This window comes from Pollachius pollachius (assembly GCF_949987615.1).
Source record: "Pollachius pollachius genome assembly, chromosome: 2".
In the NCBI taxonomy this organism is placed as follows: domain Eukaryota; kingdom Metazoa; phylum Chordata; class Actinopteri; order Gadiformes; family Gadidae; genus Pollachius; species Pollachius pollachius.
The window spans coordinates 18,423,032-18,542,669 of NC_136935.1; the positions used below are offsets into that span (position 1 = coordinate 18,423,032).

Sequence of the window (119,638 nt, forward strand, 5' to 3'; positions counted from 1 at the left end):
GTTTACCTTTCTGCGTTTCAGGGAGAAGGAGCACGATCTGGAGCGACGCTTTGAGCTGCTCAACAGAGAGCTGAGGGCCATGCTGGCCATTGAAGGTGAGAGTGTGGCCGCTGCTGGCTCAATCTGTGCAAGCGTTCCCGATGGCGTGCGCCCAGTGGCTTTCCTTCGACTGTGTTGTCCTTTTAAAGCGAGGACTGGTCCTGTGACCCCCTATAGTATGCTCTCCCTTCTGCTTCCCGTAGCAGCAGGACGGTCTATGAATTCATCCACGTTCTCCTGATGACTGCTTAGGAGGGGTTTCTGCCTGTGATACGTGATCAATGCTATCTGTCTCCTGGCTAGGCCTGAATAGTCAATGGCTGATTTGAAACCTAGCCGCGGCCAGGCTAAGTGAGAGGCAGTGGGTGGGGGGATAAAGAAGTTCTATTATTGGAGTTTTGTTCTCTCTCCAGGCTGTGCGGCAGCTGAGAACGCAGCCATTGTGCTGCATCAAAGTTGTCGGGGTGAGCCAATGGACTGAAATCCCTTTCTCCACCGTCTCCGCTATGGGAAAATGAACCTTTAGCCAATCAATGCTAATTGATTTTGCCGTTCGACATTGAACCACGCACACTCCCCTAAAACCTAGCGGTGGCGCTCAGAGACACCCATGGTCATTTGGCCAGGCGGCTGATAAGCTACCTGCTCCCTGATAAATCAATTGTAATTAGCAAGGGGGAGGAAGCGGTCCGGTAGGGAGGGGGGGTGTGTGTGTGTGTGTGTGTGTGTTTTTGTGTGTGTCTGGGTGTGTGTGTGTGTGTGTGTGCGTGTTCGTGTGTGTGCGTGTGTCTGTGTCTGTGTGGTCTGTCAATCCCCCTGTCTCTCTGATATAGTCTTCTCCTAAACAAGAAGGGAACTGAATATTTGTTAGTGATGATCCTTTCAGTGATGCTTTGTTTTTGAGCACCGAGTGCCGAAGCATTCATCTCTTTCAAGCCTCATACACATTTAAAGCACTTTGTTTTGCCTGGATTGTATATTCTACATCCATCGCTGGGTGGATTGGAGGTTTTGAGTTATGGTTCTTTGTGGTGTGATGAAAAGGAACCACAAAAAAACTCTACACAAGGTATGTCCCGGTACCTGAATGATATAATTATTATAACAGCTTATTAACATAACCCCAGTATTTTATGTTGGAAAGTTTGGTATTGATTAGTGCCTTTTGATATGTTTTTTTTTTAAATATTGTGTTATTGTGTTTATTGGCTCATACTTGGCACAGGATACAAAAGAAACAGACAATTTAGCTTTTTCTTTGAAGTAGAAAAGAGGACCAAACTTAAAAGCTGTGCCATATCCTCTTTCCTCCAGAGATACCTGATATTCCTGCTTCTTGAGAAGGAAATGTTTTTACTTTTTTATACTGTGTCTGTATTTGTATGCATGTGCGCTTGCAGAGTTGTAAAAACGTCTTAACACTGCTTACCTGATCCAAGATGGCTTCTTCATCTTCCTAGCCAGTCCCACGCCCACTTACAAACACGCATAATGCACCCTACGCCTCAAACTCAACACAACTACACGCTTAGACACAACTTATTATGACGGCCCATACTGTACCTTGAAACCAGCTCATGTGTGTTTGTGCCTGTATGGGTATGGGTGCGTGCGTCTGTGTACAAAAGCCGTTGCTTGTGGTACATACAAGGATTTGAAAGGGGACGCCCTCTCGTTGTCTAAACAGGATTTATGCACAGCCCGGGCCCCCTGCTACCGTTTGATTTGATAAGCTTTTTTTATATTTTTAAAATCAATATGTAATCCTATGCAGAGGCTTAGCCCCTCACACTCCCCACCCCCTCACATGTGTAAATCTATCTGGGCTTTGTGGCGCGTCAGGCCAGTGTGCTCCAGACCCTGATTGATAAGGTACACCGCCTATCACATGGGCCTCGCTTCATGATGTCAACTCTTTCAGGGCAACACACAGCACTCTCAGGAGTACAACCTGTCCCAAGGAACCCCCTCTAGGGAATTGAAGGGTTTAGGTTTTAAACAGAGAACATAATGATTTTGGATGTTTCTATACGTTTAGAGGTTTGGCAAGAATAAAATTTGACTCTGCCTTCATGGCACATGCTTTTAATTTTCTGTATGATATATATGTATTTGAATAAAGTACAACTTGCTGTTGGCTGAGCGTTGTAACACAGTAGAATGGCTGTGAGTAAATACACAGACACATTCTGTTACGGAGCGTAACCGCTTAGAAAACGTCTCATGTCATACATATTGCCGTATAAATGAACTTACAGCTCATGACTTTGTTTTTTCTTTACATTGATGTCAGTGACAGAAACGGTCTGGTTATGTTATGGGAAATCAGGATGATGAACAAGAAGCATCGGTTAAGGGGCTGTTTTTTTTGTTATTGTTATTTCTATGAATGACACAGAGCTTGGTGTTTTAAGCCATCTTGGCCCCGGTGCGCTCCCTCCTACCGCACCCCCTTTGTCTCCTGATGCCATTTGGCCCCTGGCCAAAACACACGGCAGACCCTTCCACCGTCAAGAGACAATATAGAGATGAAGAGGGGAGAGAGACATACAAACAGACATGTAGAACTAGAGAGGGAGGGACACACACAGACGAGAGGGAGAGCCTCACAGAGGCTGAGAGAGAGACAGGAAAGTCCTCAATTGTTTTAGTACCTGCTTTGAACTACTCTCGATAAACTCTGATATGAGCCATTCAATCTGTGTGTGTGTGTGTGTGTGTGTGTGTGTGTGTGTGTGTGAGAGCAGAATGTGGTTGAATTTGGGGCAGCACTGCACACAATCTTTCTGTGTCTGTCCTCCCGCTATCTTGTGTCCATCTCTCTCTCTCTCTCTCTCTCTCTCTCTCTCTTTCTCTCTCTCTCTCCCTTTAAGAAGGGTATGGGAGCAGTTTGCACACTTGAATACATTTAGGCTTGTGTGCAGTGTGTGGGGGGGGGCGTATTTGAACCGTCACATTCCTGTGTGGCTTGTGCATACTCACATGGTTACCATTCTGCCAGGGCTGTCTGAATAAGCAGCGACCATGTGAGTCTCAACGTGACACGCCCCCATCAGAAGGGGGTGGGGGGTTGGTTCTTAATCCACAAGAATTGCACTCTGCCTTTTTTCTCACCCTCAATCACTCTATAAGTGACTCTCTCTGTCTCCCGTCCGCTCTTCCTCTATTTCTGTCTTTCATGTCTCTTCTCTCTATCCCTCTCAGTATCTCTCTCTCTCTCTCTTTCCATCGCTGTCTCTTTTTTTCTCTCTCGCCCTCTGTCTCTCGTTCTCTTCCTGATTTGCTGCCCTCCCTCTTTATATGGTGGGCGGTGGTGTGTGTTGTGTTTTTTTTCCCCCTGGGTTTCTTGTTACCCAGAGTGCTTTGCTCCCATCTCTGTTCGGTCTCCATTATTGTTTACCTTCCTAATGAGGGGGGCGGGACTCGGCTACCTCTGACTGACAGCAGTACTTTACCCCAATTCTGTGCTGCTAACAACCCCCCCCCTTAACTGCCAACCACCTGACCTTAGCTTTCTGCCCTCGATGTTCTCAAGGAGCAATACTTTTTCAGTGATTATTGTATTTTACTTGGTTCTGTTTGGTACGTTCTTTTGTCTTAAAAGCTGTTGATCCGTTTCTTGTGGACTCTTGAGATGGATTTAAGAAGGATATTCTAGTATAGCGATCAACTTGAGTACTGACCTAGAACTAGTGACTTCTATGGACCAGTTAGTATACTACTCTTTCCACTCAAATTCCTTTTCTTCCCTTTGCTAATTGTTTTTTTTTATTAAACGGTAAACATTAGAGCTCTCTACATTTTTGGCATATTTGAAGTATTAGTCTGTCTTCAAAGGGCCACGATTAAGAAGGATTTCCCAGAGAGAGAGGGAAGGGGAGGGAATGAAAGGGGAGAAATTAGAGGAGAAATAAGGAATGAAAGCACCAAGGAGGAAGAGCCAAATATTGGGACTGTGTTCATTTCGCTCTGTGGTCGACTTCAAAGGGATGACCAGGACCAATGAAAAAAGAGCTTTCAGGACAAACACACTGAGCACAGCATGACACACAAACCCAGCCTCTCACTCCCACACACACACAACACAGAGCAAAGCACAACTTGACCCAACAAGCAGAGGGGAGGGGGGGATATTTATTTTTAATAAAGCCATGCTTTATTTTTTGGGGGGGTGACATTTTACAGCTTTCTTTTTTCTGTGGGAATCAATAGGCGGTTAAATATTGATAGAGGGTTGAAGTTAAACGCTCCCTACAAGCCACAGAAGTCAAACGCCGCTCGGCCACATTTGAATCCTCACAGGGACAATGAAACCCCTCTCTGCCACGCTCTCTCTCTCTCTCTCTCCCTCTCTCTCTCTCTCTCTCTCTCTCTGTTTCTTTCCTTCTATCTTTCTCTCTCTCCCACTCTCACTCTCTCTCTGTTTCTCCCTGTGTCTTTCCCTCTATCTTTCTCTCTGTATCTCCCGAGCTTTAAATATGACCAGGAAGTTTGAGTTCATAGAAATGTAATTCTGATGTTCCTCAACACTATGATTCCAATCTACAGAACCTTAAATAGTATTTATCACATCTTTGTCAGTTGTTTCTTCTGTTTGCCCCCTGCTTGGGGTTTTAATCTGACTCCCTCCTCCATGATGTTGGTCACTTTAGCAGATGGGTCTTTATATACTATTAATATATATATTTTAGTAAGTAGATGGAGCAGAGAGGGATGTCCTCACTGAGCCTGAAAGCATCCTATATGTGTAAATGTAATGTTGGACGACAGATGTTTGAACCAACAGTGGCTCAGCTGGGGGGGCCGGGGCCCACCTGCTCCCTCTGGGCCCCCCTCCACCTGAGGAACTGGAACACGCCACAGCCCATCCATGTAGCCCTAGCCATTAGGCTGTGTGTTTGTTAATCAGGGCATTAGGCTCTGGTGACGCAGAGTGGCTCTCAGGTGGGACCACTCCCCCCTCTAGGGCAGTTGGGATCCTAGGAGCCGCTTCGCATCAAAGGGACTCTGGCAGGGCTGGTCATAGTCTGCACTCAGTGGTCAGCTAACTGGTAGATGAACGTAGATGGACAGCACCAATGGAGGAGACCCAAGGCTCGCCACATGCGCAAACTCAGTAAGGTTTCGTGTTGGAATTTCATTTCATGTATGACATTTGGCGGCAAAACTCGAAATTAATGCTGAATATGAAGCTAACTGATGTGGGGTCTCGTCCAGTGTGCTCTCTGGAGCAATTTGCTGCGGAGCTACAAATACATGACACCCTGAGAAGAAACCAGAGGGTATTATGATATGAGCACTAATGATATAAATGTGCCTTTGCAGCCATTGTTTAAGTGTCATCTGTTTGAAAAGCTGCATCAATTAGCTGTTAGTGAGTGAGATGTGCTGTGATGTTGGGATGTGACGTCTCCTCCCTGGTGGGTAAGGTGAGTCCATACTGTCATTCACAGGTGTGTGACATGCAACACTTATCAATGGCGAAGCAACGTAGGGAGGAGAGGTTTCGGGGATCTTGGTTTCAAAATCTTGGTCTCTTCTTCTGCTCTTTTCTGTTCAAATCTCAATTTTTACCTCCAGCAGCTTTAATGGTAGATCTGATTGCACACTTTACATTATAAGAACACAAGAGTAGACAAGAAACACATGTTTAAATGTTTTCACTTTCATAGCTCACTGTTCCAGAGGAAGCTTGTCCCAACCCGATTTGTCCAGAGTGGAGCTCTACCTGGCCATGCCTGGCCACTCAAGGCAGTTAATTAGGGGCTGACCTTTGCCCCAGGCAGGGGCCAGTTCCCAGGCCCGGGCCTGTCTCCGGTCTGCGTTTGAGGAGGCGACCAAGCATTGAGTGATCTGAAGCTCTTTGGGGCACCTGCCGAAGCGTGTGACCACTTATGTCCTCCTGTGGTGACAACCTGCCTCTTGTTTGGGAAGCCTGGTCGGTAGTGCTCGGAGAGGTAGCTCCTCTGTGATAAAGGGCTCCGTGAGCCTTGAAACCGGCCACTAACCAGAGTCCTGCTCAGTCTCCAACCAGGGCGTGAACAAATGCACAATCGCAACGCAAAGTTCCAAAGGAGTATCTGTGTGAGTGTGTGTGTGTGTCTCTGTCTGTGTCTGTATGTACTTTAGGAGGATCCCGATTGGTTACCAAAAGTCAGTGTCTTAAAGTGTGCATAGACAATTTGCTGCTTGTGTTCAGCGTCCTGCAGCCGTCTACTTCCCTCTCACTTGACACCTTGAGTCAGATAAACATCCATCATCTCTGTACTTCTCACCAGTTTCATGGGATTACATTTGTTTCCAAAGAAACCTTGACCTAGGTCATACTCTGGGAGAAAAGTGTGCTTGTTTTCCACTTTGATTGATCAATCAAGGCAATTCAAGGTAATTCCAGGTCCTTGAAGATGAGCCATGAGCCACAGTCCATCACGGGGGTCCACAGCTCCTCCCCTGTTGACCGTTTTCCTCCCCGTTTGTTTGATGGCTACAGACTGGCAGAAGACAGAGGCCCAGAAGAGACGCGAGCAGCTGCTACTGGATGAACTGGTGATACTGGTGAACAAGCGAGACGCTCTGGTCAGAGACCTGGATGCACAGGAGAAACAGTGAGTGAACCCCTGCCCCACCTCCACACCAATACACAGACAGGCAGAAATACACCACCTTCACACCACCTCCACACCAACAGACAGACAGACAGACCAGTGCTCCCAAAAGGCCATGAGACCCCAGTAAAGGAAGGTCACATTGAATAGTCATTCATTATGCTTCATAGAAGTCATGATTCTCACAGTTGACCATTTAGCCTAACACATTTTAAACTTACTAAAATGAAAGGCTAGCTAAAGATTGCTCTAGTAGGTCTAAAAGTACTCTTTTGATAGCCTTGGGCTAGCTGTTAGCTAGGCCCTTCAGCTGATGGCTCAGTGGCTCTCACGCCCTGCACCGACGGCCATCGCTCCAGCGCACATCTGAGTGCGGGCACACCTGCATGGGCGGAGTCTGTGCGGGACCTGGCCCACGTTGGCAGCTCTCTCTGCCAATGGGGGCCGGCTCTGGGCCGGGTCAGAGGTCAACACCCACCCACCCGCCCACTGCTAGGCCGCTCCACAGGTGGGCGCAGTGGTGCCGGTTGCCGCGGTGCTCTAGCTGCGTAGCGGACACCCCCCATGCCCCATGCCCATCCTACCACCTGCACCCCACTCTGACCTTGTGACCTTTGCCCCCCCCTGTCCTACAGGGCGGAGGACGATGAGCACCTGGAGAGGATTCTGGAACAGAACAAAGGCAAGATGACCAAGAAGGAGGAGAAGTGTGTCCTCCAGTGATCGACAACAGACAAATGTAGCCCATATGATAATGTATTATTATTAATATTATGATGATTGTGGATGGAGTGGCTCTCCCAGAGGTTTTTACCCTGCTTCTTCAACCCTGACCTGGTTGTTGTTTTTGGTCTCAAGGCCTTTTGCCCGGTTTATACTGAACAAAACTCTCCTGATTATATACTGCCTTTTTATTTGACTGTACTTATTATTCTCTTAACCACAAAAGGTACGTGTGCTGCGTAATTGCACACCAGAGGTAAAGCGTAGCATGGACGGCTCCAATGAGACTCGACTGACAAGTATATGTTGCATCTTATAATGTTTGAACCCAACCCTGAGCTGTGTCATGGAAATGCACAATGTGTTTTGAATCATTTTTTAAATGTGTTACCGTTAAAGAGATGTGTTATTTCGAGGTACAACAAACGTTTTTTTCTGACATCTCAGTTGGGGGAAGTGTTAAAAAAACGAATGTTATAACGGTATCTTTAATTTACATTCATTACTTGACTGTGTAACTTTTAATTACTTCTATTCACAAAGTTTTTACTTTGTTGTAAAATGTCTTGAAGGGTAACACGTTATCCTTCATAAATCCCAACTTCCCCTTATTTACTCAAAAGCGTTTACCAACCAATTTGGAGCTGGATCCTGGTGATAGTGGACGGGAGAGCAAAGTGCTTTTAACCTTGTATTATTTTATCACAGCTTTGGCAAGGAACTTCCAAAAAAAATTTTTTTTTTCTTCTGGAATCACGCGGCCGAAAGTAAAATAAAAAATATTTATTGCGGTATTTCGTGAGAGCTGCTTGTAAAGTACCGTTATAATCATGCACACTCAACATCTTTGTATTTATTGTATAGTGGGGGGAAAACAATGCTTTCACGTGCGATATCTTTTAGTTCCACATTTGGCTGTCTTCATTTGTAAACATGATCTGTTTATTTATTCTGTCATAACCCAAGTCTTCAATAAAGATGATTTCATACTCCATTCATTTATATTGTCTTTGCTGCTTTAAGTTCCAATCGCCTGTTGTCTTTTCCCTTTGCACACAATTAAATGTTTCCATTATAAAGGATTTTTTTTTTGTTTTTGGCACGTTTTGTTATTCAACCTAAAATAAGGCAACATTGCGACAATCATTTCCGTGCCTTCTTAATTTATTGCGAAATATTTCACTGAATATTTTTGAATATAGGCCTAAATATAAAGACAGTGTGTCGCTTTTCATTTATTATTTATTTTGGTTGTACATAAACATCCCAGAAGAGCAACTAAGTGTTCTCGGTTGCTTAATTTCAAACAACAAAAGCTGTAAAGTGATTAAAAAGCAGCCGGCTGTCCGGTGCGTCTCAGGCTGCACCGCTCTTAAGAAACGCGCTTTATTATTATTATTATTAACTTCTTATTCTCCACTTCTCTCTGACTCCCGGGTGGGTAGCGCCTAGTTGTGAATTAGACTGAGCGTTACGTTCAACGTCCGGGTAGACCCCGCTCCTCGGATAGAGATTAAATAAATCACTTTGTAGCCCTTAAAGCAGTGCCTTCTCGGCCGGTCCTCCGCCGGGCTAAGCCAAGAGGACCGGGGAGGATCGGGTGGACCCGCTTCCCTCGGCTCAGTGAGGAGGATGGCTTGTGACAGCAGACGTCCTGCCTGCCTTGTTAATAGTTTCTGGTCACAACTCGGCTTGGCGCTCACTGTACATCCGTCCCCTAAGGCGCTTTGTTTTATTTGTATTATACTGCAGTTATCACGGGGGGCTGTAATCGGATGGATAAAGCGGCGCGTAATGGAGCTCACCCCACATTATACACCAGTATAATATATACTGGTGTATATATATATATATATATATATATATATATATATATATATATATATATATATATAATTTACAGCGTCTGTTTACTGCCACGAGAAACCAGCGAGCGCCTTCAAAAGGCACCGATAATGATAATAATAATAATAATAATGATAATAATAATGATGATAATAATAATGGTGATAATAATAATAATGATGATAATAATAATGATATGCAGCCTGCTGCTGGACATCTGAACAGACCATGACCGCCAGAAACATCATAGAGCAAATTATCTCGCTACTTATCTCTTTGAGATTCATTTAAATTGACACATTGAAGACGAATTGCATTACTTTTTTCTCTTGTCAAATTGTATATTAATGAAGACAGGCTAAATATTTTTTAATTTTCAGATTCTATTTTATTTTGTAGTTTATGTAGCCTACCGTTTAAATTGACAAGAAATACCAAAAAGAAAGCAGAATAATTTATTTCTCCATGCACTATTGTTTCTATAATAACATAGTGTCTGCGAGGCCTGAATAATCCAACCGAGGCACCCCATCCGTGTCATGACAGACAATTAACATTACATTTTATACAAATAAAATGAATAAAGAATCCAATGTTTCTTACCTCTGTCACATGTCAGAGCAGCTCGTGTGATGCTCCTGTGGAAGTGCTGTGTTGCAGATGAGATGTGAGCTATATTACAGTGTGTACCAGCGGTCTGAAAGGCGCACTGAAACCCGGGGCTTGGGTTCTCCAGCCTCGTGGTGACGACAGTCCTCGGGCCAGAGGATGGATTATCTCCTGAGCATTGTGTCTGGAGCACTTTGATGTCTCCGGCCTCCCTCGCAGGTGCGGAGCCCTGGTCCGCGGCCGGACGTCTTCCCTGCGCCCCAAACGGTACCAAATGAACCCTCTCCACGTCCCTCTCTCCCGGCTCTTTACAATATCCTATTTTATGCATCGACGTTTTAATAAGCACCGACAACATCCGCGGAGCCGCCACTGCAATCCTGCCGGCTAAAGGAACCTTTCCCCCTCCTCTCCTGCTCCCTAATCCCAGGCTTTACCAGCTCAGCATTAAGAAAAACCGACTGCAATTTGGGATTAGACAAAATACTCTTATTACAAAAGGTTGGTGCAACTTGATAACTTGATACTTGTTCAGGATTTATCTCGGGGTCTTACATCAGGAAAAGCAAAAATAATTCTGGGGGACAGAACAGAATAACGTGTGGCTTTGTGTTGTTGTTGTGTCATCGTGTGTGTGTGTGTGTGTGTGTGTGTGTGTGTGTGTGTGTGTGTGTGTGTGTGTGTGTGTGTGTGTGTGTGTGTGTGTGTGTGTGTGTGTGTGTGCGTGTGTTGAATGTGGTGCATAACTTAACCAGGCTCGGTGTTCCTGGTGAGGGCGGTGGGTGAGAGGCTGGCTGATGGAATTTCGTTCATAGTTTGGCCTTAAGTTGGGCCCCGGGGCCCTCTGGCTGATTAGAGACTGGAGAAAGCTGGGCCCCCCCCGCTCCCCAGCACCACTGCCTTCACACAACTAAAATAACCCGGGTCCTTTTGGTCTGCCGACCATTGAGGGCTTACGGCGGCGCCTAGATTGTCTCTCAAAGTGCTCTCGTCGATGACTTTAAAGTTGTATAGGACAAGCAAAGCCTCCCCTCTGATTGGACGAACCCACATGAGTAAGAAATGTAATTTCGTTCCTGTGGCGGTCTCTCTCTTTGAACATTAGCTCGCTTTCAGCTCGGGCCGCAATTAGAAGAGTTGATTTTGAGGCCTCGTGGTGTCCTGAGAACATCTCCGCGACCCCCCGCTCCAACGAGAGGGACCACCGCCGCCTCCCCAGGCTGCTCCCACAGCTCGGCCTCAGAGGCTGTAGTCTCGGCCTCAGAGGATGTAGACACATTGGTTTGAGCATAAAACGCTCTTTGATTCAGTGATCGCAGTTCTCTTTGAGTCCTTGATTTCATTTTTCATTTTCTCGTGGAGATTCTGGTGGATTATTCTCCCCGTTCCCTCAGTGTGTCCGAGGTCGGTCCCTGTTAAACTTTGCGTAAACCATCCTCAAATGTCTTTCTAAGTGGGGATTTCATCTCATTCATATGCATTAGCCCGGGTTAACAATACAATTTAAAATAGTTACATCTACTTCTCCCATATTTGGTTTAATTATTTTTCTGATAGTCTGTATATTATAAAATTGGTTATTTTATTTTTAAAAAGAAATAGTCCCACGCTATCTATTATTTCCTCAGCGTTTCAAGACATCCAGAAAGCAGTGGTTTACTACTGCTGTTGTTCTCAAACAACTCAACTAAAGCTTCTCCTCACATCTATAATTACCTTCATCATTTACTCTTGGGTTACATATCCGTCATTTTGGATCGAAAATGTAAAAATATGCCTATTTGCTACGTTAAATATGTAATTATTTTATTTCGAAGTAATGACGTATACTTTCTAATTACTAATTTATTCTAATTTAAGTAATTAGCCTAGCCTACATTCTAATTGTTGTTGGGAAAAAACATATACTAGGCTCGCACTAACTCTGCTTTATACTAACTTTACTTAATCTATTATTTTCTGCTGGGCCGACAGGATGATTTGATATGTTGTTGTGGTGCCACTTCAACAGAACATACGTTTTCATTAAGAGCCCATATCTTTAGTTTAAGATCCACTATGTAACTATCAGGTTGTTTGGGTTGATCTTTGCTGCTATTTCATCCACTTTCTCCACTTCACGGACTTTTAAATGCCTTAAATAGGAATACAGAAACACAGCTCATACGCTGTGTGGAGGCGCTTTGGGCCCATGGAGGATTTCCATCTTGCTCAGATCAGTCCGGACCGACGGGGGAGGGGCTTACCAGCCTGTTCCCCTGCGCCGATTGGCTGTCACTTCTGCCTGTCATTACACAAGTGGTCCCTGATTGGCTCGGAGCGGGCGGAACGGCAGGTGCCCTATGCTCATAGAGGGGTGGGGAAGTGAGAAGGTGATCAATCCCCACCGTCTACACTAGCCCCTTAACACAGTGACACACACACACAACCACCAGCCCGGGCAAATTAGTTTGTTTTATTTGGTCGGAAATCCCGGAAACATTTGGCACCACGACACAGGAGGACGTGGATGCACGTGTCGGTGATCAGTTTGGCTCAGTCTGGTCTTCATGTTCCTCGGCGATCTGCTGTATTTGTTTTCAAGTGAGTCGACGGGCTTCCCTTCCGTACTTCCTCTACTTCTGGATATTTACTCTGCTGCTGCTGGCCTCCTGCAAGGCTCCCGGACGGACGCCTCGGACAAGGGAAGGATCCCCCAAAGGTAGGCCACTTCGTCAGAGATGTCAACATAACAAGGACTCTTATATCTGGTTCTGTGTTCAGTGGAGAGAGCGAGCTGCGGGGTGACAATAACCAGTGGAAATGGGACAGGGTCGCTGCAAAGGGAGTTGGAAAGTTGCCTAATTTAATAATCAATGTGTGTATGTGTTTCCATTCATCCCTAATATTCCTGTGACATTATCAGAAGGGTCTATTAATGGTCACGACGATTACCAACAAGCAAAATGAGTTAAATGCAGGTGACTAATACAGATACCCTGAGCCTATTTTTCTTATTTTATATTATTCCAATCCAGTCATGCATGTATGTGTTTCCTTGGAGGGCGACTTGCCATTCTAAAGTCTCGAGCACTTAGAGGAGATAATTGAAGAGGCGAGTTTGGGTTTTAGTTAATTTGTTTGGCTGATAAGGACCTTGTGAAGCGGCTCTCCCCGGAGGTTTCATCTCATTATAATTGAGTTCATTTGCAAGAAGAAGTCTCCTTTTCCACGTCGCTCATGCGATACTGAACACCAAGTTAGAGAGATGTCCCGCAGACCGCGGCGGCTCGAGCCCCTCCACCCATACGGCCTTATTGATCAGTGAAGTTAGATTTGGTCCTCATCGGGTCAGAGGATAAATATGGAATTCATGATAAATGTTGTGCTATTTATTTTTCTTAGAAATACAAATGTAAACGAAATAATTAAATTCAGTGGGCTTCTCCCTACTTTATTCAACAAAACGTATATGCCTAATTAAGTGGATATTGATTGCATATTGAAGTATAATTAAAGGTTTAGTAATGGCCTGTTTTTGCCGCTGTAAGGCCTATTATTAGTAAGGTTGTGGGTAAGATCCTGGCTGCCCTGAACGATGGGCTACAGGACTTATTGTGGACGTTGATTTATGAAAGACTCAAACTGCAAAGTGACCCCTGAAAAGGGAAATAAACGGATTCGTTTTAATAACTTCTGAAGCCACTTTGAGTTTTTGTCAGTTCATAATTTTGAATTGACCAAGAAACGAATTATGTGCGGTTACATGGAATTTAATCTACCATAACACATTACTGTTTACATGCAAATAGGGTTTTATTTTTACGTTCAAATATGAATTGTAAAGGGGTGTTTTTTTTTCTAATTTCCAGACTGAAACACATTATCTCAGAGTGTACATGCCTGCAATTTTTTTTTAAAGGCCCGACTCTTTCTGGGCTTAATAATAATAAATAATAAATGGCCTTCACATTATAAGGTCATGTCGGTGGTCCTCAGCAGTCATGTTGGGGCTATTGGGGATAACTACATGTCTCCATATTATTAATATTATTAACTTTGTTCGTGTTAATCTATGCCTGTTATAACCAAGTAATAGAGAACATTTATTTTTCATTTCCTATTTGTCGCTGCTCCTTCAACTTGTATATCATATATATTATTATATATTATAGGCTACCTATTTAAAATGTCGTTGAAATAGTGTAAAATACATGAACATTTGAATAGTATTTAAAAATTAACATTAAGCTTGTAAACGGTAAAGTGGATAGGTGAACTGTTATTATGCTCAAGGGTGTAAAAAAAAACCTGATCCATTCCAATCTAGCAAATCCTTGGAGATGTGTAAAACACAATCCATGATTATTTGAGCAGTCACATTTAATTAAGACAACAAAGGAGATTGTCCGCGTTTTTTATTTCGCCTGAACATAACGAAATGACCAACTGAGTGGCCTTCCTTTTTTTAATCTCCGCCTCTCCTCTGAAGCAACGTATATCTAATATTTATTTCTCTTTCGTTGATGTGCAGTAAACTGCATCGCCCCTTCTCCCGTCAAGCTGCAACATCGGGGGAAATCCAACTATTGGCAAGATCTGGGGGGACCCGTGACTGCCTCTAGCATGATGTCATACCTCAAACAGCCCCCCTACGGCATGAACGGCCTGGGGCTGAGCGGCACGGCCATGGACCTGCTGCACCCGTCAGTAGGATACCCAGGTAGGCTGGTGTGTGTGTGTGTGTGTGTGTGTGTGTGTGTGTGTGTGTGTGTGTGTGTGTGTGTGTGTGTGTGTGTGTGTGTGTGTGTGTGTGTGTTAGAATTACCTGTGTCATATAGGTGGCAAGTACCTTCAATTGTTAGTTAGGGATTTAGGCTATGGTCACAAAGTCTTTGAAATATTAGTGTGTGTGTTCCTTCATTAACAAGTGTCTTTGATGCTCCTCTCCAGCGACCCCCAGGAAGCAGCGCCGGGAGCGGACCACCTTCACCCGCTCCCAGCTGGACATCCTGGAGTCCCTGTTCGGTAAAACTCGCTACCCGGATATCTTCATGCGTGAGGAGGTGGCACTGAAGATCAACCTGCCAGAGTCCAGGGTGCAGGTAAACAACAACATCTGTACTTGCTATAGACTCATCAGTCCAAGATGAAATTGGGCAACGTGGCGCGTTACGATTTTCGGCTTCTGGTACAATATTTCTCACCCACACCTTTTGTACAGATCAGGTCAGACTATGAGCACATGTTGGTATCCTCTGCAGAGTGTTCTAGAGGGTGGGAGTTGGATAGACCTGGAGGGCTGTACTTTACCGCCTCTCCGTACTGTAGCAACGCATCGATCCCACGTGCCTCGTGGAGCTGGGTGTAGGGGGGGGGGGGTGGACCGAGGCCAGCCTTCCCCCAGCAACCTCCCGGTCTGAGGCTGCGTGTGAAACACAATGCTGGGCGCCGCGCGGCTCTAGAGTTACCCTGCTGAGCGGGGAAAGCTGATAGCCTGTTATCCTAGCGTGCCTTGTACCAGTTCCGACATTAGACCCTGACAGGCCCAGGCCGAAGAGGCCGGGGCAGAGCTGAACCCGCAGCCTTTATAACCCTCCATAGTGTCCTCCAACATGGCCGCTCTGCCTCCCTTTCCCCTCCGAGGGCCTGGCCCCTGGGCGTGTTGTGTGTGTTGCGTGTGTGCCGGTGGCTCACTCTGGGCGTGTGTTGTGCTCCTAGGTGTGGTTCAAGAACCGCCGGGCCAAGTGCCGGCAGCAGCAGCAGAGCGGCAGCAGCGCCAAGGCCCGGCCTGCCAAGAAGAAGTCGTCCCCGGCCCGTGAGAGCACGGGCTCGGAGAGCAGCGGGCAGTTCACCCCGCCCCCGGTCTCCAGCACCGGCTCCCTGTCCTCCTCCTCCTCCACCTCCTCCTCCTCGGCCAACCACGCTGGGGCGGCGGCGGCGGCGGCAGGGCTGCTCGGCGGCGGCGCCTCCTCCGCCTCCATCGGCGCCGTCTCCTCCATCTGGAGCCCGGCCATCTCCCCCGGCAACGGCCCCGCCGGGGCGGCGTCCGCGGGCGCGCCCCCGCTGCCCGAGCCGGGCCCGGCGGTGTCCAACGCCTCATGCATGCAGCGGTCGGTGGCGGGGGCCTCGGTGGCGGGCGCCTCCTCCTACCCCATGGCCTACAACCAGACGGCGGGCTACGGCCAGGGCTACCCCGCCCCCTCCGGCTCCTACTTCAGCGGGGTGGACTGCGGCTCCTACCTGGCCCCCATGCACTCCCACCACCACCACCACGCCCACCAGCTCAGCCCCATGGCAGCCTCGTCCATGCCGGGCCACCCGCACCACCACCACCACCACATCGGGCAGGCCTCTGCGGCAGGCCACCACCACCCCCACCACCCCCACCACCAGCCCTACGGCGGCTCCGGGCTGGCCTTCAATGGCTCGGACTGCCTGGATTACAAAGAGCAGACTGCCGCCTCCTCGTGGAAGCTCAACTTCAATGCCTCGGACTGCTTGGACTACAAGGACCAGGCCTCCTGGAGGTTCCAGGTCTTGTGATCCACTTTTTTTTATGCCCCCTTATAGTGTTTTTGTTTTTAAGAACAAAAAAAAGAATTATGAACCATTATATACCAAACTAGTAGCAGGAACCTTGGCCATTGGTACGCCGTCTCCCGATCAGAAAGGGTTGTTAAAAAAGAAAAAGAAAAAAAAAACTTCCCGCGAGGCCCTATGAAGTGAAAAGAGTGAACTTCATCAGGAGCAGCTGCGTGGTTTGCCGGTGAGGAGGAGTGGGGTTTTAAAGCGCCTCTGGGATGACCTGACGTCGCTACTGTTCTCACAACACTGTCTGAACCAAACATCTTTTGATCTCCACCAGCGCTCTGGCTCTCGCGAAGGACGTGCGTCTGGAACGGCGGTAAACGGGCCTCACTCAGTCAGTGCGCACGCGCCGCCTGCACCGCGCGCTCTTTACCTCGACCCTATGAATCATGTACAGTTCTTATGTCTTATTTTAGATGAGAGATTTTAGTCGGCTACGTTAAGGAGCTGAGATATGTAAATATGTATTTGGGTCAGTTACAATGACCACGTTGATTTTGTTTCTGAATTTGAAAATGGTTTATTACGACTTTGGAAAAAAAAAAAAAGGATGTAAATGTCCTTCCCGATAATCTAAAGAGAACAAATTGGCTACAATGTTAAATTTTTACACTTTTATTGATAATAATAAAGAAAAGGGTCCCTTTTTTGGAGTTAAAATGTCTGAAAACCTAAAATATATAAATACAAAATATACTGGAATGATCAGGTACAATGTATTCACTGCTATTAATTAATATTTTCTCAAGACACCTGACTTGGGCAGTGTCAAATGTGATATGTCCTATTTTAACAGCAGCACTTGACTTGATACCGAAGTCAAATCATTTGCAGGAATGTGTTTTTATTATCCCAACATGACAGTGAACCGTTGAATGTATCTTAAGACGACCATCCTTGCATATGTTCACACAATAAAGATCCGTTAACACGTCTTTTTCCTCCGATGACTTGTGTGTGTGTGTGTGTGTGTGTGTGTGTGTGTGTGTGTGTGTGTGTGTGTGTGTGTGTGTGTGTGTGTGTGTGTGTGTGTGTGTGTGTGTGTGTGTTTGTGTGACCCAATTGGAAACGTAGTTTTAGATGAAAGGTGACACGGAGCTTGGTTGCTCTATTAGCGTTAGATTAAAGTGTTCTCATTTGAACTAGTCACACTTTTGTTTAAAGCGTGTTTCATTTTTAATTAACTTTGCAGAACGGGGTAAATGCAAAAGAGCCGTAATCATCCTGACAGGCTGGGGACGTGACATGTACATGTGGGGCGCATTCCCACTTTGGAGAGACACCCTTTTTAATCCTCTACAATTGAAACGCTAACATTTCCCCTCGCTTTGGGGACGACGCGACGTGTAGAGGAGATGCTGCTGGTTGACGTGGCGCCGCGGGGCGTCCCGCTCGAGGCGGGATCGAACCCGCGACTGTAATGATGCGATAATGAGTACCGCTGTTGGCGCGGAGGAGTTGATCCAAAATAACCCGAAAGAATCTCAGCGCGTCTGACGCGCTAATTAGGCGGGTGGGGCCAGGTTAGGGGGTCAAACTGTGTGTGTGTGTGTTTAAGAGTGAGCGCTAGAAAAGGTGAAAGCTAAAAAAAAATGCTCCCGGGCATAAACTGTGGGAACGAGGTGGTTTTTGTTCTCTGGCGTGTAAGGCCTGTGTTTTAGACGTTTTTTTCAGACGGCTGAGTGAGAAGTTGCAGGTGTCTTGGAATAGTTTCCAAACCATTGGTGGATCTATCCTCCAATTGGGATAGGACGGGTCCACCTCGCAGATGAATATAGGTCCACACACGGACGGGCCGATCAGCCTCTGGGTGTATTTGCAGACCTATGTCGAAAGAAACGAGGTGGCTTAACTATAGCCCCTCTCTCAGTGAAACAGTGTGCGTGTGTGCGTGTGCACAGCAGCTGAATAAATAGCGTGCGAAGGAGGACATTACATGTTTGCTTTGCAGCACTAAGACCAACGACACAAACACGGCTGGATTTGTCGAATTTGCATCAAATAAACATTTGCAACCAATCTTGGGAATAGCTTAATGGGTTGTGCATCAACACCTGCTCCTCAGCTCCACGGTGGAAACAATGGACGGAATCAATTAAAATAAATCAATTAAACAACCACTTTTAGGGTTGTTTACCCGCTGTCATAATACCAGAGCCGAGCTGACATCACAGCAGCCATATGTCCCGTGTTTTCCTGATTGTTCTTTAAATCCTATTCCCATTTCCATTATGCAAACTGGAAATTAAAGAAATCAACAAACCACGTCATTTAGCGTTAATGGATTTCCCAAATTTTGAGATCGGAATAATATAAAATGTGTTTGACAGTAATTGACGAAATCCTCCTCAGTTGAATCAGCCTTAGGGCTTACTTAGCTTCAAAAAGTGCTCATATATAATATATAGGCTATATAAGTTAATATGTATTCCCTGGCGATGACACATTGTGTATAAACAGAAAATCCTATAGCAGAAAAAGGCCTATTTATTTTAACTTAAAGGTTACAACTTAAAGGTTATAATAAACCTATACCGATGGAGGCCGTTAATATAGTGCCATTTCTAAGGGTCAGAATAAACTTTTAGAAGTAAGGCCTATCTTAACTCCATGAAATAGCTGAACTAGGCCCGGATTGTAGGCCTCTTTAAGGCCCAACTAGAATGATCCTATCAAAAAAAAACGAAACGAGTCAGATGAGCCACAATAGTCAATAGACCTCATTTTAAAATTACTTTGGAAACAAATGTAGCAAATGTAGTCTCAAGAGATAACTCTGAGATTAATAAAGTCCTAGTTGATGTTGTTCGTCTGCATAGCATCACTCCAATGCGTGGCGATAAAAAAACTCATATATGACATGTATGTATCTATTGCATTGACATAAGTCTTGGTGACTTGAAAGTTAGGAAAGCTTATGAGTTATAATTGTTTTATTTTTTTATTATGCCTAAATCGTCCAGAAACATGCTAGTTAAATATGATTTCGCTCATCTATTACGCATCGTGAACAAGAATGAAAGGCCTGAATAATTTAATTAATTAATTCATATGTTCACACTCACTTATTGGATTTTATTTTTTTTTTAATACACGATGACACCAAGCGTGGTCAAATATCTATAACTATAGATTACAGGTTATTTTGAGAAATCTAACCCACAGAATAGTTCATAAATTTAGATTTTAGGCTTACTTATTTTGTGTGTAATTCTGACAACTCTATATCAATATTGACATGGCAAAAAATGTGTTGAGACTGAAGATCTAAACCCTTTACAAATAACGTATGGTATTGACATTTACCACTCGGCCTACGTTTTTTAATCAAATACTTTAAATGTTCAAGAAAACATCATAAAAAAGAGAACTGCATGTTTTGATAGAAAGCCACTATCCAAGCTCACAAACACAATACGACACATTTACGCTATAATATGATAATGTAGTGCAATAGCTAAATAAGTATCCAACAGCACATAGCAACAAGTTATTGAATTAATCATGCCGACACATTAGTATGCAGAGTTAACGGTGGGGTTGTTAAATCATCTACAGTTGAATGTCAGGGCAGTTCACGGTAGAGTTGAGACTTGTCATGTTTTGGGAAGGAGGACGGAGGAGTGAAAAAGGCAGTGCAGTGGGATCTGATTGGCTGCCGTCGAAGGCTGCCAGGTCCTTCAGTCCTAGCGTGTTGGTGGGGCGGTCTGAGCACGAGAGGAGAGGCATGTAGGGTTGAGCTGGGAGGTCACAGGAAGGTCATGGTTCAGGGTGTAGTCTACACCGCCGTCTCCAGTTTCTGGGCCTTTGTTAGACGAGAACTCGGGATGTGGTTCTACTTAAACGGCTTGGTGTTATTGTTTATTGTTTATACGTTTTGGGAATAGTCGAGGACAATCACATTGGGAATCTGTACACAGACTATAAAGAAGGGTTTGGATGGTTTATTATTTTCCAAGGAACCATTAAACAGTGTTAAGTCTATTGTGAGCCTATCGCTAAGTTTAAGTTACAAAAAAGCCCAACTCGTCCATAGAGCACTGACACGCAGGCCTCCAGTTGTAGGAAACACCATGCAGCCAGCCGTTTCGAGTCGAGTACATCCAAACGCTCATGGGGGAATGGAAATACTATTGGTCCCTATAACAACAGTATTGGAATTGAAAAGTTGAGTCTGGTAGCCAATATAGCCGACCTGGCAGGGAGAAAGCAGCTTAGTCACCCCTATGACACAAGGTACTGTGTGCATTCATGACATTTCAGCGGGGCTTGCCTGGGTTTAGCCAAGCCTAACCCAGCCAAGCGCACCAACCCTCACTGTGGCTCTCTCCAACCAGGGCCACTGACAATATTACCAATGTTGCAGGCGAGCATGTCTCCTGCCAACACACAGTGGGCTGCCGCTCGCCACCACAGTGAAACACTTCCCACTTCAATCCTTTTTCATTATTTGAAAAGGAACGGAATGACTTTCTTTCTTCTTTGAGCACTACCTGTTTACACCTTTTACTGCCATTCTCTGATCTTCATTTAGATCTGTTGCCTCTCAGACAGGAAGGTCTAATTGGGTAAAAAAGGCTCTGTATGATCTCATCTGGAAAGGATCTGGTGGACTTTGGACCACAAGTCACAACTTGTCCCCCCCCCCCCCCAGACCTCTGAGAGGGGCTTAATGGAGCACTATGGGCCTTCAGGCCTCACTGGCCTCCAAGCCCCAGCATCCCATCTGCATGTGGGCCGGCGCCCTGGATGTGCTCTTATTAAAAACGTCTCTATACATCAGGGGAGGAGCCTGCGTCTACCTCGGTGCCCGGCCACGCCCGGAGTGGAGGAGAAACATTCCACAGCCTCTGTGCGATGATGGTCAGCACTAAGCGGGGAGTTGCCTTTTCATTGTTGTTATTGTTGTTTTGGTTGTTCCTGAAATCCGAACAGATGCCTTTTGAAAAGGCATCATTGTTATTATTTGTGAAGCCGGTCTCCTATTTTACCAGCTCTAATAATATGTCTGATGCAGCGTGATTTATCATGACTAAGCTCTATGCCTCTCTCCCCTGCTCAACGTTCTACAGATACATGTTTGATCCTCTTTGTCAGAGTGTAACCCAACATCCAGCAGGAAACGGGGTAACACAGAAATTCAATCGCACCTCAACTCACACATTGGCCTATACTGCAAATCATTGTTTGTATGCACAGTAGCAGAGCAGGACACATTTGACACTGCTTCCATACGTTTTCCTACTAAGGATAACAATTAAGACTATAATATTGGACTACATATAACATAAATCACGTGCGTTTGACACTGAAATAATGGTGATAGAATATATATTAATAGCCAGTCAGGTACTAGATAATGGATGCAAGCCCTTCCCCATGGAAGGACAAAGAATTAACCCCATCAATGCTATGATTAGATCCATGGGGCCAAACTGTGGCCCCTAGGCCTACAAGGAAAGACTACACAGCTGTTGCAGAGAGGAAAAGCCAGATAACCTGGATAATAGTAAGTGCTAGAGGCCTGACTCATTTTCAAATGCTAACAAGGCCGTTTCACAGCCTCGCCTGCTGCGCTGAATGCTAATGCCGCTAACAAGTTTATCTCTCACATTCATCTCAGATGGCAAAGATTTGTGCATAACCCCAAAGCTTTGCAGTAAACCTGCTGGCCACATTTCAATGAAGCATTACTATTTCAGACGTGCATATGTATAGCAAAGCTGACATCATTACGTTAATGTTAACAAAGGACAGTCTCTTATCCTTCAAAGCATTTTGTTTGTCTATATATTCAGAGAGACTAAAACGGTGGCTTGTTCCCCCATCAACAAGATGGGAGGAACTTATGCTCGCCTGTTAAGCAATTTAGCAGTTTTTATTGGAGCCGTCAAGTCAAATAATCGGTACATAATGCAGCTTTGGTTTGCGAGTGATGAGCGTGCCGAGAGAAGCACTAAAGGGCAAGGACAGATGCCACTTCTGCTTCTACCACTGCAGCAGTGTGACTGTATCATCGCCAGGGAAATGTACCTTTTTGATGTCTACACAAGGGAAGTATTAGTATCAGACGGAAACCAAATTCATTTTACTCATCCCTCTCGCTTCAAGGATCGCCTCGCCCCCCCCCAAAAAAACATACAATGATTATTTTTTCTAAAAAGGGGCTAACAAAACAACAACAACAACACCAAACAACACAACAGCATCACAGAGAAAAGCGTCCTCGCTGATCTTCTGTCCATTTCCAAAATCGCTGCTTGTATATTTTTTGGTGGAAATCCTCTTAGAATGCAAAGTAAATAGATTACGATACAGTGAGGGATTAAGGCCCGCGCCGCGCTGTCAGATTAGCGGGTGAGCAGCGGGCGGCGACAGCTCTGACATGGTTATGGCTGCTGTTCAGGAAAGAGGCTCCGCGCTTTAAAGTCGCTGCTTGGCTCCCACTCATGAATAAAACTGCGGCCTGTAATCTCAGCCAACGCACGCACGCACACACACACACACACACACACACACACACACACATTTATATATATACCCACCCACCTACACACAAACATACATATACACACAGACACACACTATATATATATATATATATATAGGCACCCATACATATACACACATGTACACACACATAGGCCTACATATACGCATGTGCACAAATTCACAAATATATGCAGACATACATATACACATACAAATACACACTCACTGATAGACACACATATATATATATATACATATACATATAGCCTATATATGTATGTGTATATGTATGTATATATATATATATATATATATATATATGCATATATATATATATATATATATATATATATATATATATATATATATATATATAAACACACACACTTACATATGCGCAGAAACATAAACACACATATGTCTACACACACGCACACCGACACACACAGAGCTATTATCAGTAGATGGGCCTATTGTAAAGCTAATGTACCTCAGGATCATTCGATTTGACTGCTGATGAAAGAAGAAATATTTGTTCCCATCAGTCTGAATGAAGGACAGACTTTTAACCCTTTCCTGGATTTTGTTAAGGCAAGGCTCAACATGTTTTCCTCTTCCAAAGGTGACGACGTTCCACTGAAAGCACTCAACAAACAGCACAACGCCCCACTGCAAGTTCTTTATTCTGTTGTTAAAATATCTTTTCAAGTGTGAACAATCATCTTCTTGCTTTACAACTCATTTCATTCATGACGTAAAAGTCCAATACATAATCACTGTGTATTATTGTTGAATCTTTTTGCATTGATAAAACAATGGTGTTATCGCCAACATTTGCTTGTAAGATAAAAATGTAATAAAACAATATAGGTGACTCTCTTTGGGCCTGGGTTCTAACCCACTTGTAAAGTGTGCAGCCTGTGTCCTCCAGCTCTACAGGGCAGAGCCACTCTCCTCTTGATGGAGTAACAACAGGTTTGTGTTTACACACGTCCGAGATCAATAACCTGAAGTGTTCCAGGGTCGTCTCTCTTCTGAGGAAGACAAACAAGAAGGATAAAATAAATATTAAAAACATTAGACTCACATATCTATATTAAGCTATAGATATATAGACATATATCTATAGTATCTATACCCATAGTAGTTAACTTTCCATTTCCTACAGTATGTAAGAAATGGAAAGTAGTTATAGTGAGTCTTATATATCTATATCTTAATATAGATATATACATCTTAATATAAATCCGTAAACTAGCTTTTCTTGATGAAATATGACATATGACATCCATGTATTCATGCTATGCTAGGTTATGTGATAATAAACCTATCATTATACTACCATACATTATATTGCATTGTTACACTAAACCAGCCCCGACCAGGTACTGTGCTGTGCTACGTTATACATATCATATATATCATGCATAATATATTATTGTGTACTGTACAAAATACAAGCTTTGTATACTATGGGAGGATTGAGAAGTTATAGAGAAGGGAGGTTTTGTAAATAGTATATACTGTATATAAAGAGAAGATATTGACTTACACTGAGTTCATCCTCATCCATCTTGATGGTTCCTGCTAAGACAAACGCTCATGTTTACTACACTTGACACTTGGACCGTTTAGGAGCTAACAAAATGCCCTTCAGCACATCTTATACACACATACATATTCAAGCACAAACCAATAGATAATGTAGTTACACATAACTTACGATTATGTAGGCAAACCCACACGTGCACACACGCACACACACAGACACACACACACATACACGCAAACATGCACACACACACACACACACGTGCCACATTTAGTGGGGTTGCCATGTTGCCTCCATCCTATATGTCAACCATGGTCCGCCTGGTAGATCGCTGTTGCTCTAAGCCTTATTTTAATAAGGTTATGATTGACTTTAAAACCAGCGGGGATACACTGCTTGCATTTGATATAAAGTGATGCAAATTCCCCTCAATAGCCTACAGTCCGGATTATTAAATGACCGAACGATCTTGTAACAAGACAATTGTTAATCGCCTGAAAAATTGAATTATTAAAATGTTTCCCTAATGAGTTTCCCCCCTTCCTAATGACCAGTTAGTCTTTCCATATCTCTGGAAGTGAGAGCAGAGACTCCAGGCTTTCTTTGGAGGTTAAGGCAGAATACATGTCGCCAGTGAAAGACTTTAGCACCTCATACACTTTAGAGGAACATGACCAACATCAATACATCATATTTAAAGTTCATCACATTAAGCCAACACCAACTGTCAGCATATAGAAAACTGGTATGTATGTTAACTAAATATTGTAGCTATCCTAGGTATCCTATTGTGTATCCCAAATAACATCTGTCCACAATACTGACTAAACGCTATTTTCCATTCAAACTGGCGTTTTCACCAGTGTTTTTTGAATCACTGTACAGCCAACTTGAAATGGCAAAAACACGCACACACACACACACACACACACACACACACACACACACACACACACACACACACACACACACACACACACACACACACACACACACACACACAGAGACCTGCTTGACTCCATCCCCGTCTTGTGTGATTGTTCTCTCGAGCAACCCTGTGGACCAATCCCAGTGTACAGTTTAACATTTGTTGAATATATTTGACAAAACATAAATATATATCTCATCTCCCTGTCAGCTGAAGAGCATTCTGTGTCTAATCACTACACACTGATTAACTGCTTTATGAATGTACACATGTACTCCCTAAGTAAATACTACTAACTTGAACCTTCTTCCAACAAGTACTTAAGCGTTTTACTGCTTTAAGCATCAGAAGGCAGTTCCAGTTTGTTGGGACTATTCAATCTATTTTAGGGTCAATGTAGGGTAGAGAATTTAGTTAGGAAGCATTGTCATGTTTGGTAGGGTTAGTTAGTGTTAGACAGTTTCTTAACTTCCAAACAACAATCGATAAATCAAACTATGATTCATCAAATAAAACGATTGATTGGCCACATCTCTACATCTCCATGCTCATTGGAAACATGAGAATGTATATCAATTGAATGCATTGAAACCTCTCCCCTTTTAAGGTAACTAGTCATATTTGCATAACAGGCATGGTTGATCTATCCCCCCCCCCCCCCCCTTGCCCCACTCAACAACAATAAAACACAGAGATGGATTTGGGAACACCACATCTGAGAGGAGTCCTCCAAATCCGCCATTGTGCTCATCTTGATTCTTCAGTCTTTCTCTTTCTCCCCCCTTCTCTCTTTGCAAGCCCTGGGAGGAGGGGGAGGGCTTGGTGTTATAATGCCAAGCTCTCTGTCGGCTAAGCTGTTGCTGGCTCCACATAAGAAACAATGAAACTTCATCGGAGACCAGATTACCAAGTGGAGCGGTGGAGAGCGAGGGAAGCACCCAACTCTCCAAAGGATGAGGCAAATCAAATTCACTTCTTCTGCTTTTTTCTCGCTTGTTTATTATTGTCTGCCTTCCTTTCTTGTTTGTTGTCATTATCTACGAGTGATAGCCCTTCAAAGATGCTGTCGGCTGGACGGCCGGCAGTGAACACTCTCTCCTCTGTTCCCCACTCTTTCTCTTTCTCCTCTCTTTCTCTGGCGTCTTTCCCCTCTTTCCCCTCTTTCCTTCAGATATATTGTTTTAGGAGCACAGCTTAAGTGAGAGCGTCCTGCTTGCTGTCTATCTCTGTCTCTCTGGCCCTGCAGTGTTGCAATGGGCTGATAGAGAGGGATTTGAGCGAGATGAAGCAAGCTTAGGGAGAGGTTTGGCCAGGGTCTGCTGTTATACTCATACACCCGTGGAAGAGCCTGGGAGGACGCAGAGAGCCAATGGGCCGTCTGATCTAATGCACACAAATCCCACGTTAATACACTCTTATAAGTCTTATTTTATTTGGCCTACGAGGAGGGGGCCTCCCTGTTCTTTATCAACAATAACTCACACATTAGAGGCAATGTTTGTGTGTTGCTGAGTGTGTGTGTGTGTGTGTGTGTGTGTTACAGCCAGAGAGATACATATTTCTTTCCTTTTTGTCAAACTATTTACGTTATATGATCAGCCTGGAAGAGCTTCACTCCAGACTGATATGGATGGGTTGTGTGTGTCTGTGTTTGGCCTCTATATTGACACTACAAATGTCAGGCATATGCTTACAAACCCAAACAGACAACAGCAAATATCTCCAGACAACTACAGCTCTGTGCTCAAACATTGCATCACAAGGACACACACACACACACACACACACACACCGTGCTGTGGGAGGGAGCAGAAGAGCTGGGTCGGTGGCTTCCTTGTCCCTCTCAGTCTGTCTGCTGATTGGTCGGTCTGTGTGTCTGTCACTGAGGGACAGGCTACACATCCCGCTCCTACCTCTTGAAGACTCTTCTGGAAGAGATCAAACATACACAAAATGACGTGTGACATGACACTCAAACCAAATATTAAGAGAGGCAGAGAGGCAGAGAGAGAGAGAGAGAGAGAGAGAGAGAGAGAGACCCTCCCCCTAACATATAGGGGGAGGGTATTAGAGAGTAACATAGAGAGGGAGGGAGGGTAATAGAGAGAGTAACATAGAGAGGGAGGGAGGGAGGGTAATAGAGAGTAACATGGGGGGGGGGGGTAATAGAGCAACATAGAGAGGGAGGGAGGGTAATAGAGAGTAACATGGGGGGGGTAATAGAGTAACATAGAGAGGGAGGGAGGGTAATAGAGAGTAACATGGGGGGGTAATAGAGTAACATAGAGAGGGAGGGAGGGTAATAGAGAGTAACATGGGGGGTAATAGAGTAACATAGAGAGGGAGGGAGGGTAATAGAGAGTAACATGGGGGGGGTAATAGAGTAACATAGAGAGGGAGGGAGGGTAATAGAGAGAGTACCATAGAGGGGGAGGGTAATAGAGAGTAACATAGAGGGGGAGGGAGGGTAATAGAGAGTAACATAGAGGGGGAGGGAGGGTAATAGAGAGTAACATAGAGGGGGAGGGAGGGTAATAGAGAGTAACATAGAGGGGGAGGGAGGGTAATAGAGAGTAACATAGAGAGGGAGGGAGGGTAATAGAGAGTAACATGGGGGGGTAATAGAGTAACATAGAGAGGGAGGGAGGGTAATAGAGAGTAACATGGGGGGGGTAATAGAGTAACATAGAGAGGGAGGGAGGGTAATAGAGAGAGTACCATAGAGGGGGAGGGTAATAGAGAGTAACATAGAGGGGGAGGGAGGGTAATAGAGAGTAACATAGAGGGGGAAGGAGGGTAATAGAGAGTAACATAGAGGGGGAGGGAGGGTAATAGAGAGTAACAAAGAGGGGGAGGGAGGGTAATAGAGAGTAACATAGAGAGGGAGGGAGGGTAATAGAGAGTAACATGGGGGGGTAATAGAGTAACATAGAGAGGGAGGGAGGGTAATAGAGAGTAACATGGGGGGGTAATAGAATAACATAGAGAGGGAGGGAGGGTAATAGAGAGTAACATGGGGGGGTAATGGAGTAACATAGAGAGGGAGGGAGGGTAATAGAGAGTAACATGGGGGGGTAATAGAGTAACATAGAGGGGGAGGGAGGGTAATAGAGAGTAACATATAGGGGGAGGGTAATAGAGAGTAACATAGAGGGGGAGGGAGGGTAATAGAGAGTAACATAGAGGGGGAGGGTAATAGAGAGTAACATAGAGGGGGAGGGAGGGTAATAGAGAGTAACATAGAGGGGGAGGGAGGGTAATAGAGAGTAACATGGGGGGGTAATAGAGTAACATAGAGAGGGAGGGAGGGCAATAGAGAGAGTACCATTGAGAGGGAGGGTAACAGAGAGTAACATAGAGGGGGAGGGTAATAGAGAGTAACATAGAGGGGGAGGGAGGGTAATAGAGAGTAACATAGAGGGGGAGGGAGGGTAATAGAGAGTAACATAGAGGGGGAGGGAGGGTAATAGAGAGTAACATAGAGGGGGAGGGAGGGTAATAGAGAGTACCATAGAGGGGGAGGGATAGTAGGAGGAGAGGAGGTGGAGAAGTGCATCTTGAGATAAAGCGCTCGTCTCTTCTTCCGTTGAAAAGACCCTGAAGTCATATCAGGAGCCAGGAGTGTGTATGTGTATGTGTGTGTGTGTGTGTGTGTGTGTGTGTGTATGTGTGTGTGTGTGTGTGTGTGTGTGTGTGTGTATGTTTGGTTAGGGGGGGGAGGGTGTCATAGCAAAGCAAAAAAAAAAAAGACAGATGGAGAGACAGAGGCTTTCTGTCACAGCCATTTCGCCCGCCCACCTCACACACATCCGTATCGACACACAGAGAATCAGGATTTGGCACTGGTACCAAAGAGATTGCTGCAATGCCAAAATGAACTTATTGTGAGTGCATTTGTATGTGCGTATATGTGGGTCTGTGTATTTATGTCTGATTATATATCCTACTGCTCTATGGGCACAGGAAGAAACTGTGTGATGCGTGACAGTCCAATGCCATGTAAACACCTCATCTCTTTGCTCGGATTCTAAGGCCATCCAAAAAATCCTAATTGTCTTGGTTTTCATCAAAAACATATATTTGCATAATATTATATACATAATATTGGATTTGCAGTTATATGCATTGTACCTCTATTGTAGTTGATCACTTTATCTAAACCAAACATTGCATCAGCAGGTAGGGGGTTGCGGCAGTGGGGGTTGAACCCAGAACCTTTGTGCACCCTATAGCCACTAAACTACCCTGCTTTAAGACGGCGGGGGTATAATTGTTTAAAGAACCTCATGTTCTGGTACACAATGCCACGGTATAAGGGTATGGTGCTGAGTGGAGGTCGAAACCCTGATCACACTAAACTGGTCCCACCAGGTTGGAGACGGTGTGTATTTTGGAGTTTGTGTTAAGCCTGTGAGAGAGCACACTGATCTGGCAAGCAGCCCATCTCAACACCCATGGTCATGCATCATTTTTAAATTATATGGAATATGTCTTCAAGTGTGTGGGAGTGTATGTGGAAGAAGCTACTGCGTGGCTGTCCTCTTTGGCGTTGGGAGCCCTCCGATTGGTTAGAATATCCCACAGAGCCGGCGAGGGAACACAGACACTGTTCAAAGACATCAGCCGTGGATCACAAGATCAGCTTTCACAATTTGGAGGGCCTTTTACTCGCTCATTTCTGGACAGTAAATCATAATCAAATCATACTGTATGTTTATGGTGCGTCTTGGGTGTGTGGTGCGTTGTTTACTTGCCTGCAAGCTACAAGAGCGTTAACATTTGTACAAGAAGAGGGACAGGATGGGCGGGGCCTCTGAAGAAAGGTCGCTTTGGCGATGCTGCTAAATAAAAGCACACACACACAAACACACACACACGCACGCACGGACGCAAGTACGCACGAACGCACACACAGTGGATCCTTGCCAGTAGGCCCTTGCAGGTACTCCAGCGGCCTGGCGGGCTCTGCTGGAGATCTCAGGGCCCTAACTCTCCTCTAATTGGCCCATTGATCCATTAGCATCTCCTTATGTGCTAGCGAGGTCGTGTCGCCTCCCGACAATACAAGCACTGCCTCCCTCCCTCCCTCCCTCCCCTTCTAACTTCTCTCTCAGCTTAATTTCTCCCCTTTGCCCTTTTATTTTACTTTCCCCTACCTTTCCTTGTCTTGCCCTGTGTATTATCTCACTGGTGGGTCCTCTCTTCTCCTCTCCTCTCCTTTGTGGGTCTCTGAGGGGCTTGCGGTCCAAGGATAAAGCGTGCTCCGGGGTAGGAGGGCATCCAGGACATAATTAAGAGGCTTATGAGGGAGGAACAAGCATCTGCTAGTGGCTTGTTCTTTGCATTGCATTATGAATAGAAATGTTTTTTTTCTTCATAATCATAATAACAATTCCAAGGAACACCCAGTGACTACAAGCAAACATGCCCAGAGGAGACAAAAGAAATGCTAAAACACATGCATAGAACCAACAATGCCTGAGGTGTTGACCTTATATTTGGAGTGTAAGTATCTCTGTGGTCTCAGACACACGTGCAGAGTTTTAAGTCTCTTTGAAGGACTCATCAGACATGTTCTCCGTCTCCGTCCATCAGAAATGCTAATGTATTTCGTTCGGCCGCTGGCCTTTGAAGCATCTGAGCAATGAAATGTGTTTGTGTGCGCTCAGTGGTATTGAAGCTGACTGGTATGTGTGTGTGTGTGTGTGTGTGTGTGTGTGTGTGTGTGTGTGTGTTTGTGTGTGTTTGCATACATGTCTGTGTCCGCATGTGTTTGTGTGTGTGCAAGTGCAAACGTGTGCTATTGCATACGTGTATGTATGTGTGTGTGTGTGTGTGTGTATGTGTGTGTGTGTGTGTGTGTGTGTGTGTGTGTGTGTGTGTGTGTGTGTGTGTGTGTGTGTTTGCGTTTGTCTGTGTTAACATACGTATATGTGTGTGAATGTGAGTGGGGTGTGTGTAGGTCTGATCCCCTCTGGTATGTGCCCTCCTGAGTGTGTGTCAGAGGGCAGGAGATGTCGGAGGTTCAGGCTATGACTGGGCTTTTGCAAAAAAAAAAAAGTACCTTTGAACCCAAACATATTTTACAAATATTTCAAACATGTGTCCTAGTACCCACACACACGGTTTGTTAACTGTATCATTGTTTTACAGGCCAGGCTTCTGCCAAGCACAGAATGTACCATCTATCATTCTGCTTCTAGCAAGGACAACCATTTTGCTCAAACGCAGCATTGAAGTCTGTTTACAAAGTGATGCTTGTTGTTGAGAGCAAATGCATGAGGGTTTCTGATCAACCATCATAAGTAAGAAGAACCCCATACAAAGAAAGAGCTTCTGCGGTCTAATCCACTGCTTACTCAGTCCTCAATAAAGCCTTATCAGATCACAGGATAAAAACACAGTCAAAATCAAATAGATAATGTAAGGTTAACTTTGATGGAGCGGAAAATATCCTTATTATTCTGAATCATGTTAAGTCATTATGGTTGACTATTGTGATGACGCCAGCATTTACACCTTGGCCATAGGTCAATAGGCCCTTTAAAAACTAGGAGGGATCAGTTATCAAAAATCCAGAAAGACTCACAAGTAAATGCAGCACACGTTCAAAAGAAGGTATGGCATAAAGCACAAGAGTTGTGACTTCAAGTATGGGAGCCACTTGTTTGTGGGTTTTGCCGCTCCACACAGATGCAGCAGTGAGTGGTTGTCAGAGGCCGGCCCTCAGAGGCCCTGGTGCCCCTCAATCAGAGGGCTCTCCACAGGGAGCTGTCAGTGGGTGTCAGTCGCACAGTGAGCTGTCTTCCTGCATACATCTGTGCACTGCTACATGCCCCTCATTAGAGCCTGACCCAGACTGCATTTTAGGGGCTGATGATGATATTAGTATGATTTTTTTTTATAGATATCGATCGGCTGATATTCAAAATATAGATCTATAGACCATTATTTGATATACATATATCGATAAACATATTATATTATTTTTATATATGTATATATTTGCTACTCACCCTCCAGTAATGCTTAGGGCCGCAGCAACATCCCATTAAAATCATGAGCTAAAGGAACCAATTAACTGAATTGGGAGGAGCTACTAACCTTCACAGAGATCATGATATAAATCTGTTGGTGTTTGGAGTGTACGTGGAGGTGCTCAGTTTAAGCATTTAGAGGTTCAACCACTGCAGTAGAGGATTTATATAGCGGTTATTACATTTATAGATAAACACCATTTCAAAAGGTTTGATATCAGTGCATATCGGCAAACATATACCCCGATACTGATATATATTTGATAGGCTGATAAAATCGGCCAACCGTTATCGGGCTCTACTAGACATTGCTAACAACAACAACAATGTCCACGCTACGCCCTGATATATGTAAAAACATGGATTTTCTGTGCATACTAGCATTTTCGGCGGCGGTAGAAGAATGTAGCAGATCACATGACTATCAGACAGAAATATAATTTGTCAGAATGTGAGACGGGTGTTTTGAGATGGTCCACTGCGGAGAGTCATCAGGTTCCAGTGGTCACCACCTCGTAGCTTCTAGTGCGCTCATGATCTATGAAGCCACTAAACCCTAAGAGCTAAACTAGACGGTCAACTTGTGACTAACTGACCCCCTGAGACTAAACCCTGTCTATGATAGGCCAGTGATGGATGGCCTTATTTAAGCCCTAGCACGGCACCAGGCTGAACACCGTGTGACCAGGAGTAGACTCAAGTCCCAGTGGATGGCTCAATATTAGTGTTGTCAAAAAGAGACATTTTTCAATACATATCAATACTGAATGTTTGAGACAGTTTAAATACTCAATGTTTGCAGTATGGATACACTGGTACCATTCTTCCCTTTGGTGTTGAAAATTGTGTTTTAAATTTTGATATTTTTCAAGGTATTGTATGGAAGTTAAAAAAGACTACTTTACACGTCTGTTAGGTCCTCATGTCAGCCCTCATAAGGACCTGGCAGCGCGGTATAGATGACTTTCATCTGCCTTTCATTCCGGTTTGTCCATCCAAAGGAATGAGAACCAGGGTAGGACGTCTGAACATGAGGAACAACCCAGCCCAGAGGTCCAAGGGAGGCACAACATAATCAAGTGCCTCTCACAGTCCCAAGCTCACAAAACAAAAGGCCTCCTCTGAGCTGCCACACATGATGGCTGTGGCAGACGTCCCGGTGATTCAGTCTCACGCACAACACCCGGCCTTAACTCAGGACTCTGGGAATCATTGGTGCTATCAAATCAAGGCAAGGGAAAAAAAAATGGGGGGGAAAAATAAGATGTTTTTCACAAAGTCAAAAATATTGGTGTCAGGAAGATAAGGGAGAGATAATGTAATGGAAGAAGAAGAGAGTCCAAACGGAGACGTCCTTACCAGCGGCGGCGGCGATGGCGGGAAACTCCGCCTCGCGGGCCTTCCTCCTGGCCGCGTCCGCCAGCACCATCTCGCCCTTATCAACGGCCACATAATAGAGATCCTTTGAAGAGCGGGAATAAAGGAAAGGCACGTGAATGCTAATCTAAAACGAATCTAGGCTCCTGTGACAATATTTTTTTCCATCTTTTTTTTTCTCTTCTTTTGGGGTGGGGGAATGGGGGGGGGGGGGGGGGGGGGGGGGAGTTGGGGTACGGTGAGGCTTGTTTGACAGAAGAAGGCAGAAACAGATAAAAACAGGAGACATTTGAAGCCCTCACATCAGAAAAGCCGACCGGTCGGATCCAAATAAGGAAAAAAAAAAAGAAAAGCTGAAATCAGTGCCCCCCGTCTCTTCCACCCCCACGTGCACACCCTGGGTTTGAACTAGGGAGAGGGGGGGGGGGGGGGGGGGGGGGGGGGCTGTTATCAGACACATTTCAAAAGTAGTAGGGGGGGGGGGTCAGCTTTCCGGAGACCAACGGTTATTTTGCTCAAACTCAGCAGCTGCCATTCAAGTCAAACTCTGTCCCAGTAAGAAGGACCAACATGCTTTAGTGGTATTCTGAACGGCCGGCAGGAAGACCAGGAGAGAAAGCGGGGGTCAGTAAGGCAACGACGACCCGGGAGGAATCGTGTAAATCAAACTATCACTCACCACACTAGGAAAATGTAGGTCCTGAAAAATTCACCAATTTTAAATCTATTTAAAATACATTATACTAATTAAAAATGTACTGTATAATAGACGATAGATACATATTAAGTTTCTGTATCCTCTGTTTTAGTTTAAAATAGTCTTACTCTTTATCTCACTTCCCTTCTCTTCCCTCCTTGCATTACGTTTGTTTGATATTATAAAGTTGGATCACCGGACACCGGAGTGTGTGACATCCGGGATAAAAGGCAGAGGCGATAAGGATAACCTTTAAACACTTTAACACTTTTAAGTGGAAAAGTTATTGTGGAGTGAGTGATTCAGGTGGACATTTTATTTTTTTCCCAAACGATCAAACAGTGAGAACACAGACCACGGCGCTGCTGACCTGAAAAGGAGCACGGGGGTTTCCTATGGCTAAACGCAGGGGGTGAAAGACCAATCAAAGGCTAGGGTGCGTTAAGAAAACCCTTCCGCCTCACTGACATCACAGGGCCCCGGTGTGGTGAGTAGCAGCCACTAACCCCCATCTGTCTCAGGCCAGACCCCCGCGGTCATGGCTACACCCAACCCCAATAATATATTGTATCCATTCTTTTGATACAGAAAGAAAGGAATACAGAGAGAAAGAAATAAGGAAAGAAGGGGACACAATTCTAGGAATGAGGGGGGGGGTAGAAGAGGGAAAAGAGAGGTGTTTGAGACATTGAAAAGGCTGAATGAAGGCAGATTGAGTAATTACAGTGTGGTGCCAGCCCTCTGTGAAGCACAACTATGGGACATTTGTGAAAATTACCAATGACAAAATGGCCTCAATAGAGGGTAAATTGACAAACAGAGCATCAAGACAGATTTTTTTATTGCGAAATTTCTTCCAGTGCAAAGAATGGGGAGAAAAGAAGTTGAAAAAGAAAGCGGGACGTAGTAAGTGTGGATCTAAAGCTAGTGTGGTCAATGTTAAAGGGGTCGTATCAATTATTTCTTGTATAAATAATAAATAATGTGGGTTCTACTAGATTAGGTTAAATGGTATTTTTCTCACAAAGTGCATTGCTGTAGCCCCTCATTGTCCCCTCAGCTTTGTCAGAAAATCTCAGTTTTAGCTCTTGCCTCTTTAAGGCCCCCTCTCAAAAATCCCAGTCTGCTCCGATTGGTTAGCTGGCCCGGTCTGTTGTGGCTGCTCAACCGTTTAGCGTGTATATCGGAAATCTCAAGCCCTGAAGTGCCGAGCAGCTGTAAACTTTGCTGTGACAATGGTTGAGCTACACCTGTTTGAGCCTGAGTCACAAACCAAAACACAAAGTCAGGCCGAACATTCACCCTGGCAACGAGTAGGATGTATCACAATAGTAAGCGGTTGTAACGTCCTTACTATTGTTTCTCTACGTGTATCACGCGTAGAGAATTGTATATTTTATAATTACTCATTTAGGTGCACTTGTTGAAACTGCACCAGCATAGTTGAAAATGTATGCTGCAAAGAAATACGAAAACGTTGCTCGTTGCTAGTGTTGGGAATGAATACAGTCAGCACTTGGATCCAGAATCACCTGATCATTGTCCTTTACGTAAAGGTATCAATGTTTAGTATTATCTATATCGATAGAGAAGCCATTTCATTTGTAAGGGAAACAGATGTTTCTTCCTGAGTCAATAGTTTCCCTCTGTGGTGATGTTGCCTCCTGAGTTAATATATTCTTTATTGTAGAACAGTGTTTATTGAAAATCATTCTGGTGCTCCAAATAAAGGAGAGGGGAGAGTGTTGTGACAGTATTGACGGATAATTGGTTTCCTTTCAAATTAGAACAGATTAGGGTAATCAATAAACAAAGGAGCCAAGCTAGGAGTGTAAAGGTTTGCATTTGTGGTTTTTTTCAGTCTTTTCTATTGGGACAGTGTCAGAAAATAGAGAATATGGAGTACAGTTCAGCTGTGACGGTGTATTAATGTTTGATGAATTTGGCAGTGTAAATACTCATTCATAGGCATTTTACAACAAGATGCGTTGCTTTATGAACACCCTAATTTTCGGGTTTGGATGCTTGAATTAAAAGTATTTCATTACAACTTCAGAATGAAGACCTAAAATTTGAGATTGTAATTTTTCAAAAGTGCCATATACACCTCAGAGCTATTAGTGGGTAAAATCAGATTTGAGAATATATTTTGAGTGATTGTGCCTGCCTTTGTATGAGCCACTTTAGATTTGGGGCCACTCCCGACTGATATCTGGCACATCAGGGCCCTTTTACCTGATTGGGTTGGGGAATCCATCTTGCCTGTCAATTACAGGTGCAGGAAGTGCAACTGAACAATTGTCAGAGTAACATAGGGAGGGAGGGAGCAGAGTAGGATGGGACATTTCTTTGGTTTCAAAGTTTCAAATGGTACTCTCTGCTGCCCTTTTCTTCTCTCTCTTTACAATGCTCAAATCTTACCTACAGCAGCTTTAAGTCATACCGTATATTGAGGACAGAAACTAGATGATTTGAATGAAATAAAAGAAATATCAAACATTATACAAAGTATACAAAGCATTTGCACGTTTATAAAACATCCATGTTTTAAAAGTTGCATGCCAGTAATAAACAATACAAATGTAATATATATACAGGCTTATACTCAACCACAAAGCAGTACATCAAGATAAAATAATTATTCTGGCATCGAAAAGATATACAATTTCTACCTGTGATATATCTACGTATAACCAGCTATTGCGCCTCTGTTATCCTGTAGACCACAGGCCATACTGAAAAAATGTGCGCAGCGGCTAAAGCATTGAGCTCTTTACATTCAACACTTGAATTCCTCATCCCAACAACAACAATGCTCTCCCCATCAGCCCGGTCAGATGGGAAAGAGCTTGAGGAGCCGAATGGAGCAGGGCCGCTCTCACACCTGATACCATGAGCTCAGAGCGAGGGCCCCCCCTGGGACCGCAGACCTAACCCTAACCCTAACCCTAACCCAACGGAGCAGGGCCGCTCTCACACCTGACACCAAAAGCACAGAGCAAGGGCCCTCTTGGGACCGCAGACTGTATCAGGTCCCTGTATGCAGTTTAATGACTGCACCGAAGGACGGAAGAAGAAGAGAAGAACGCAAGGGAGGGGGGAAGAGGAAGATGGTGAGGGTATGCTGAAGAAAGAACATGGTAGGGGACATTGCAAAATGGCATCTGCATTATTAGCTGCAAAAAACAACACATTACACTTGTTATTAAAGGCTGTTTAATGAGCTATAGAACTTTGTAGAACCTTAATGTAGAACATGACGAAGCCACCCCCTACTACTGCAACATCAACCTACCAACCTCCACCTAACCCTACATCCAACCTCCCTCGCCTCCTAACCCCCTGAACACCACTGTTGCTTTTCCACAAAAGGTTTCTTTTTTAGGAAAGCCTCAAAGGACTGCTATTATTAGTTGAGAAACAATGAGGGCCTGAGAGCGGGGCACCTCATGCTGAGATATTCTACTAGATGTGTTTGTATGTAAGAGTGTGTGATGTTAATCATTTCATTTAATAATTCTCACAATGTTATGCAATTAAGTTATACATTCTGTCATTTTCTAATGGATGTCCTTAAACAAAAGCGAGCGAGAGAGAGAGAGCGAGGGAGAGAGAGCAAGAGAGCGAGAGAGAGAGAGTATATTTGTGTGTGTGTTTTCGACCAGCCAGGCATGCCGTGCAGCTGAAGCCCATATTTTATTGGCCTATGAGGGGAAGTAGTCTCGTTGACCCCTGACCTTGTCTCAATCAGCCAACCAGCAGGCAAACACAACAACACAGCCTAATTAGCGCGAGGAGGTTAGATGTCGACTTTGTCTTTTCTCCAGGGAATTGAAGGTGTCACCAAAGACATGAGGTTCCAGGAGACGTTGTTACAGAGCAGGATGTTCTGACAACGCTAAAATGGTCCCTGTCATGTTGGCTTTAGTTTGCTATTGGTCAAGGTTCATTTGACTCATTACGAACGCATTTTGCAACGTTACTGACTCCTTGAATGCAGTGATTCCATTTAAAGGATTCCATTTGTCTTCAAAAATCCAGACCAATATTATCATTTCCGAACCTTACAATTGAATGTTGAGTTAGGTAAAGAAAGTATAAATATATACTGTATATATATATTTATATATATATTCCGCTAGATGCTGTGTGCGGCAGCCTTTTGGATACTGGTCTGCTTTCTTTTCGATGCTGGTCTGCTCTCTTTTGGATGCTTGTGTGCGCTCTTGGACGTTTCTTTGTGTTCCTTTCAGCAGTATTACTCTCTGGCTTTCTCCTGGAGGTCAGCAAGCTGGCCCTCCTTTCTTCCTTTGCTCTTTCGCTCTGTTTCCTCTTTTTATTCAGAGTGACGTGAAGTTTTTAAACGACACGGCAGGCCTGCGCAGCACCATTCTTCCTCTCAGTATACACCCCTTTCTTTCTTTATATTTCAGTTTTCCTTATTTCTCTTTCAGACTATCTCTTCACAACTCTCAGGCTAACAGCCTAACAGCCTTTCTTTTTATTTAATATGATTAGATACAATTTTCTCTAACTTGGTAAACAAAACTTAACCTGTCTAACACACAATCTCTTTATCTCTCTCTCTCGTTCGCAAAGCACTGTTTCAGTCTCTCTCTCTCTCTAATGGTGTTTCCTCTCCACTGCAACACAGAGCAATGAAAGTAGTTTTAGGGCTTTGATTATTACCTTCAGTATGCGTATTAATGCTTGCTGTTTATATAGTGCTTCTTTACACTCACCCCTTCTGTTAGTAAAATAAATATTTGGCTCACTAAACGCGTAGTGAACGTGTACTCCACTGAAGTTTAAAAAACATCTATTTTTTCCCATCACAACACAGACAGTAAACAGGAGAAACTGTTGTTGTGATTGTCTTATTGGATGGTTGAAAAATCGAAAAGAACAAAGTCCTTTAGTCGAGAGAATTGCAATTTACACATGAACCACACAACACAAAGACACCAGGGCTGATAACAATGAAGGCTTCATGAGGTCACAGTTTGCCTTTACTTGAGCCAGTTGATAAACAGAGATTTCCAATGATTGTGATTAACCAATCAGTGGTCTCCTCTACCCCATAGCATGGTTGGCATGCTTGGTTGGTGCCAGGTCAAGACCCCTGGCTTAAACCAGCAGGGGAGCGTCAGCATGGTACGGGTCGACGGTGTAAAGACACAGAGGGAGAGTGAGAGACATCTCTCTCTCTCTCTCTCTTTCTCTCTCTCTCTCCAAGACTCCCTCTGTTTGCTTTTTCAAGGTCCACAGCTTTGACTCCACCTTTTCAATTTGTCTTCTCAGCAGCCTACTTAGCAGGGAGGGAGCTGGAGCCATGGCTGAGTGTGTGTGTGTGTGTGTGTGTGTGTGTGTGTGTGTGTGTGTGTGTGTGTGTGTGTGTGTGTGTGCGTGTGTGTGTGTGTGTTTGTGTGTGTATGTGCGTGTAAATGGTATGGGTGTTGCTGAAACATGTGGTGCAAACAAGTCCTATATATAAAACAAAGGGGGGCTGGGGGGAGAGTTTAATGGAAGAGCTTATCAACATGGAGAGGGGTAAGGAGTGTACGCAGATGTAAGAAAGGATGAGAGTGGGGGAGTAGTGAAAGTTACGGTTGGTGAAAGGTGGAGAGGCCTTATCCAGTCACACATCACTAACACAAGGATAAAGTACAACTCTTACGTCGAGGATACTAAGGAATGATATGATATGGAACTGCTGCCGTTAAGGGTCTCTCAATCAAAACAACAGCAAAAGATGTGGTTTGATCACGTCATGAACTAGCGGTAGCTTATTAGAAATGCCATAGCCAATCGGTGGACTCTTGGTTGGGAGTGAAGTGGGAGAACAGTGAGAACATCTGTTCGGACCCACTGCCTCTGTATGAGGCCATTTCGATCTTAGACCGCTGTTGGGTCATTTAGGACCAATCAATCTCTTCCCTGATTGGTTCCTGGAATCCATATTGCCTGTCAATCTTATTCTCGTCTTATACGGCATTACAGCATTATTCTTTAAATCCTCCTTTTCCTCACTCTTAAACTCTTAAATAGTATCTACAGAAGATTTACCCTTGATCTGTATACAACATATATTATCATATATATTTGTATTTTATTTATTGTATCTATGTACTGCATTCCTGGAACTTTCTTGGCCTTAATGACTTATACTCATTGTTCTCCGATGCACACACGACAAATAAACCCAAAGTGAAAGACTTGGGGTGGGGTGAGTGGAACACCAAAGCGTAGCAGTATGTCAGGCCTGTGGCTCACTCACCATGAACAGGTCTCTGGCCCTGAGGTCCACGGCTAGCAGGAAAGCCTTCTCCAAACGCTGGTACCTGCAGCCACAAAACAGAGCACAGAGATCAGCACAACATACATATATACAGCACGAGACAGACTGAACGCCACCGCCAAATGTGCACATATAGACTTTTAGAATCCACGTTGGTCCTGAAATACAAGTGGATGGTCCCAGTGTTTCCGACCTTCACATTTATATATGGATACACATATAGCTGTGTAAAGTGCAGTCCCACTGGGAGAGCCTGGTCATGCATTGTAGGACCAACATGGATTCTAAAAGTGCATACGTGCACATTTGGGGTGCACACATACACACACACGCACACACACACACACACACACACACACACACACACACACACACACACACACACACACATATATATATATATGTGTGTTTATATATATAAATATATACACCATACATTACCGGGCTCCCCTACTGGGACACTTTTTTGCATTTGATAGATTTTTAAGTTTTGATAATTTGCATTTTATTTGGGTGTTTTATTTAGATTATGTTTAGCCAACATGAAGTTGTATCATGCAAAATTGGCAAATAACAATTGCAAAAAAACTGGAGATACCCTTCCTAAGTAAGAAAGAAAGAAAGAAAGAAAGAAAGAAAGAAAGAAAGAAAGAAAGAGAGAGAGAGAGAGAAAGAGAGAGAGAGAGAGAGAGAGAGAGAGAAAAACAGTGAGTAAGAAAGGGTGAGGGAGGGAAGAGACAGGCGATGGCTGATGAACGAGCTGTATCTCTCAATACAAAACAACTCAAACTTCCCCTTGGCTGAGCCAACATGAATCAAACAAGCAGGCAGAGAGACAGAGGGGGGAGGGGGGATGCTGCGTTTGATGTGCGCGGAGGAAGAGAGAATGCAGGTGGACGATAGGAGAGGAGAGGAGGATGCCAGAATAATCCTCTGGTTCTGCTACAGAGAGGGGGGAGGAAGAGAGGAAGCAGTTGGTGGAGTGAGGGAGTGAGGGAAGAAGACACAAGAGGAAGAGAATGGGAGGACAAAAAAAAGAGGAAGAAAGAGACAGGGTCCATTTCAGTCAAACAGATGTTTGAAAAGGCTCTTAGAATGAAGACACAAATAGTGAGCTGGCCTTTTCTCTCTTCTCAATCTCAATTAAAGTAAAAATTAAACACCTGCAATGTTTTCATGACAACATATAAAGAGCATTTCCATGAAGGTTGCAGCATGTCTTGTTGTTTGTTCTGGCGATGTGGTTGGATGTAAAGAGGCAAGACGTGCCAGGGATGCATTCTTTATGTAACATTTAAAGTCATCGCTCATAACTCATAACTCACATGCAGACTCGGCTGGCCTTTGCTGAGACCACCTTGATGAGTTGGCATTGAGGGGGGCAATTCTCAAATCACATGACTTTATTGGTGAGGTCTTCAGCAGTTTAAAATATATTTCATTGGTGCTTGTTTATCCCACTGTGTAAAACATGACCTTGTAGTCGTCCAATTCAGCAGAAACGTGACCACAACATCCCTACTGCATTTGAGCTATTGGAACTTTGAGGTCCAAAACGCAAGACACACCCAGGCCATGTTATAACAGAAACAAAATAATGTTTTCAAATTTCGGCGCCCATAATAGGGACTGAAATCTGCTCCCAACGTGCCTCAATTAAAACACTTTGATTCTATTACATTTTTCTGGTAGCGTGGCAAAATGCTCTGCTTTGGGCTCAATAGGCTTCAGGGATGAATGAGGTGTTGTAGTTGTGGTGAGGGAACAACTAACACAAGGATACCTGATGAGGTGGTGGAAGAAACGCCGTGCGTGGGAGCTGATTGGCTCTTTATAATCCAGGACTACTGCGTCAGGGAGGGGGACAGGTGGGGCATAGAACACACCGAGGGCTGCCTCCAGCTGGGCTGCACACACAAAAAAACGCACAAGCACACACACATGCACACACACACACAGACACACACATACACACACGCACAATAAAAACCTGAATAATAAATAATATTTCAAAGACTTTGTGACCATAATCGAAGCCTAAATCTCTTACTAGCAATTTAAGGTACCTGTCACCAAATCTATATGAAACAGGTTATATGGATTGTATGGCAAGCCCCTCCCCTAAAGTATGTATCCATATTAACTAATAAGGTTCTCCTAGCTGAGGCTGACCCTGTTGACTGAAAGTTATGAAACAATCCAGTGTTTACATTGTAAAAAATTATATAAAGAGGAGAGAAGAGAAGAGACTTTTGCCTAAATATTTTAATTTCTACCCTAGTGTTGGCATCCCGATAAGTGTTAGCATCCTGACTATCAATCTTATAATCAATTGATGCTACCTCAATTAATTAAATGTTGATTGACATATGGGGCCCTATCTTGCATCCGGCAATTTACTTTCTCACTGGTGCATGTGTTGTTGCTAGTTTGCAACTGGCGCAGAGCGTTCTTTTCCCTCCTGCGCCACACGTCGGTAAATTAGGGAATGATCTTGCGCCCCAAGGGGCGGTTCGGCGAAAGGTGGAGGCGTGTTCTGGCGCAAAAGTTCCCTGGTGCTATTTTACAGTTTCAGAAATCACTTGCGCCACAAACCAGGAAATACCTGTTTTAAAGTCAGTAACGTGTTGTTCAGATGCTATTTTAAGGGCGCATGAATGTTGCTTGTGCACCTTGCGCATACACTTAAGTTCTCTCATCTACCTAGCCACACATTCTTGGTAAATTATTTGGGATAGAACAGCTGATACAGCGGAACACCGTACAGCAAACACATATTTTCTTGACACAGACATCTTGTACATGCCCATAACTTTTAGGATTGATGAGTAGCCTATTTGATCGTGAGAAAACATTGTTTTCCTGCGAGTGAGTCTTAAAAAGAATGAATGAATGCGGGCGCACGTGTGTGTATGTGTAAAATAATCAATGAATGCAGGCGCGCGTGCGTGCGTCCATCTGTTTAAACACACGCAAACTAAACAGGTAACGCATAATACAGTCCATGGCAATGTATATTAACGAGGGGACACATGTATATAAGGAACACAAGTCGATAATGATAATGCATACAATACTGATATGAAACAATGTTTATAATGTATTGCGTATATCATTAAATAGAACCACAGTTACCGCATATCATATGTGTGTTAAGTTTTCTTTGCCGAAATTTATTTGAGGACTCAAATAAAAGTTGTGGAAGAAAACCTTATTCCATGTGTGAATGAGGCCATATTATTTGGCCATAAACTGAGCCATTTGAAGTTTGAAATTCATGTGCATCTGTCTCATCGGAGACTGCAGACGCGCTGTGAAAATATCAACTCGTCAGATTCAAATGCACTCATGGCTCTTAAAGGGGATGGGAGCTGGCACTCTCATTGGTTTATTGCACGTTACGCCCAAACCACACCTACGGGAATTAGGCTACTTCAGACCAACCCTTTTTAGATTTGCGCCGGGCGCAAGAGTCATTTTTACGCCGGTAAAATAGCAACATCGCCATAGAACCACTCACAAAGCTACTTGCACTTGGCGCTTCTCACTTGCGTTTCAGACCGTTAAAATAGGGCCCATGATGTTTGTTCTTCTAAAACACAAAAAACGAACAATATAAGATTAGCTTGCAATGTCTGCTTCACGTCAGCTTCACTGTAAAACTGCCCACCAAGGGCTGCCTGACTCACATTTCAGAAGAGGGAAAACGTCTATTATTCAAGAGGGATTATATTGTGTACTAACGCTTACAGAGATGCCTTAAACAAAATTTTAGTGCAAGCATGAATTATAACCAATGGCAAGGCCCCTTAACCAAAAATTGTACATTTTGACCCAGGCCATATGTTATGGATAAGTTTTTAGCTTATTATTATTGTGTATCAACACAAACATTGCTAAAGCCATTTTATTTTACTCAATGCAATATTCTACTCAACAGAACCATATACACTGTGGACTCATACAACCATGATCACTCAGATGACATATCAGACACTTACCCTCTCTCTCTGCGTTCAGATCAAGCCTCAGCAGATGAATGGTTATCAGACTCAGCCCGCGGTAGCACTGCTCCCCCAATAGGTCCCAGTCCAAGGCCTTGAGGATCCCCAGTGCCGGGCCGACCTGTCCCCAGCGCAGGTGCTCCTGAAGAAGCTCAGACGGGCCCAGTCCACCCCGGCTCACCACTCCTGTCCGGGCAACGGGACAAACAGAGAGTTGTATTGGCTGCTCAGTTTAAAAATGCAAGATTGTTTGTTCTGATATGTTGGCGCCGTCAAGAAAAGGACCTCCATGGGGTCACTTAGATCCTATGAAACGTGTACACCACTCAACATTCCCCAGAGGGGAAGAAGAACACGACAAGGAGAGTTTTTTACAAAGAATTCGAAAAATAAATATCAGAAACATGCAAGATCCCTTCCTCTCTATGTGTGTGTGTGTGTGTGTGTGTGCGTGCGTTTGTTGTGGTGGCAATCGTTGGTGTGAATGCGTGAGTGTGCGTGTGTGTAGTATTGCATGTGCGTGCGTGCCTGTATTGTGTGCATTTGTGCATGTGCGTTTCCCTCATCCCGCTGACGCTCTCTGCCAGGTGGTATTTAGTTTCAGTGCTGAGTGAGGACCATCTCAATTGATTATGCCTTTTGACCACAGGTGATTGATAATGTCTTTCTTCTCTGAGACAGTGAGTGCTTGCAGATTACCACTGCTAAATAATGAAAAGACATGGTTTTATGCTTGATTTTATAACCATTGGCTGGTTATGTGTGTGTGTGTGGAGGGGGGGGGGAGGGGGGTGCGTGCGTGCGCGTTTGCTTGTGTGTGTGTGTGTATGTGTGTGTGTTTTTATGTTTGTGCGTGTGTGTATGCATATAACAAAGGAACTGCAAGGTATGAATACAAAGTGGTGATTTTGGCCGTCTATATAATTTACAACAAACAATTCAATTAAACGTTTACCTGATAGTGTGTTTGGGTGTCCACGTTACCACTGTATACCACTGGTGAACTAGAAATACTGGATTGGGGTGTGGTGCCCCATCAACTCACCCTCGCTCTAAATAAGAGAAGGTGAACAGCTATGGGATGTTTTAGATTTGCGCTGGTCTCCACGTCACCATGTGCTGACTCGTCCTCAACATCTGATGCATAGAGCAGGTTAAGCCGTGCTGTGTCTTGAAGAAACAATCAGGTATAATGTTATATTTATATCCATGGGTTTATACCGCCCACGGGTACATCTATTTTTTCTTTTGTAGACCTATGATAAATTGCTTGAATCCTGTTTGTTTCACCACGGGTCAGGTCAGGTCAGGTTGTTTATTTAGGTAAGTTGTTGTCAGTGTTTAGCCGTGTTTGGCATGTCATCCTTCCAGATAGGCAGGCGTTCTTGACACAGTTCATCAATGCTGTGACACATACATGCCGTACGGCTAGACTAGTTACACACCTCTCTTCCCTACCGAAGTGTCTTCTGATTCTGTTGCTATAAACACAACTTGCACTTTTTCTTTTCGTTCCATGTTATTTGGTCAGGCAGAAACGTTTAATGTCACATATTATTCATATTCACAACAAATATATATGCATGCCTAAAATATGGAAGGCATAGCAGACAAGAAGAAGCTGTGTGATGAAGGTGATGTATATTGTTGTGGAACCACCGATTCATCCTTTCATTGGTTATGGCTCAGCAGAACGTGGAGGCGACTGGGGCTGCAGGGCCAATTAAATGGACAAGCTGCCAATTAGCTATCCCGCAAAGTCCCTGAAGAGGATGTGGAAGGCTAATGTGGGTAATATACTATAGTTGGACTCTTTGTGCGGTTTGCATCATGCTCCATCCGTGTGTGTGTTTCTTTGCATGCATGACTGTGTGTGCGTGGTTAGCATGATTACCACCCATCACAAGAAATAACACAAATCACTATAGACATTGGGAATGGTATTGGTAAATCAAGACATATGATGCACAAATCCAGACTTTCTGGAACCCCATTTGAAATATAACTATCACTTCCTGTCCAAAGAAGAGAAAGACAATTTATTTTCCTGGCATGTTATGCTGACACCCCCCCCCCCCCAAGGCTGCCCTGCTCCAGCTTCTACCAGTGGCAGCCCCGCCCGGCCAATGTGTGCCAAGATGAGATAACTTACGGGGGGACAGGGGGGAGGGGGGGGGGGGGGGTCTGGGGAGAGGCTGCCTCCTAAGAAGAAATACAGAGAACTTGGAGTGTATCCCAGTCTTTCATCCACAGCGCCTACCAACTCTGGCTCGTCCTGTCATGTAGCGGAGCTTAATGAAACAAGTCAATACAGGCAGGAGAGAGAGCTCCCAACACGCTCCTCGCAAATAAACCACTGTTTGTGTGGATGTGTGTTGCAGAAACACGGAAATATAAGTGTGTGTGTGTGTGTGTGTGTGTGTGTGTGTGTGTGTGTGTGTGTGTGTGTGTGTGTGTGTGTGTGTGTGTGTGAATTATCACTGCAAGAAAGACTTGCCGAATTTTTTCATCAAAACCTTGGCAGAAGATCAGAGAACAGGAAGTTATTGTTGGAAGACATCCTCCTCATTGGCTGTACAAACAGAGAAATACATTATCACACCTAGACACACACACACACCAAACACACACACTTTCAAACTTTCAAACAGGGACAATACAAAAATATACGACATAAATAACACAATTAAAATCAACACATACACACAAAGAAAGTGACATTCACCACAGTCAGTCAAGTCACAATTAAAGATCTTGTTTTTCTAAAAGTGTATTCGTGTTCACAAGCACACACACACACACACTAACACACACACACAAACACAAACATAAACACACAAAAAAGTGTGTGTATAAGTGTGTGTATGTGTGGGTTTGTTGGTCTGTGTTTGGATGAGGTGGCTGCTTTGGAAGAATTTGATTGGCAAACTTTATCTGTAGGCCCAGAGGGACTGCACAGCCACTGTAAATTATTTATCGGAAAAATGCTTCCCAGAATGCACCTGGGGGGCTTTTGCCCTAGGCGATTATTGAATGACCTCTGAGAGCTTGACTCCTGCTAACCTTCCCGCCTGCTAACAAATTAACTTCACTCTGCAATTAGGAGGCTCCATGATGACCGCAAGAAACAAGTACAGCTGCCATCTTTACATGAACTAGTGGTAAAACAGTAGGCAAATGTTGGAAAATGTGACTACATCAGAATAAAGCATAGACATTGATTAGAATGGCACTACTCAGCCATTCCTTCATGGGGATTCAAAAGTGGAGTTCTTCTGTACAATCTACAAACAACGCATGTTACGACAACATAATAAACTAAATGACTGCATAGGTGCTGGAAAAAATTGCTGAAAAAGGCTAAAGAGCACTCCATGATGCTTATAGCCGCAATTTACATTATTATCATACTATAGCATGTGAATGTGAATTTAAGTGAATTTAAATAGCATTGCAGGCTGGCTGAAGCATGTTGTGAGTCAGCAGAGTAACAGGTACGAGATAGGACGTACGGAAACATAAAAAGCCTTGTGAAAACCTGCTTTGCCACGTCACGCATAAGAAAAACAGATGCAGTGTCCCCATGACAAATCATTGTCTGATTAAATACGAAACAATGTTCAAAAAACCAACTGAATTGTGACCAACTGAATTAGCAGCATTCCATTGCCCCAGTTTCCTGTCTACAGCGGTTGTCATTTCGAGGTGACAACACAACCCTAGGGACTGGGTAGCACCTTGTCTACCTGGTGCGGCTTGATGATTCTGTTGGGATTATATATGCCGTGTGAACGGATGTGTGCTCAAAGGAACCTTACACCAAGCAGTAAGGTTTAGGGTTAGGTAAATCAGGTCGCCTAGAAACTGGAGGGTTGTTGGTTTGATCCACAAGATGTCCCAGAATGAGGACACAACGCAAGAAGACTTGCCCGCTTGACTGTAGGAATTGGCCACCTTTACTCATTGTCTAATCGGCTAAGCCAATGGCTCTTATTCTAAGAGGACGGAGTTCAAGTCCCCTGGAGGGGAACTCTGTGAAAGCTACCACAGTATTTGGCCAGCACCAGGGAAAGTCTTCCCAAACTCGGCTACACTTGCATTATTGACATCCAACATGAGGAGCGTTATCCCACAAACACAAAACAAAATTGGAATAATTTTTTTTTGCTTCTTACCAAGCTGGAATTTGAGGGCAGCCAGAGGTCCTCCATGCAGGGCCAGCATCAGGAGGTCACACCCCTCCGGCTGGCCGCCCGGGCCCTTGCCCCAGTGAAGCCCCTCCAGCCCTCCAGTGCAGCGCAGGTGCTCCGATAGCCTCAGCGTGGCGGGGGCATTGGCGAGCTCCTCGGCCACCAACCGCACCCCCAGAGGTGCCAGCCCCACGTCGAAGCACATCAGCTCCCCCAGCCCTCCGCCTACCACCACCAGGCCCCCTGACGGATGCCAGGCCAGGAAAGCGGGAGGGGCCGTGCAGATGACGTTGCGGCACGTCCCGCCCCCTCGCTGGTCGTAGAGCACCAGTGAGGAGTCGCAGAGGCCCAGGAGCACCAGGGTTTCAGCGGGGTGGCGGGAGCAGGAGATGGGCTCGGCTTGCAGTGGGATACGTGTGACGGACGTGCGTTGGAGGAGGCCCTGTGCGCAGTCGTACGCGCAAGAATCCACCGCCCAGGACGTCTCCCCTTGGGACTGGGGTCTCAGCTCCACTGTCAGCAGTTGGTGGGGCTGGAGCTGGCTGAAGTGGCAGTGCAGAGGCTGGCCCGCCGTCCTTACAGAGCTCAGCACCTGAGCGAGAGCGACCAAAAACAAATGCAGAATTAATTGTTGAGAGGTAATGGGCCGTTAGCACAGTGTAATATAACTGGGAATTGAGCACAATCCAATCAGTAGAAGAAACACCGACCCACAGCACAACCAGAACCAAGGAAAGTGTCCGGCAGAAGGCTCTGTTTGTTCCTACTGCCACAAACCCAACCACTCGGTGGCGGTGTGCCACAAGCGTGCAGTAAACACTGTAAGTATTGACTCAGACCAAGACTCACCAGATGATGAGGAAATGCTGAGCATAAATATGATGCAGTCCGAGGACCCCACTGTTGATAAATGGGTGGTCATATTGGAAATTCTGTCTAAAGAAATGAAATTCAGAATTGACACAGGCGCAAAGTGTGACACATTGACTCCAAATAGCTACCAGTTGCTTGCCCACACAGGTGAGCTGCAGCGCTCTGAGACAGTGCTCCGCTCATACTCCAATCACCGGCTGAAGCCTGTAGCTGCTGTTAATCTACAAGTCCAGTCGAAAAATTGAGTGTTTGAAATTTTGGACATTGCTCAAGAGAATGTGCTCAGTGGCACTTAAGCTGAGGCGTTGGTGCTGATTGTGCGCCTTCACTTACTGGAGAGTGATGCAGAGAAGCGTTACACACAGAACCCTGACAATACTGAAACACAGCATGTTCCTGCTGGACTTGTTGAGTTCCCAGAGCTGAGGTGCACCACTGGAACCATGCCAGGTAAATACACCATAAAGCTCAAACCAGGTGCAAAAGGTGTAGTTCATCCTGTACGCAGGCAACCAGCCGCCCTCAGAGGCAAGATACTGGAGAAACTGCATAAAATGGAAGAAGATAGCTACATTACCAAACTTGAGCAACCGACTGCGTGGGTGAGTTCCATGGACGCTGTAGTAAAAAATGGCAAGGTGAGAATCTGCATAGACCCAAGTGATCTAAATAAGTTCACAATGAGAGAACATCACCCCATGCGAACCGTAGAGGAGGTTGCCTCAATGACACCAGGTGCTTAAGTCTTCTCAGTCCTAGATGCAAAATCAGGATTTCTGCAGATAGAGATGGATGAATCATCATCCTTCCTCACAACCTTCAATACACCAATAGGTCGGTTTAGATGGCTTAGGCTCCCCTTTGGTATAAAATGCGTGCCTGAAATCTACCAGCGCATCATGGACCAGATGCTCGAGGGCATTGCAGGAGCTGTAAGCGTGATGGACAACATCCTTATAGCTGCCCCCATGGTACAGGAACACGATGCAGTTCTGCGCAGAGTGGTCGAGAAAGCTACAAGCTACAACCTGAAGCTTAACTTCAACAAATGCCACATACGCCATCCTTCTGTGCCACACGTAGGACACCTGATAACAGTTGATGGTCTGAAGCCTGACCCAGCGAAAGTCAAACCTTTTCAGGGCATGTCGCCACCGTTGGATAAAGAAGGTGTCCACCGCTTCTTGGGCTTTCTTACTTACCTGTCGAAGTTCATTCCTAACCTCAGTGAAGTGGATGCGCTGCTGCGCCAGCTCCTGAAGAGAGATGTGGAGTTTGCATGGCAGCCAGCTCAGCAACAGGCGTTGGACAAACTAAAAGAGCTGTGCACACATCCCCCAGTGCTAAAGTATTTTGATCCTGCAAAGCTTGTTGTGATATTCTGTGATGCCAGCAGCAGCGGACTAGGAGCGGTCCTGCTGCAAGAGGATCAGCCCATCGCATTCTTCTCATGGTCACTAACCGACGCAGAGACGCGCTAATGCACAAATTGAAAAAGAGACACTCTCCATTGTCCATGCCTGCACTAAGTTCCACAATTACATATTTGGAACACATGGTCACAGTGTACAACGATCACAAACCTCTCGAAGACATCTTCAAGAAATCTCTGTTGTCTACACACATGTGGATTCAGAGAATGCGTCTTCGCTTGCAGTGGTATGATCTCACTGTAAAGTATAGAAGAGGAAATGACTTGGGGCTCCCGGACACACTGTCCAGAGCACAGCTATCGGAGAACGCACCAGAGATGGATGGCTTAGAGTGCATCTCCATGCTGAACTTTGTCTCCGTCAGTGATCAGAAATATACAGAACTACAAGTACGCACAAATGAAGAGCTCAGCTGTCTCCAGCAGGTTATTCAGTGTGGCTGGCCAGAGCACAGGCGTGAGGTGCCTGTTCAGATTCAGACATATTGGGACGGTGTGGTAAAGACACCTATGGAAGTGAAGTGCTGGTAACCTTTCCTTCCAAGTTATTTTGATCAAAAGTTAAAGTTAAAAGTATTAACTTCCAAGTCAGTGTGATCAAAAGTCAAAGTTAAAAGTATTAACTTTCAAGTTAGTGTAATGAAAAGTTAAAGTATCACGTGTTTTTTTTACTTTGTTTACTTAAGTCACTGAACTGCAAATGGAAGTCAATGTTAATTTGACATGAAGTCAGGACATTTAAGCTTCTAACAATGTTTCTGAGTTGTTCCTTAGTACATTTTTCTTTGATAAGAAGGAAGATGTAATGTATTGAGTTTGATTTACTCCCATGGCTACGGCCTGTTCTGTCCCAATGCATTACCCGTAATGCCGCATGTACGCATGGGCAGTTCAATAAAGCTAGAGTTGGCTCCAAGTCTAAAGCGTATTACGTTGACCGGAATATCTTACAATCTCTACCTTAAATTAGATACAAGCAAGAAATACGATTTTCCTTGGAATATGAGTTAAAGTCGCAATGTATGAGATTGAGCCCCTCCCAGTTAGATGAAGGGAGATCACAGTGTCTGTCCACTCTCCCTGGCTGTGCATCTGTGTGACGTGAACTAGTGTAGATCAGCTGTGAGGGTTGCGTGAGTTTTGGGGGTTTCCGTTGGTTGATAGTAAGGATCTTGTAATCAAAGAGCGAGGTGCAGACTGGCCAGGATTCTGTTTTCGTAGAATATTTCAGTTATAGGGTAGAATTTTATTGATTACATATTTTAAACCCCTATCGGTCACAAGGGCTAGCCAGCTATCTGGGCTAGCTAGTTTTTTCACAGGGGTGGTATGGTGTGGCGTGTGTGTGCGTGTGTGTGTGTGCGTGTGTGCGTGTGTGTGTGTGTGTGTGTGCCTAACACCCACAAGGGAACAAGCACTGTAGGTGGATGTCACCACACAACAACCTACAGTGAACGGTTCCACAGCTGGGAGTTCACCTCACCAGAGTCTGTATCAGAGATTATTTGCCGCGAATGTGGCAGCTTTGGCGAAATGAGCCTGTTTTTTTTATAGCTTTTTTGCTGTGTAGACAGAAAACAAGATAGGCTGCCTGCCTGTCTCCTGACTGCCTTCTGCAAAGCCACCCTGCCCAGGCTTTGCCAAAAAGGGACTTAGCGGAAGGGAGGAGAGACGGAAGGTGCTGCCCATAGACGACGGCAGAAGGAAAACAGATGACTGGCCTCCTGAAAGATTCTTTATTCACATAATCCCCTAGAGACAGCTCCTGCTGCTCCGCAGGGGGTGGCTGCTAAAAGTGTGTGTGTGTGTGTGTGTGTGTGTGTGTGTGTGTGTGTGTGTGTGTGTGTGTGTGTGTGTGTGTGTGTGTGTGTGTGAAATCGAGAACATAAGTGGTTCATTCGTAGCAAAGGGGTTTTGTTTGGGTGGTTTGGTTTGGGTAGCATTTGAGGGGTACAGTTTAATGCATTGCTGGTTTTACTTTTTTAATCCTTAATGAACATCAAATAAATATCTCAAACCCACACAGTGCATTTCAATTAACTGGCAGGTTTATTATTATTATTATATTATTTTGATAGAAATCATGTTAAGCACTGTCAGATTCCAGGTGTCCCTACAATTTAGCCCCAAAAATGCCTTTTTAAACATCAATGTCTGAGGGTTTGGCAAAGGGATGTACAGCTTACCTATAAGTAGATGTACTATGCAGGAGGCCTCGTAGCAGTTCAGGAAAAATATAAAGAATCATATTGTTTTAACCGAGCAAAGCACAGGGAGCATAAGTATAGCAGGGCTATGTTTTCGACTGGCTAGGACTCAAGTCTATTTGGGACATGGATTTCAAAACATTGTTTAGCGTCTGTCCCAACAAGGCCCTGTGCTTTTAGCTAACACAGACAGAGTAGAGCATAACCCAATGGCACAGGCCTTATATTGTGTTAAATTGAGTTTTAGCTCCCTTTAGTCATTTGCAGATACTTTTATGCAAAGCGACCTATTGTGAATGATTTATTTTTGTTTATTTGTCTGCCATCACAGAGGCATCAACATTCAATGACATTGTGGGTGTATGCTCCAAGACATCGGGTAGGGACGTTTCCATACTGAATGTCACGTGTGTTACATGATTGAGGCAGATCGAGGGACAGAGGGTCGGGGAGATAAATGAAAATATAACTGAAAAAAAAGAGAGAAAGAGACAGTAAGGAGTCAGGGAACCTTTTCCTTTTTCTCTTTTTTATCTCTCTACTCTTTCTCCTGCATGGAGTGAAAGATAAATCTCACGTACGGGGGTGCCTAGTGTGGGCCCAGCCCTTGTTCACAGCAGTGGCCCTTTGGAGCCAATTTTCCAGCCCGTGGAGCAGGGAAAGAGCGAGGTAGACACAGAGACAGAATGACTGGAGGGAGAGGAGGAGGAGGAGGAAGAGGAGGATGTGTGTGTGTGTGTGTGTGTGTGTGTGTGTGTGTGTGTGTGTGTGTGTGTGTTGGGGGAGGGGCTAAGTAGGTGACAGGAGTGGGAATACTGTGATAAAGGATGCAACATTATAGCAATTAGCAACATTAAAAATTACAATAGAATAGAAGGGGGTAACCGGTGAATAGGTAAGGAAGTAAAACCAATTTTAGCATTGCTGTGGTACCCCCTCTTTTGACACAACATACTGTGTATTTTTGGCAATTTATTTTTGACAACCAAGGATTTTATTTAGGTCTATGGTTTTATAAGAAAAATCCTTATTGATCATTTCAATGGCACACTGATGAGAGACATATGCGATGAGATTATCATTTGGAAACTGTAGGCTAACAGCAGTTTAGTCATACACACACACAAAATCTCTGAGAACTGTCGAGCATTTGTAAGACAAAAACACATAAAAACAACAAAAAAAAAAATCAAGAAGGGAAAGACTAAAATCGGGTCCGTTATTTTCCTTTGATCTTACAATATAATAAGGGGAAAGTACAGTAGTATACTATGTTTACCCATTGCGTGGGGAAAAAATATGGAGATTGTGTACGTATATCTGCCATCCCCACCCCCACCTTGCCTGTTAGTTCAGCTTATCATATCTGAGGACGCTGGGGTGGGTGGGTGGGTGGGGGTCGCACATGGAGACCACATAGAGAAACCAAATCAGACGCTTTTTTTTTTTTAATCCAGAGAGACTCGCTAGAAAATTGGCTTAGCTTGGCAGATAGCGCGCCGAACAAAAGCAACATGGAGTGTGTATGAGCCGGCATTGTTTGAAGAGGCTGGCGCCTCGCGACGCATGCCTCGCCCGTGAAGCCCTGCTGCGGTGCTTACATAAACTGCTTGCTTAATTTCACACTACGCATCTGTCAGAAATTGCATAAAGTCAACAGAACTCTTCATTGGAGGACATGTGTTTCGGGCGGCGTCATAGCCAGAGTCTTTAATGTTCTTTAAGCATCGGGGGTTAAATGAAGAGGGGGGGGGGGGGGGGGAGTAACGTGTATCATCCACTTTGATGTATTCAAATCCATAACCTCCCACTATATATACACACACACACACACACACAAACGCACACACAGACACGCACACACACACACACACACACACACACACACACACACACACACACACACACACACGTAAACGCACGCACACACTCGCACACATTCACAAACACAGACATATAGACACACACCCACAAGCTCACACACAAACACACATAAACAAACACACCTCCTTGTCATTGTCTCCACCGTGCAGTTGGAAATGCCTCTTTTCCCTGCCTTGCCAAATCATTGGCTCGCGTTTTGGCTCTGGCCCAGCGGGTGTTTTCTTGTGTTTGGGAGCTGTGATGCCATGCTATATGATACGCTGTGTGCTGTGCATTGTGGCAATAGTGTTAACGCAGTTCTGATCATGTGGGATGTTCTGGACAGTCCTCAGCATGGGGCTGAGCCCAGGTGTTTATGTTGCGAGCCCTCTGCTAGTAGCAGTCACGTAGGAGGAACCCGTGCCATTGTCTATGATGGTGCCTCAAACCCATAAGTGAAGCTCGCTGAATGTTGACTGTATAATGAAAATGTCGGACTCAACCAATTGCATAAAGTGAGGAAAACTTTTGTCACGCAGAAATACCAGAAGATCCCATGATCCTTTGCGCCAGTTGGTGCTTGCACTGTACTTCACTGGGTTTGAGGGTCCGGTATGGCTAGCATTGTGTCTACCCACTCTAGGTTTGGTTTATTACTGGGATGTTAAATTTCTTTTGCTGTTAAAACAACAAAAAAAAAAGTAAAGAGAAAACTCAAACAAAAAAAATACGTTATTTGTGTCAATCCTGGGCAAGGCCTAGTTCCCAAATAAAGTAAGCCTAGTGGCCTTCACATTGTGCTTTTCAGTTAGTCTAAATGCTTGTGTGTGCGTGTCTGCGAGCGTGTGTATGCGTTCCTCTATCTCTCTCTCTTTGTGTTCACGTGGGCGTCAGGGAGCCTACCTTGAGTGTGTCCGCAGCAGAGCAGCCCAGCATGACCAGGTTGTGTGTGTCTGTGTGAGCGGGTCCCAGGGCCGAGGGCCAAAGGCCCTGGCTGGGGTCGTCCTGGGGCCACCAACACACCGCCACGTCCTCAAAGGGGTTGAGGGTCGCGCGTCTGACCAGCCGACGGCCCGATCCACTGCCCAGCTCCACACACACCACCTGCAGACACACACATCATTCAACACACACATCAACAGACCAAGCAACCAATCAGTCAAATTAAGATACATTTGTAACCTTTATTTATTTTTATATTAGTTACTAGGTATTTTGAACTAGTTACTAGTTACTAGTTACTACTTTGAACGAGTGTATCTATAAAATAACAACACCTGCACATGGACACACACATGCACGCACCCAAACACGCAAGCCCATACACACCCTTCACACACACAGGACATTAATAATGTAATGCTGAAGCCACAAACAGACCGTCTAAACAGGTTAACTACACACTGCATCAACCCAAGTTCTTAGACCTGAGCTTTAAAGAGTACAGATCCATATGCTGTAAAACTCCTCTAGGCTTGCCTTCTTGCCATTTGATGTGTGTGTTTGTGTATAAATCTCATCATTAAAATGTTTGTGTGTGTGTTATGTATGATGGGGTTTGTTGTTAAAGTGATGTGCATATTTTTGGGCACGGGCTGCCACGCTTTACAGACCACAGCACCGAGAGGAACAGTAATGAGATCTGGTGGCGCAGAGAGAAGGGAGGGCCCACACACACACAAACACACACACGCACACACGCACGCAAAACACACACACACATACGCAAAACACACATACACACACACTTGCACACACACACACACACACACACACACACACAAGCACGCACACATACACCCACACATGCGCGCGGACACACACACACACGCATGCACAGACATGCACATACACGCACGCACGCACACACACAGACACACACACATACACGCCAGACACAGTTCATTAACCAATCTGGGGACATTTCCAGAGGGCTTTGAATGCAGGTGAAATTGCAGGTCTAGAATGGTGACCCTTCTTTTTAAAGTACACCCCAGCTCATTCCATCTTCACACTTACACACCCACACATACACACTCACGTCATATTCACACTTGCCTTTCAGAGACTCTTTATCTCAGTCACACACTCACAATAAAGTCAATGGTTACAGACGCACACACACACAAACACACACACACACACACACACACACACACACACACACAAACACACACACACACAGTGACCTCCACCACAGTGGTTGGCAATGGAGGGAGAGGGGAAAGCCAGGGGTGAAGGAGGAGAAGAGACGAAGAATGAGAGGTGGTGATAAAGAGGAAGAGAGAAAGAGAGAAGCCAGGACAGAGAGAGAGACGGAGGAGTCAGACGGGTTAAGCCTTGCACTCATAAAAGACACCAATCATTTACAATGAATTAACCGCAACGATTAAATATGGAATGCATAGTCATTCGGTAAAGTGTGGTAGGAAAGGTGTTTGAAATGAACACACACCAAAATATAGGATTTAATTGTTACATTTGTTGTTGAATGAATAGATCGCTTCAAAGGTTGAAGATAAACCAATTAAATATAGGAGTAATGCTTTAGTAATTGGTTGGACACAGATTATTGTGACTTGTAAAAAATGTTGTTTGGACCCTAAAACCCAGACAGGAGTATCAGTGATGAGAACCTGTCCCCCTCAGACACGCGGGACACAGAGACGCGCTGAAACAGCTGAAGCCAGGAGGAATCCCAAGGAGTAGGCGCTTTTTTATCTGTTTTTTTAAGTCAGAAAATCACTGGGTTAATAACATGCTTTATCTCTCACTGCCCTTCCCTCCGTCTCTCCATCCATCCAACCACCAATCCATTCATATATCTCTCTCTCTCTCTCTCTCTCTCTCTCTCTCTCTCTCTCTCTGCCATTTGCTGGTCAGCAATAATCAAAAACCACTTTCTGGGGGTCGGATTAGTTAGGACCCTCTCCCCCCCCTCCCCTCCAGCTTAGACCACTGGACCGGGGCGGTGTGTATGAGTGTGAGTGCATGTGTGTGAGTCATGTGTGTGTTTGTGTGCTTATGTGTGTAGCAGGGTGAATGTTTGTATGTGTGTGTGTGTGTGTGTGTGTGTGTGTTTGTGTGTTGTTGTGCATGCCTGTATGCGTACATGCATGTGTATATGTGTGTGTGCGTGCGTGTGGTTGAGACAGAGGGGGGGAGGGGTCTTATCAGGCTCCTACTTATGGAACCAGACACACAGCAGCAACGATTGCTTTCACCCACACACACAAACACACACGAATCTTTGCACAAACACACACACACACACACACATACACACACACACACACAAAACACACATACATCTTTGCACACACACACACACACACACACACACACATCTTTACACACATATTTACACACACACACACACACACACACGTCTTTAGACACACACACACACACACACACACATCTTTACACGCACACATACACAAATACACTTACACACACACACCCCCACAAAGGGGTCCTGGCAGTAATGTGATAATAGCATGGCTAGGAGTTAGCTAGCTTGCTTAGCAGGATCCAGGTTGGCTTGAAAGGGAGGGAGGGAGGGGGGGGACACTACCGTCCATTACAGCGCGCCTCTAGAAAGGTCTTTCCAATGGGAAGATGTTTGTTATCTGAAGAGTAGTTTCAGAATGGAGGAATGGGTAGATATGATCAGGATCAATATCTAGAGTAATATCCAAATGAATCGATCAGACGGTCGTGTCGGTCTACATAAGTCCGCTCCTAAACAGCCTGGCTGTTTGTCATCGTTATCAATGGGAACAAAGTGTTTTGCTCGCCGCTTCTGCTTTGCTGAGCGCCGCGCTATCTTAATGTGGTGAGGGTTTTGCGTTTTTGATTTGCCCTGCATGTGACAGGTTAAATAAAGGGAATCTCAAGAAAGTCCCAATGCCATGGGCGTCTTTCACGGGCATTGCATACAGGCATTGCATACAGGGGTGTTCAATTTAATTAAAACAGAGCATTCACTTGCTGCAGTGTTATTTCTAGTAATATAATTTCATAATTCATAGTTTCAACATTTGATCCCAGGAGATGGCTCTGTATGTGCAGGCTTGGTTCTACAGATCTTAAGGGAAGAGAGTGGAGCCACTCTGTGTCAACCATGCGAGGCGACAGCCAGCTTGTCAGGAGCAGTCAGGGTGAGGCGTCTTTCTCAGGGAAACCTCGACACTCGCTAGGACGCTAAGAGGCACCAGGGATCGAACTAGCAACCTTCCGGTTACCAGCCAACCCGCTCTACCTCCTGAGCCAAATACCGCCCTTTAGAAACCGAAGTGCAACCCTAAATCAACAGGTATACATCATGAAATTGTTTCAAAGCCTTTGCAATGTTACATTATGCATACCAGAGGCACACACATACAGACAAAAAAAAATAAAACACTCACACTTACACTCACACACAATAAATAACACACTTAACACTCATTCAAACAAGTATGTTAGGGATTGAGGGAAGGTAAAGTAAACTCGTCGTTATAGTGGAAGAATTGGGTTTTTGGATGTGAATACACAAACATACACACACACACAACACACAGACAAAGACACACACAGCGTGACACTCTGCGTACTATTGTACCTTGATTTCAGAAGCGGAGAGTTTCTCTTGCCGTCTGTTGACCTCTGGCGAGCCCTGGCTCCTCCTACTCAGGTATACCACACCCACCTGGCTTTGCTCCAGGAAGGACACCAGCAACAGCCTATCAGTGAGCACCGCTGGGGACGACATCACCACCCACTCGTAAGTTCTCACAGTCTTGTATGTAAGGAAAGGATATAAATACAACTGTACGTGAATATTTCATATAGAAACTAAGAAATGCAATGTAGGGAGTCTTAAAGCCAACGCATAAAGTGGAAAGTGTGCATGTGTTCAATGGTCATGGATTTGTCATTGGTTCTCCATCACTCCCCCACTGCCCCATGCAGTGGTACTAACACACTTGATCAAGCCATGCTCTTCAGAAACTGTGCAGAAACACTGATTAACAATTAAGCTCTCCTCTCCTTCAAATTAATCTGTTTATGAAACCAATTAAATGGAAGGGGGGTGGGGGAGTCGTGTTGGTAGAATGGAGGATGTGGGAGGGGGGGGTTATTACACATGTCTCTTAGATATCAAGCTTTGGGGGGAACAAGTGAAGCTGCACTGCCAGATTTAGAAATCTAACCAGCAATTAAACGTGGCATGTTGGCGTGTCCCATTTTTTTCCACATAAGTCTGTGTGTGTGTGTGTGTGTGTGTGTGTGTGTGTGTTTGTTGCTATAATTATGTTTCAATTCATTGCATGACAATTTGAAATTAATATGCAAATATTAGAAGGAGGATGAATCATTGTGTGCAAAAGGGAGGCACTAACTGTCTAAACCAGGTCACTTGTGGAAGTGCAATGGGAGTGTTGCATCTGGATTATAAAATTAGTTAGTGGCCTTAATCATTACAAAAAGACAGCGTCCAAGCTTCCCTAAACCAGGCCTAATGCAATAGTAAGCATCTTTGTGATAGATTTCAGAGAGATCCAGTTAAATTCAGCCTGGTATTGATTAGTATGGTGTCTATAAACGGGATTAGGTCTAATCCCATTGGCTCCTAAATGAACGAGTGGCTATCAAACCAGACTCCAGCACAATCTGGGACCAGGTGGTTGATTCAGGATTAAAAACACACCCCTACTGACCTAACAAAAACACAGTGAGGCACAATATACACACACTGATACTCACACACAAACACACACCGAGACACACACACACACAAACACACACAAACACACACACGCACACTTCTGAATCCATTTAATGCTGTCTTTGCAGCAGTCTGTTGACATAGGAGGCCAATAGGCTTAACCAAAGCACATTTAAAACACGGGTGAATAAAATAGCTTATGTAAAATAAACATAACGCACTTTGCGCTTAATAGGGGGATGATATTTGCCATATGCTACTGCTAGCAAAACTCTACCAGTAATGTATGTTTAATGGCATGGAAGATAGACAAAATGGTAAGCCTACCATAAGCCACATTATACCACAGAAAAGATAAATGCTGTTGAACATTGTTGAACAGTAAGGGAGAAAATCTTCTCAAAAAATGTCTTGGTTAGGTACTTGTATAAACTGATATTGTAATTGGCAGAGACACATTGGTCACTCCTGTCATTGTGTTAGAAAGACAGCATTAAAGGATTTAGAGATCGGTGTGTGTGTTCTGGTCTGAATGTGTATGTGTGTGTGACTCTGTGATCTGGTCTGAACTACTCTGTTCCATCCATCTAAGGCTAATTTAACAAGGGAGCGTTGCGCGATCACAGCCCAACCCATGGAGACACCTACACACATCCACCAGAACTATACCCACACCCAGAAAATACACACACATACACACACATATACCCCCCCACACGCACACACACACACACACATTCACACACACACACACACACACACATACACACTCACACACACACACACACACACACACAAACACACACACACACACACACACACACACACACACACACACACACACACACACACACAGGGACTCTCTCACAGCCATTACTGTAATAATTAGTGCCTCTAAGGTTTTGAATGCAGCTCAGTGGGAGATAAGTGGGTGTGTATGTACCTGGGGGCATGCACTCGCATGTATGTGTGTTGTGTGTGTGTGTGTGTGTGTGTGTGTGTGTGTGTGTGTGTGTGTGTGTGTGTGTGTGTGTGTGCGCATGTGTATGTGAAAATGTAGTTGGGACTGCATGAATGCGTGTCTAAGTGTGTGTATGCTTGTGTGTGTGTGTGTGTGTGTGTGTGTGTGTGTGTGTGTATGTGTGTGGGTGGGTGTGTGTGTGGAGACTTTATCCAGTGTCAAGGGACTAAAAGCGGAAGCCGAGTAGAGCTTAGTGTGTGTGTGTGTGTGTGTGTGTGTGTGTGTGTGTGTGTGTGTGCGCACTGAGGGGGGATGGGGGGGGGGGGGGGGGGGGGGGCTGGGTTGGGTATGGTCAAATAATTGCTACAGAAAGAAAATAAATAATTAGCAGATTTGGGACCGTGTCAACGGCCCTTTTCCACTCCTCTCAGACTCCCTGGGAGCGGGGAGAGGGGTGGGGTTAGGGGCGGGGCGGGGGGCTACACTCTCGGGACGGCCGGAATAGATGGAGAAACACTGATGTGTGCTCTCAGGGGAAGGCCCACCACACACTCAGCACAAAAGGATTGGCCTGCAATTAGCTGGAGTCGTCTGACTCACCTGTGACACCTGTAGGCCTGCGTTACAGTCAGCGCACACACACACTCTGCTTTGTGTGAGAGTGTGTGTGTGTTTGTGTGAGTGTGAGTGTGAGTGTGTGTGTGTGTGTGTGTGTGTGTGTGGGTGTCCCACCAACCGTCAGTCACAGTGTGGCCCGGGAGCCGTCCCACCAATGCATGGTCTATACACACTCTCTCCAGCTGGGGACCGTTCAGGGTGAGGGTGATTAGGACTCCACTGCTCAACATTAACTAAAAACACACACGCGCACACACACACACACACACACACACACACATGCATAAACACACACACACACACACACACACATGCATAAACACACACATAAACAAACATGGTTTATGTGTGTCAAATAATGTTTTCATTTAATTGTGCTGTCGTTTATTGAAAGTATGACATGACCATATTGCGTGATGTCTCCTTACCCCGAAGAACTACCTGAACCATGTGTACTCCATTGCCTGATGGAGGAAACCAACTAACAGTTGTCTTCAGTGCTATTCAGCTCCTCAAGAGTATCCTCTCAGCACATTGAATCCACCAGTGACCAGGTGACAAGCTTCAGAGTCTCAGTAACCGTGTGCACCTCGGCTAGGCCAAGGTGCTTGTTAAAACCTATGGGACCTTTAAGGTATTTGGGGTTTTTAGGCCTACATGTGTGTGAATGTGTGCACCTTTGTGCATGTGCATGTACTTACCTGGCAGCATTGCTTGTTCTTCCATCTGGTGTGAACACAAGTCTTAGTCTGCAACAGTTCCTGATGGAGGAGAGAAGATAAGAGAGAAAGGGAAGAGAAATAATACCAGCAAGAGTTGTCCATGCATGTCTGTATATGTCTGTATATGTCATTGATTAGTATCAGTATTATTATTTGTTTTATTATAAATCGGTACATGGTACATATTTGAGAACACATGAAAATGCAATGCATAACATGAAGGAGAACTTATTTGCAATGTAATGGTGGTAAAGGAAAGGCAACAGATCTGACCAGAAGAATTAGGACTCTGACTGCGACTAGATGTGTATTTGTGTGTGTGTGTGTGTGTATGTATGTGTGTGTGTGTATGTGTGTGTGTGTGTGTGTGTGTGTGTGTGTGTGTGTGTGTGTGTGTGTGTGTGTGTGTGTGTGTGTGTGTGTGTGTGTGTGTGTGTGTGTGTGTGTGTGGGTGGGTGGGTGGGTGGGTGGGTGGGTGGGTGGGTGTGTGTGTGTGTGTGTGTGTGTGTGTGTGTGTGTGTGTGTGTTTGTGTTTGTTTAACCATATCCGTAGCCAGCTATGGGGTCACGAGGTCCCGATCTCAGTAATTTTCCTTTTAGCTATTGAAATTGGGAATTGGAAACTAAATACAGCCGTATAGAAGGTCGTTAACTTGGGGGGGATCATCCTTTCCTCCCCCCTATTTTTCAAACCCTTGCTCAGATTGGTTCATAGCCGTGGTATATTAACCATACATCACTGGGTATGACGTCTAATTTGTTTGCACAATTCAGTATCATTCCCTGTCTGTGAAAAAACTAACTAGGATAGTTACAAAATGGAAACATTTAAGGTTAACTTGGATCTCCGGGGTATCCAAACCACGGAGGATTGGATTGAGTAATGCTTATCTCAGAACAAACCCGCCTGCTCAACGACATGCAGAGTTACGTAAAGAGGAGATTGACGGACTGGAAAACCCCCGAGATGAACAGAACAGCATGAAGCAACCAGAATGGACGGTGAAATGCTTTGAAGACTGGTGTTAGGATATATGTGCGGATTTAGACACTCAGACATTATCATAAGAGTGGATCAATGACATTCAATGAGATTTATTTCAAATTAACGTAAATGATCAGCCAGACAATGAGTTTGATAGAACACTCGCCTGTGATGAAAAAATGTAAGTATAAGCTGCTCTTGTATACGATGCATAGCAACCACCTTGCACTATGTGCAGGCAGCCAGGAGGGCCTATTTATTTTGAACATTATTATTTATTAATAAAGACTATTATTAATGTTGTTGTTATTAGTGTTTTTAAAATGGTGTGCATTCTTAAGGCCATACAACCCTTTTATAACAGTCACCAAGTATCTGCTTGGCGTCTGGCCAAACAACGACCATTAGCTTTGATATAACAATAACATACCATGGCCTGTCGGGAGCTATTGCTTAAAAACATATATAGATAAATATTGGGTCTATTTGAATAAAGTGTTGAGGGCAAGTGCGCCGGTCCGGGCATCCTGCCACATTCCAAGCCCAGCTGGGGTGATTTGAGGGGAGGAACGAGGGCGGGAAGGCCGGGGTTGGCTGGGAATAGTGGGGGGTACACTAGTCTGGGGCAGAGGGGGGGGGGGGGATAAGAAAGGGGACGGGGGAGGTTGGGAGGGTGGAGGACGGAGGGGAATGGAGGAAACAGCCACAGTAAGCTCCTGGCAAACAATGCCCAGTCTGTGCTACCAGAAGCAGACAACCAGGGGAGGTTGGGCAAGGGGGGAGGAAGGGAATAAAATGGACGGGTGAGAGAGAGAGAGAGAGAGAGAGAGAGAGAGAGAGAGAGAGAGAGAGAGAGAAAGGGGGGGGGGGGGGGGTTTGCAGGGTAGCTCCATGGCCCCCCCTGATCCCCTCAAATATCCACCTCGATGACAGAGTACGGCCGAAAGCGAGGTGATGAGAGAGGGACGGGGGTGGGGCTGATGGGGGGGGGCGGCGGCTGTGACAGAGACCGACCAGTAGAGTGAGAAGAGAGGGAGAGACAGCAAAACACAGAGCGCCCCTATTTGTTAATCAATCAGGCGTTTCAGACGGGAAAACTCCCATCATCCCCTTGGATGGGGGGGGGGGGGGGGGTTGAAAGGGTGGGACAGAGTAAGGGTGAATTGGGGTACCTCTAACTCTTTCAACGAATCACGGAGCTTCTCTGGCCGCCGGTTCTGGGGCGTCCATGAATACCCTCGGGCTGGTTGTGGAAGAGAGGGATAAAGACAGAAGGTAGAATAATCACTTGGGTGAACAGAGCACCCCCAGAGTGGGATATCATGAGGCCAGGCTGGGATGAGTTTAAATGTATTTCATGAGTTCATCATCACTCGAGGCACACTAGTTATTATTGCAAAGGGGAGTGGCTAAGTGTGAGGGGGCGGAGTTACCAGTCAAAGTTAAGGGAGAACCGTGAGGCAGATTGATAGACAGTAGGACGCAGGTACAAACGGGATCATGGGACAGAAATATACCAGGTATCCAACACATACCAGTATCTGTGTCCAGTGTGGGGAAGTAATTCGCTCTCTTTCTCTCCCCACTCATCTAAACTCAGATGACTAAATTGACAAAATAGCCATTGCATGTGTTAAATGAGAATGTGCGTGGTCTTAATCTGTGCTTGTTGTCTGCTAGCCCCTCTGGGAGAAGGACCGCCGACTAGTGTTCTCCCTCTCGAGGTTTCTGCCTTTTTAATGGTTTATTCCATAAATCCAAAAGTTCTGGTTTGAGTGTCTTTCAAGTCTAATTTAAATATATGGGCCTGTAAACCCATTGAGACTGTGACTTGACGAAGGGCTATTATAAAGGAAATGGATTGGACTCAACCCTTGCCTATGGCCTCACTATCTTACTTGGAGATGGCACACTATGATTTTCCCCACCTTCAATTTAACCTGCAGCAGTTATGGGAAACATGGAAGCCTGGTCCCTTTGCTCTGGAGCAAGTGTCCAAAAAGACATTGAGGAATAGAAAAGGGCTTTAGGATCCACATTTTATGTCTCTTGCTTGCACACTCAGACAAAAAGTCACACGCACGCACGCACGCACGCACGCACGCACGCACGCACGCACGCACGCACGCACGCACACACACACACACACACACACACAAACTTACCTTCTGAAAATTGGAGTTTGTCATTGTAGTAGTGTTTGGTCTGTGAATCGGCGACTGCAAAAATATTACCAATTAAAAATAATATCAGATACGTTCAAATATTCAGTGAAAGAACAGAAGCAACCAATTAGAGATCAACATGTATAATTTAGATCATGTATAATTGAACTACAATGAGAGTTATGTTGGTTTAGAATTCAGCACCACAATACAAGTGGACATCCAAGGCTGAACCTGGAGCTCTGCATAACCCATCACTTCAACATGCAACTTCTTAACCAAGGGCACCCCATAACCATGCCTTTGAGAAGGAAAGCAGCCTGTCTGGTTTTCAGGCCCTCTGGCACCTTGACTACTTCCAGGGTTAGCAGTATCCATCAGATAAGGGAGTGAGCAGCCTGACAGGCCCCAACACGGGGCACCTGGTCCAGGGCAGGAAGAGGCAGAGGGGAACAGGATGGGGGCTTCGGGAGGATATGGGGGGGGTTTAGGCCAAGGCTTCTGAAGGCCATTGAGATGAGCTTGGAGCTCCCTCTAGTGGAGATCTTTGGAAGCTAGCTAATGGAGTTGCAATTTTGTGCAAAGATCCAATTACCACTTTTTCTGTGTACCCGTGTGTCTGCATATATGTTTGTGTGTATGATAGTAATATGTATATTATATATACATATGTATATATGTGTATATATAAATATACATATATGCACACACACAAACAAACATATATATATTAAAAATATATATATACGCATTATGTTTTTTTATACACACATATACACAGACATACAAACATATATATATACAGACAAACACAAACACAAACACATATATACGTATATTTAAACACAGGACATTGCTGAATCATCACGTATTGAAATCGTCTCATTTATTGAACAGAGGAGAAAACAAGAGAGCCCCACTTGATCTCCGACTTAAAGCAACATTCAACACAAACACTGTACTGCACTTTACCTGGCTCCCCTTTATGGTAGTACTGATGGGTGCCAATGTCAGTGTCTGTTGGTGGGGGAAAAGAGAAGAAGACAGATGCAGTGAGAGAGACAGAGAGAAGGACAGAACAAGAGAGAGGCAAACACACACACACACACACACACACACACACACACACACACACACACACACACACACACACACACACACACACATACAGAAAAGGAGATGAACATCTAGCTGTCAGGGAAATGCAGAAGACAGATCAGCAATTTTGCACTGTGGGATAAACAATCCCTATCAGCCAGTGGCCTGTCCCATCTGCCTGAAGCATATTTAAGATAAGACACCTTGGGAGGAGGACGAGGGGTTACGGGTGGGGTGGGGGGGGTAATAAAGACAGGAGTGGGCCTAAACCTGCCTCAGCCAAGGGACAAGGCCCCCCACCATCTTTTCACAGACACACACACACACACACACACACACACACACACACACACACACACACACACACACACACACACACACACACACACACACACACACACACACACACTTAACATGGTAGTTTGTTGTATGTTAACTGGGGGAAGGTCATGTAAATGTATGTTTAGAATTGAGTGGCGACTAGCAGACTGGATCAGCAGAAATGGAATATGAGATGCACAAGAAATTTGTGGGTCCTCTTCTGATCGAGACCGCCATGTTGCCCCACCAGGTTTCTACAGTAGCTCAGAATGGACAAACCACTCTGGAGGGAACATGTTTATAATTCAATCCACTTTAAGTTAAAGGGTAGGTGAACCCGTTGTTTCAGGTTGAATTTGGAAACTATGACATTTAAGCAATCTGTAACCTCACCGGTAAATGCTACTGAATTATACATACTGGACCTTGAATGGTGAAAATATTTGTTTTGACCAGTGATTGTCGCCTTGCTAAACCTTGCCTCTCATGCTTTGCTAACATTAGGAGCTACTCTTGAGACCTAAATGTAGACACTATGAGACCATACATATCCTGAGGACACTAGTCATTTGTTTGGTTGCAAGTTTAATAAACCTCCAAGGCAGACATTTCACCGCCCCTTATACTCAACACATGCAAGTGTTGGTGTTGAGGCCCAATGCTACCTCATCAGAGTAAGCCTAATTCTAAATGTAGGTGCATTGTGTATGAACAAGCTCAGATTTAAGTATCATATGAAAAAGCTGTTTTCAAGGTCACAGAGGGAGAGGGAGAGAGCGAGAGCGAGAGAGAGAGCAAGACTGAGAGTGAGAGAAAGCTAGAGATAGCATGAGAGGGCTAGAGAGAGAGTGTGAGAGAGAGCGAGAGAGCAAGAGAGAGAGAGAGCACACAAGAGAGCTAGAGAAAGAGCAAGAGAGTGCGAGAAAGTGGGCGAGAGAGAAGTGGTGAGACAGAGAAAGGGTGAGGGACTGAATACCTTTGACTTGGAGGGAGATCTTCGTTGACCACAAGTGAAGCTCAGCCAGGCAGAAAGCCATGGGAACAGATAATTCACCAGGGATCTGTGGAAAGAGCAAGTGAGAGCGCAAGAGGGCGAGAGAGACCAAGAGAGAACAGGAGACATCAAGAGAAAGAGAGGGATGGGAGAAAGAGAGAGCAAGGCGGAAGGGGAGGAGAGGTAAAAAAGAAAACCAATGGTACATATTAAGAAACACATAAGAGTGGACAGCAAAAACAATAATATACCTACCAAATACACACATACGCACAAAAGATTCAGCTTGACATTGACACAAGGTCACGCTCGCACCCCCAACACACACACTCCCATGTGCGGCGGGGATTTAGCCCCACATGAGGCACCTGTTGAAAGACACACTCAGGAGGTGAAAGCAGGACAAAGCTCTTGGGATCCCCCAGCACCTAGAGACACATCAGTGTCAGACTCATAAAAGAAGGGCTCAGGTCCAAGTCTCGTTCACACCTTGTTTCCTCCTCTCAGGCGAGGCTCACTTCAATACCATGTGACATACTGGAATGAAGACCAGAGAGCTCCTATCTGTCCATCAATCAATGATGGTGATGTCTGTGTTAAACACTAGAATAATAATCATTACTACCTCACTACTGTTTGTTAAGAGCATATACACAAAGCCAAGTTGTATTCAATCTTGTTCAGTAAACATTCTCTTGTTGTTAATTTAATCCTGCAATATGTAACTATTCTTTTGCAGGTAGTTACTCTGTTAATTTATAAAAAATAGAATACACCCCTTCCATTATCCATCCATTGAATATCTCTTAATAAATGTTTTATTCTGGTCCACTTTAAGTTGGCAAACCAACATTGAATAGGATGAAGCAGGCAGTCGAGAGACACCTCCTAATTAATTTCCATTGCATCGATCCTTATACCCCGTGGGAACGACAGAAATGATATAGCTATAGCTGTAGCTGCAGCTCCCGCCACTAGAGGCCACTAATGAGAAAACCTACATAGTGCAGGTTTAATTTAGCTCGACATACACCTAACAATGAGTCAGTAAATTAGTAATCATTTGAGCTAAAGGGAACATTCCAACTAGAAACAATAAACATATTATTAAATAAAAGACAAGAAAAATACATGAAATAAAATAAAACATTTTCAGAGATTTGAAGTTAGATTCGCTATTCATTAGTTTTTGGTCAATTTTGATCTAACTATGAAACTTGAAACAAGGAATGAAGCATAAGGTTTGTATTTGATAAGCAAAAATGTGATAATGCTGGGCCGTGCCGGGCTCAGTAAGTCCTTGACTGACATGAGGAAATGAATTAATCTTGCCCTGACCACATGGTTTTTGTACTTATTTATTTTACTGCAAGTCAGTCATTCCCTGGGCAACAACATGTGGCGGGCTGACAGAGGGAGGGGCAGCTGATGGGGGCAGAGTGAGGCAGAAGGAAGATATGGAGGGAGATTAGACCTCAATCACAAATATAACAAATACATAAAAGAGGACTTCCTTTCATGATTTAGCAGTAAATAAGTGTTCAAAAATAGTTCTCAGATGCAAAAGCATGAATATTTTTCATGTCATAGTTTCCCATTGATTGGTCTCGCCACGATGAATCCCACTCAACCTGCCCTGCAATGGTTATATATATCCCCTGACTCAATCGTTTTAAAACCTACTAAATTATGACTTCAACCACAACCACAAAAACCCTAATCTCTCAAACATACCAGAAATCAGAAATTCTCAAAAAGGTCATCTTCAGGAACAACCACAAATACATACAACTCATCCAATGCTGGACCCTCCATATAAAGCTGGAGAAGAAAATAATCAAGTACATCAGAAGTCTGAAAAGACCATCCCAGATAACTACACTCGCACTTCGAAAAAGGATAGGTTTTTGTGTGCGTGTGTGTGCTGTGCGTGAATTCACCTACAACCTCACAATTCCCTATCCCTGTGCTTAATAGGATACTGAGCAGCACAAATTGTAGACCTAAACAAAACACCAAAATGGAAAACATAAAACAGTTTGATATAATAATCAACTCTGTCAACAGTATCACAATCTGGGCCCTATTCACTATAAATGCAAACTACTCTTTCCTTTCAAATAACAACCCACACAACTCATGAAAATATCAAACAAATACTCACTGAGCAGTTTAAATGTATTATATTGTGCATAAAAAGATAACAAAAATACTCACTAAATTTGGATTTATTTGGAACTATTTTTGTGGATAGTTAGCTATCTTCAGTCAAACCGAAATTAACTAGTATATAAAATATGTGTTTGTCAACATTAATCCTTTAAATAATGGCAGACCAGGATGAATAGAGTATAATATCCATGAGAACCTTTAGGCTGAGGGGTTGCCACAGAAACATATTGTTGATGTCATGCAAGGCCTATTGTAAATGATTATTTGGGGCAAGGGTAAATCAATGTGAAGATGAGGTGGAGCATGGTGTCTTCATAGGCGGTTGCAAAAATGTTAGAAATCATTTAATAAAATCAAGACCTGGCTTGTCACAAGAAAAGTGTTTTAAGAACTCTTGCACTTACTCACAAAACACCGACCCACGCACTCACACCTTTTCTCCTCTCTGACTTACATGAAAGCGTCTGCCGTAAGAGGATGGGTGTCAGGCAAAGTGGCGTCAGACTAGATTGACTGGTAGAACCAGGCTAGCGCTAAAGGAATTAATGTGGGTGCACTCACACACGCGCAGAGCTGCTGTGACTGTCTAAAGAATGGGCTGATGGTAGGTAGAAAAAAGTGATTCTAACAGCAGTTAAAGGGTGATTCTTGGGGGCGATGTGTCGGTGCGTATTGTAGGACTATGAGTGTCCATGTCTACAAACATATATGTCCTACGTTGTATCTCTACAATGTCTAGTAACACATTAGCAAGAAGGGATAAGGACTGTGTTTAAGAGGTAGAAGGTGAGGTCTGTGTGTATGCATGAGGTAATTCTTGTGGGGCTGGAGATCTAAACGCAAGTGTGATGACCTTGTGTACGAGAAGAGATGAAAGAAGGGTTTCAAGAAAGAAAGGAAGAAAGAACAACAAACATAGATGGTATAACAGTAAGTATTTAACATGTCCCTTAACATGTAATATTTGAAATTAATTCATTAATGTCAGATTGATAGCATATTCGCACATACCTTATGCATGTATTATATGTACATAATCATGAACCCTGTTAAAAGTAGGTGGAAGATTGGCTTACAAACGTCAGGTGAAAGTTCAGTTGAACAAGGAACCCATTCATTTTAATTCATTTGTATTAATTGGAAGACCCGTTTGCACTTAACTATTACATGGTTAACATGGACATTAGCATACATACAATATTGCTAATAATATTACTAACACATACACTTAAATATACATATACATAATTAAGTGTAAGCATTACTAATTTATTAGTAATAGTAATTTCAATATATATACATACATATATAGACTATATCAATATAGGCTATATATATAATATATATGTGATTTTCTTTTAATTATGGTCAGTGCAAGATGTTACAGAACAAATATCCCATTCCAAAATGCTAACTAAATTCCACAACAATACTACAGCTCAATAAAGCACTTTCTAAACCACAGATTTTAGAAAAGGCCCACAATTAAGCTTGTTCCCAAAAGAGGGGGCTCTTAATGTGCAGAAAATTAGTCTGGATTGTGAATGATTTCCAGCACATGTGGAGGCATGGCCAAACACCAGATAAGAGGACCTCAAAGGGTGGGGACGGATGAGATAGTATGGTAGATGGTAAGTATGACCATGAGAGAGAGACAGAGTTAACCAGAAAGAGACACCATATAGGAAGATAGAGAGTGAGAGAGAGCGAGAGCTGTGCTACCTCTAAGCAGATGTGTAAACGCCATTAGAGGAGGTAATTGAGAGAAGAAAAATACAGAGGTATTTACACACTTACTGGAGCCCAAAGACAAACAGAAACACTCACTCACGCACACACACACACACACACACACACACACACACACACACACACACACACACACACACAGACACACACACACACACAACCATCTTCGCTTTTGCGAATTTGTCAAATAAGTAGACTGAGGTATTTTACCACCTCTAACTAACCCATAACTAAATGTATGCACCTCTTACCCCTATATTAACTTTATTAACTGTATACCTAAACCAAATCATGCATCATTATGTATTTATTGTATATCTTATCTCTGAAATCGGACCCACACTGAAGCTTATAATGACTTAGACTAGCAGAGGGGTCTGTGTATTACCCACGGAAATCGATCTGGACCCTCCCACTAGAGAAACATCATCCTCTCTTGCTGCATGGGAGCTGTGTTAAGTTCAGAGGAGAAGAACAACTTAGACAATGATAAGGAGAAGAAATATGGAGTTTTGAAAAAAGGAATATCTGCAGAATGGAGACAGATATCCCTCCCTCGGAAGTACTCTCTCTCTCCCGCCTCTTTCCAATTTCTGCACATTGGAAGCATCCTTTCCAGGCATGCTATTCTGTGAGATGAGAACGCCTGGGAAGGCGGTTGGTGACATGTTCACTGGCCAAAACAATGCCTCCTATTGCAATGCCCTCAGGTGGCCAGCCGAGCCATGCCACAAGGAACTGTGTGCTAGTTTCCATGTTGCCACCAGCCTGTCTCCAGTACAAACATGCAAGAAACAGTTCTGGTATCCCTCATTTGCATAATGATCATAACTAACCCTAATGTGTGTCCCCGCTAATGCAGAAGGCTGTATACAGTAGCGGAGTCTGTCAACGGTATGTAGGCTCCAGTATAACCCTTACTGCTCCAGACTCCACACGCTGGCTGTGTTTACCTGACAGCACCGCCCGAGGGCAAGAAAGCCAATACATCCAGCAGCACCAGCTACATCATCACAGTTCTACTTCAAAGAGCATCTCTGTGTACCTACAAGTCTAGCAGGTCTCTTGTGTCTCTTGTGTGCATGAAGGAGTCATGTCAAAGGTGTCCAGGTGTCGTCATTGTGTTAACAGAAGACGGTGTAGGTACGAAGAAGGGTTTGTGTTTGTGTGCATGGTTCATTTGGGTAGTAGTGCCGCCATTGCTCCCTCAGACAACGAAGTAAACACACACACCTTTCAAAAAGCCAGCAAAGTGAGGGTGTTAAAAATTGTTGTGAGATGGACAGTTGAGCCCTTGCTAAACGAAAAGGTCAAGATAAACACACTCACACGCACGCACACACACACACTGTCTGCTCTTTCAGACGTGATTGGGATGACAGCTTGGAAGGCTCTGTGACTCTCCTGCTCTGACAGCTTGAGATGACACAAAGCAGAACACACACACACAGGTACACACACACACACAGGTACACACACACATGCACAAACACCCACACACTTACACACACACAGGATATCCTGAAGCAGCGCTGCAGAGTTCTGCTGTTACTTCAGACAATGGAGAGGCCATGCTGATAATGTGGAGTCAAGTCATGTCTTGTTCCAGCAGGCGGATCGTCTTTCCACTCTGACTGACGGTTGAGGTGTACCACCGTGTCCAATGTTAAACGCATTTGCCCTGGAGCCATACCTGCCTCAGGCCCCGAGGAACAAAGACTCATCTTTCAGACGGATCAAACAGCTACACCAACACCAACAGAGTACCATCTCTACTTTAAGATACATGTTTTGTTCTTGCTCTTGGTCTGAGATTCATCTCACAGCAATCTACCTGTGCAAGGTTATAAATCCTGTACTGAATCACCAAGTCCTCAAAAGAATGTTTCACATTTCAGCCACTTCTAAAAAAACAAGATATCAAATTGGTTTTAAATGCTTTGGCTGCTACGGCCAATGATATTATATTAGTTCACGTACAATAACCATAGAAACATGAATCATGTCCCTCAGAAAGCCCTGATGCCACAGTGGCTAGTGCCTGGGATGAATTTACCTGCCGCATCACAACAATTGAGAAGCATTTGACAGTAAGGCGGTGTTCATTTCAGAGACCCTGCTTAACTTGTGATCCCCATGTACATGTGCACACAACACACATCCACACATGGACACGCACACACTCAAAACACAGGCTTAACAGCGCCAGCACAGACCTATCCGGGCTTCCCTCCATCAGCACGGGAACAGCGAGCACTATCCTGGCCGACATCTGTTGTGCGGCCCAGGTCGGCTGGGAATAGGCCTTAATCCCCGCACATGAAAACACACGCACACTTTCCCATTCAGTCCAACAAGAACAGGTCTGGAGGCTGGGGACGTGCAGGCGAACAGCCCTCACTCAGAACCCATTGGAGTAGTTGTGGATGGATTTAAAGGCGAAACTAATAAAATAGTGGTAGGCAAGTGCAGGTGCTGGTGTATGCCAGGGGTGGTTGGGGGTTTAGCAATGTGAGATTACAGTAAAGCAAAACAAAAAAAATATCGAGAAAAGTAAGTCACCTGCACTTTTGCCACAGTGTGGTGTGATAATTGGTTGGATAATTTGATGAAATTTCAGTGGTTTGGTGCCACTTTGTGGCAAAGTTTTTTTGCCGAAATTATTGACTTGTAAAACTATCTGTACCAAAACTATCATCTGTATGACAGATGACAGTTTTGGTACAGACATAATTCAGTCTTGTCTCATTATATATCTCAATATGGATATTTGCACCTATTCAATCCTAGGTCATTATCCCATACATATCAACTAGAGAATGAAAAGAGAAAATAGTGAATAATTGCCCACTAATTAACAAGGCAAGATTGAATGTAGTTGTGGCAAAAAGGTTTGTGTTAGCAGATGAGGATTGAGTTCTCCACGATAAACCCCTCCCAATCCATGCTTGATGGAAGCCCCTGTAAAACCCCTTCTCAGGTTTCCCCCACAAAGAAGGTGTGTGTGTGTGTGTGTGTGTGTGTGTGTGTGTGTGTGTGTGTGTGTGTGTGTGTGTGTGAGAAGAGCAGCCCAAGGCCTTGCCTTCAAAGTGACACGGCTACACAATCACAGCATTTCAGAACCCCGGGCTTTTCCTGCAGGTAGAGTATACATAAGTACTTAACTCAGCAAAGTACCGCTTATGCAACAAGATCTTCTGGCTCTGGCAACTACAGTAAATAAGCCTGTCAAGTATTCCATTAAAGGGACTTTTTTTTTTTCATCTGTGACTGATGAACTCTAAGTAGTTTCAAGTAGTAGGGTCGGTTAACATGATTTCTTAGAAACATATAGTAGCAAATATGCATGATTAAAACTTTATTCTTAGTATCTCAATGTGTGGTAAAAAATTACCTTTATGTCTTTATATATTTCTTTATATTATTGTAATGAATAGTAATCTCTGTACGTATTTTAACAATATCAAAGACTTAAGTAAGGAAAGGAAAAATCACTTTTACTAAGGAATTTGCACATTGATGACAAGATAGATTACCTTTTCATTATGAGAAAGATGTCACTCTACAGACTGACCACTTTACAGTGCACATCTGAAAAAAACAAAAAACACTTGACATAATTGAACAAGCCAGTGCCTTGTTCAAGAAGCTTGCATGGCCTCGTGTGAAATATATTTAAATACAGCCTTATGCTGACACCTAGCGTCCTTAAAAAAAAAGAGCACACAGTAAATAGTCAACATTTTAATTCCTTATGGGCTTAGCCCAATATCCTTGGATCAGGATTCAGGTATGAAAAGGAAAGAAACATCTGTATCTTATTTTAAATACAAAACAAATGAGAGCACCGTGTTTTTATTGATAGATGATAATTTTATTTCTGTTGTTTCATTGTTTTGATTTGGAAATCTATATTCTGTATTTTATTGCACCTGTTTTCTTTGAAAGCACTCTGTACACATATTGAAAAGAATTGCCATGAAAATAAAATGTGTAATTTTATTATCATCATTGTTATAATTATTATCATTATAATTGCTGTTATAACAACATGATTTTAAAAGGAAATAAAATAAAAGTTATTTATGGGCACAAGTACTTAAATGACAACTAGAACCAGCAGGGTTCAGCCATGAAGAAGAGGGCCCAGACTGGAGCCTAACACAAGCTACGGCCTATAGCAATCAGTCCATGCGTTGGATATATATATATGCAAACACCTTCTTATTATAAGCCAATTATCGGGGTCAAACAACACTCAGGTCCCTTTCTTCAGGGCTTGTCAGGATTTTGTAATAAAACCATTAAAAGTGGATGACCAAGCTCACGCTTCGTGGTTTTGTCCTCACCCATCACCAGAGAGACACACATGAGGACGGTTCAATTACAATAAGATGCTCAACACATTTACAATACAGTGGTAGTAATTACTGAAGTGGCAGTGATAGTAATACACACTTGTAAATACTAGTTTACAGACATTTAACATCAGACATCTAACATTTCTGCAAAGTTGACTGTAAAATGGACAAGCTCAAGTGATTATTTCAATGTAACTTTACACTTTCAGGGTGATCAATGTACCGAGGTGTTGCAAAGGCCACAGAGCTGGACTGATAACACAGCATAACACCAAGCAGTAACGGTGGTGGGTGAAGAGTGTGTTGAAGGGTTACACAGACAGGAAGAGAACCCCCCCCCACACACACACACACCTACACGCACGCGCGCGCGCGCACACACATACACACACACACACACACACACACACACACACACACACACACACGAAGAGAATCACACATCCAACGGGGAACGAGGAGAAACCCTAATATCACACATTTGTAGTTCTCATTTGAGTGAATGTTATTACCTTACTTATGTCTGTATCGCAGACGGCAACATGTTGGTGTTGGGTAACAACGAGATGGCGCTTTCATAGTGCTACGATGCGAAAAACAGGTAGCAAAGTAAAGATGATTATATGTACGTGTTAGTATCATCACAACCCATAGGTAGCTGATGTGCTCAGCTAGCCACCAGGCTAACTAGAGCTCTAGTACGAGTCCAGGGTTGCTTAGCAACGTCACATCCATACGTTCAAACGTCCTGAATCAAACAGACTACCGATGTTTCGAGATTGTCCTTACACAACTTTAACGTAACGAAATAATCGATCTCATATAGGATTACGTGAAATATCCCATTTGTGACGCGTATTGTGTGCATACATGCATGCGTTGAGGGTTGTGCTAATCATTTAGCTACAATCGAACACATAGAACTACAGCTCCCACAACCACCGCTCTGCCGTAAAGTGTCTAAATGTCGCGACTGCGCCGCTCGGATAAGCCGCTGCGCCTCGCCTACCGTATAGACGGAGAAGAGCAGGCAGAGCGGCAGCGTGAATATGGTGAGTGAGTGAGTAGTGAACAGTCCAGAAAACCTCATCCTCGCTTAAACAGTTAACGATTGTGGACGTTTAGGTCAAAACGGGATGGACGACAAAACAACAGAGCACTTTGTGAACAAACATGCAATAGATGAAGGCAGTTAGTTAAGTGTCCGGTGTCAACAATTTTATTGGCGAAGGCTATAACGTTACCGCGTCTGATAATTTATTATCAAACGAACGCGTTATTGTCAAATTAATGTTTGTGGATGTTTGACTTACGGTCTCCACCTGAACTTGAATTAACCGGAATGTTTCAGCGAGTAACCTGTTATTTTAAAACATTTAACATCAATTTTCGATCTTTGTTAATACGATATTGGTGGTAATAGCTTTTACTATATCGTAGTATGACCTTTAAAAACGTGAGTCTCTTTATGTCAGCATTGAGTTGCGAACTTTTGGCTGACAAGGTGCGCTATTTCTGGACTGCGCGTGCCATTAATTCTTTCCGTGCGCACCGAGCGGCGCGCACTGGTGGACGGATCCCGTGTCGGACCTTTGATGTGTCAGGTTAATTATAACCTTATATTTCTAATTATATTATAGGCTCAACCAATCCGAGTTTTGGTGACCGGTGCAGCTGGGCAGATCGCCTATTCCCTTCTGTTCAGCATTGCAAAGGGAGATGTCTTCGGGAAGGATCAGGTAACGATTAGGGCAATGTATTATGCCTAATAGTGAGTATATAAATATATACATAGCTAGATATCTATGTCTCTATACCCTGTCTTAATATTGATATATGTATTGTGACTATAGTTGTATAAGTTGACCTATTTTTGCCAATTCACGTGCATCCAACAGGTTACAAACTAAGTGTGTGTGTGTGTGTGTGTGTGTGTGTGTGTGTGTGTGTGTGTGTGTGTGTGTGTGTGTGTGTGTGTGTGTGTGTGTGTGTTTGTGTGTAAGGCCGGATCTACCGTATGGGCAATCTGGGGAGAAAAATCCAAAACCACTTTTGGTTTATGTCGTGCTCCGCAGAATGACACAAAGCTTGACCAGTTCTCTTGATCTTAATAATATCTCATCCAAGCAGAATTAAATATAGTAGATTTCAAAGAAAATTAATTATCATGATCGATTGTTTTGATTGGTTGGTGATGGTGAGATGGCTGGGCTAATGGTGAGTTAGTGAAAGCTCACTATGTGAGCCTCATTCTGACAACTGCATTCAGCTGTGATGTGTGAGGCCCTTATAATGGTGTTATAATCAGTGTTTCCTCCAGCACTGTATGGTTAAGGCCGCCTTAACAACAACAGGGCCCCGCCTTGACTACCAATGTATATCAAAAAAAAAGTAAAAAAATATATATATATTTTATTATTTATTTTTTTAGAAATATTTTTTAATTATTATTATGCATTAACAAAGTAGACAACTCTCATAGGGAAAGAAAACATACTTCCATCAGGTATAAAACATAAAGATAAATACTCCCCCCCCCCCCCCCCATTTTCTGGGTGAAACACTGGGTACTGTTTTAGGCCTATTCCTAGTCAGCCATATTATTATGTGTCGGTATTAACTGATGTGCTGTCATTGCTTGGGTTGTTTTCAGTGAGACAAATATTGCAAACGTCTAAAGTCATAGGATGATTTCATCCATTGTGTCCTTATCTTTGTTTGACTTGTGAGGAGAATGGTAGTATTTGGTCTATGGAACTGTATAGGCAATAGCCAGACTTGTTATTAAGCCTTGGACCAATATGTCAAATATAATACATTTTAAGTCAAATCCTTTTTTTTCTTAACTTGTCCTGTGGTTAGTTTGATTGATATTCAAATAGATAGTTCATAGTCTCACTCAATAAATACCTTTTATAACAACAACGAGTGCATTTGACGTAGTGTGTGAGTGTTCGCTTTGTAGTATGATTCCAATAACACTTAAAAAAAAAAAAAAAAACAGCATTTAACTGTATGCCAAATGGGTTGCCTTTCACTTTGACAGGGTTAAGCTTGCTCTCATTTCCTCTTTCCTTTCTGCTGTCCAACCTGGACCGACGACCAGCCCATCGTCCTGCTCCTTTTGGACATTTCACCAATGCTGCCTGTCCTGGATGGCGTTGTCATGGAGCTGCAGGACTGTTCCCTCCCACTGCTGAAGGGTAACTATGAGGACTGATGGATAACATTCAGGGCCAACAGAAAGTTTATTTGTCATAGTCTCTACATTCAATTCCATTTTTGGATTAAAGTTGCTTGGTTTCCACTTTCAAATTTATGTTTAAGTTGCCACATTGGATAGAACAACTATTTTGTACTTTGCATTGTGATTGCTAATGCAGGTACTTACAAACTCAGCTTATCTCATCTTATCTGTTAATATGGAAACATGCTCATCCATGCCACATGGCTTTTTTCCTACATTGTAGACATATTCCATCCATTTGTTTCTGTTACATGACCACGACTGATATCCGAAAGCAGATCATCCACATTATAAGTTCCCATTTGTTTTTAAAATATCCATTCAGTCTTGTCATTATATTGACCAATGCTACACCTTTAGTTGTGAGCTGCCATTATGTGCCATCTCCATTGTGACCTGGAATTTTTCCTTTGAAATGGTGCTGTTCTTTGCTTTGTTTGGGCAGGCCCTGAGGCCCCTGTATTTACAAAGACAATGTTGGATGCACAGAAATGGGTGGCAACCTTAGCCACATGTGACCAATGTTCAGTGGCCTGCCATTTATGTATTTCAAGCAGAAAAAAAGGTTTAAGCAGTTATATATGTTGAACCCATTTCTCTGCATATTTCTTCTCAATTATACAATTATTTTTGAATGTGTTCCGTTTAAAGTCACTTACTTTAAGTATGTTTGATAGATTGTAGCAAGTTCCATTGCTACCCTCCACCTAGCTGACTTTAGTTCCTTTGAAATGCACATGCACACAACATGGCAACTCTATCTGAGTGTATGTGGTGATGGCTGGTTTAACCTGTGCACACTTATTACTCACTGTTCAACAGTTCTGCAGCTTCACCCAGCCCCAGTCCAATCAGACTCGGCCAGGTGAGGCTGCTTAAACCAGCCGTCATCCACACAAACTCCCACAAAGATAAAATACTTTATTGATCATTGTAAATGACAAATAAACACGATAAAGTAATTAGGTATCTTTTGCTATCCATATATACTACATAATTTAATAAATAAAGGACAGGAAGAACAATGATGAAGGAAATATTCAGCATAAAAAGGTAAAGGTATACAATTAGGTATAAAAACAAGTCTTCAGTCCTCAGTGCTCAGCAACTATGGGAGGGCGGGGGGTGATGTAGGCTCCTCTGGGCAAAAAGCTGATCTTCATTCTATTGGTTCATGCTTTGTGACTCTATGGCCCAATCCCAATGTCCGGACTCACAGACTCACAGACTTTGATGTGCGTTCTCGCAAAATTATTAAGGCTCTAGGGCTGTCCCAATGTCGAATTCCAAAGGGCGTGAGGGTTTGAGTCCACACTTACCGAGCCCTTTCCGTGAGTCTGCATCAGTGCAGACTTCACCTAAGGGAATTACCCACAGTTCAAAGCGTTGTGACATTTACCGCGGAGACCATAGGGAAATCCAGAAAATAGGAAGGTAAACAACAAGACGAAGCTACTGTCAATGCGCGACCAGATGGGAATTTTGGCCTTTTTTTAGTGAGCCGGATCATTTGGATCAGCTCACCAACAAGAGCCTGCTCTTTTGGCTCCCAAACGGCTCTTCATATTACTACTGATACCTTTTATAATTCAGCCAAATGTAGCCCGTTCTGACTTATGATTAGTATGTATAGGCCAATAATGACCTAAATTATTCAATACATCCTTTATACTGAAGTATTCAAAAGTAAAAATTGTATTTTCTAATATCAATAAATTGCAGTAGCCGATTGTTTTCATTGCATTTACAAAAAAACAAAAAAAACGTCAAAATGAGAATTCCCAAACCGGCAAGTGTCAGCAACATCTTTGTCATTAAACGTTGTCAAAAAGCTATCCTGGCACCATGTGCAAGGCAATTTTCCAGGATCATATTTGCCACAACCACACCTACCCTGTATTAAAAAGATGTACCATGACACGAGAAGAAAACCGTTCCTGTTTGGGTTGTTACCAGTGAAGTATTGATGTAATTCTTCATCATAAATCATAAAGTCGATAGATTCTAAGTTTAATCTAATAAACCCTTTATGAGTAAGTGGAGCTATAAACAATAACTATTTAAGACAGAGGATTTTATGAGAATGTACTACTTAATTTCTAGATAGTAATCAATTATACTTGGTTACCGACATACTAACTACAATTGTGACTTTAATTGATTGGGGAAAGAGGAGCTGTTTCTAAGAATTGGTTGTCTACTATCCTATAGGAAGAATAAAATTAGACTTTTACCTCTTATTTACCAGGGGTTGGAGAGCTTTATATATAAGGTTTTGTTTATGATGAGCAGCATCCACTCCCATGTCAATCAAATCATATAATTACCAAGTAACAACAAATACAGTAAAAAAAAATACAGCCCTTGATCTTTGCGTCCACCAACCTCACATTACCATCAGCCCTCAGTTGGACCTTGATGACATGACCAATTGGCCAAAGGGCTCGTCGCAGCTGAGGGTCGACAATCATGATGACTGAGCCTAAGGCTAGGTCCACTGGAGATTTCTGCCACTTCTGACAGGTCTGCAGACTAGGCAGGTAATTCCGGATAAACCTTGACCAAAAGCCAGCACTTGTGAATGTCGGCAGCTCGGTTTCAGGATAGACTACTTGTGGCAGAGCTTGGGGCCACTGGGTCCAGGTCAGTAATGCTAGATGAAACATAGCCTAAACGCTTAGCATTAAGGATTCCCTGCATGTCCAGGAGGACAGTGAGAAGAGCGTATGCTGTGACTGGCTGGGCACCTACGGTGGTGTAGAGCGCCGCCTTGACTGATTTTCCGCCCCAATACTGCTCCAAAGTGTGTGTGTTCTGCAGGGGGATTGAATTGAAATCTACTGTTTTGCCATCAGCCTTTGAAGCTTAGGAGACATTGCTGCCGAAGCTGCCTGAAGTTACTTCCCTCCTCCCTTCCTTCTCTCCTGCCCTCCTCCCTGATCAGAGAACAGCTCTGATGGTGTCCCTTGGCAGGCAATGAATCGCCTGAGTGGCGATCCATTAGGAAGGAGTCAGTGTCAATGGTGCAGAAAAGGTCTAAGTGTACACCTAGTTTTGTGAACACTGGATTATTACTCCCCAAGGATTTCTGCGTTATAGTAATCCTCAGAAGAAGGGAGACTGCTATGACCCGCCGCCCATGTAGCTCCTGTACTGTAGTTTACTGACATCTGAGGTGGGGGGATCAGGCTCAAGGGTGGTTATCCCGCAGAAGGTAGACGTACGGATCTCGGAGGCGTCTTCCTCAGGTCTTGCGTTGGACTTCACTGGCCATATTCCTTTGCTGTGAAGGAGGAATCGGGGACAGAGGCTCCACCTATTAGGCTCAATAAGAGCTCAAGGTCTTACCTCTGGTAATGTAATCAGCCTGACTATTTGCTGAATTGACATAGCGCCAATTGCAGCAGTTGGTCAGCTCTTGAATTTCTGCCACCCTGGTGCCAACAAAGACCTTGAAGCGGCAAAACTCTGACTGCAACCACGTGAGCACCATGGTGGAGTCTGTCCAGAGGATTGTTTTGTCAATCTTTAAGGTGACTGCACTCTCCAGTTACTAGGCCATTTGGGCTACAGTGACCTTGGCAAAGAGCTCTAACCGTCTCAAGGAGTGTACCTCTATGGGAGCCCCTCAAGACCTGGCCAGGAGGAAGAACAGATTAATAAGATCTTTTCCATCAACCGATCTTATGTATGCCAATGAGCAATAGGCTTGCTCTGAGGCATTACAAAAGATGTGGTCCTCTCTGGTGACACTGGACCTGTCCACTTCAGGGAATAGACATGACCGGGGTAAGGTGATTTGGGGGAGGATCTGCAGCTCTGCCTCCCAGTCAGTCCAAGCTTATAGAAGGTCATGGGGAAGATGTGGGTCATCCAAGTCACGTTGCTTACTTCAAAGGTGTCTAACCAGCATCTTAGCCTGAGTGATGCAGGGCAGTAGAAATTCAAGTGGGTCATATTGTCTTGCTAGTAATTTATAGATATTCTGCGTTGTTGGAACATCATAGGGGACAGGGCGATGTTTGAACCCAAGAGTATCGGTCTGACATGCCAGCTCAGCCCAAGTGTCAACTAGAGAGGGTCAGCGTTGTCCTGAACAAGCCAGAGTTCCAGGCTATCTGGTAGGTGACTCACAGCACTCCGTAGGTTGCTGGCCCATTGCCGTAGTTCAAACCAAACAGATGCCAGGGTGTTGATGCAAAGGTGGTCGAACACCTGTCTTGCCTCTTCTGGGGTGTGCAGGCTCTGCAGACTGAGAACCTTACATCATCGTCTGGACAGCCTTGGTCGGAGACGGGCCGTTGCAAGGCGTACGTTGCACTTCACATTCAGGTCACGCCACAAAACCTTAGGAGGGTTATAATAGTATATACAGTATACTTATAATGTTAAAAGTTAATAATAGTTAACCCTTGTCACAATATATATGCTAATGACATTGGCGACCATAAATGCAATTAAACCTACAGTTGTAATTAATGGACAGTAAAATGATTACCAAATGAAAGTAAATACACATAATGTTTATCACTAACAGCATTAACCGGGAACTTACTTACATACATCATGGACGTACAAAACGTCTGTTTAGCAAATGTTTTTTGCTAAACGGGAACATTGACCAGCAGTTGGATTAGCTACGCTTACCAATCCAATACGTTAAGCAGTAGCCCTCATTAAATTGACATCAGCTAACCCAGGCAATCAGTGCAGCTACTAGCCTTTTATGCGGTGCTAATTACTCAATAATAAATAATCATATACTATATGTTTACCAGGTCAATACATTGTAATTGGGGGACTGTAAAATGAAGGGGTAGCCAGTCAAACTAAAAACAATCAAGGTCTGTTAAACTGGGCAATATTTTGTGTACAACAACAAGGCATTTGTTATCCAAACCACCACAGAAAAACATATCCTGTCTCCACAGAGGTTGTCTCCACTGATAAGGAGGAGGTGGCCTTCAAGGACCTAGATATTGCCATCTTGGTGGGCTCCATGCCTAGAAGGGATGGAATGGAGAGGAAGGACCTGCTGAAGGCCAACGTTGCCATCTTCAAGAGCCAGGGGGGTGCCCTGGACAAGTTTGCAAAGAAGACTGTCAAGGTAAAATAAAAACGTTGTCAATGTTGAAGAGCATTGGAAGACAGTGGCCACCTTGGTCCAATAGTAGAGGTTTTTGTTGCCAGGAATTTACGTCAAAAGATAAAAGCTAAGATCATTTAAGTGATGTTTAAACTTGGTCGATATTAAAGTCCTCTCCCCCATCACACAATTCGAAACGCATCAGGGCTATATAAGTTGTAATGGTCACTCTTGCATCATTTCCTATCGCAGATTTGTCCAAGTTCCATAAGCCATAACATCCAATCTATTGGAAGTAATGATGAAGTTATATCATAAAAACAATACTTTTGACACATAAAGAAGGAAAGAAATGTATTTTCATGAAGATTTCCAATCATTTGAATCTCCACCAACTATCACTGGTCAATTGTAAATTCATATATATATTTTTTTAAAGAAGCAATATGTGTAATATGAAAAAAATCATTCATGAAAGTTATTATGGACGAATCCATCTGCTAAATTGAAAGTAATGTCATGTCATGCATTTGTGTTTTTTCTGTCCCAAGGTGCTGGTCGTGGGGAACCCTGCCAACACTAACTGTCTGATCGCTGCAAAGTCTGCTCCTTCCATCCCTAAAGAGAACTTCTCCTGCCTCACCCGTCTGGACCACAATAGGGCCTGCTCCCAGGTCGGTGGTGCTTTTAAGAGTGGAAACACACAAGAATACTTTGTGAAGTTGACATCTATAGGGTAATGGCCTTAGAAATATAATTATGTATGGCACTGTACAGATGGTGTCCTGACTCCTGACACATGGCTAGTGTTTACAATGTAAAACAGACCTATGAAACTAGCAGTCTGCCTATTCACACTTCCGTAAAGAAGAATAATCCAACAATAAAAACTTTGACAAATGTTCACTGCACCAAAAGTGAGTGTTAATGTGTTGATTCTGTCGCCATGTCTTAGGGAAAAGTAAAAGGTTGATGGAACATCTTCATCCGTTGTTCTTAGCCATTGGCAACCTTAAACGTCGTGTTTGTCCAACAGGTGGCGATTCGTTGCAGTGTTCCTGCCACCAACGTAAAGAATGTGATCATCTGGGGAAACCACTCGTCCACTCAGTACCCAGACGTCCACCACTGCAAAGTCAACATGGCTGGCAGCGATCTGCCCTGCTTTGAGGCTGTCAAAGACGATGCCTGGCTCAAGGGAGACTTCATTGCTGTAAGTTGAACTGAGCTGCTACTTATGTGTTGAACAGCAAAATAACTTCCGCTTTTTTAGTCACACAGGGGTTATGTTTCTGGGCTGTAATGAGAGGTAAATTATTCAAAGTGAGGGCTTTTGTGTTGATGAAAGATATACTAAGGAATGGTTTCCTTAATTTGTATGCACTTCCTTTGGGAGTCTTGTGTGATATGAATGTAATGCCGTTCTATTTTTTCTTCTAAGATTGACCATGGTTTGAGTCAATTGAAATATTGTAGAAAATCCCTTTTAAAGGATGGGGTTGAGATATGCCCTTGCATTTTCATCTCTCCTCTGGACCTACTCTCAGTTGACATTGCACTGTCCTTTCCTGTTCACATTACAATATCCTGTCTACTTTATAAACAATGTTTAACACCTGCAATCTGATGCTTTATACTGAACTGTAAGGTTGGGTGTCCTGAATGTCGCCAAACAAATACAATGTATTATGATCAAGTCTCTCACATTCCTATTGTTTCTAATCCAGACAGTCCAGCAGCGAGGTGCGGCAGTCATCAAGGCCAGGAAGCTGTCCAGTGCCATGTCTGCTGCCAAGGCCATCTGTGACCACCTGAGGGACATCTGGTCAGGAACCCCTGAGGTGAGCACTGGGTGGCCGAGGCCTACCTTCACCCACATCTCATCTGTACATTGTATTCAATATTTCCCAACAATGCCTTTCAGGGAGAATTCATCTCCATGGGTGTGTACTCCACCGGGAACCGTTATGGAGTCCCAGAGGACCTTGTCTATTCCTTCCCTGTACAGATTAAGGTCAGTAGGTTTCTGTTGGTATTTTTTTCTATTTGGCATTTTTGGTTTAATTTCAGTCAGTGTTTTTTTTTTCTGAATAAGCAGAAAAGTACATGCATTTATTCATGTTTAGGTAAAGCATGACAAGTTGCTAATTAGTGTTGATTGGTGAGGTAATTAACTAATGTCCAAACCTATATATTGTATGGGTTTCTCAGACTTGTAGTCTCACAAATCTTGTTGTCTCCCAAGTCACATTTATATAAACATCTTAGTATGATGTCAGACAAGCTAAGATCTGGTTGAAATCGGTTTAATTCAATTTTGCTTAAAATTTATTTTGTCCAATCTTGTGGTTGGAAGCGTGGGTTACGGTAGACGCAGGTTACATGTAATGGGAAGGCCAGTTTGGAATTGGTGGTTCCTCTGCGAGGACACGCTGGTTTACCGGTCGCTGACAATGTTGTGACTATTATTATGCTTAAATGTTCCTACTAAATTAGAAAAGTTAAAGGGTAATTCCGGTGTAAAATGGATTTGGGATATGTTTTGTATGATAACGAGTTGAAACATTTGTTTTGGAGCACAAAAAACGTATATAGACGCTTTCTTCAGTTGGCTGTTTTTAGCCGATTCTATCAAAACGCTATAAACTTGGAACGATTGGGGCACTGGTTATGGTAAAAACTAAATCGCTATTTTAAACCACTTAACAGGCTAAAAGTAGTCCGACACTTCTTTGGTGGTATAATAAGGGTCTTAAAATATAAAAAGAGGCATTGAGAACTTTGTAAGTGTACAGATTGTTTATTTAAAAGGACATTTTATACACACAATACCATCAGTAGATCACCCGTCGACGCCATTTTGTTTTTAAGACTCGATCGGTAGATTGATGTACACAGAGATTGTGACATCCATCAGCAACACGCAAGTTCTGTGTTCGCCAATCTACTTATCGAGTCTTAAAAACAAAATAAAAAAAAAAACAACTTATTATACTACCAAAGAAGTGTCTGGCTACTTTTAGCCTTTTAAGTGGTTTAAAATAGTGATTTCGTTTTTACCATAACCAGTGCCCCCATCGTTCCAAGTTTAGAGCGTTTTGATAGAATCGGCTAAAAACAGCCAACTGAAGAAAACGTCTATATACGTTTTTTGTCCTCCAAAACGAACGTTTCAACTCGTTATCATACAAAACATATCCCAAATCCATTTTACACCGGAATTACCCTTTAAGAACTCAGAACAATCAAGAGTTGCTGAAATGACTGTCACTTACCTTGTGGATTACAGGTGTTCTCATCCAACAATGGCAGTGGTCTGTAATGGGGTGGTTTGCATGTTAGCTGTGTTGTATTATGTATGTTATGCTATGTTCAGATAGTGGCCAGGGAGAGGGACTGCCTATGGCGGGATATCTGTTTACGTTACCGAGAGAGGGACGGATATTTAATATAGTCATATTTTATTTCCATTTCCACAGGACAAGTCTTGGAAGATTGTGGACGGCTTGGCCATCAATGACTTCTCCAAGAGTAGGATGGATGCCTCTGCTGCCGAGCTGATCGAGGAGAGGGACATGGCACTCTCAACTCTTGCTGTGTAACTAGGCCCCAGTTCAACCGAGCTGCCAGAGACCATGGGAAATCCAGACGCACGCTTATGAGAAAAAAACCCATCCCTTTGCAGTTGTGTTTTGTGCGTGATCATTTGTGCATATTTTCCATTTAAAGTGTAGCTGAACCCCCTGTTTCAGCTCAAATTAGAAGAGATTGATAAAAATGGGTTTTTGGTTGAGAGTTCCGGGGGGAACGCGGTGTCCCATGGTTACGACCCACGCCAACTTTCTGATTAACCGCTGCTAAGACGGAGCTCCACACAAACTGGGTGGCAAACAATTAGTATTTTACACCAGTTTTCTCCAAATAACAGTCTTATTTATGTAACAGCGATAAAATGGCATATATTACTATGCTGAGCTCATGTAAGACCACGTTTAACACCAAAATAAATCCATTTTGGTTTCACTTCCCCTTTAATGTTTTTTGCAAGGGAGGCAGGGTTCTGGGTAACTGTTACAACTAGGTCAATGTACCAAGTCTATTTTTGGGAGTGTTTAAAATACAAGTCAATTATGTACTACATTTTGGTGGATATTATATTTACTAGGTTTATCAAATTATGAAGGCAGTGTCTATATTCACTGGGTTTTATTGTGTCACTGGGTTTTTATTGAAATTGAAATACACAAATACATGGTGATGTGTATTGCCCTTTCTTTATCGCTTTGTTCAGATTTGACCTCTTATTCAAGTTATCAGTATACGTTTATTTTATTTACAGCTTACTTATATCACAAATCCATCCTATTTCTTGTCTCCAGTGTCTAAAATCAATTGAGAATTGACTCATACAGAACAGTCAACCAGAACAGATATTCTCATACAGCATTTCTCTCATAGATACTGTGCTGCCCTTTTGGTAGATTTCTAAAGCATGGAATACAGCTGATCATTCTATTGACTTTATGAAGAAGAAGAAAATCCTAAATCAGTTAAAAAGAGATATCAAATATAAACTGTCAGATAGCATTTTTGCAGGAGACCCATCTATCGAAAATAGAACAGGAGCAACTAAAACACCACATCAATTAGGCAAAAAGATAGTATCTATTAAGATACATCGATTTCAAAATGTATTCAATTTGACGTCAAAGATCATAAAGACAGATTTGTTCTGGGAAATGGAAATATAACTTATGTCCCAATTGAGGATGTATCTGGCTTCATGAGAAAAAAAAAAAAACACAACAAAGCACAGGTATTCGACTGCTAGGAGGGGGTTTTATCTGTGTTATGCCTCAGCTAGGCAACCTACTTTCAAAAACCCCACTTCTAGAATGTTTAAAATTATTTAACACCTATCAATATAGGATGTTTGGAAACTACATTCCCTAAAGGTATAGATTTAAATTTGTATTCTCATAGGCATTCTTCCTACTCTAAAATGTACCATTTGTTTACACCCAGAGAAGAACTACAAAGGATAGAGGACATAGACATGTGCCCAATTGCTATATTTGATCATGCACCTCTTGCATGGGACGTAGATCAGATAAATGTGTTCTCCAACCTAAACAACAGGATAGTTGGTGGATGACACTCGTTTTATTCTCAGTGGAAAATGCAAACATTTTAGGATAGTTTCATCATTGAAATGCATTTTGATAACAAAGAGAACCGACCTTCTAACCTGTGGCACTCCATGCGCGTGTGAGCGACAGCTTCAAGCCTGCCAGCAAAATCAACTCAGTTTGTTTGTGACAATTTAAAATACACATCAAGGCAATGTATCGTAATAACACCTCTCCAATATAACAGGCATGGTCTAATGACCCTAATGAGTGTTGTTTAGCAACAGTCCGCTAGAATGGATTTCCTGTAGAATTGCGAGAAAAAAATTGGCTGTAGTTCAAAATGATCTTCAACATAGGTTAAATAAAGCTTTGTGGTTTAAGACAATATATAAATATTGAATAGCGTCATCCAATTGGAAAGATTTTGACAGAATTCAATACTTAAATGTCACTACTGCTCACTTATTTTGGTCCAAGGAGGAGCCCGCTAGACAAGTGACATTAAGTCGGAGGACTGCTATTGGTTGATACATGGGAGTCTTTTCAGCCGTGTTCAGTGATTGGCTGTTCTGTAGTTTCGATTTCCAACACGGAAGTGATCTAAATAAGTAAACATGGGTACCCGTCTGAAGGTGAGTTAAGAAACTCTCACATTTATTATAATTTGGTTTAGCTACACGATTTTCTGCTGACCATATTTTGCATGGGCGTGTGACCTTAAAACGATTTTGTTTGGTCAAAACATATACCCTGCTTTCTAACAGCATAACGTAAAAATGTCATCTGGCTTATTTCAATGTCCTTCACTAAAGTTGACCATTTGCAGTACAAAAGCACTGACTATAATTAAAATTCCGTCATGTATCCGTCCACGTTTAGGTCCTCAGCGTGTTCAAAGCGTTGCACAGAACAAGGCTCGCTGTGTTCAAAGATGATAACACAGCATTGACAGGTATACATGTAGGCCCATCTTGCGATGTCCACTGATATTATTACTGCTCTTAAATATAATTTCTAACGTGACGTCACGACTGGATCCAATCAAAACCGTTGATTTGTATGCATGACCTTGGGTTAACGGGTTGAAACAATCATTGAAATCAACTTTTCTTTTCTGCACTTCTGGAAGGTGTTAATCACAACTGCTTTAATTTGTAATGCCTACATGTAATTGATAGATACCCCTTGCCTGTATTCTATATTTATTTGACAAAATCTTCTTTTTGGATTTTATAATTGTTTCAACACAGTTAAATGAAGTAACAAGCCGACGAGTTATGGACACTCACTACGTCACTAATGTGGCTCATGGACAAACCTTGAAAGTTCAGAATCCGGAAAATTCAAATTCTATTATGCATTCTACCTTGGATCAATTTGGACCATTCTTTCTTAATATTCCCCTTAATTCACCATTCATTATTTTGACTCATTTTAAAAATGTTACAGCTGCAAGGTTAAAGATTAACGAGGAGTTCCAGAAAAACAAAAATGAGGCTTCAGAAGAAAACATTAATAAGGTAAAACACCCGGCTGTCTCCCTTCAAAGCCTGAAAGAAAAAAAATGTAGTTTCAACCTAAGATAAGAAAACGCTTTATTGATCCTAAACAGGAATTTCTGGATCTTCCATAATGTGATCAAAAAGCATCCACATATATCTACAAATGGCAGGTGGTGTTTTGGTCTGTAAAGCTGTTTCACAATGATGCTTACTTCCCCTGCCTTGCTTAAAGTAACAATGTGTTGCATGTCTACTACTTCCTAGCTTTAATTGAACTGGACATATCTGTAGTCAATGCTCATCGATAGTGACATAGCTAATGTTATCAATAAAATCTCTAACTAAAATGGATATATTCTACAAATGAATCCTCCCAATACCCTTTCGCCCATTACGCCACCCAGCCAGCCGAAGCTACGCCAGTGCACACCACAAAGCGGCACAGCCAGGGGACACAGCATTATTTTTACGTTACTTTAATTCTGGAGGTCTCCCACCTTCTCACATGGAGTGGCTCAATTTCACACATTGCGGCTTTAAAGAATCCACCAAATCCTGATACAATGAAGACTCGTTGATTGCCCACATATTTGTAAAATGTTTTTGTATGTTATGAAGAAGAGTTTTGTTTATCTGGTAAAGGAGAAAAATATTCTACCTTTGTTCTTTTTAATTAGGGCAATATGAAAACAATAGAACATGTGTACTCATAGCATTTTCTTATTTACAGATGATTAACATGGGTTCATCTGTGGAAACTGTTCTCCGCAAAGCAGTCATTCAAGCTGAACATGTGGCAGAAGATAGGATATGTGGGTACCCTGATTTTATTCCACTTTGTTTTACAAAGATAAATGATAAAAGTATTAATATTCTTTCTTTTTTTCAACAGTACTTAGACCAAGAGAGAGCCTTCTACTCGAAAATGTGCCATACAGTGACACGCCAAGGAATAAAAGATGACATCAAAGAAAATCATAAAATATAAAATAACTAATGATGTTACAATGCCTCAACAAAAGCGTTGGGAGAGAAAGTCTTTGTGATAAATTGTGTCCTCCTGAACATCCTGTTTATTTTCAAGTTGTCCCAGTGATTGCACCATGGCAACGTGGGTTTAAAACGGCAATGTCATAGTTCCTTATTTGATTCTAAATGGTCTAGGTTTGTGAAAGCTTTACTGTGATCGTAGTTTTCTGCGAATGTATGTCTGTTTATTCCCTCTTCCTTATTGTCACCCTAAAATAAAAGTCACATAGATATCTTAAACCAAAAATTTTGGGGTGTTTGCACAAAATATTGAAGCCAAAATTTGTCTTAACCCAAAACAAGGCAACAGATTATATTTTCATGAAAACCTATTTATGTATTTATTTATTTATTTCTGTATTAATTATTTTAAATATATATATATATATATATATATATATATATATATATATATATATATATATATAATATATATTTTTTGTAGACAATGCTTTTGATGAAGAAAAAACGTTTTCTTATTAATTGAGCAAATAGCAACACACTTACAGTTAAGGAAAAGTTGAGGTAAAATGGAAATAGATATAAAAACAGCTCACCAGAGAGCGCTGTAGGCACAGTTATTAATAATAGTGTTGGCTTGGATCTAAAATAACCCTCAAAAAAATAGGTTCACTTTCAGTGTGTTTTTGTTTGGTCCCTGGATGATCTTACTCTCTAGTGTGAGCAATGAGGACAGCTGCGAAGCAGAGAAGGGTGGGCAACCATCAGTGGTAACCTTAACAGCAGCAGTGTTGCTTTGAATGTTATCCCTCCCATCTCCCATGGAAATAAATACTATAAAATTACTGAAGAGCCACAGAGGAAGTCAAGTTGCTCTGAGCAGCTGGTCTGACACCTCTGTTGAGGTTCAAAGATACTTTTAGACTCCCATTTTCAGTTTTTAATTACTTAAATGATGAACCACCCCTTTGTTTGAACTGGATAGCTTACTAACAGAACACCTGAGACTGCATGGACTGGAGACAGCAAAACAGATGGACCGCAGTAGGACTACCTTAGTCAGCCAGCGGGTCTGATACTTGAGTCTTCATCGAAGCATTAAAATATTCCTGACCAAAAGCCCAGCCATAACAGCTATTTATTTGACAGAGGCACATTTTATGTTATTTTGGATGAAGAAAGGAAGTAAAATAAACAATGAATAAATAAACATAAATAAAACTGAGGTATAGGCCTATGAGGTTGTGAAATTGTGTTGATCAGGCTTGACTGGCTGGGCTTCACTGCCCATCCAGTCTCACTGCTTGTCTTCACTGCTCTTAGAAATTTGACTTGTGTTTTCAATGCAGACGTACAGAACAAAGTTGTATTTAAATAAAAACTGAACTGTGGTGAGCAGCGCGGGAAAGACCAGACGGGATACCAGGTTCAAGTAGTTCACAACTCTCATCTCCCATACACCGCATGACCCCGAGAGCTGCCTTTATTTTAGCCACACACACAGACACGAAACACACACCAAATACCCCACACCCACGACAACCTTAGTGGCAGTGCCGCTTGCCAAACCTCCCAGGTTCCTTTGTGGCATCGGACTTGGCGACCATGGCCGGGATCGCCACAATACTAAAACAATATAGCATAGTACTGTTGTAATAAATAAAGTATTGCCATCATATGAATTGACAGAGGGACAGACAGACAGATGATACAGCAGCCCATTTGCTCATTCCGTCAGCCTAAAGGCATTCTGGGGGTGACTACTTGAGGTCACCAACATGAGCGGTGAACAGAGATCAGGTGAAACAGGGTCTCCAAAATGGATGCTCAAGATCATGGTGCAGCCCAATCTAAAAGATGAGCAGTAGCAGCACATTGGCCAACGGCGAGGTCCTATTTTTGGAAGGGCCATCAACGAGCCACTGGGCTCCCAGGCCTGAGTGACAGGGCAAGTGTTCTCCATTAGGCCCTCCCCCTGTCTCACTCTGGGCCTGCATTCCTGAGTATAAGCTGACCTAGAGCACCTCCAATCACTCTGTGTGTGTGTGTGTGTGTGTGTTTGTGTCTCTCTCTCTCTCTCTCTCTCTCTCGCTCTCTCTGCCTCCCTCTCTCTCTGCCTCTGTGTGTGTGTGTGTCTCTCCCTCAACTATCATGGTCGGCCCACCCTCGGGGTAGGTGCGTGTGTGTGTGTGTGTGTGTGTGTGTGTGTGTGTGTGTGTGTGTGTGTGTGTGTGTGTGTGTGTGTGTGTGCTGTTGTTGAGAGGAACCAGTCTGCCGCTGCACCAGTCCAGTGACGCTGAAGGACTCAGAGCTGACTGTGGGGGCCCTGGGCGCGGACCATGGGGCCATAGCACTGAATGGCCCCCTCCTCTCGTCCTCTCCTCCTGTCTGACACAACTTTTTCACTGAAGTGAGGAGTGGATTGTTACAAAGAAAGAACAACCCAAGGACCACAACATCAAAGTACATCGGCAACTTGGCGAGGAGGATGATGGTGGCCGAAGAGATGGTGATAGTCTTGTCCGGGGGTGGACCATGGGGCTTTCGACTGCAGGGAGGGCTGGAGCAGCAGAAGCCCCTCCAGGTAGCCAAGGTGAGCGAGCAGCCGACTCTGAGCAGGTGGGAGCTGAGGCGGTCCTGGCCCACTGGAGTTCTACATTGTAGATCCGTAGTCATGAGGTCAATCTGGAAAAAAGAAATCATGTGATGGTGACACATGGGGAACAATCTATCAGGTGTTAATGGGAACAACTGATAGAAATGTTGCAGAGGAAGTGAGCCTATGGCGTAGTTTGGATCAATTGAGTATTGGGGCTTGAGTTGTTTGGTTTGGGGTCCAGAATGTTGTGAGACTCTGTTGTGGTCTATAACCGGTGCGCACATGATTATGAACTATGTTAACTTTGAACTTTGGGGTGAGCTAACACCCCTGAACCATTTTCGGTCAAGGTTTTGTTGTACATTCATGTTGTCAAGAGACTCTAATTCATTTCAGGCCAAATACACACACTCCCTCAGGGACCATGATATTCAAATTTGACCTTTGTCAGATGTTCTCGGATCAATGCAGTTTAGTTTTGTTGGGGTTGTTCTTCTACCAAATATATGACATGTACCATCTGTAACCTTTTTTTCTTCAATGGTGCTTGGAATTTGGCAGTAAACATGACTAATAAAGGTTATACTTTTGTACAGCTTGAATCTTTTGTTAGTGTTTTATAATATGTAGGATAGGAACAGCGTGTGAAATATATATTACATGAAATACTGAAACAGATTTCTTAACCATATGAGTTGACCAGTTAGCCAAAGATCAGGGTAATATATCCTTTTATTCAATTCAATATTGCTAAAACCCAAATAGGCTGATTGCATAGTATCAACTAGGGACACTATTTATGTTACAGGATCCCAGCCTGTCTTAATGGGGAAGGTATGCTCTTCGACACTAATGGCTCAGACTGTTGGCACAGTAAAATCGTTTCCATTACGTCAGATGAGGTTCATCAAACAGTGTTTGAATGGTGATCCATGGCAAGCAATGGCATTGTCTGTTCAATCTCAATCAGTAAATGTTGATTTGTTGGCACTTAAATCTGCATTGTATAAACCCCACGAAAGCAAGTGTATTTGCATGGGCAGAGTCTTTTGGGTATTTAAAAATTTGTTTTAATTTATGTACAGTATATGTGTGTTTGTGGGTGTATGTGTGAAAAGACGGACTGACAGATAGAGAGACAGACAGACAGACTGTTGAGTAAGCACAAACTGCTCTTCCTCTAAGCCTCTATCCTCAGAGGAGAGGCAGTGTGTTACAGGGTTAGTTGAGGTGTGGGTTTATGCCCTGGACCCCAGAATGATCACAATACCCTGATTTAGCACATAGCTAGATATACAAATCCTCTTTATGAATGCTGCGATAGCTTGAAAGGCATTTCAAAGGTTTGAAGTCTGTTATTCATTCATTTAGATTTTGTAATATGTAAACTGTGCTGACATAATTTAAATTGAGAAAACCGTGCAGTGCAACTTTTAGCATGCTAGTAATAAATCTAAGCCTTTATAATGCAATGCAACATGGAGGACGGTTTGGGATTGTCATAATAATAACAGACAAGATCACATCCTTGACGTCTCTGGAACCCGTGCTTGTCCTTCACCATAGAGAATATAGAGTAGGCCCAATCCTGTAGGGGATCAGAAGTTTACAAACAGGTGGATGTGGTTGTAATTGTTGCTTTATTCAAATGTCCGCCATGCGTGTCCAATGACTTTGTTGATGCGGACCGTCACTTTATAAGCAGGTGTCATTTTATGCACGTGAACACACACACACACACACACACACACACACACACACACACACACACACACACACACACACACACACACACACACACACACACACACACACACACACACTTGACTCTACAACCACAAGGTGACTGACTGAATGACTAATTGACATGCCACACTAGAAGCAGGTGTTAGCCACAACAAGAGTGTTGTGGCTAACAAGGAACAAGAGGGACCTGCTGGGAGTTCATTACATGTAAACCACACTTGTTTTTAGAGTGACCTTAGGAAACCTTTTCATCCTAACCTCTTGTAATGTCTTACATGCATATATATATATATATATAGTATCCATGTTATATTTCTGTTCAACAACAGTGCCAGAGTTTATATTTGCATTGACCTTGGCAAAATAAACAAAATAACGGACATGAGCCTGTTTAGAAGTGGGCATCCCGCCACAGTTTGCCATCTCTTCTGAGTGGAAAGCTTTGCAGATAAAACATTAGCCCCCACTTGAGTTGCAATGTATGTGGTATGTGACTACACAGTGGGCATTGAGTGGTCTAAACAAGACCTGGCGTGTGTCTAGCAGGAACTAACACAGCAGGACCAATATCAGATGGCTTGTTGCCGACTCTATGAAGAAAAAATTGAAATGATAGGAGTGACATTTATCCATCTTGAAAAATATAAGAATGTTTAAGGGTAAAATGTCAAGATCCAAAAAGAGTATGGTACAATTCAATAGTCTAATGCTGCAATTCAGAAATGTAATTTATAAATGACAATCTTCAGACATGTGCGTGTGTGTGGGTTTGTGTGCGTGCGTGCGTGTGTGTGTTGTATCCCCCTGCTGGAACAGGTACGGAAGCGCAGCAAGGCGTGCAGGGCCGGTCTGAGAGAGGGGGATGAACTGGTCTCCATCAATGAGCAGGCATGTGGAAGCCTGTCTCACGGCCAGGCCATGAACCTCATCGACAGCTCTCCAGGACTGCTCCACATCCGGGTCAAAAGGTCAACCATGTTTAATGGATGATATGTAGTGCTGCTATTATGCGTATTATGTTTTTACTTATTCACCTACTGGACCTCTTCACGCAGGGCGCCTGCTGGCTTCCAGTCCGTCGTGCTGCTGACGCGTGCTCCCTCGCCCCGCATCGACAAGGAGTACCGCGCCGCTCTGAGGGCCATGTCCCCCACCCACAGCCAGCACCCGCCCGTCAGAGAGATCCACCGCAGCCAGTCGTCCCTGACCAGCGGCCTCACCTCGCCCCCCGGCAGCGAGGCCTACTACGGCGAGACGGACAGCGACGCGGACGTGATGGCCTACGGCCGGCAGCGGCGCCAGAAACGCCGGAGCCCCAACGCCGCCAACCCGGGGAAGCTGGGGGGGCGGTCCTCCCCAGAGGGCGGGGAGACGTCCGAGATGAGCGGCTACGACAGTGCCCCGGACGCCCGCGTGTTTTCCGGCCCCCTGGACGGATGCGTGGGCTTCGGAGGGGAGGGGATGAGGGGGACGGTCGTGGACGGTCGAGAAGCTCTGCCGGGAGTGGCTCGGAGGGAGGTGATCTACCAGCCTCCGGCCCCGGGGCTTTGGTCGTCTCAGACGTCCACCGAGACCTCCTCCATCATCTCCTCGGCTGACGACCAGGGGCCCCGGGATGGGGGCCTGGAGGAGGACAGCGGCTTCCTGGAGCCGTCCAACGTGCCCTTGGTGTCCCCCGAGAGAGCCAAGGAGGCCATGATGCTGGGCTCCCGTAGTCAACTGGTGCCCATGGTCGGGCCCATCGACACGCCCGTGGATGAAACGCTAAGCACTACCTACGTGGAGAAGGCCAAGCAAGCTAGTGAGTACAGCTGATGTTAGTAAGAAAGGCAAATCGGTGTCCAGTCAGTGTGGTTATGACTGATTAAGTCATTTGTTGGTGTGTGGATCTCATCACTGAGTGACTGACTGACTGACTTGGCTATTTGATATTGTCAAGGACTGTCTGATGAATGAATTTGATTGAATGTATCTATTCATTTATAAAATGGATTGCAACAACAAACAATCAATACAGGGGCTACTTCAATTATTGTTCAATTGAATTATTGAATCATTCATTAATGCAGAGGAAGACACATTGAGCCTGATGTGACTGTGTTCAAGTCCAAGCTTCCTCTCTTAAAGTGAGAGGGGCTGGTACATGCTTCTATATTTACTCCCCCAGTTCAGCAATCCGATAACCTCCTAGCTCAGCCCAGGAGCTTGGAAAAGCATCTGCAGCTGCTAGCTGGTGTCAAGTAGCAATGGGGGAATACTTCCCTAGCTAGCCCTCACCCCTACACCCTTCATGGTAGTCGCATGGCGACGGGACATGTATCACAACTATGAAGGCCTACTGCTCATCAGGCGATTGAGAATTATAAATATAGAATAATAATAAAGAAATCCTATTGTAGTAGTTGGGGCATGGGCATGCAGGGCAATCACGTTGCAATGCATTGTGTTTCCTTGTGTGAACGCCAAGGCTTTACTCATAAAGTATGGAAATTTGCTGGGCTGGTAGATTTAAAAGTAGACTGTAGGCTGTTTTAAGAACTTCAATAAAATGACCAAAAATATCCATAAACTCTTTCACTGGGTCAACTTGAAGGATTCTGAAGTCCAAATCAGGGATGCTGAGAGAGAAGATATAAATTTCTCATCTGATCTAAAAATAATTTCACTGTAGCTCACCTTTAAAATACTTTGTCACTGGATCTTCTGACAGTTCGCAAACTTTCAGTTGAGTTTTGTGGTGTTCGTAGTGCTGCTAACGTGTAAATGTTCCTTTACCCAAGCTAATGTGAGAAGCTGTAAGGCTTGACCTGAATTTTCTTCTGGAGGTGCTCCTATGTGAAAAGGGGAAGCCTATTGAGGACTTTCTGGTTAACATCAATATACCTGAAGTCATAGTCAGAGTTTGATCTAAAGGTTAAATGATACCGTTTGATGCCATTCAAATTTTTACAACCGTAGTCATGTTTGTAAGCTTGTATTGAATTACCTCCCAGCCTGATCGGTGTCCATCCAAATGCAAAAGTTTCATTGCATCACAAGACAAGTTATGGATTAAACTAGGGCTCAAAGGCCTTAAGATCCTACATTTGTGATGAACCAATGAATAATAAATTAATAATGAATAATGAGGTTTTTAATTTTTTAATTGTTCCATCCTTTTTAAATCATTCCAAAACCATCAGATGGCAACAAACTCACCAACGTAATCTTGTCTATGCTCCTAACCTCTGTGACACTTGCCCTTCCCCAGAGCTGAACCGGGGGGACACTGCACAGGACAAACATGTAAAGGAGGCCAAGACCAAGTGCCGAACGATTGCATCTCTGCTGACGGATGCTCCTAACCCTCACTCCAAGGGTGTGCTGATGTTCAAAAAGAGACGTCAGCGGTCCAAGAAGTACACTTTAACCAGCTTCGGTAGTGTGGACGAGGACATGTGCCAGGAGTCCCAGGAAGAGGATGGTGTATTTCAAGGAAGTGAGTCAGAGTTTGATGAAGAAGGCTTCTCGGCTGCACCTGATCCAACCTGGGACAGTGACTGCCTGGATAAGCTGGATAAAAGGGCAGCAGCGAGTACTGGGGGTAGTGGAGAAATGTCTGGAGATGCTCCCAGTCCAGGGTTGAGTGACACCACGGGCAAAGGAGCCCAGCTGTTTGAGCAGCAAAGGAGAAGAGCTGCTGAACACGCCAAGAAAACGGAGGCTGCACAGCCTAAGATGCCCGCACAGCCTCCAAGCCAGGGGCGCGACCAGTGGCAACCTCACGCAGAACCACAGGCACAAGCAGTTCTCCCGTCTCCACAAAAGACACAAATCTTACAAGATGATGCTCAACCTATGATGGCCCAAGCCCCAGTCGCTGTGTTAGGTAACCAAGCTAATAGCAATATAAGTTACACTGGAGTGGGCACAGCCAGCATGGTCATGCCACCTACATCTGCAACCCCCTCCGAGTCACCGATACCGGACATTTCGTCTAGTAATGTTCTCAACCGAACCGCCCGTCCCTTTGCCCCGGGTTTCATAACCAGCAGGTCTGCCACAGCCCCTGTTGTGTTCCGTCCATCTGTAGCAAAGAAGCCCCAGCGTCCTGCCTCAGCGATGATTGCATCGACACCATTCTCCACTTCCTCTGAGCCATACAATAATGTTGCATTGGCAGCTATGCCACCTTCACAGCCGATTGGTCCACCATTAATGTTCTCACCGCCTTTCAGTCAGTCTGTACCCGGTGGTCCTTTCCCCTCAACCCCAATGGCCTTTCACAATCAAATCCCTCAACCTCCTCCTTATCAGGTACAGCTCATGCAGGCCCCACAACCAATGACAAGTGCTTCCCAGGCTCCATATACATGTGTGGCTTCCCCGCCAATGCCTCCTGTATCAATGCACAAACCAGTTTCATATGCACCTGTCGCTGCATGTGATGCTGGGCCTTTGCTCCAAGCTTCTGTAGCAGCTGCTCCTAACCCAGTTGTGCCAATCCCTCCAGTTCAGGTGCCAATGGTCCAGACCCCGCCCGTCCAAGTCTCCCTAGCCCCTTCAGCTCCAGTGTCTGTTGTCTATCAGCAAGACGCTGTGGCTCCTACTCCTGTCCCTGGGTCAACAGGTCGCACAGGCATTCTGTTAGATGCTCGTCGGCGTGGTGGAAAGCATAAGCCTATGTTCAATGTTCCAGAGGTCAAGAAGAACTCACCTAATCCTCACCTGCTGTCCATGGTTCAGAACTTAGACGAAAGACCTGCCCGATATCGGTATGGCCAGCCTCCGGAGGCTTACAGCGAAGGTGTGGAGGAAGACTACAGTGATTCTGGTAAGGGCAGGATGCCCCCCCCGGTGGCCCCCAAGCCTCGGGTGATCCATGAAGCCCCCCAGATTCCTCAAGCTGAAGGCAAGGGGGCTCAGCTGTTTGCCCGGAGGCAGAACCGGATGGGCATGTACGTGGTGGACACCCCACCTGAGACTCCTTACCAGCAGGAGGTAACCTATAATGCTCAATCTCAAGCCTTATCCCCGAATCCGTCCCTCACATCTCCATGGAAGTATTCCCCCAACATCAGAGCTCCACCACCCATTGGCTACAATCCCCTCTTGGCTCCATCTGTCCCCATTGGACCTCAGAGAGATGCAGCTAAGCCTGAAAACCCGGCTAGAGGGGGAATGGGCGTGCAGAAAGAGGGAATAAAAGCATTGGATTTCATGAGAAGGCAGCCTTACCAGCTCAACCCTGCTATGTTTAGTTATGGAGGCAGTAATGCTAATCTGTCCGCCATGCCTTCCTACCAGGCCCAGCAGCAGCAGCAACACGCTGGTTATTCCAACACATTGGTGGGGAGCTCGCTCACCCAACCAAGGCAGATCCCTCTGAAAACTGCTCGCGTGTATGAAATCAAGCGCTTCTCCACACCAACACCAATGACCGCACCCTCTCTGACACCCAAGGTTATCGCTCCCCGCTCAGCCACCACTCTAGGGGAGCGTATCACACGTTCCGACATGATCTCACCACCTCCTAAACCTCTAACTCCAACCCATGCCTCCTTTTCAACCTTTGCTCCGACCTCAGCCCCTCTGACTGCCTTCAACTACTCCGCTGCACCTGCTGCTGGCGTCCCGGCGTTCCCGGCGTATGCTCCAGTCCCCGCACCAAGGCCCGCCCCAGCTCCGTTCCAACCCGCCGGCCTGCCCAGTCTACCACATATCAATACAGCACCTATTCCACACTATGTTCCCAACGCCCACCCCATGCCCTACACCCCAGTGTCGTATACCTCTGGGCTCCAGTATGCCAAGCAGTTTCAGAGCGCCCCGGAGCTCAGCATACTCGCCTCCTTGCCCCCACTGAAGCCCAACCCTGTCCAGGTGCCCAAGCCTCGCTTTGTTGCCACCAAGCGAGGCGTCCAACCTGGTGTTTGGAGACCCGGGGCTTTTTAACTACAACGCACCATCTAATTTACAGTTTGTGTGTTGAATAAGTTTGTGTCAATTGCAAGGTTGCAAAATGCTGCTTTACACATTTATGTTTTTGTTGACACTGTGCTCACGTTTGGGTGATTGACATAAGATGTTGGGGACATGCTAGGTCATTGTTCTGTGTTGAACAGCAGGTCAAGGGTGTGCCTGTCCTGTGTAAGGTTTGGGAAAAGACTTCTAGAAGACAGCTATTGATTCAGTCATCATCATCACTGTCTAAGTGGAACCTGAACTGAATTGTTTTGAAATGTCTGAAATGTTAGAGAATGAGTTGTGGAGACTGGTTTATCGAGCACATATTGAACAGCCACCATATGAGCTAAGTGGTTTTGTTTCCCTACTGTTTCTGGCTCGTAGATTTGAAGATCTAGAGGATTTTCATTTAACCATTTTTGTATATGGTTAAACACTTAAATTATTTGCAAAATCTGTAATTCTATTAAAGAATCACACCGTAAGTGGTATTTTTTCTGGTCTTTTATGAATCAGAAATATATATGCTGATATATTACTGCGTAAATAGCTGGTCACAAAAAGTATAAGAGTTGTGTTTAACACCATAGCTAACTTTGGCCGGACAGAAATGTTTTATTTTTCTAGAGGGTTCTGGTTAAAAAGTGCCCTGGCTGCGGCTGAATACATTGTCACTGGATATCTCAACCACACCTTCCTGGTATCAGAGTGCCCTTTCTTGGATGTTTTAAATCCGTACCTTGTATTAAATAAATGTAGCTAATGTTTGAATGTTTATTTTGTGTTGCCTTATTTTGGCGTAATATAATTGCCATCTGGGTGAGGTGAAAAAAGCAGAGCACAGGCATTGTATATAAGAGGGTAACAGAGATGTGGACAGAGACAGAAACAGGGACTGAGACCAAGCCAGAAAACTGACTGAAGGGCTTGAAAATACGGCCTATAAATGAAGTCCTCTGGTGTTATTGAAAGTTGTAAAGACAAAGTTCTGCCTGTACAAACTCACTTTAGAGAGGGGTGCATCCAGAATGCAGCAGCGAGAAAATTCATTGAAAAGAGATCTACAATAGTGTTTAAGTGTTAAGTCCCACAGCCTGTCGAAATTAAAAGAGCATTGTAGTAAAAGAGAGAGGGAGTGATACCCTACAAGAGACACATAAAGGAACTGTGTTTGCCGGTGGCTCCCTATAACAAAGAAGATTTGAAATGTTGCCTATGGATAAAAGCAACCAGTGGGCACCAAGATACTTACTTTTTCTTCTATTTAAAAAAATATATATTTCTAAGTTGTTTTTTGTATTCATATTATTATAAAAATAGTATGGGTCAAAATATAAGAATGTTACATTTCTGGATATAGAGCGAATAAGGTGTGTGAACAGGTGATAACATGTTTATTATGCAAATATTATATAGCAAGCGCTTTACACTGACTTGGGCACAAGGCATTTTTAATGAAATAAAGGTAGCGATGAAAGCTTTTCAGTGGTCTGACTGAATGTGTGACTTAACACAGCCCCCTGTCGTTTAATGTGTGACTTACAGTATCTGGAAGCATCTGGTCATAAATAGCCTGCTTGGGCTAGAATATCTTATCAAACAGCAATTCAAATACCGTAATATAAATGTGGAGATTGTCATAATATTTTATATTGCTTATCAGCCTATAGCCCATTAATATGTATTAGAAAGCAACAATAATCATGTCTGCACAATAATACATACATGGATTTCAGCTATTATCTATTCATTCCGAGGGGATATGCACTTTTAATTAATAAGAATAATTCATTATATTTATATGGCGCTTTTCAATGACCCAAAGACGCTTACAGTGAAGGGGGGGACCTAACTCACCACCACCAGTGTGTAGCACCCACTTGGGTGATGCACGGCAGCCAATCTGCGCCAGAACGCTCACCACACACCAGTTTGAGGTGGAGAGTGAGGGAATTAATGAGCCAGCCAATTGTACAGGAGGATTATTAGGGGAGCCAGATTGAATTAGCCTGGTTGGGCCAGGAAACCGGGGTAACCTATGAAGGTATTATTGTAGCAAAAGTCTTTAGCACCTGCAACTGCAGATTTTGAATGCGTAGGCCTACACTAAAGTCACAGTAAATTTGAAGTCGTATATATTTATTTTGCATGTGTACTCTAAAGTCACAAATGTGTATTTGAAGTTGTAAATATTTTTTCTACCATTGTAAACACAAAATAGGGTCTACGAGTACGCAAGTCTTTGTTAAAGGTGCACAAATCCTTTTGCTACAATCATTGCAGCGCAGTTGGTGCAAAACACATTCACACACCCGTGTTTCATAATCTGAGAACATGCCCAAAAGTTGTGCATTCGTAAACCTAAATTTTTAACTAATGCATCAGTTGCACATCTGTGAAAAATGTCCTCACAAATAAAATGATATAGAACGCTATGTTGCTATGAGCTAAATCTTTGCTCCAAAGTGTTTTTTAAAAACTTATCTAAAGTATAATGACACAGAATACATCCATTCATGTGTGGCGACATTTGTTTAATTTGTACACTTTAATTTGTAAAGATGTTGCATTAATTAAACAAAACTAGTTTGAGATTGATATCCCCCTTGTCTATAATGCCCTACACAGAAGAGACCCCCGGCCCCTCCCGCTGTTTAAAAGTAACTAGTAACTTGTACTTTAAGTCCATTTTAAATCAGCTACTTTTAACTTTTACTTAAGTAGATTTTTTTGACCAGTACTTTTACTTGAATAAAATTTCATCCAAGTAATCATACTTTTACTTGAGTAGAATATTTTTGTACTCTTTCCACCTCTGATTAATGTATTCACCTTATTCCGCCACGCCCCTTTTTAAATGTTATTGTCTTCCGCTTTGTGTTGAAACGTCCGGTCGGCTAGCTACAGCTAGATAGCTACATTGAAATACCCAAATTAAGATGGAGAGGCTAACGTAAAAAAACATGTCAAAAGTTCGGATGGAGGGATTGTACTTCGCCACCCGAAGTCAATGAACTCCACCGAGTGGGTGGATGACATGCAGCGGTGGCCTCAGGTGTCATATGGGGATATTTTTAATTATTAAGTGCTGTCGGTGGGCGTTGATGGGTCGGCCATGAAAAATTTCTAGAGCATTGAGGCGTATCAATATTTACATAGTGGAAAGGTTGGTCATGTTTTGCGTTCCAAGAACGAGAAGGAGGTATATCTCTTTTTGAAAGCTACAGTCAACCCCAGTCAGTCCAGCACACCAAGACTAAGAGCATTCTATTTCAGAGACATGCTTCCTTTTGTTTCAGACGAGTATAATGAAGGTCGCCTGTTGCTCTGTGAGCGTTATATGCAGTTATGCAAATGATTACTTTATACTACTTAACTACTTTACTACATATTTTAACTACTATGTGTACATATTATTGGCTATTGTTTTTAATGCAATTAGTTTTTAGTTTTATGTCAAAGCATTAACTCAATCATTAAAGGATTTAGAAAATGCCTCATGTGTCAAGTTTATTTTATTGACCCTCTCTGACAAAGACATCACGTTTGTGTATAAAAATACAGATATAAGTTAAAGTTTGGTATAGATTTGTAAAATTGAACAATATAAAAAAAGGAAACAACATTTTAACCATGTAACAATTACAACTGATTGAACTTATAACTGATTGAACATCTTATTCCTCATCTTCTTGTACAGTATAATGTCCCCACGAAGATTACATAGAGCTGCAGACTCTCAGAATCTTGTCAAATTTTGGGGCAAGGTTAATTGGCACTGTTTAAGAGACTATTCTGTAGTTCTTCAGGCGGCGTATGACCCTCTCGTGGCTATGCGCCTCATGTTGGTGGTGTCTTCTTCGGACAAGGGAAGGCCTCTTCTGGTGAAAGCTGGCAGGACGAGCTTGACTTTACGTTCAAAAAACAGACGATCTTGGATAACAAATCCTTTGTCAGCCATCACCTCATCACCTGGACACAGATACTCCAGAAACCCTGAGTTGGCTGGGATGAACTTGTCACTGCATCTCCCACCATATGCTGGAGAGATGAACATAATCAAACCACATGGTGCAATAGCTATGAGAAACATTGATTGTATTATGTCCATAGTAATGACTGTAAGACTCGCCTCTTGAGTCCAGATTGTGAGCCTTCTGAAGAGGGGTCTCAGAACAGTCGATTACGCATGCGGTTAATGGATAATTTTCCTTGAAGCTCTGTGGCATCGTTGCCTGGATCGTCTCCCTGGGCAGCCATGGAACATAGCACCTCATCTTCTCCTCCATGAAGTCCAGCCACTGAGAGATTATCCTACTGACCACAGACTGAGACACTCTGAAGCTCTCTGCAATGTCGTCCTGCAATAGGTTCAGCCGGAGCTCCATCAGGGTCATCAACAGTTGATCCTTGGGATGTAGCTGAGAGATGCTGCATCCTTCTTTCAGGCCGTCGGATAAAGCCTCAAAGGCATCCACTGACAACCCAGTGTACAGTAGACACAGCCGATCATTCCGGAGTAGTTCGGTGTGTACATGATGTTGTTCAGGACACTTGTTTTAAAACTGCATATCGAAATCTGGGGGGACCAGTAGCTCAGATTTATAAGGAATGGACAATCAGACGCAGGTTTTAAAAACTATCAAAATCTGGGGGGCCCAGTGCAATTCCAACTTAAAAGGAACGGACAATCAGATGCAGGTTTTAACAACTGTGCGTATCGAAATCTGGGGGGACCAGTACAATTGCGACTTATAAGGAACGGACAATCAGACGCAGGTTTTACAACTGTGCGTATAGAAAATCTGGGGGGGCCAGTAAAGTTATTTGTAATTGTGATAAGAGGTTGGTTTGGAAGTCATATTCCTAGAGGTAGTAAGACATTCTCTAGTCTAACGAACATACTGCTAACCCCAAGGGGCTGAAGCCTGGAGAACATATTCCGGGCTGGTTTTAATAAACTGCTAACCCTAAGGGGCCTAGGTTTGGAATAGACACTCCTAGCGGTTTTGATGTTAACTTTACTAATTGAGTATGAATGCAATGTATACTTCTAACCCCAGGGGGGAAAGCCAACTTGCATGAATCATAATTTTTTTTGTAAATAACCCTAATATGTACTAATGCATGCTTGTATTTGCGCTCGGTTGCTATTTTTTCCTCCTTGGTGAAGAGTCTTAATTACCCTTTGTCTGAGAGAGAAGGCCAACATTCTAATATTCCAAGAAACAAATGGTACTGTGCAGACTGAGATAGAGGGGGTTAGGTTGCACAGGAAATAGGTCATAAAACAAGAAATAGCCCCTTCCATTAGTTTCAAGAAGAATTTAGGGATAAAGACAGAGAGACTGAGAGAGAGGAGTACAGAGAGCAAATATCTGAGCTTACACTATATTAAACAATATTAGTGAGCAACACAGATACATACATGCATACACACACACATATATATATTTATAAGGGATGAGACAGAATATTCGATTATTCGTTCGATTTTTAAAATTGGGACCTTTAAATATATATATTTTTAATTAACGGACAGAACTAATGTTGGTTCTGTAGCACTATCATCAGTTTTTATTATTATTAATCATGTACAGAAAAATATATATATAATATATAAACAATACACAAGCATAAATATTAATATATATGCATACAACACAAACAAACAACACCAGGTACGCTGCTGAGTGTGGAGCGGGGAGAGAGTCTGACGTCATTCACAGCGCATTGCGCATATTACGTTGTTTGCTTACAGAGTGTAGGCCTATTGTATAGGAGGCTAACAATGTCGAAGTCCCGCAAAAGCTCTGCCTGGGCACACTTCAAGAAAATAGAAGATTATTGTGTCCAGTGTGGGATAGGTGGAACTAAATTATCTTACCATGCTCCACGTCAACGACGCTATCGCATCTCAATTTGCATCCAACTGTCAAAGTAAACGAAGATGGGGAACCCACCCAATCAAGTATGGCAACATTTATTCACGTTCACAAGTGTGACAGAAGCCGCAGCGAAAAAACTTCTGCCCTAATTACCAACATGGTGGCTAAAGATATGCTGCCTATTAGTACAGTAGAGGGGAGGGGGTTTCCGAGAATTAATGGCATAGGCCTACTTAGAGCCAGAGTACACGGTTCCGTGCCGAAGAACCATCACCTCACGTCTCGAAAAGATGCATGCTGAATGCTCAGAGTCCGTTCGCAATGCTTTAGCCAAAACTGACCGAGTAGCTATAACCACGGACGCCTGGACGTCCCTTGCAGTGGAATTATATGCTACAATAACGTGTCATTTCATTGATGAAAATTGGGAAATGAAGAGCGCTGTCTTACAAACACGGTTGATGCCAGAGAGACACATAGCAGAAAATCGAACTAAGGGGCTGAGAACAGCAGTCGAAGAGTGGGGCTTGGAGGGGAAAATCACTGCGTGTGTTCACGATAATGCAAGTAACATCTTACTAGCCAACACACAACTACTGGGGTGGGACTCGAGCTTGTGCTTTGCCCACACATTACAGCTGGCAATAAATGATGGGTTCAAAGTCGATGCCGTAAGCCGTGTTGTTGTAGCCGCCAGCAGAGTCGTATCACACTTCCACCACAGCACTGTGGAAAGTCAGGCCCTGAGAACCAAGCAAGAACAGCAGAATCTGCCTCAGCATCGTCTGATACAGCACTGCCGCACCAGGTGGAATTCGATCTGTGACATGTTCAAACGACTCCATGAACAGAGGTGGGCCATTGCGGCAGTACTGTCAGACAGAAGGTTCACCAAACTTTCAGATGCACACACACTAGAGCCAACAGATGAGAGCTGGCACATTATGGAATAGCTGATCCCGGTGCTGAAATCGCTGAAGATGGCAACAACCGCACTCTAGGGAGAATTAGATGTGTCCATCTCCCTGGTTTATCAAGTCACCACAACACTGCTCTCAAAGCACCTGCTTCAATCTGCAGGTGATCCACTCAAGGTGACAGAGTTCAAGCGCACAGTGTCGGAGTCATTGAGAAAGCGTATGGTCCCTGAGGACACAGAGACAGCGCAGAGGGAAGCACTCATTTCCTCTTACCTGGACCTGCGACACAAGCACATGCAATTCACTACTGAAGAGGTTTGTATGTTTCTACGTTGGCCCAATATTAGGTTAGCATAGGGCCTATGTTATTCCTGTAGGAGAAATCAAACGATTTGCCTAACTTGATTAAAGTCCAAATGCCACAAGATTACCATGCAAGCTTTAGCTTATAGCAAAGGCTGCTTTTTGTGATCAACAATAGGCCTATATATAAAAATAAATAAATAATATATAGCCTTTAGGCCTATATATAAATAGGCTATTAAAAAAAAAAATGTATGAAAAAGAAATGTATATCTTCCTTATCTTCCTTTCTCGTCATCGGACAGGTGAAAGATGCCGTCAAAGACAGAATTGCTGTTGTCCTTTTAAATTTCGAAGAAAATGCTCAAGCTGGCACAGCACCATCACCACCATCCGCCGAGGAAGAAGATGGGCCACAGCCTGTGCCCCCACCAGACAACGGAAATTAATTTCCGCTACTAAGTAATTTCATTGATATCCCCCTTTATTGGGCGATTATTTTCGTTCCTGCATGTGGTCTAAAGGCTATTTATTTGTTTGCACTAGCGCCTATCTTAGGCCTATGCTTTTTCATGTTTTGAGTTGATGATGACCATTAGGCCTTTGCAGTTTTACAACTTGTGTCAGAGAAAAAAGCGCTTGATTGAGTTCTGTTGTCCATTTAATCTATATCCATGGTATTTTATTTTTAGTGTAGGATTTGGCCGTTTTTATGTCGGGTAGGCTATAGCTAGAATTGGATATGGCTTGGACAGCTTATTGGTTATACAAAATGCGCGCACCACTCTAATATGGGTGTAATTATTTTTCTGTTCTGCATTATGGTTATGTTAATAATCTAATAATAAATTCATGAGGATTAATAACAGAATAAATTCAATTTTTCACTGTTAAAGTTCGTTTTTTTGCGTTTAAGATATTAATCAATTATTCGTTCATAACACCCACCGATTATTCAACCATGAAAAATTTGAGTTTTTCACATCCCTAATATGCATACATGTACACACAGCACAGAGGAGACAGATAGAGAGTGTGTTCTACTGTAAGTGAGTGGTGGCCCTATGCCATAAAATACCACATATTCCAGCAGTACAGATAAGGGTTCTGTGGAGCTTTTAGGATTTAATAAATTTGTAGTTTCCCCACCACCATATTTGGAGTTCTTAGCAGTCACCGTAGCTAAAGTCCCACCTAACGTCTTCCTCTGCTGACTGAGAAGAGAACTATCCCCAGTTCTGTCTCAACGTCTCCCCCTGCTGGCTGAGAAGAGAACTATCCCCAGTTCTATCTCAACTTCTCTCCCTGCTGGCTGAGAAGAGAACTACCCCCAGTTCTATCTCAACATCTCCCCCTGCTGGCTGAGAAGAGAACTATCCCCAGTTCTATCTCAACATCTCCTCCTGCTGGCTGAGAAGAGAACTATCCCCAGTTCTACCTCAAAGTCTCCCCCTGCTGGCCAGGAAGAGTAACTGCCATCAGTTCTACCTCAACGTCTCCCCCTGCTGGCCGAGAATGGGAACTATCACAAGAACTACCTCAGCGACTCCCCCTGCTGGCCAAGAAAATAATTACTATGGATTTCACCTCAACGACACCCCCTGCTGGTCAAGAAGCGAAATACCACTGGTTTTCCCCACACCCAGCCCCCAGAATACACGTGCTTCTGGACATAATGGACACACTCAACGTGCAGCCTCGCCTAGCAGAGGCGTGCCCCGACCCAGACACCCCGGCCCAGCTGAGAGCTACGGTAGCCAGCTACCTGGCAGCCAACGCCCAACTAGGCAAGCCACTGTCCACTGAACAACAGAAGATTTGGGCTAAAAGAAAAGAGAAGTACAGAAAATAATGGGAAGATGGAGGAGTGGCCATGGAGGAAGAAGAAAGAGATGTGGAACAGGAAGGATGCAGAGAAGACAGGGAGGACAGACACCAAGGAAGCCAGGGAAGAGGGCGATCGCCGGCCCCTCAACCTGGCCCTGGTCGCAACAAAAAGTCCCCCACCAAAGGGGTCCCCATGCCATGAGGACCAGGTCGAAAGATCCTAGTCCCCAACACCCCAAAACACCAGACCAGGCCGAGCTGGAGTCCTCCGACTAAGAAATGACCAACCCCATGTTGTTCGACCTTCTGAGCCCGAACAACACCAATACCCCCCGGCCTAACCAGAGCGGGTCCCGTTCCCCCCAGCCAAACTTTATGGTACCTCTTCTGACAGACGCAGAGGGGAGAGAAACCTATACACCATGGGGCCACCGGGACATGGCTGCTCTGGCCAACCGCTTGCCACTGCTCACAGCGGGGGCAGCGGCCTGGATCAGGAATTTCGAGACAGAGACATCTGGAGATGTCCTGGCCCTAGGAGATTTACGAGCCATCATCGGCAGGGCGCACAGCCCCACAAAAGCTATTGAACTGGAGAGATTGACCCGAACTGATGAACTACCTGACAGAACCTTCTTCAATACATACCGGAACCTCTACTGGAGGACCCTCAGGGAACTCTTCCTGGCCGACAAAAGCAAAGTGGGAATCTCCGGCCTGATCATCAATCCCGGAGAATCCATCTTTGCGTACATAGAGAGGGCCGAAAAGATGTGGTCGGACAATAATGACTGCAACCCACGCGTTAGCAGGCTAACGACCGAGTCATTTCAGCAGGCGATCCTACAACGATTGCCACTCGGGCTCCAGGAGGGACTGAGGACAGTGGTAGCGCTGTCCACCAAACCATGGGCGGAGTATGTAGAACACCTCGTTCACCACTTCAATCTTGATGAAGAGAGGCGGTTAGACTAGAAAGAGGATTTTGAAGAACAGAAGAAACAACTTGTGAGAATGCAGATAAAGGAGCACATGGAGAGGTCCCAGCTGCATGAAAAAGCTAAAGACACCAAGGAACCCCTGGCCAGGATGTCTTTGATGACCCAATCAATGGCACCAGTGTATCAGGAGACCCCGCCACCTGGATGGCTACCGCCGGGATACCAACCCACCAATTACCCTGGATATGTGATGGCCAACCTGCAGCCACAATACCAGCAGCAACAATATCAGCAGCAACAATACCAGAACCAGGGATACAGAGGAAGAGGCAGAGCGCCGCGACGAAACACACAGGGGTGTTTTCATTGCAAGCAACAAGGTCATTGGATCAAGGATTGCCCCTCTTACCACTCCGCCATGACCAAATGGAGATTCCCACCGGTAATACCAGCTTCAGGATCCCCACCAGGGTCCACCCCCACCGGTCACGCCCATGTACCCCGTACTACTATAGAGGTGCCTAGGGGAGGAGGAGGCTGAGGAGGGCCGCGAGCAGCCACTAAGGGATGTTTTTATTGCAAGCAATCAGGACATTGGGTCAGAGAATGCCCCAACCTGGCCCAACAGTACTAGCAAGAACAGCTAGCGGAAGAAGTTAGGAGATCACAGGAGAAATATGCACCAAATGGTCTTTCAGGAATTTACCCTAGTCTAAAAAAAAAAAGAAAATGGAAGAGAAAAGAACCATGTGTGTATGTGAGCCTGTCTTCTCATGTGTGTCAGGGCCACCGAGATTAGGGAGGTTACTCCCCTTTTCAGAGTGATGGAATACACGAGGGGATACTGAAAGCATACTTCAGAAAAAACATTAAGGTTAATTAGGAAATAGTCTTTATTATAATCGATTACGGTAACATTTGAGTCAACCAATAACTAACTTGTGAATTTGTTTTTCTTTAGGTTGTTTTTGTTTTGTTTATTGTATGTCACCGTACCTTTAATACCCAAATGTATGAGCATAATTGTTATAAGTTCGGATGACTCTTTACAGTCCTTCAGCTACTTTTACATAAGTAGCTGAACATTTTCCAACTTATTTTACCACACAGCTCCAACTATAACTGCTGAAATATGCCAACCGACCCCTTCTGTTACTGGTAACTCTGCTCCACTGCCAACAATTGATCCTGCTCAGTGGCCATCAAATCAATCTGACCAACTGAGGAGTAAGTAACAAATATAGAGGATCAGGGTAAGGTCAACCACTGCTGTAAATGATGCTCTCAAGAGAATGGAGATAACATTCTTTAATGTTGTTGTGGACACTGCCATCCAGTCACTGGAAGAACGCTTTACATCATTAAAGAATGTCAGAGATAAATTTGGTGTTTTGCTCAGTTTTACTGACATGGACAATGAGTCACTCAGAGAACACTGTGAGCTACTTGGGAATAGACTGACGCATGGGGAGGAGACTGACCATGATTGGCCAGAACTGACAACAGAAATCCAGATCATTCCAAACTTACCCAAGGCAGGCATGACTGCATTTGAACTACTCACCTTCCAGTGACAGTGGCATCTGCAGAAAGGAGTTTTTGTAAAATAAAGCTAATGAAAACCTACCTAAGGTCCTCCATTCTCGGTTTGCGCTCGCACTTTTCTCTACACAGCTCCCCCTACAGCTTCATTTTTTACATTAACATCTAGGGCATTTAGCAGATGCTTTTATCCAAAGCGATAATATTGATTGTCATAAGAAGTGAAACAATATATCGCTGTCAGTACAGTAAAGATGTTCATAGAACCAAGTGCCAGTACTAACAATCGCTAGGCTAACCCATACCCCGTGTACAGCAGTGATAGCACTTACTGCAGATGCTACACAATTAAGTACTATAAATAAGTGTGTACAATAATGGCGTACATTAAGTGCCAGGACGTACAACATACAAAGGTGGCCGGAAGGGGCTGGGTTGCTATGCAGTCGAGGTGAACTCTGTACAGGTGAGTTTTGAGTCTTTTGCGAAAGCTGGTGAGCGACTCTGCGATCCTGACATCGGCAGGGAGCTCGTTCCACTACTGAGGTCCCAAAACAGAGGAAAGTTGTGACTTTGCTGACCGACCTTTGCTTGCTCTTAGCGATGGCGGTACCAGACGTCCAGTTGAGGTAGTTGAGCAGAGGGATCAAGCTGGGGTGTGTGGCTTGACCAACACTTGGAGGTAGGCAGGGGCAGTTCCATTGACTGCCTTGTATGCCAGTACCATCATCTTCAATCTGATGCGAGCTACTACAGGGAGCCAGTGGAGGTCCCGGAAGAGGGGGGGTCACATGGGAGAACTTAGGTAGGTTGAACACGAGGCGCGCTGCCGCATTCTGGATGCGCCGCAAAGGTTTAATCGCAGTGGCAGGGAGTCCAGCCAGGAGCGAGTTGCAGTAGTCGACCAGTGATTGGACTAGAAGCTGAGCTGCTTCCCTTGTGAGGAAGGGCCGGATCCTGCGGATGTTGTAAAATGCAAATCTGCAGGATCGGGCCACCGCAGTGATGTTTGCGGTGCAGCATAACTGATTGTCCAGTACCACACAGAGGTTTCTGGCAGTTGGAGATGGAGATACAGTGATGTTCTCAACAGTGACCAGTAAGTCCATGTGTGGGCAATCTTTCCCTGTCATTAGGAGGAGCTCAGTCTTGTTGAGGTTAAGCCTCAGGTGATGGGCAGTTGTCCAAGTGCTGACGTCTGCCAGACATTCAGATATGGCTGTTGCAATCAGGGCTTTGTCAGATGAGGGGAAAGAGAGAAATAGCAGCGTAGCAGTGAGCAGGAAAAGCCGTGTGATGTAATTACAGAGCCCAGAGATCTGGTATAGAGGGAGAACAGAAGAGGCCCCAGTACAGAGCCTTGAGGGGCAGAAACTTGCATATTTCCTTTCTCCGCCAAGATGAGCTCGGGGGAGTCGAAACAGTGACCAATTGACCCATAAAGTGTTATAGAAACATCACAATGACTCTTAACCTGTTATATTAAGGTAAATTTAGCCCAAAAAGTTGCATAGTTCCCCTTTAAGACTGTGTTTTTTTGTGTGTAAGCTTTACTTTGATTGTTTCAGTGGGTATACTTAATAATTAGTAAAATAATTGCAGCTAATCATGTTCAAAGAGGTACATATGAAAACCGTAAGGGTTACGAATGCATACAGTTGCTTGTTCTCTGTGGTAAAACTACTCTATCAACCGCAGAGCAGGTGGTGGGGACAGAGAATGCGTCTTGTCCCAAACACATTTCAAACCAAGCTGACGCCCATGGAAATCATCCCATTATCTTTACATAAATCATAGGGTTGATTCCAGAATCAACCCTAATTCTTCTTAACGATGCGCATGTGTTCGCCTCTGTCATGTCGCATATGGATGGGGTTTACGCCCCAAGTCTGCAAGGGCACAATCCGCCTTCCATGTGACACTGTTTTATAACTATTGAAATAAAGTTGTAACCTTAAATAACGTAATAACAAAGTTTGAAATTGTAAATATAACCAAAAAGTAATTTCCTCTAAACTTATCTTATAATATGAAAATACAAATATAATTACATCATATTTTTAATGACGACCGTAACAGTAACCATCCAAGAGGCTATTGCATAAGTGGTTTATGAATTGATCTTGTTCAGTGTTATCGATTAATTTCAAGTTCTGTTTTTTATACTCAGATGTTTTAGCAACATGCTGCCACATAGTGGCGCTGTGGGCTCACTTTTAAACTGAAGACATCTTTATGGCCCCTTTGATGGCGCAGGCATTTAGCCAGCCTTTACACCCCCAAGGGAGGCTTCGCGCCTATATATAGTGTGTGAATATTCACACAGTACACTATTTATGGATACACTCAGTTTGATAATAAACAACAGTTTGTACCAATTTTATAAACCTGGCAAAGGTAACTATAAAAAGCCTATATAAAGCAGGATGGTTTCTAAATAGCTGTTCTTGGTACTAGAGCCACTAACTCACCTGTCTTCTGCTCAGGTCCAAGAGCCATGCCCCCTTCAATCTCTCCCCAGGGACCGAGCTTGATTGGAAATCAAGCATCCCGGTGTACATCCACTCGTCCAAGGCGCCGTGACCCCTGGGTTAACCCTCATTACATTCCCAAGGTTGCAGTGGGGATCTTCACTGTGGTACCTCTCCTAGACATCTACACCTATCATTACACCTATCATCATCCACACACCCATCACCCATCAACCATCCATCATTCCATCATTAGATATTCACAAATTAAAGATTTTAAGATCTTGAATTGAATTGAATATAATTCTTAAATACTGGGTTGTTCTGATTTAAAAATACATATGGTTAATTTAGCAGCAATACACAAATTCCTGCTGTGTATTAAATGATTTTAACAACAGCATATATTTACCAAGCAAGTTATGACCAAGGGCATTCCTCTACGTGCATATCACAAGGGGACGCCTCATGGAACTGATAATGAGACATTCTCGGGATGGGTCACAGGTCATCATGACAGGTGGTGAAGGCGAAAACTGATTCTTTATCCATCTGCCCAAATACTGATACTGTGTCTTACATATTTAAAGATGATGCAGTGCTTCAGACACACATTTCGAAACATGTTACTCTCTCACTTCCACACACACACAAACACACACAAAGACTTGCGTGCACGGTCTCACACACACACACACACAAACACTTGCATGCGCACACATACACACAGGACACACATGCACACACACACGCACGCACGCACACACACACACACACACACACACACACACACACACACACACACACACACACACGCACAGATCCAACCTGATACTATCTAATAACAAGTAGAGTGGAGTTAATGTCTCTCCTCTGGCCTCTGCTGCTAATTATAGTCAGCGGCACCATCTGCACGAATAATTCTGGAGTCTTTATATTCCCATCAGCAGTTTACACTGGCCAACGGGGACTTATCCCCCTCAATCTCCAATGGCCACCGCAAGAATCCCCCCCACCCAGCCACCCACCATCTCACCTCGTATTCACACTGCTAACTTCAGACCCCCCCGCCCACCCACCCCTCTCTTGCCATTCCCATCCCCAACGTCACCCCACGCCACCCCACCACACCCTAGCCCCCCCCATCCCCGGCAGAAGACCAGCTATCCGAGGGCAGGTTGGGCTTTTGCACTCTCTCCTGATTCAGGGTCCCGCCATTAGGACCAGAGGCACCGCAGGGGGATTTGAATAGGTGTGATTCCAGATCTCTCACGGAGCAGAGCAGTTTTGGGGTTCTCTTGTTCTCCCACCCCTGTATTTATAGACCCTGCCTGTCAGGATAACAAAAAAGACCTGGTGAGTGCAACTGCTTCCCATCACACTCAGTGTTCTTTCTACTAACCAATCAACACCACCGTCTTGATGTCTTACAGAGACGTGCATCGTCAACTTTTGAAAGGCTAACCAAAAGTGCCACACGCTTTCACATGTCCAGAGCACGGGAGGCAATGAAATAGAATCACACACGGTTTACATGGGCACTAATGCAAGAGGGGCTTTGCAACTCAACAAGTTGTTAAAAGTACGTTTAAGAAAGAGGTGCAAAAACTTCACAAATTGTGATGCCAATCGGTTGGGTGGGTCAAAGTGAAATTGGGAGAATAGTGTTTGTGTCTCTGGAAGTTTATAAGTAAAGTCTTACCGTGACCAAGGGAAGTGGAAATGTACTGACTAGATGCCAGTGCGTGCGTTGCAAATGTTTTATATGGCATTGCCAAGCTTTGGCTGAACCATTTAGGAGGAGCGAAACATGACCACCCAAGTTGTTTCCTAGTTCCAGATTATTTTAAGAGATTTAAAATAAGGTGCGTACAGTCTCCCTTTTGCTGATGTTTGTTGAAGAGCTGTTCAATCCTTCTTCTATTGAATATTTTTGATTTTTTTCTTGTCTTGAATTTGTTTCAGTTGGTCAGAGTGTCCTTTTGAGTTCATTTGATAGACCAATGACGCCTTTATGCCTCAGTAAAATGTCTTGGCTTTAAATGGCATTTATAAATAGAGGTGGCGGCTTGAGTTACAGTCAGTAGATGTGACTTGATGTTGTGCTACTTGACAAGGCCTTGAAGAAAGTGTTCTGAGCTGAACACCCACACAGGCAGAATTAAGGTAAATACTGAAAAATGTGTAGATCAAATGTGTTTCAAAAATTGACAATGATCATCAGCTTTAAGTGAAGTCTTTGTATTTGTATAGCCCTTAATTACAGTTACAGTCTCAATGAGCTTGACACGCCATTTA

General features: G+C 43.9%; 6 protein-coding genes across 7 annotated transcripts in view; 5 read left to right on the forward strand and 1 right to left on the reverse strand.

The window, feature by feature from the left end:
• ehbp1 (EH domain binding protein 1) overlaps positions 1 to 8,277 on the forward strand; it is a 131,376-nt gene extending 123,099 nt beyond the window's left edge. For both annotated transcript variants that reach the window (XM_079758726.1, XM_079758727.1), the window contains 3 exons: positions 22 to 95; positions 6,530 to 6,644; positions 7,280 to 8,277. In XM_079758726.1, the coding sequence (XP_079614852.1) occupies positions 22 to 95; positions 6,530 to 6,644; positions 7,280 to 7,367 (277 nt within the window). In that variant the 3' untranslated portion in view covers positions 7,368 to 8,277. The remainder of the gene's footprint in view (positions 1 to 21; positions 96 to 6,529; positions 6,645 to 7,279) is intronic.
• A 6,118-nt stretch (positions 8,278 to 14,395) lies between these two features.
• On the forward strand, positions 14,396 to 16,346 carry otx1 (orthodenticle homeobox 1; the record flags this gene model as incomplete). The annotated part of the gene is made up of 3 exons (XM_079758674.1): positions 14,396 to 14,523; positions 14,754 to 14,905; positions 15,522 to 16,346. Exons 1-3 carry the CDS (start codon positions 14,427 to 14,429, stop codon positions 16,344 to 16,346), a joined length of 1,074 nt encoding a protein of 357 aa, XP_079614800.1. The 5' UTR covers positions 14,396 to 14,426.
• A 7,520-nt stretch (positions 16,347 to 23,866) lies between these two features.
• Positions 23,867 to 77,822, reverse strand: wdpcp (WD repeat containing planar cell polarity effector; the record flags this gene model as incomplete). Its single annotated transcript, XM_079729100.1, has 18 exons — positions 77,713 to 77,822; positions 68,901 to 68,985; positions 67,478 to 67,522; positions 66,506 to 66,559; positions 65,513 to 65,583; positions 63,335 to 63,394; positions 62,752 to 62,866; positions 59,948 to 60,084; positions 56,245 to 56,445; positions 48,952 to 49,558; positions 44,774 to 44,962; positions 42,556 to 42,679; positions 40,752 to 40,815; positions 33,760 to 33,862; positions 27,156 to 27,291; positions 26,700 to 26,746; positions 24,436 to 24,467; positions 23,867 to 23,917 (listed from the first exon to the last, which is right to left on the reverse strand). The coding sequence occupies exons 2-18, from the start codon at positions 68,959 to 68,961 to the stop codon at positions 23,867 to 23,869; spliced, it is 2,097 nt and encodes a 698-aa protein (XP_079585226.1). The 5' UTR covers positions 68,962 to 68,985; positions 77,713 to 77,822.
• Positions 77,823 to 78,228: 406 nt separating this feature from the next.
• mdh1ab (malate dehydrogenase 1Ab, NAD (soluble)) lies at positions 78,229 to 89,556 on the forward strand. Its single transcript, XM_079730552.1, has 9 exons — positions 78,229 to 78,252; positions 78,841 to 78,939; positions 80,307 to 80,403; positions 85,379 to 85,554; positions 86,085 to 86,207; positions 86,570 to 86,746; positions 87,261 to 87,374; positions 87,458 to 87,547; positions 89,013 to 89,556. The coding sequence occupies exons 1-9, from the start codon at positions 78,250 to 78,252 to the stop codon at positions 89,133 to 89,135; spliced, it is 1,002 nt and encodes a 333-aa protein (XP_079586678.1). The 5' UTR covers positions 78,229 to 78,249; the 3' UTR covers positions 89,136 to 89,556.
• Positions 89,557 to 91,255: 1,699 nt separating this feature from the next.
• On the forward strand, positions 91,256 to 93,434 carry lyrm7 (LYR motif containing 7). The gene is made up of 5 exons (XM_079730556.1): positions 91,256 to 91,297; positions 91,545 to 91,617; positions 92,115 to 92,185; positions 92,898 to 92,979; positions 93,060 to 93,434. The coding sequence occupies exons 1-5, from the start codon at positions 91,280 to 91,282 to the stop codon at positions 93,128 to 93,130; spliced, it is 315 nt and encodes a 104-aa protein (XP_079586682.1). The 5' UTR covers positions 91,256 to 91,279; the 3' UTR covers positions 93,131 to 93,434.
• Positions 93,435 to 95,616: 2,182 nt separating this feature from the next.
• On the forward strand, positions 95,617 to 103,436 carry synpo2la (synaptopodin 2-like a; the record flags this gene model as incomplete). The annotated part of the gene is made up of 4 exons (XM_079730546.1): positions 95,617 to 95,750; positions 98,319 to 98,470; positions 98,558 to 99,303; positions 100,753 to 103,436. The coding sequence occupies exons 1-4, from the start codon at positions 95,646 to 95,648 to the stop codon at positions 103,434 to 103,436; spliced, it is 3,687 nt and encodes a 1,228-aa protein (XP_079586672.1). The 5' UTR covers positions 95,617 to 95,645.
• Positions 103,437 to 119,638: the final 16,202 nt, after the last annotated feature.

Coding starts and splice junctions, on each gene's coding strand:
- mdh1ab (XM_079730552.1), top strand. Junction 78,940..80,306: donor ATGTCTTCGGGAAGGATCAG/GTAACGATTAGG, acceptor ACCGACGACCAG/CCCATCGTCCTGCTCCTTTT. Junction 80,404..85,378: donor TTCCCTCCCACTGCTGAAGG/GTAACTATGAGG, acceptor CTGTCTCCACAG/AGGTTGTCTCCACTGATAAG.
- lyrm7 (XM_079730556.1), top strand. Junction 91,618..92,114: donor TGATAACACAGCATTGACAG/GTATACATGTAG, acceptor AAAATGTTACAG/CTGCAAGGTTAAAGATTAAC. Junction 92,980..93,059: donor TGTGGCAGAAGATAGGATAT/GTGGGTACCCTG, acceptor TTTTTTCAACAG/TACTTAGACCAAGAGAGAGC.